The sequence below is a fragment of the Eumetopias jubatus genome, unplaced genomic scaffold (genome assembly GCF_037043125.1).
Source record: "Eumetopias jubatus isolate StellerSeaLion01/CBP00866 unplaced genomic scaffold, mEumJub1_p1.0 scaffold_4, whole genome shotgun sequence".
Taxonomy (NCBI): Eukaryota; Metazoa; Chordata; class Mammalia; order Carnivora; family Otariidae; genus Eumetopias; species Eumetopias jubatus.
The window spans coordinates 22,186,517-22,320,364 of NW_028274810.1; the positions used below are offsets into that span (position 1 = coordinate 22,186,517).

At 37.8% G+C, this 133,848-nt stretch overlaps 2 protein-coding genes and 1 pseudogene across 6 annotated transcripts; 1 reads left to right on the forward strand and 2 right to left on the reverse strand.

Annotated features, from left to right (window-relative positions):
* Positions 1-14,703: 14,703 nt before the first annotated feature.
* On the reverse strand, positions 14,704-100,119 carry SLC30A7 (solute carrier family 30 member 7). Its single transcript, XM_028101965.2, has 12 exons — positions 99,877-100,119; positions 99,557-99,658; positions 85,533-85,646; positions 81,300-81,387; positions 80,503-80,629; positions 72,715-72,858; positions 67,251-67,301; positions 62,819-62,954; positions 36,857-36,947; positions 30,707-30,856; positions 21,192-21,283; positions 14,704-17,972 (listed from the first exon to the last, which is right to left on the reverse strand). The coding sequence occupies exons 1-11, from the start codon at positions 99,954-99,956 to the stop codon at positions 21,236-21,238; spliced, it is 1,131 nt and encodes a 376-aa protein (XP_027957766.1). The 5' UTR covers positions 99,957-100,119; the 3' UTR covers positions 14,704-17,972; positions 21,192-21,235.
* Positions 52,103-57,297, reverse strand: LOC114207913 (small ribosomal subunit protein RACK1 pseudogene; annotated as a pseudogene).
* Positions 100,120-100,263: 144 nt separating the features above from the next.
* Positions 100,264-119,614, forward strand: EXTL2 (exostosin like glycosyltransferase 2). Of its 5 annotated transcripts, none has more exons than XM_028102157.2 (6): positions 100,264-100,726; positions 101,232-101,396; positions 103,539-103,616; positions 114,082-114,509; positions 115,153-115,223; positions 117,524-119,614. In XM_028102157.2, exons 3-6 carry the CDS (start codon positions 103,612-103,614, stop codon positions 118,010-118,012), a joined length of 993 nt encoding a protein of 330 aa, XP_027957958.1. In that variant the 5' UTR covers positions 100,264-100,726; positions 101,232-101,396; positions 103,539-103,611; the 3' UTR covers positions 118,013-119,614. The 5 variants fall into 5 exon arrangements, with proteins under 5 accessions (XP_027957958.1, XP_027957959.1, XP_027957962.1 ...); XM_028102158.2 differs by lacking the exon at positions 100,264-100,726 and adding an exon at positions 100,854-101,009; XM_028102161.2 differs by lacking the exon at positions 100,264-100,726 and adding an exon at positions 104,517-104,633 and having other exon boundaries at positions 101,173-101,396.
* Positions 119,615-133,848: the final 14,234 nt, after the last annotated feature.

A 133,848-nucleotide genomic window follows, 5' to 3' on the forward strand; every position in this document is an offset into this window, starting at 1 on the left:
GAAAGCAAAATAAAGCAGTCAATAAAAATAGAATTTGTCGCTAGCAGACCTATAAGGAAAGCTGAGGGAGGACTTTTAGGCTGAACGTAAAAGACATTAGATGGAAGGAAATAGTATGTGAGTATAAAAGAATTTTTTCTTAATGTTTTTAAAAGATAACTGAATTTAGCATGGTATACTGGTGTATAGTTAGATTTCAACAATACAAGTTACAGGAGTTAAAGGGTATTATACAGTGTCAGTTCTTACATTTTACTTAAACCGGTGGAATACTGGGATGCCTGGGTGGCTCAGTCGGTTACCAAGCGGCTCCCTTTGGCTCAGGGCACAATCCCAGGGTCCTGAGATGGAGTCCTGCATCAGGCTCCCTGCTCAGCGGGAAGTCTGCTGCTCCCTCTCCCTCTGCCTGCTGCTTCCCCTGCTTGTGCTCTCTCTCTGTCAAATAAAATCTTTAAAAAAAAATAATAAAGTGGTGGAATACTAACTATAGACTGAAAAGGTTATGTATGTTATGTATTAAAATCCCTTGGCAACTGCTATAAAAAAATAAGGCAGAAGTAAAAAAAAATTAGAGGAATTAAAATTGGATACTGAAGGAGATTTATTCAAAAAAGGCAGGAAAGCAGGAAATATAGGTAAAAAGTATATAGGACAGATAGCAAAATGGTAGGCCTAAATTCAACCCAACTAGTAATTAAATGTAAATCAAATACTCCAATTAAAAACTAGATTTTTTTAAAGGGCCAACTATATGTTGTCTACAAGAGTTAAAATTTAAAGACACAACATGAGGAAAAATAGAACATACAAACTGTAAGCATAAGAAAACAAGTGGCTATATTAATATAAGACAAAATAGACTTTAAAAGAAGGAGTACACTGGAGATAGACTTTCATAAAAAAGGGATAGTTCATCAAGAAGATATAATCCTAAATGTGTCTTCATCGAATACCAGCTTCAAAATACACAAGGCAAAAACTGACAAAGGAGGTACAGACAAGTCTACAATCAGTTGAGGATTTTAATGAACCTCTTAGCAACTGATAAACTAACAAAAATATTGATGATTTGAACAAAAAGCATTTGGACCAAACTGATACTGCTAGATCACTACATGCAATAGTGGTAGAATAGACATTATTTTCAAGCATGTATGAAACGTTCAGCAAAGTAGACCATATGCTTGGCTATTAACCACAATTTATCACTAACAAAAAAGTGTCTAGAAAAGTCTTAAATATTTGGGAATAAAACATTTAACTGAATAAAAAAATGTGAAAATTTGTGGAATGCAGATGAAAGTGCCTAGAAATTTATAGCTTTAGAAGCTTATATTTGAAGGAAGTTTTAAAATCAATGCTTTGGGCGCCTGGGTAGCTCAGTTGTTGAGTCTGCCTTCGGGGAGTAGTCAGACGGGGAGACGAACCATGAGAGACAATGGACTCTGAAAAACAAACTGAGGGTTCTAGAGGGGAGAAGGGTAGGGGGATGAGTTAGCCTGGTGATGGGTATTAAAGAGGGCACATTCTGCGTGGAGCACTGGGTGTTATGCACAAACAATGAATCATGGAACACTACATCAAAAACTAATGATGTAATATATGGTGATTAACATAACAATAAAAAATTAAAAAGAAGAGTCTGCCTTCGGCTCAGGTCATGATCCCAGGATCCTGGGATTGAGCCCCACATCAGGTTCCCTGCTCTGCGGGAAGCCTGCTTCTCCCTCTCCCACTCCCCCTGCTTGTGTTCCTTCTCTTGCTGTGTCTCTCTCTGTCGAATAAATGAATAAAATCTTTTTAAAAAAATAAAATCAATGATCTGTTTCCATCTTAGCTAGAAAAAAAGAAAAGTATATAAAAACTAGGAAGGAAATACTGAATATCACAGCAGAAATCAGTGAAATAGAAAATGGACAATAAAAGCCAGTGGAATGTCAATTTCTAACAATGGTAACATTTGCAAGGATATGGAGTAACTGAAGTTTGCCTGCTGTTGGTAGGAATATAAATTGGCACAACTACTTTGGAAAGTAGTTTTAGTTTACTATAAATTAAATTCTGTCAACTAGCAAGATCAGTTCTAGGTATTTACCGAAAAGAAATGAAAACATTGACAAAAGAAATTGTACAAGAATATTCATTCATTCATAGCCCCAAACTAGAACCAAGGATTGTGTCCATCAATAGAATGGATTTTAAAATTTTGCTGTATTTTACAATGGAATATTACTTAGCAATAAAACAGAACGAACCATTGACTCCTACATGAATTTAAAAAAACAAGTGAAAGAAGCCAGACACAAAAGCAGACTATACAATTCCATTTATATGAAGTTTAGCAATAGGCGGAAATGATCAAACAGGGCTTGCCTATGGAGAGAATGAAGATTGGCAAGGGACAAAAGGGACCCTGAAAGTAATGGAAATGTTCTCTGTCTTGATTGGGTATTGGTTGTATGGATATAAACATTTACCAAAATTCATTCAAATATATAGATTTAGGATCTGTGCATTTTTCTGTATAAGGATTGCCAGATAAAATAGGGTACCCAGTTAAACTGAATTACAGATAAATAATGAATATATATATTCATTATATATATGTATGTATTATATATATACATATATATCCCATTCCATATTTGGGACACATTTATACTAAAGATGGTTATTTATTTGAACTGAAATTTAACAGGGCGCCTTTATTTGCTAATTCTGGTGACACTATTCTGTGTATAATTTAACCTCAATTCAAATGAAATTGTAGGGGTGCCTGAGTGCTTCAGTAGTCCGATTCTTGATTTCAGCTCAGGTCATGGTCTCAGGTCGTGAGATCAAGCCCCACTCTGCACTGAGCATGGAGCCTGCTTAAGATTCTCTCCCCTTCTGCCCCTCCCCCAGTCCCATGCTCTGTAAATAAATAAATGAAATTGTAAAATGAAAAGTGTGCATTATTCATCAGAAAAAGGAACACTCTTATTTTTGGTCTACTATCATGAAATCCTAGTGTTTGGTAGTTAAATACTGCATTTATTTCTTTAGTAGTTTCTAGCTCTTTAATAGTAAATTCTCAATTAGTGAAACTACGCCTATGATCTAGACACAAATAGTTTCATCACCAAAAAAAACTCCCTCCCACTATCCCTTTATATTCAAGCCTCTACCCATCCACTTTTCAGCAATTATATAGAGAGTTAAAAGATTCACATTCAGGTTTTTATATGACATGAGTTTTTTTTTTTAATTTTATTCTATTCTGTTAGTCACCATACAGTACATCATTTGTTTTTTTTAATTTTTTTATTGTTATGTTAATCACCATATATTACATCATTAGTTTTTAACGTAGTGTTCCATGATTCATTGTTTGTGCATAACACCCAGTGCTCCACGCAGAATGTGCCCTCTTTAATACCCATCACCAGGCTAACCCATCCCCCTACCCTCCTCCCCTCTAGAATCCTCTGTTTTTCAGAGTCCATCATCTCTCATGGTTCGTCTCCCCCTCTGACTTACTCCCCTTCATTCTTCCCCTCCTACTATCTTCTTTTTCTTTTTTCTTAACATATGTTGCATTATTTGTTTCAGAAGTACAGATCTGTGATTCAACAGTCTTGCACAATCCACAGAGCTCACCATAGCACATACCCTCCCCAATGTCTATCACCCAGCCACCCCATCCCTCCCATCCCCCACCACTCCAGCAACCCTCAGTTTGTTTCCTGAGATTAAGAAGTCCTCATATCAGTGAGGTCATATGATACATGTCTTTCTCTGATTGACTTATTTCACTCAGCATAACACCCTCCAGTTCCATCCACGTCGTTGCAAATGGCAAGGTCTCGTTCCTTTTGATGGCTGCCTAATATTCCATTGTGTATATATACCACTTCTTCTTTATCCATTCATCTGTCGATGGACATCTTGGCTCTTTCCACAGTCTGGCTATTGTGGACATTGCTGCTATAAACATTGGGGTGCACGTACCCCTTCAGATCCCTACATTTGTATCTTTGTTGTAAATACCCAGTAGTGCAATTCCTGGATCGTATGGTAGCTCTATTTTCAACTGTTTGAGGAACCTCCATACTGTTTTCCAGAGGGGTTGCACCAGCTTGCATTGCCACCAACAGTGTAGGAGGGTTCCCCTTTCTCCACATCCCCGCCAACATCTGTCGTTTCCTGACTTGTTAATTTTAGCCATTCTGACTGGTGTGAGGTGGTATCTCATGGAGGTTTTGATTTGGATTTCCCTGATGCCGAGCGATGTTGAGCACTTTTTCATGTGTCTGTTGGCCATTTGGATGTCTTCTTTGGAAAAACATCTGTTCATGTCTGATGCCCATTTCTTGATTGGATTATTTGTTCTTTGGGTGTTGAGTTTGATAAGTTCTTTATAGATTTTGGATACTAGCCCTTTATCTGATATGTCATTTGCAAATATTTTCTCCCATTCTATTGGTTGTCTTTTGGTTTTGTGGACTGTTTCTTTTGCTGTGCAAAAGCTTTTTATCTTGATGAAATCCTAATAGTTCATTTTTGCCCTTGCTTCCCTTGCCTTTGGTGATGTTTCTAGGAAGAAGTTGCTGTGGCTGAGGTCGAAGAGGTTGCTGCCTGTGTTCTCCTTTAGGATTTTGATGGACTCCTGTCTCACGTTTAGGTCTTTCAACCATTTGGAGTCTATTTTTGTGTGTGGTGTAAGGAAATGGTCCAGTTTCATTCTTCTGCATGTGGCTGTCCAATTTTCCCAACACCATTTGTTGAAGAGACTGTCTTTTTGCCATTGGACATTCTTTCCTGCTTTGTCGAAGATAAGTTGACCATAGAGTTGAGGGTCCACTTCTGGGCTCTCGATTCTGTTCCATTGATCTATGTGTCTGTTTTTGTGCCAGTACCATACTGTCTTGATGATGACAGCTTTGTAATAGAGCTGGAAGTCCAGAATTTTGATGCCGCCAGCTTTGCTTTTCTTTTTCAATATTCCTCTGGCTATTCGGGGTCTCTTCTGGTTCCATACAAATTTTAGGATTATTTGTTCCATTTCTTTGAAAAAAGTGGATGGTATTTTGATGGGGATTGTATTGAATGTGTAGGTTGCTCTAGGTAGCATTGACATCTTCACAATGTTGGTTCTCCCAATCCATGAGCATGGAACGTTTTTCCATTTCTTTGTGTCTTCTTCAATTTCTTTCCTGAGTATTTTATAGTTTTCTGAGTACAGATCCTTTGCCTCCTTGGTTAAATTTATTCCTAGGTATCTTATGGTTTTGGATGCAATTGTAAATGGGATTGACTCCTTGATTTGTCTCTCTTCTGTCTTGTTTTTGGTGTATAGGAATGCCATTGATTTTATATCCTGCTACTTTACTGAATTCCTGTATGAGTTCTAGCAGTTTTGGGGTGGAGTCTTTTGAGTTTTCCACATACAGTATCATATCATCTGCAAAGAGTGAGAGTTTGACTTCCTCTTTGCCGATTTGGATGCCTTTGATTTCTTTTTGTTGTCTGATTGCTGTGGCTAGGACTTCTAATACTATGTTGAATAGCAGTGGTGAGAGTGGACATCCCTGCCGCGTTCCTGACCTTAGGGGAAAAGCTCTTAGCTTTTCCCCATTGAGAATGATATTCGCTGTAGGTTTTTCATAGATGGCTTTTATGATATTGAGGTATGTACCCTCTAACCCTATACTCTGAAGAGCTTTGATCAAGAAAGGATGCTGTACTTTGTCAAATGCTTTTTCTGCATCTATTGAGAGGATCATGAGATTCTTGTTCTTTCTTTTGTTAATGTATTGTATCACGTTGATTGATTTGTGGATGTTGAACCAACCTTGCAGCCCAGGGATAAATCCCACTTGGTCGTGGTGAATAATCCTTTTAATGTACTGTTGGATCCTATTGGCTAGTATTTTGGTGAGAATTTTTGCATCCATATTCATCAAGGATATTGGTCTGTAATTCTCCTCTTTGATGGGGCCTTTGTCTGGTTTTGGGATCAAGGTAATGGTGGCCTCATAAAATGAGTTTGGAAGTTTTCCTTCCATTTCTATTTTTTGGAACAGTTTCAGGAGAATAGGCATTAATTCTTCTTTAAATGTCTGATAGAATTCCCCTGGGAAGGCATCTGGCCCTGGGATTTTGTTTCTGGGGAGATTTTTGATGACTGCTTCAATTTCCTTAGTGGTTATAGGTCTGTTCAGGTTTTCTATTTCTTCCTGGTTCAATTTTGGTAGTTATACATCTCTAGGAATGCACCATTTCTTCCAGGTTATCTAATTTGCTGGCATAGAGCTGCTCATAATATGTTCTTATAATTGTTTGTATTTCTTTGGTGTTGGTTATGATCTCTCCTCTTTCATTCATGATTTTGTTGATTTGGGTCCTTTCTCTTTTCTTTTTGATAAGTCTGGCCAGGGGTTTATCAATCTTGTTAATTCTTTCAAAGAACAAGCTCCTAGTTTCATTGATCTGTTCTACTGTTCTTTTGGTTTCTAGTTCATTGATTTCTGCTCTGATGTTTATGATTTCTCTTCTCCTGCTGGGTTTAGGCTTTATTTGCTGTTCTTTCTCCAGCTCCTTTAGGTGTAGGGTTAGGTTGTGTATTTGAGACCTTTCTTGTTTCTTGAGAAAGGCTTGTATTGCTATATACTTTCCTCTCAGGACTGCCTTTGCTGTATCCCAAAGATTTTGAACAATTGTGTTTTCATTTTCATTGGTTTCCATGAATTTTTTAAATTCTTCTTTAATTTCCTGGTTGGCTCATTCATTCTTTAGTAGGATGCTCTTTAGCCTCCATGTATTTGAGTTCTTTCCGACTTTCCTCTTGTGATTGAGTTCTAGTTTCAAAGCATTGTGGTCTGAAAATATGCAGGGAATAATCCCAATCTTTTGGTACCGGTTGAGACCTGATTTGTGACCTAGGATGTGATCAATTCTGGAGAATGTTCCATGGGCACTAGAGAAGAATGTGTATTCCGTTGCTTTGGGATGGAATGTTCTGAATATGTCTGTGAAGTCCCTTTGGTCCAGTGTGTCATTTAAAGTCTTTATTTCCTTGTTGATCTTTTGCTTAGATGATCTGTCCATTTCAGTCAATGGGGTGTTAAAGTCCCCCACTATTATTGTATTGTTGTCAATGTGTTTCTTTGCTTTTGTTATTAATTGCCTTATATAATTGGCTGCTCCCATGTTGGGGGCATAGATATTTACAATTGTTAGATCTTCTTGTTGGATAGACCCTTTAAGTAGGATATAGTGTCCTTCTTCATCTCTTATTACAGTCTTTGTTTTAAAATCTAATTTGTCTGATATAAGGATTGCCACCCCAGCTTTCTTTTGGTGTCCATTAGCATGGTAAATGGTTTTCCACCCCCTCACTTTCAATCTGGGGGTGTCTTTGGGTCTAAAATGAGTCTCTTGCAGACAGCATATCGATGGGTCTTGTTTTTTAATCCAATCTGATAGCCTGTGTCTTTTGATTGGGGCATTTAGCCCATTTACATTCAGGGTAACTATTGAAAGGTATGAATTTCGTGCCATTGTATTGCCTGTAAGGTGACTGTTACTGTATATTGTCTGTGTTCCTTTCTGATCTATGCTGCTTTTAGGCTCTCTCTTTGCTTAGAGGACCCCTTTCAATATTTCTTGTAGGGCTGGTTTTGTGTTTGCAAATTCCTTTAGTTTTTGTTTGTCCTGGAAGCTTTTTATCTCTCCTTCTATTTTCAATGACAGCCTAGCTGGATATAGTATTCTTGGCTGCATATTTTTCTCGTTTAGTGCTCTGAAGATATCTTGCCAGTCCTTTCTGGCCTGCCAGGTCTCTGTGGATAGGTCTGTTGCCAATCTAATATTTCTACCATTGTAGGTTACATATCTCTTCTCCCGAGCTGCTTTCAGGATTTTCTCTTTGTCTCTGAGACTCGTAAGTTTTACTATTAGATGTCGGGGTGTTGACCTATTATTATTGATTTTGAGAAGGGTTCTCTGTGCCTCCTGGATTTTGATGCCTGTTTCCTTCCTCACATTAGGGAAGTTCTCTGCTATTATTTGCTCCAATATACCTTCTGCCCCCCTCTCTCTCTCTTCTTCTTCTGGGATCCCAATTATTCTAATGTTGTTTCGTCTTATCGTATCATTTATCTCTCGAATTCTGCCCTCGTGATCCTGTAGTTGTTTTTCCCTTTCTCTCAGCCTCTTTTTTTTTCATCATTTGATCTTCTATATCACTGATTCTCTCTTCTGCCTCATTTATCCTAGCAGTTTTTGCCCCCACTTTTTATTGCACCTCATCAATAGCCTTTTTGATTTCGACTTGGTTAGATTTTAGTTCTTTTGTTTCTCCAGTGTGTTTCTCTAATAACTTCCACGCTTTTTTCAAGCCCAGCTAGTATCTTTAAAGTCATGATTCTGAACTCTAGGTCCGACATCATACTAATGGATGTATTGAGTAGGTAGGTCCCTGGCTGACGGTACTACCTCTTGTTCTTTTTGCTGAGGTGATTTTTTTCGTCTTGTCATTTTGTCCAGAGGAGAATAGATGAATGAGAGAACAAAATGCTAACAGGGTAACAACGTCCCCAGCAAATATATTGTATACAAATCAGAAAAGACCTGAAACCAGGGGAAAAGAAAGGGAAAGAAAGAAAAAAGAAAGAGAAAAAAAAAGAAAAAAAAGATAAAAACAAAAACAGAACAATACAAAAAAAGCAGAATATGATCAAATATGATCAGGCTAGTGCATAGATCAGTGCCACACACTAGATTTTGGGCATATTTTGGTCTGTTAGAAAAAAGTGCCTCCTAAAATTTTAAAGGAAGAAAGACATATATGTACAAAATAAGGGTTGATACAATGAAGGGATGGAAGATGACTGTAAAGATGAAAATTATAAAAGATTTTATAAAAGGAATTGATGATAAGTCATTTGAAAAAAGAAAGAAGAAGATTTAAAAAAAAAAGAAAAAAGGGAGAGAATGTGATCAGACAGGAGACTAGAACAAAGCCATACACTAGTGATTTAGGGTATATTTTGATCTGTTAGAAGAAACTGTATCTCAAAATTTTAAAGAGAGAACAACTTATATATATATGCCAAAAATAAGGGTAACTACTATGAAGGGATAAAATATGACTCTAAAAATGAAAAATAAAAAATGTTTTTTAAAAAAAGGGATTGATAAGATGTTAGTTGAAAAAGGGAAAAAGAAAAATTAAAAAAAAAGTTAAAAAATTAACTTTGACGAACTAATGAATCATGGTAAAAAAAAAAGCCACGAATTCTATGTGCAGTATTCCCCTAGCGCTGGAGTTCTCCCATTCTCCTTGATCGGTAAACTTGGTCTTGGCTTGCTGGCTGTTTGTGCTGATCTTCTGGGGGTGGGGCCTGTTGCCGTGGTTTCCAAATGTCTTTGCCTGGAGGCTGAATTGCTCCGCCCTTGTCAGTCTGGGCTAAGCAAGCTGCTCGGGTTTGCTCTCAGGAGCTTTTGTTCCCTGCAAGCTCTCGGTACAGCTTTGGAGGACCAGGGCGAAAATGGTGGCCTCCCAATCTCCACCCGGAGGAGCTGAGAACTCGGGGCCCCGCTCCTCAGTGCGCCCCCAGAGAAAAGCAGTCACTCCCGTCTCCCCGGTCTCCGGCCGCACTCCGCCCTCACCCGGCCTGTGACCGAGTGTTTCTATCTCTGGCACCCGACCCCGTGTGGAGTCTCCAAACCCAGCAGATCCCTGCGGTGCGTTCCCGCGCCGCTCCTCCGGGGGAAGAAAGGGGAGTCTCCCCGGCTCTGCCACTTGTTGGGTCCCTGCTGGAGGAGCAGTGGCCCAACTGGGCCGCGGATCACAGTTTTAAGGCCACCCCGAGCTGAGAGCCCGCGCCTCGGCTCCGTCTCTGCAGCCGGCTTCCCCGCTCCGATACCTGGGAGCTCTGCCGCACTCAGGCACCCCCGGTCTTTCTGTGACCCTGAGGGTCCTGAGACCACACTGTCCTGGGAGAATTCCACCCCCCGCTTAGCCACTGGAGCGACGTCCCTCAGCGGAACCGACTTCTAAAAGCTCCGATTTTGTGCTCTGCGACTCTATCACTTGCCAGAAGCGGCCGATGGAGGCCCCCTCCCCCGCCGTCTATCCTCCCGAATATCGCCTCGGATTCACTTCTCTGCACGTCCTACCTTCCAGTAAGTGGTCGCTTTTCTGTTCAGAGAGTTGTTGCTACTGTTTTCTTCGATCTCCTGTTGAGTTCGTAGGTGTTCAGAATGGTTTGATCCCTATTCAGCTGAATTCCTGAGACCAGACGAAATCTACGTCTCCTACTCCTCCGCCATCTTGCTCCAACCACATCATTAGTTTTTGATGTAGTATTCCATGATTCATTGTTTTCATATAATACCCAGTGCTCCATGCAGTTCCTGGGTTCCTGGGTCATGTGGTAAATGCATATTTGTAAGAAACCCCTGAAATTATTTGCAGAGTAACTCTATCATTTTGCATTCCCACCAGTACTGTGAAAGAATTGCCATTGCTCTGTATCTTTGCCAGCATTTCATATTGGCAGTATTTTTTATTTTAGCTATTCTGATAAGTGTGTTGTGGTATATGTCATCATAGTTTTAATTTTCACTTTCCTAGTGCAATGATGTTAACATCTTTCACATGCTTATTTATCATTTTCAATATCCTATTTAATGAAGCATCCATTCATGTCTTTTAATTTGGATTGTTTTCTTATGCTTAAGTTTTGGGCATTCTTTGCATATTCTGCATACAAATTCTTTGTCAGATAGATATGTGATTTGCAAATATTTTCTCCCAATCCATAGCTTGTCCTTTTATTCCCTTGACCGTGTCTTTTTGGTAAAGCAAAAGTTTTTCATTTTGATGAAATACAGATTATGAGTTTTTTCTTGTGTGGATTATGTTTTTGTTACTATGTCTAAGAACCCATCATCGAAATGAAAGACATGTAGATTTTATCTTGTGTTTTCTTGTAAAATTTTTAGAGTTTTGCATTTTACATTTAGATCCAGTTTTAGAGTTTATTTTTGTATGAAATGTGAGTTTTAATATCAAGGTTCTTTTTTTGCATATAGATGTCCAATTGCTCCAACACCATTAGTTTTTATTTATTTTATTTTTTCATCATTAGTTTTTAAAAAGACTACCCTTTCTCCATTGAATTGTTTTTGCACCATTGTCAAAAATCAGTTGGCCGTATTTGTATGGATCTTTTTGCTGTTTTGTTGATTTATGTTTCCCTTCTATGATGCCACACTATCTTGATTACTGTGGGTTTATTAAAAATAGGTAGTTTGATTCCTCTAATTTTCTTTTTTCAAAATTGTTTTATCTATTCTAGTTCTTTTGCTTTTCCATATAAATATTAGAATGGACTAGTTGATATCTATAATAAAGCTTGGGAGATTTTGATTGAAATTGATTATGATGCATTTAAATGTGGATATTTGGGGTTTGTCCTTTTTGGAGTTGGCTTATAGCCTCTTGAATCTGTAGGTTTATTTGCCAGGTTGGGAAGTTTTCAGCCATTATTTCAAACGTTTTTCCAGCACTGTCCGGTTCAGCATGGTATGCAGAGTCCTTTCTTTCCAGGACTCTGATACCAAATGTTAGACATTTCTTATTATGCCACAGGTCTCTGAGATCTGTTCTTTCTTTTTTCCTCCAGTCTATTTTCTCTGCCATTCTTAGTGGATAACTTTGTTGATCTGGCTCCAAGTTCATTGACTCTTTCCCCTGCTCCATTTTCTGTTGAATCCATTCTGTATGGTTTGGGTTTATATTGTTTGTTTTTTTTTTTTTTTTAGTTGCTGATATAAAATTTCCATTTGTTCTTTTTATATCTTCTATTTTCTGTTTTAATATTTGTTGCAAGATTATTTCTGATGGCTTGTTCAAGTATTTTTATAATGGCTGCTTTAAAGTCTTTGTCAGATAATTCCAATACTGATGTCATCTCAGCCTCATCTGTTCATTGTTTTTCTTCCACAAGTTGAAATTTTTGTGGCACTTTATGGAATAATTTTTTATTGTAGTGTGGACATTGTGAGTATTATGACATTCTGGGTCGTGTTCAGATTCTATGCAGAATGGCAATCTATTTGTTCTACGAGGCAGTCAACCTGGTTATCTTCAGAATGTAATTACTAATCTACCTTCTGTGGGCCGTGTCAGTTCAGTTTTCAAGGATTGCAGTTTTCTTTGGATCTATTTCAGGTTGTGCCCTCGGTAGGGGACCTAGACAGTCTGGGACCTAATTGATTGGATAGTTTAGTTCTGAAGATGTTTTGGTATGCTGAGTAGGATCAGATCCAAACATTAGTGACTTGAGGGTTCATAAACAACTTTATGAGGTTGCTTTCCTTTGCCTCTCCCATTCCATGATCTCTCTGCTGCTTCCTGGTTCCCTAGGCTCCCCTTTTCAGTCCTCTGGCCATAAACTTGGGGTTCTTGTTACTCTACACTGTTGCTCTGTCTCATATCCTCATGATTGAGCCTACATCCCGACCCACGTGGAGGGACAGAAAGAAAAAAAGCAGAGGGGCTTGTTCTACCCTTTTGAAACCATAGCTCCACTAAACAGAGAAAAATTCGCTCCTCTTGTATGTAGCTCTTGTGGGTTTCCATAGTTTTTGGCCACTACTGCAGAATTGCTTGGGGGAAGTCTTTGCTCCAACTAATAGAACTACAAATGTAGTAACTTTGTCTTGTTTTGAAGTTCTGTAGAAATCTATGGCCTGTGTACAAATTATTGCTCAAGGGGAAGTAGTATGAGACACATACAGGACAGAGAACCCCTGTAAAGTTGAACAACAGTTTGATCTAACTTAATGCCTATTGTGGGAAAACAGCGACGGCTCATCAGACAGATATTATTTTACTTATCATTTTGGAAGTGGTATGATATTTTCAAAAGTCCAAGCCAAATGGTAGGGTTTTAATTGCTGTGAAACTGTACTATGATTAGATGTGAATCTGAATTTCATGTTTATTTATACAATGTCACCCTTTTAAAATACTATTATCTGCCTGCCTACCTTCAGGAGGTACTCTTTTGAATGCTTTTGTTTTTGTATTTTTTGTTTTAGCAGTGGCTGTCTTATAAAAAGAATGCAGTTTAAACAATGCACACAGAACCATTTTCCAAGGAGGAATTAACTTCATATTAAATTCATCCATTTTTTCCAACAAATTTTGATTGCCTAAAGTGTGCCAGACTCAAAGCATTTGAGTATTATCTTACTGTTACCTTTATTACTTCTCTTGGTTATGGGAATTTAGCAGATAAAGTTGAAATGTACATTTAAATGTTAGTAGCATGTGCTAAGCCTACCTTATGGTAGAGTTTTTTGTTTTGTTTTTTAAACCTGGACATAGGGCTGGATGAGCTAATAGATTGTTTGAATGAACTGGAATCCCACTGAAATGCTGGTTTTTTTTTTTTATTTCCTTCCTTCCTTCCTTTTTACAGAATGGAAAATACTAAATTCCTGTCATTGTATCTGCATCTATTGGACCAGTTGGTCTCTCCCTGTCTGCTCTTTCTGTGGTCTAGAGTAATGATAAGTTTATTATCATACTGTAGGTAATGAGATTGGATAAGGAGGAGAGGAAAAAGCATTACGAGTTTCTAAAGTTGTTCAGGGGAATTTGTATTTGATGAGCATTATGGAGCCGTTCCAGATTCCTGAGCTGGAGGACTGCAAGTGAAAACAGAGAAGCTTACCTAGTCTGTCAGTACAACATAGGGTGGCTTCGGTGGGGAAGGAAACAAAACTCTAGGTAAAGATTAGGTAGTGAAGTATTATAATACATCACTTGCTTAAACCAGACTGTAAACAGAAGAGGCTGCTCTGAGGGGAGTGGTGATGGGCCACTGTAGAGTTCCTTAGGCCAGAGGCTAATTCTAGAGAACACAGGAAAGGCAGGCTGTCCCTGGCAGGTGCTCTAGATCTAGCAGGTCAAAGTCCAGTGTGCAGAAGGGCCAGCAAAAGATAATCAGAAAACCAAGATAGAGGATATGTTTTCAGAGTGCCTGGGCATAAGTCTGATTCAGCAGAAATTCCTTGTACTTCCTGCCTAAGGCCAGAATTGTTTGTGCTGCTGGTTGGAGGAGGGGCTGCCATGGAGGTGGCTCAAGCCAGGGCAATGGTTAGAAAGGACACATTCAGACCACATATAAGGTATTCAACAGCAGACACACCAAATATAAAGCCCTTACTGTGTGGCAGAGATTGATAGTGAAGAGGCTGCTTTGATAGAAGAATATGTTTGAGAAGGTGGGATGGATGGGATCTGGGGTTTTTGTGGAGAAGTTATTTTTTTATTGCTTCTTATTAGAGGGGAAAAAAAAACATTTGGAAAGATAACAGATGCTCATGTTGGTTTCGGTCTTTATTTCCTGTAAGTTGAGGTAATGCATAGCGAATAATGTGAAAGAACAATTTGGGGTTAATGTAAATATCTGGAAGTAAATACTGTGAGATGTGTTTATAAGGCATAATAACGGATAAGAGCCACAAGGAGGACCTTTCCAATCTCCCAGCATCTCCTCCCTCCGGTGAGTTTTCCCGTTTTCTGGTCCTGAACACCATTCTTTCCCTTTCATTCCTTAAGTCCTCTAGCATTGATTCCAGTAATTGTTAGGTTCACAATGTTCCTTTCAGTTTATCAAACTGATAGACACAATTCAGGTGAAGATTTTGAAACAAATTTTATTGGAAGAATTTTGATACAAGGTTTATTATTTTTAAATACATCTGAAGTTAAAATATATACATGAATGTCTTCAAGTAGAAAAAAATGAAATATACATGATGGATTTGTTGTATTATATTTAGGCAAATCATAATTGCTCACTTTAGCACATTCAAATCAAATTACAACATAGTCCTTGAAATTTGACATTCCAGTCTAGACTTGTACTCAAACGTTTGTTTAGAAATGTTTTGGTGCCATAATCTTCATATAGGAATCAAACCCAAGTCCAAACTTGGCTATGCGTTTAGAAACCATTAAAGACAGGGAGGTAAAGTGTTGCAGGGGTCCTTGGAATATACTGAAAAAGGATTTGGCAATTTTTAACTCACAGTATTTCCGATATAAAAGATCCATTCTGTTTCTTGATCAAACTCACAAGTGTTGGGGCAAAGTATCACTTGGGAAGAAATATCACTGAATTTTTGCTCTTGGAGGAAGCAATGGGATTATTTGGCAAACTCTTGACAGGATACATCTAGTTCAAAACAGAATCTTCACTGAGGCTAACTGATACATGATATGTGGTACCTAAACAAAATGCAAATACTAAAATTCAAAATAAAGCTTTTTTTTTTCACTAGTAAAAATGGGAAATTTTACCGTGGCAGCAGCAATTAAAAGATGAAAAATAAGAAATATAGAGAAGCTCCATTAAAATTTGGTATTTAGAGGGGGAAAAAAAGAAAAAAAACGATTCTAGGAATATTTAAATCACTAAATGAATACATGTAGTGTTTGTTTTTATAGAAGCACCTTCAGGATATACCACTGAAAGAGTTTTGGATAATTATACATCTGGAGATAAATGAAACAAGGTATGTTATACACAGATCCTTAAAGTAATATGAATATGGCAATTTTCCACAGAAACCAAGGAGGCAATGTGGTTTCTCATTTGGTAACACATAATGTAAAAATTCAAGTGACCCAGCTTCCACAGTCTCAGTTCTGCCAAATTTCTATCCAACAACATGGATAACATCTCTTTGTCTACTGTTCCTGGATTAAAATTGAGAGGCAGCTCACAGGGCTCCTAGAAAAAAATGGCCGAAGTGGATACAAAGTCACTTATTTGTGCAAAAATGCCAAAGAAAAACTGAGGTGTCTTCTGTAATAATAAATTACTGGTTCTATCTGTCCCCCCAACTGTTACTTTTGTATCCACTACGACCTACAATATTTACTCACTAGTTAACCAAACATTTACTGAGCATGTAAGTTCATACTAAGTTTGGGGATAATGGGATAGATGATGAGACAGACATTCTTTTTTACAAACTTTCCAACATCATCAGAATTGCAAATACTAAACTTTCAAAGCCATGGGAAGAGTTCAAAGTTCAATACTTTTATGAAGCATAGATTGCTACTAATTATGAAATAGATTTCTTCTTGAAAAGGTGTCTATAAAATGTAATGTTGTACAGCCTCAGATCCCTCTCAAGCAGCACAAATTATTTGTACTTCTTGGAAGATAATTCCTTCATCAATTATGTTAACCTCTCTTAGCCAGGAGGAATTCAGTTTCTCTTTACTTACATACTGGCAAGGGCTCTCTTCTGAGTCAATCCCTTTTTTAAGCAGTTTACTCTGAGCATCAATAAAACTTTAAAAGGTTTTAAAAATTCTTAAAGGAGTTCTGATTCTTTTTAGTCTGCACAATTTAAATTCAATGGCAAAGGTAGGAACTAAGCGTGAGAGCACTGAATGAAGGAATGAGTTTAAGCAATGTATATGTAACAACTATTACCCCATAATCAATTTTGTCATAATTGTTCACTGATTTTATTGGAGAGTCTGTTCAAATCTGCTACAAATTCTTGGATCTTTAAACCACTGTAGAATGATATACATAAAACAGAGTAGTCATCAGAAAAAGCACTGGATTTAAGGTCAGTGCGTTACCACTGGCTATCCCTCAGGCAAGTCATTTAAATTCTCCCACAACAGCTTCCTCATCTGGAAAATGCGGTTATGAATTCCTTCCCCAAGGAGGGAATTTGAAAATGCTCTGTCAGTCATAAAACCATGCCAAATTTCTTTATTGAAATGTGAGGCTTTAAAAGGCTACACAAAGACACAGAAATACTTAATAAAGGTTGAATCCCACCCTTTCCGTATAATTTGTACTTGGGAAATGGTTAAACACAAACCAAAGATGCCCTCATCAAAAAGGCTCACATCCATTTGGCCTTTAAATATAACTATACTTCTCCACAGATACTTGTTTTGATAATTTTTCACTATATGTAAGTCTATCTCGATGGTAGAGATCTGGATCACTAAGGCTTCTGGTGGGTCATGTCTTGAAATAATCTTCTTCCATTAATAAAACTTTTAATGAGTGTTCTTCAAAAAATAAAACTTTTCCTTTCTTTTTTTGGCCAAAGTTCTCGTGAATTGGAAAATAATTTCTGTTTTGAAGATGGTGACAGAAAGAAAAAAGTTCAGTTTTATCAAGGTAATGCTTTTATGTTGAGAGTAAGCAATTTAACATTTGGGGTTCTGGTAAGACTTCAAAATTTCACCCTACTGAATTTAAAAGGCCTGTTTTGTTCTGTATTTAATTTAATGCCCAATTTTGTGTGGCTCTGAGAATAAATGTTAAAAATCCAAAAAGCTCCCCAGTAAGTGAAAACTAAAGTATCAGGAGTGAAATGATACGACCTGTGAGAATTAGCGTGGTTTCTAAAAAGTACCAGCTCACAGAATATAAACAAAATAAAGAAACTAAGCAATCCTTAAATTGGATTTAGCCTTGGGCAATTAACAGAAAAATTCACAAGTTAAAAGTATCCAAAGCACAGATGTCATCATATTTTAAAAATCAGGAACTGGTTTCATAAGAGTAAAAAAAGTAAAAGAGTACAAAAATTATATTTTCCATAAAGAATATTCTAAACCTCATAATGGAAGTATGGAAATAATATTCTAAACCTCATAATTACTTATGAAAAATAAGACAATAAAACTCCATTTATAAAGTGCCTTAATGTACCAAAAATGGAGGTCAGCTTTCCTTTATTTACAAATGCTTTTTCATCACATTTACAGAAAGGCAAATATTACACTGGAGAGGCAGCACAGTAGAGAAGAACGAACTTGACTTGGAGTCAGACGACCTGGACTCTAGTCTTGGCTTTGCCACTAATTATCTCTGTGACCGTGAGTAAATGACAGCATTTCTGGGCTTCAATGTTCTCATCTGTAAAATGAGAGGTAGAACGAGACTGCTTTTAAGGACAGTCCCTTAGATATAAAATTCTATGTTGAGCAATGACATATTTTTGTTCTTAAATCCCAGCATTATATGAGGATGCTACCATAATCATCTCTATAAAATTTATTCTTCCATAGCAGGTAAAAACATTAAAGAACTCTGATCAATTGCATTTGGAGTCACTGATTGGGCTGCTTTACAAAGGTGCACAAGTCACAGTATTTTGGTTACTGGGGTCTACACGGAGGCTTTGAGGAATGCTGAAGCATCCGGAGACAAGGTAGATGCCACTAACATCTGCTGCTACTTCCTTATGCCTCTGCAGAAGACCGCTTGACAAGAGGAATACAGAGCTACAGATAAACTACACACTGTCCTTCACCAAAGTGCACAGGGAGTCAGCAAAATAAAGTCACACATACGGTAAGCCCTTTGAGTAATACAATCTATATTTTAAAACATGAAACTAATATAGGTATATTTCTGTTTGGGGAAATTTACTTAGCAAGGTAAACTCTTCCAGAGAGAAACAAATTTGTTCTCCAAGGAATATTTTGATTTTTAAGATACTAGCAAAGTTATACTCAGAGACTCCCTGCCCTCCCCACCCCACCCACCCCAAGAGTTAACCATAGAGACATCTCAAATCTATTACAACAATCAGGTAGTGTTTCTCAGTGAAATTATCTACTTTAGCAAATAGGTCTGTGCCAGAAACACAGGTGAGACCGAATATTTGTTAGAATGAGAACAAAATTGCTTTTTCTCACACTGATTTGTCACTGCTGCACACACAGGTTTAAGGACATTTAATTAAAGCATAAACATTAATGTCAACCCGCCAAATGGTATGAGCTGGAAATCTCTTGTAATAGGTGCAAAATTAGAGTTCCATATCAGTCTAATAATCTGTATGCTCAATGCCTTATCAAAGAAAAAACACATACGCATGCACTTGTGTATTCAGAGTATAGTTAAAATGATACATATTTTGACAAAAACTTTACTTGGAATGGAGGGCCTGATGAAAGGCAGAACTGGACCTTCAAAATGCACTGGTCAAGTTTACAGGCCAGTGCAAATACTGTCTCCATATGTGAACAATCACTACAATTACATATAATATTAGCTTTTAAAGGCACACATCCAAAATTCCCATCTTCATCTAGATATGACATTTTCCACAATATGCCAAAACCCACAGAATATCCCAGGCTTCTGTCAGGCTCAGTAGTGGATGCAAACTTCCAAACAGTCACTTACACTTATAATGAAAAAGTAGTACGTTATCAGGACATTTCCTTTTATACTTTCCCTCCTAAAACATCTCAACAACTGTTTTAATTAAACACATTCTACTGCAGGAATTCTTAGCTTTAGAACTGCCTGGCAGTAAAGTAAAAATGTTCTGAAAATACTGCTTAATCTGCAAAAAGGAGACTGTCAACAGCTCATAGCAATCTGCAGCATTTTAGGAAAGCATTAAGAAAGCAGTCCAGTTTTCCTAACACACTTTAGTGCATAAATTGTAGATCAGAAATAGGGAGAGAGATACTCTAAAACTTAGACAAAATCAACAGCGATTTCTGCCCCATCCGTGAAAAAGTGCTTATTATTGGTCTACATTCTAAACAATCATTTCATCCTGCAGAGATTTTTCCCCCAAGAATTTTCAGTTTTTTAAAGTTAAAAGGGAACACACATTGTGATAAAACGAAGAACAATGGGTAAATGTCTATCCAGATCAATATTTCTTCAAAAACACAGAGAACATTTGAGTGTTCAAGCACTTGTCATCTCAAATCACAATTTTATTTTTCAAATACACAAAAACCTAGAAATCAACTTGTTTATTAATTTCTAAGACACCTGTTTTATCACAATTGATCTGTATCTTTAACAGTTTAAACTCAATAAAATGCTGCTTTTAGGTTTCTGAAAGCAACTGTATTTGTGCAGTGCTTGCACAGGAAAACAAATTGTATGACTTGGCATTTGAAGAATGAAAAAACAAAGTAACATTGTCACAATCATTTCTGCCTTCCCTCTACATTGCCTTTCATTAATAAAATCCATAGGGGCGCCTGGGTGGCTCAGTGGGTTAAGCATACGACTCTTGATTTCAGCTCAGGTCACGGTCACAGGGTTGTGAGATCGAGCCTGGTGTCGGGCTCCATGCTGGGCGTGGAGCCCGCGTGAGAGTCTCTCTCTCCCTCTGCCCCTTCCTCCCCACCTCTCTAAAAAAATAAAAAATAAAAATAAAACCCATAAAAAAAGCAAGGAGACACATAGGGAAGTTTTCACAGACACAGTAGCTTTCAGAGAAATTTGGGATTTAGCAGATGTTTTAAGTAAGTCGAAACAATCATCTATATAACAGATGCATTTGCAAAGTTTTGAAAACACAGTCCACAGAATAATGTGATAATTGAATTTGATTTAAAAAGCAAAATAACACCTATTTTTCAATGAGATAGAGCAATAAGAGGAAACTTCTCATATCTTTAAACCTAGGCTGGAAGTACACACAAAGACAATCTGTATACATCACTTGTAAGAGTCTTACTTCGTACAGATTATAGAATTATCCATTAAAAAAAACCATACACATGACCTTTGATGGTACATTATTATGCTGGCAAATACATTTTCTGATACAAAGGCACTTTGAAAACCCAATATGGTTTGGTTCATAAGTTTGCAAGGTACAAACAATTTTACAAACATATGATTATACTGAAGAATGTCAACCATTGTGACATTACATATAAAACGATTTCTTTTTTTTTTTTTTTTTTAATAACACTAGTTTTGTGGAAATGAAAGCAGTGGTTTCCAGCAGCTTCGGTGAAGACTGTGCAGATGAATGGAAGCCCAGCATCTGAATTTGGACTGGCTAGGGTGACCACTAGGGCTAAGGGCATTTTTGAAAATGGGGAAAAAAAAAAAAGGTACACAAACAAAAAATAAGATCCTGGGACAAAACTACAAACGTCAGAAATTACAATGGTTTGGAGGGAAGAGCACAAAAGACAAGACCAAAAGTCCAGGAGAGCTCCTCCTAGTTCTGTTCCCTTAGCTGTGAGCTCCTTCCTGGCAGACCACAAACTGCTGACGCTACCTGGTCTACTTGGCGCTGGGGAATTGTAGTGACGATTTTTCTGTTCTAAAAAGCTAGGTACAACGTTTGGGATTGTACAGTACCGGAAATATTAGGTCCCCCAAAAAGGATAATTTCTTTTCATTCGTTACATGGCTGCGAAGTCAATCTGTACATAAAGCTGTCTCACTCCAGCCTGAAAAGTTAAAAAAAAAATCAGAAAATCAAACAAACCAATAGCAGACTATACATTTCAGAAAAGTAATAGAAAACAAAAAAATCTCATTTTTTTGAAAAAGGAAAACATTGTTTTTCTTTTTTGCCTCTGGAACATAATTCTCCATTCTTCATCAGAAAGGGCCAGTAATTTTATCTTAGAAATAAGTATTTTCATAATTGCAAAAAGATCCCCCATTTACCTCTACAGAAGAAAGCCATGCTATCGATTACAAACCGTGTCCAAGTGAAATCTGGAACAATGAGGTTACCCATCTACTGTTATTCTGCTAGAGAACAGCAAAGTGCTTGCCTAACTGGCTACTAAAATCATACATCGATCCGGTCTCAATCTTCCTGTGACGGACGATGAGCAAATACTTAAGTAGGACCATCTGTTGATTATTTAATTACATTCTAAGGCCTCTCTTCAATTTTGGAGATGAACCCCCTATTCAAGGACTGCTCTCAAAATTGATAATATCTCTCCTATATTATCAATTGTTGTATATATGCTGTCTACAACTCCTTTTCTCTATTCTCTCTTGAACGCATTTCTTTTTTTTAAAGATTTTTTATTTATTTGACAGAGAGAGACACAGCAAGACAGGGAACACAAGCAGGGGGAGCGGGAGAGGGAGAAGCAGGCTTCCCGCCGAGCAGGGAGCCCGAAGCGGGGCTCGATCCTAGGACCCTGGGATCATGACCTGAGCCGAAGGCAGACGCTTAACAACTGAGCCACCCAGGCGCCCCTCTCTTGAACGCATTTCAGCTGAACTTTTGCCACCCATCACTTTGCAAAGGTGTTTGTCAGGGTCACCTCCAAGTTGCTCAGACTAGTACTCACCTGTCAGTCCTCTTAGTACTTACTCTAACAGTGAGGACAAAGGTGCGCACTCTTTCCTACTGAAACACTTTCGCTTGGCTTTCAGAGAATACTCACTGGTGACCTTTTACCTCAATTATCAGTCTTCCTCAATCTCCTTTGCTGGTTCTTCCTCCTACCTTTGAGCACTAAGCACTGAAATACCCAAAGGCTCAGTCCTCAGATTCCTTCTTTTTCTCCATTTGTCCCCAAGCTGATCTCATCTAGTATCCAGACTTTTAGTACCATCTACATGCTCACACCTCCCACACTTGTATTCCCCACTGGAACCTACCTACCATCTACTTTACAGTTCTACCTGGACGTCTGACAAGTATTAAAACACTACTTCCTCCTCGCAAGCCTGGTGATCTCGTATCTTCTACAGCTCAATGCCATCCTCGATGTTACAACTTAAAGACCCTTCTTTCTCTCACACTCAATCCATTAGGAAAACCTGTTTGCCTTACTTTCAAAGTAGCCCAATCCCAAAACCTGATCATTTTACATCACCTCCATTGCTGTGTTTGCTGACGCTCACCCGTTATAACGTTATCTCTACAAGACGGTGATTTTGTCTTTGTTTTTTCACTGCTGATTCCTAGTACCTCAAATAGTGCCTGGCATATGGTAAGTGATCAATAAATGCTTGTTGGATGAAGAGAAATTCTACTAAATTCCTTCTTTCAAGTAAAAATAACTTTTTAACATTAAAGTAGACAGTAGTTATAATAAGCATTTTCTTGTCAGTATCAAAGAATGAAAGGTAAATTAGAATATTAATGGAAAGGGAAAAAAAATCAGAGTGGGGGTAACACTACAGTAATTTCTAGCATGGCTTTTTTTCCTAGCATTCAAATAGGTGGGCTCTGTACAACACTAACGAAGGGGTGAGAGGAGCAGGGACCACTCAAATGGCATAAAAAGCTGGGTAGACCCTAGAAACTTATCAGCACAGAAAAGGTTTTAGCTTTCTTGCCTCATTAAAAATAATAATAGTAATAATAATAATAAAATAAAATCCTTGCTGTGGTCAAGTTAAAGCTCTATAATTCAAAATTGTTTATTTGTTATTCAAATTTATGGAAACTACATTTACTAGCAGCCTTTCCTTAAAGAGGCTTATGGCAGAAAAAAGAACTTAATATCTGCATGATTTTGAGCTAAGATTTAAAACCAAACCTCAGTTTTTCTCATTTTAAAAGCATTGATAAATACCAAGTCTACTTATCTCACAAAATTGTTATATGTTCACCCAATATTTGAAAGTATTTAATAAGCCCTTGTTACATCCCAGGTACCACTGTAAAGATTATATGTGAATATATGAGAAAGGCTTTCATATGCTATAAAAGGCTATTAAAATAAATTACTATGATTTGTTGTAAATATATCTGATTTACTCAACCCAGATGGTCTCTGAAATAACTAAGGAACTCTTTTGCAAAATTCCTGTATATCTAACCTTAAGAAAAAAACAACTACTGCCCAAGTAAACTGGCTTAATTCCTTTTCTCTTCTAACAAAATTGTTAATGAAAGTAAAATGGTCAAAATAAGTTGGGCTCCTATTACTACCCCTGCTACTTCCCTCAGCCCTAGCCCTAATACAGTGAAGATGGTAATAAGAAATGAGGTTAGCCCAAGGCAATAAAAAAAGAAGAAAAACAAAGAGGCTAGGTAAATGAATCTTTGCATAATCATGAGTTAATTACTCCAGCTTATATCTTTCCCCTGAGGAGCTACAGCTTTACATAAAAGCTCAGTCTAACAGAAAAAGTCACTTTGCTTCATCCAGCTGTCCTGACGGGGACGGCTTCCAAGTTTTCCAACTTCCCATGTTCCTTTCTCAATTTCCTTCAAAGCAGAGAGAAAAGAAGAATTTCCAAAGAATCCTAGTGAGTCACCTACTCCCTGAATACAAACCAGGTTTTCTATACAGTTTATCCATTTATCCACACCATAAAGACAAGACAAATACTCTAGCAGATCAAAACAGGGCTCAGTTGCATCAAACACTCTACCACTGGGATGCACTGGGAGTGAAAACCATATAATATTCATTGTGCCTTATGAGAGTCATGTAAACCATAATTCAGTCAAAACTTTTTAAATCGTTAAGACTTGTTTTTAACACATGTGCTCCTAAGAAAATAAATGTTAACCTGGTGCCATAGACTTAGAATATCCTCATTATCAATATTAATTTTGTGGAAAGGAAAACAAATCAGGAGTAAAAAAAAAAAGAGAGAAAAATACACAGGAATATGGCTATAGAAAATTATTGATTTGTTTGTGTTCTCTACCAATTCCACAGAAACTTTCTACTTTAGTTTTTGACTGAACATAGAACATTAATCTTTATCCTTTTAAAATGAAATCTTGAAAACTGCCTTAGTCTTCCATGTAAAACGTAAAGCCTCTCAGAATTAGTGAACAGTGAGTGAATATGACGACATTATAAGTCATGAGCAGTAACTTGGGCCTGGGTTCCTTTTTCCATAAATTGCGAACAGCCCTTGTTTTGAAGGAGGCTGGAGTGATGCGTTAAGCAGCTGTTACAGTGCACAGTGGGCTCTCACTGAAGGCCCAGCTGCTGTTGCCGCTGCAGTTTCTGCCCTCTACCAGCCAACCAGTGAGGGCTTAACCCTCGTGGGTTAATTACAAACAATGAATCTAGGGCCCTGTTGGCCTCCCATCCCGTGGCTGTTTACTCCAACCTCCGAGGAGGTTAGGTTCTGGTGCGCATCAAGCACATAGATGAAGAAAATGGAAAGCTGGCTAAGGAGAAGTTGCAGAGTTGGCAAGCAGAACTGACGCTTGTGACAGATGAAAACCTTCTACAGACAGGAAAGCAAACAGAGAGGGTGGAAACTAGCTAGCTCCCTGGAGAGGGGTAAGTAGCTTCTCCCACTGGCTCACCCTAGCCTTCAGCAGACAGGAGGCTGGGCGGAGTCAGCGGTCAGGCAGGAAGGGATCAGGAGCATGGAGGCTGGGGAGGTTCCTGAAACTTGGGGAACTCCCATTTGGGCATATGAGGAGGCTTTCTGGTTCCTTCCTGGGTATCAGAGTGAACTGCTATTTTGAGGCTAGAGGCTAGAGCACAAAAAGGTGAAGCAGGAAGCTGGGGGTTCAGGACTTCACATGCATAACAGAAATAGTCAGGAGAGGAGAAAAGATGAAAGAAATCAAGACAGAAGGTCTATCGGGGGGTGCCTGGGTGGCTCAGATGGTTAAGCGTCTGCCTTCAGCTCAGGTCATGATCCCAGGGTCCTGGGATCCAGCCCCACATCAGGCTCCCTGCTCCACGGGGAGCCTGTTTCTCCCTCTCCTAGGAGATTGTTTCTCCCTCTCCTTCTACTGCTCCCTCTGCTTGTGCTCTCTCACGCTGTCAAATAAATAAATAAAATCTTAAAAAAAAAAAGAAGTTCTATCAGGGAGTAGATAGCATGTTTTAGGCTTGATTGTCTTCTGTGCTTTGTGGAAGCGAAGAGCATAACGAAACAAGCATATTCTAGATTTTTCTTCAAACATTATTTCTAACAAAACAGTATATTAAAAAAATTAACAGATGATATCAGCAAGTTTAAAAGACACATAAAATGTTAATTGCCATCTTAATCTTCTTGTTCATACACTAAATATAAAAAATAAGTTTTCTATTTCATCAATTCCCAAATGATAACTCATTTTTAAAAAGGTAGTGCAGGGGAGAATTGGAAAGAGAACTTTTTCTATGCCAACAGAAAACCTTGTAGTTTAAAAACTGGATTATCCCTTACCTAATAATTCCTGAGGAATCTAAGTTCACCAATTCACTTATTTTACTCTCTATTTATGCACAGCTTTAGTTGGCTGTTAAAGACTGATAACCATGGAAAATGCAAATAAAACGGACATGCCTAATATACAGTTCTAAAATAGTCATGAAGCTTAGTTTTATCAATAGAATAGAAAGTTGTAATTCTCAAGCTGATGTTTTCAGTTTAAAGTTGTCTTCATAGATATTTTAACAAGAACTTTTTTAACCAAAACCTATCGCTTAAATTCTGATTTAAGATCAGTTATAAGGGACGCCCGGGTGGCTCAGTCAGGTAAGCGGCTGCCTTCGGCTCAGGTCATGATCCCAGGGTTCTGGGATCGAGCCCCACATCAGGCTCCCTGCTCAGCGGGGAGCCTGCCTCTCCCTCTCCCTCTACCTATTGCTCTGCCTACTTGTGCTCTCTCTGTGTCAAATAAATAAGTAAAATCTTAAAAAAAAAAAAAGATCAGCTATCAGAAAGACACCTGAAAATGTCATAAAACCAAAAAGTATAACTTATTACTGAGGAAATCCTTCTTTTAGTCTTTTGGAACTTCAATTCTGCAAACAATGATCACTAAGCAACTTTAAAATCATTAAAGGTATGGAATAGAAGTCATTAGTAGGGTGGCTCCCCGTCCCCTCTGGAAAAAAATGTGTTGAACTATCTTCACTGCAAGGTCCTGCTCTGCAAGGAATGAAATAGAGTGGGCTTGACCTTGGCTGATGAAAAGGCTGAAAATATTTTTCAGAGCTTAAAAATTTTAAAACCCAAATACAGTTTCCAAAACCAAAGAAGCAGCTGAATAAACTTTCAGCTTCAGCCATTTTAAAAGCCAAGATGTCTAAGGTTACCAGAAGAAGCCATCTCCACCTACTTCAGTTACAACTTCAGCAGTTCCTAAGCACGGACACAGCTGCTTGTGCATTTCCAAGCCTAGAAACTGCATTCCTTTTCAGAGGGAAAACCGTGACTAAGTGCCCAAGTCTTAGGAGAGTACTGCGGCATGTCCCAGAGGTCATCAGAAGCTCACATTAGGAGGGTGAAGGATGCAGTATAACTAGGAGACAGGGTAAAGGAAAGAACGATGATCTAGAAATGACAGTGAAAAAGCAAGATTACTGCAGCCACATAAGAGCCACTTTTGACTCTAAAACACCCCCTATTTAGAATGGGAGAAGATATTTTCAAATGACACTATAGATAAAGGGCTGGTATCCAAGATCTATAAAGAACTTCTCAAACTCAACACCCAAAAAAATAATCAAGTCAAAAAATGGGCAGTAGATATGAACAGACACTTCTCCAAAGGACATATAAATGGCTAACAGACACATGAAAAAATGTTCATCATCAATAGCCATCAGGGAAATTCAAATCAAAACCACACTGAGAGACCACCTTACACCAGTTAGAATGGCAAAAATTGACAGGGCAAGAAACAACAAATGCTGACGAAGTTGGAGAAAGGGGAACCCTCTTACACTGTTGGTGGGAACGCAAGTTGGTATAGCCACTTTGGAAAACAGTGTGGAGGTTCCTCAAAAAGTTAAAAATAGAACTACCCTATGACCCAGCAATTGCACTCCTGGGCATTTACCCCAAAGACACAGATGTAGTGAAAAGAAGGGCCATATACACCCCAGTGTTCATAGCAACAGTGTCCACAATAGCCAAACTGTGGAAAGAGCCAAGATGCCCTTCAACAGATGAATGGATAAAGAAGATGTGGTCCATATATACAATGGAATATTACTCAGCCATCAGAAAGGATGAATACCCAACTTTTACATCAACATGGACGGGACTGGAGGAGATTATGCTAAGTGAAATAAGCAGAGAAAGTCAATTATCACATGGTTTCACTTACTTGTGGAACATAGGAATAGCTTGGAGGACATTAGGAGAAGGAAGGGAAAAATGAAGGGGGGGATTCGGAGGGAGAGATGAACCATGAGAGACGATGGACTCTGAGAAACAAACTGAGGGTTTTAGAGGGGAGAGGGGTGGGGGATGGGTTAGGCTGGTGATGGGTATTAAGGTGGGCACATACTGCATGGAGTGCTGGGTGTTATATGAAAACAATAACTCGTGGAACACTGCATCGAAAACTAATGATGTACTGTATGGCGACTAACATAACATAAAAAAAAAATCACCAATGGGAAAAAAAAATAAAACACCCCCTGTTTAGAGATGTGAGAAGGATTCAGACATACTGTGAAGGTCTTGCATGCCTCATTACAAGAAAGTCATACAGACTTAAGAGTGTCTGTTAAAGAAGGGACCTAGTTATTAAAATTCTGGAGTAAGTGGTACCAGCACACTGCTTTGTAGTAGAGTAAGTCTTGCTGTTGACGACACATAAAATTATTTCATTACTTATTCCCAAAGGAACATAACCATACATTTCTCATTATTAGAGAAGAGAGATCATTTAATTTATGCTAAGATCCTGGATTTAAACTGCATATTATATTCTGTTGTCCATGTCTGAAGACATGATGTATCTGTTTCTCTTCCTCTTCTCCTTTTTCTCTCCTTCTTTCCCTCTGTGTGTGTGTCTCTGTCTATCTCTCTAATTCTTTATACCATTACCATCTTTTTTTTTTTTTTTAAGATTTTATTTATTTGACAGAGAGAGACACAGCAAGAGAGGGAACACAAGCAGGGGGAGTGGGAGAGGGAGAAGCAGGCTTCCTACGGAGCAGGGAACTGATGCCGGGCTCTCTCCCAGGACCTGGGATCATGACCTGAGCCGAAGGCAGACGCTTAACGACTGAGCCACCCAGGCGCCCCCCCATTACCATCTTTTTGTGCTGTGGTTAAAAAGACCAATGGGAACCCAACCATATTTTTCCATACTTAGCACATGTAAAGATGGTGTTGGTCAAATACAGTTTTAAGAATTTGTTTATTCAACAAATTAATTATACACATACATTTTTCTAAGCACTGAGAATGCAAAATCATATTTGGAAGAAACCTGCAGATAAATATGTATATCACAAGATAAAGTTATGCAGCTTAGAGGGGTCTTTATGCTTCAGAGAAAAAGTAACAACTGAATTGGACCTTGACATTAGAGTAGGATCTTTGTCCCACACAGAAAAGTAAACAGTCTAGAGGGGTATGAAGTATATGGGAATGAATAGCAGGAGGCTTGAAAAGTTAATGGGACCATGCTAGAAAGTTTGGGTTTTATCTTGGTGGCAATGAGGAGCCTCCAAAGTTTTTTTTTAGCTTTATTTTTTTTTTAAATAAAATCACTTATATTCACCAATCGCTAATATTTTGCCACATTTGCTTTATTTCTAAGTATATTTATTTATAGTCTTTTTACTTCTGTTGAAACATCTGAAAATTAGGTATCCTGATCCTTCACCACTAAAACCTTCAGCATGGATCTGCTAAGAATGGAGCATTCTTCGATAACAACAATCCATTACTGCACCCAAGAAATCTAACACCTACACAATTACTATGAACTATTATGCAGTCCATATTCAAATTTCCCAGTTACCCAATAATTTCCTCTGTGCCTGTTTTTTTTTCCCTCCAATCTAAGATTCAATCAAGGTAAGACACTGCATTTAACTGTGAAGTTAACTCCACACTGTTTTTCCCCCCTTTTCGTGACACTAACACTTGGTAAGAATCTAGGCTGTCTTTTTTTTTTTTTTTTTTTAAGATTTTATTTATCTATTTGAGAGAAAGAGACACAGAGAGGGAACACAAGCAGGGGGAGTGGGAGAGGGAGAAGCAAGCTCTCTGCTGAGCAGGGAGCCCGATGCAGGGCTCAATCCCAGGATCATGACCTGAGCCCAAGGCAGACACTTAACGGCGGAGCCACCCAGGTGCCCCCAGGCTAACAGTCTTGTACAAGCTGGGTTTGTTCTGCTAGTGACTAGATTCACATTAACCATTTCGGGCAAAAGTACCCCACGCTCTCACTGCATCACACCAGGAGGCACAGGCCAGTTTTTAAGCACACATTTTTAAGGCATGGAAACAGTTCCTCATTAGATCTATGTGTTAGGTAATTTTAGCAGCAGTGTCGACATCTAGATTTTTCGCCAAATATTTCCAGCAAACTAGAATGAAAAAAAATTTGTATTCTCTCTTTCCTTAGATGTTTTTGACATGATGTTCTTATTCTCCCAACAGATACAGAATCATATATATCACTCTTACGTTATCAGTCACATGACATGTCAACTCAAGACAGAACAAGCATCAAGTCAAATGACTTACCTGCAGGCATGCAGTGACGAATTTATGATTCCAAATACAACAGCATATTAAGCTTTAAACGACACAGAACTATGGTTTTGCTATCACACAAAAACGTTAACATAGTCTACTTTTAGCTAAAGCCACTGACAAGGCATTATTCTTATTCCAAATGCTATTTTAGTTCTTGGCTTTAAACAGCATTTAACATGTCTTATAAGGAGTATATGGTAAAGGAGAATCTACTTCTTAAGAATTCAAATCGGTATAATGAGAGAACAGGACTATCTTCCTTAAGAGTATTAACTAAAATAAGATCTCCCAATTTTGCCTGTATGGTTGAAAAAAAGTACTTTTATGCTTTCCTCATAGTATTGCGTGTGTGTGTGTATATATATATATTTATATACATACATATTTAACATGTTAAGTAGTAAGTATTTTTTAAACTAGTAGATAAGATAAATTCAAAGATCTTTAAGAAGTTAATGAAAAAGTCATACCTGAGTAAAAATATTATGTGTTTGGCTTAAAATCCACCTGGCATCAGCATCAGGGGCTACTACTAATTTCAAGGTCCCAACATAAACATCAGAACATAAGGTCCAGAAGTGCTGTTCTTGTAAACTGTAAACTCCTTGCAACTGCTGCACCTGAAACAGAAAGGGCAGATATTAACATCATAGGGCCCCCTTATTTTATTATGTATGCTGTTTTACTATTATTATTATTATGCTGCAGTTCAGTAAACTGCTATTCAGATTATTAACTGTAATACTATTATTATGCAACATATTCAGTAAACATGGATTCTATTCTCTAGTTCAAAGGAGGGGTCGGGGAGATTATTTGAATTAATTAACAAATACTTATTGAGTACTCATTATGTGCCATGGCAGGTGTTTGGGGAAATGTGAACAATCACGTGCCAAAATTTGGAGGGCACAGCTGAGAGAGCACCTAGACGGAAATTTACACTTTCAAGTACATTGATCAGAAAACGAGTATAAACTCATTTGCGTTTAGAAACTAGAAGAACAATAACAAAGTAAACTCAAAGAAATAGGAAGGAAGGAAATAAAGGACAGAAATCAATGGTCCAGAGACTTAGAAACTACTAGAATTCACAATATCAAAAAACTAGTTCTTTGAAAAATTACTGAAGTAGAGAAGTCAGTGTTTCCCAAAGCGGGCATATTTTGGACAGGACAGTTTTTTCCCTGTGTCGGAAACTACAGGACCGTTTGCATCCCCAAGCCCCCAAGAAGCTAAATGCCAACATACACTCTTCTCTGAATCATGTGACAACGAAAAAGAGAAGGACATCTCTCAGTTTTTCCAATGGCTCCTTAAGGTTTCCATAGCCTAAGGCTGACAACACTGGCAAGACAAACTCTGAAGGAGGTTTGGAAAAGAAAAAAAATAAACCCAGAATGAAAAAGAACAACTACAAATAACGGATTTTAAAAACCATAAAAAGGAATACTCTATGAATGTGTAGCTTGTGAATACACAAAGTATTACCACTGAGTGGAATCCAAACATTCTCACCATCTCTACTGCTATCAGCCTAGCTGAAGACAGCATTATCTCTAGTCTGGATTATTATAATAGTATAAGTGTAGTAATATAATATTATAATAACTGGTCCATTTCTGGCCTTGCACCTTTTCCATCTATTCTCATCATAGTATCCCAACTGCGATCCTGTTACTTTAGGTCAAATGCTGCCACTTTGCTGTTGAAAAACCTCCAATGGCTTCCCACCTTACTCTGAATAAAAATCAAAGCTTTCACAATGACTTATATGGGCCCATATCACATGGCCCCCTTGTTACCTAATCACCTCCTCTCCTACTAGGCGTCCCCTTGCTCTCTCTTCCTCAGCTAAACCAGCCTCCTCACCATTGGCTGAAAAGTCTGGCACACTCCTGCTGCAGGGTACTTGCTATTCCCTCTGTCTGAAGTGTACCTCCCTTCCAGATTTCTAGTTGGTCCACTTTGTTTGGGTTTTTACTCAGATGTCATCTTCTCAGTAAGCTACTATAACTCCTGTACTCTTGGTCTCCTGTTACTCGATGTAAAATAATAATGTTTTCACTTTTATGTTTCTCTGCTATGTTTTACTTTTTGGAGCATAATATCATACACTGCATTTTTCATTCATACTATTTATATTTTTTATTGCCTGTCTCTCCAGCAGAACTTAAGCTCAAAAGGGCAGGGAATTTTTTTCTTTTCTTTTTTTTTTAATGTTTTGTATCCTTAGCATCTAAAACAGTGCCTGGCCCAAGGAAGTGCTTAGTAAATTGTGTATGTGTGTGTATAATAAATATACATACACATACACAAAATAAAAACACAATTTTGAAACAGACAAAATGGATAAGTTTCTGGAAATATAGAAAATGCATAATTTTAAAAAATGCCATAATAAGAGAAAAAAATAGAAAACGTGAAAGGACCATTAAAAATTGAAAAGGTAAAAAAAAATTGAAAAGGTAGAGGTTAACATCCAAATATAAAAAGAACTCATATAACTCAATAGCAAAAAACCAAACTGATTAAAAAATGGACAGAGGATGGGAACAGACATTTTTCCAGAGAAGACACACAGATGGCCAACAGTGAAACATGCTCAACTCCCTAATCATCAGGGAAATGCAAATCAAAACCAAATGAAATACCACCTCACACCTGTTAGAATGCCTATTACCAAAAAGACATCCTTTTCAATTCTGAGATTCTCTGATTTTTAGGTAACTATTTGGGATGTTAATTAAGAAAAAGTTGAACTGAGAGCTATCAAAAATTTTCATTTTTTATCAGAATTTGATTATTGTAGGCATTATTTTCTATAAACTCCAAAACAGTTGGTAGGAAATTTGAGACAATACCAACTGTGGCCTTTTTTAAAAACTGCTTTTACTGGGAAAAGAGGTCAAGGTGGACTCTTCCTCTTTCAGGACTCTGATGACATAGTGGCTTGAACCTGATATCACTCTACGTGTTTCTGAATGGCATCCTCACAGGATGGTCTACTGTGAATGAAACAACCAAATGAATAGATTTCTTCTACCTCTAAGAATGCAAGTACTCTTGTAGCTAAGACTAAGGAATATTCCTATACAAATTGGCTTTAACTCTCCTCAAGTTAAACGATACGGGGAAAGCATAGTCACAGATGCTTTTCCTGCTCTAACAGTGTGGTATAATAGAAAGGGCATGAGCTTTGGAATCAGAAAGATGTGGATTAGAATTCTGGTTCAGCCACTAGCATTTGTGACCTTGGATGAGTTACTTAAATTCTCTGAGCCTCAATTTTACCTATGGAAAGGAAGATAAAACTTACCCTGTATGGATATGGTGAAGACCAGAAACTGTATATGTAAAACAATTAGTACAGGGACCAGCTTATAGTAAGCATTCAATAAATTGCCCCTTTCCCTTCACAGTTATGATGACTACCCTACCTTAAAATGATAACCACAAATGATAAATGGGCAACACTTCACTTTCCCTATCTAAAAAAACCTTTTTAGAGCTTCTCCTCCTTCCCTCCTTCCTTCCTTCCTTCCTTCCTTCCTTCCTTCCTTCCTTCCTTCCTTCCTCCCTCCCTCCCTCCCTCCCTTCCTTCAAGGTTTTATTTATTTGACAGAGCACAAGCAGGCAGAGGGAGAGGCAGAGGGATAACCAATGTGGGGCTCGATCCCAGGACCCTGGGATTATGACCTGAGCCGAAGGCAGATTAACCAACTGAGCCACCCAGGCGCCCCTCCTCCCCTTTTAAAAGACTTAATTATTTGACTGAGAGAGCACAAGTAGAGGGGGAGACAGAGTGGGAGGGAGAAGCAGGCTCCCTGCTGAACTGGGAAGACAAAAGGCTTGATCCCAGGACCTGGGGATCACGACCTGGACTGAAGGTGGACGCTTAACCAAGTGAGCCACCCAGGTGCCCCTCCTCTGGCATTCTGCGCCAGAGGAGTGTTTGATTATACTGCCTTATAAATGATAAAACAGAAGTACATAAAAATCCCTTATCCTGTACCACCAAATCCACCAGGTGACCCTCATCTATGTCAGCACTTTCTGCCTCCCCTCCAGGAATACAGTACCCCTGGCTCCCCTCTACACTGAATTCCTCCATACTGCTACTGGTTCTATCCTTTTCTTTTTTTTCTTTAGAGAGAGAGAGAGAGAGAGAGAGAGAGCACAAGCAGGGAGGGAAGGTGGGAGGGAGGGGCAGAGAGGGAATCTTAAAGGCTCTGAGCCAACACAGGGCTCGAACCCACCATCCTGAGATCATGACCTGAGCCAAAACCAAGAGTCTGACTCTTAACCAACTGAGCCACCCAAGCACCCATGGTTCAATCCTTCTTCATCTTCTCAAGAACTTCATTCTTGTAATGACCACCTTTATTACCGTATCATTGATTTCTTCCTCTAGGATGGCCCGTTCCTATCAATAACAAACATGCTCTACAACTGCACTGTGTAATACAGAAATCACCAGACACATGTGGCTATTTAAATAAGGAGAATTAAACTACACTAAAAAAAATCAATTGTTCTAGCCATACATGAGGTGCTCAGTAGCCACATTTTGCTTGTGATTTCCATACTGAGCATTGCAGATTATATAATATTTCCATTATTGGGGAAAGTTCTATGGGACAGCACTATTCCAGAATATCCTATTTTAAAAACAAACAAACAGCCCTGCCCTGATACCATATCCATACTCGGGCTGTCAACTCATTTCTTTGCTCCCTTTAACAGCCACACTTCTTAAAAGAGTTGTCTGTAGCAACTGTCTCTACTTCCATAATTCATTTTCTCCTTAATCTACTCAAATCATGCTCTCTTCTCCAAACTCCTCCAAAACTGGTCTCATCCAGGTTATTAGCGCTGTTCACAATGCCAACCAATGATCACTTCTCTGTTCCTACCTTGCTTGCCCCACAGAAAGTGGATCACTGCTTCCTTCTTCAGCTCTGAGAGACTACGCTCTTTTGGTTTTCCAGCTCCCTTCCTAACCACTCCCTTTTCTGGCTTCCCACCCCCTGTGCTGTAAACCTGGAGCTGAAAGTAAAGCTAAAAAGAAAAGAGCTTAATTCTCCCAAGGGGATCTCACATAATCCCAATGTTTTATTTTTTTTAAAGATTTTATTTATTTGAAAGAGAGATAGAGAGAGAGAGAGAAAGGGAACATGAGCAGGGGGAGTGGGAAAGGGAGAAGAAGGCTTCCCACTGAGCAGGGAGCCTGATGCGGGGTTTGATCCCAGGACCCATCTGGGATCATGACCTGAGCCGAAGGCAGACGCTTAACAACTGAGCCACCCAGGCACCCCCCCCAATATTTTAAATATTATTCATATATTGATGACTCAGAACTTTTCCTAGTCCTAATCTTTCCTTCAAACACCAGATTTGCATGTCCAACTACTTCACTGACATTTCCCCTAAGAGTACAGAAGGCATCTCAATTTTAACACACCCAGATTAGAACTCTAGATCTGGGGGGGCGGGGATGATTTTCCATCCTCAAACCTGCATCAACACAGCCTTAATCTTAACAAATGGTACCAGCATCTACCTAGTTGAGAGTCAACATTTTTTCTCCCCTCCACTAATATAATCCATCTCCAAAAATTTATCCCAAATGTGTCCTTACCTCCATCTTCACTGCTCCCTCGGTAGTCCTAACCACCATTTCTCCCCACTTAAATGACAAGAACCTCATAACTGGTTTTCTTTGCTTCCATTCTCTCTAGAATTTGTTCACCAATAGCAAGCAGAATAATCTTTTAAAAACACATGACACTCTTCCTCCCTTATGACACTCTTCCTCCCTAAAAACTTTCTAAAACTTCCCACTGGATTAAAATTAAATCTAAACCTCTTAGTAAGACCAAAAATCTCTGTATGATCTGTCCCCTACTATTCTCTCCCCTTTCCAGCCACTCCCTTTATTGATGATGCTTTAGCCACAGTGGCCTTTTCTTCTGGTCTTCACAACTCTAAATTAGTTCCAGCCATAGAATTTCTGCATTAGCATAAAGTGTTCCTTTGCCTAAAACACTCTTCTACAGGATTTTCATGAGGCTGGCTCTTTCTTGTCATCAAGGTTTCAATTTCCTTGAATATGACTTCCTTCGTGAGTCTAAGGTAATCATCCATGTCTACTACATCACTTTTTTAAATTTCTGTTATAGTAACTATCATGGATATTTTCTTATTTATCAATTTATTGTTTAGTACCTGTTTTTTCCCACTAAACCACAATCTCTTTGAGCACAGACACTGTGTCTTGCTTACCCTTATATCCTTAGTACCTTATTAGAATTTCTAGCACAAAGTAGGAGCTCAAAAAATATATTGAATAAATGTTTATATCATCTGCTATTCGTAACTATATTCTAAAAGAACTGCTCAAATTCTAAATGAGGACAATTTCTACCACATTTTCTTTAGTAAAGTTCAATATTTTCCAATGATTTTATTCTGGTTTGTATAAATGGCATTCATGGTTAGCATTCAATCTTGGAAGAAATACTAAATTACACATATGCTACCCATATTTGTAAAAGTTAAAAACCCTAACAGCTTGGAAACAACATAAAATCTAATGGTTTGGAAGCTTTGAAACTTACCCTCTGGTAGCACTGAGGCAGAGTATTTTCTAATACCGGAGGAGTTCTCTGCATTAATATTCCAACAGACTCTCTTAAAAGAGGAATAACACTAAAGAAAAGGAAGAAAAAATTTATTAAAGCCACATTCTGACAATCCCATTCTTTAAGAAAGTAATAATATAACTCTATACTAGAATGTAACAATATTTATCAGAATAATATGAGGAAAAAGAATCTAGTCATTCTAAATTTTTCATGTGATCAGTAAGTTATTATCTAAAATAAGAGAGCTAGATAAAATGTACCAATGTATGAAACACTAAACTATACTACTGAATAGTACTGGAGCATCTAAAAATCTAAACATAGCAGTCATTCAACTACTATTTAAAATATGATTTCAACTGGCCAGAATCTTCCAAAGTAATCTCTAAGGCATATCATGGTCAATTGGTCCTTAATGTTTATCAAATATTTACACGTATGTATCTGAATAGTACTGTAAAGGAATATACAAAAAAGTTAATATGGTACATTAGTCCATTCATCCAATATTTTTATAACCCAGTTATATATCGGTCTTCTTTCATTATTTAAAAAATACAGAAGCCTGGATAAAACCACAGACCTAGTGTATCAACACTGTTAGTGATAGGGCCCAAATGTCTGTGTGTGTTGATGTAGCTAGTTCTCCACCAGTATTTGGAAATTACTGCTTTAAGCTATTTGGATGATTAAATGTACAGAAACAATTAACAGTATAATGATAAGGGTGACTATAATGCAACAGTTCTCTTATACAGACATCAAATTCACCTTAGAGTCTTATTTGTTTTCATTTCTGACATATTAAATCAGAATCTTTGAGGGAAGGTCAAGGCATCTGTTTTTAAAAAGCTCCTCACACGATTCCAGTGAATCAGGGTGGCAAGGCACTGCTCTACAGGCAGACGGAGAGAGAGCTTCATTACACTTAATAATAGCTTAAGCCAGTGCGCTCTCTTTTAAACTTGGAGAATCTCAAAATTTCCAAAGTAAGACCCCTCCTAATTATAGCTGTCGGAGACAGAGATAAAAGGAACATATATACATTTCAAGAAAGGTAGAAGTTGAAATGTACCTCAAAAAGTAGTGATATTTCTAAGTTTTATTGTTACTTAAGTAATCACTACACCCAACATGGGGCTTGAACTCAGGACCCCAAGATCAAGAGTACATGCTCCTCTGAGCCAGCCAGGCACCCCCAAAATTAGTGGTATTTCTGACAGGTGGAAAGGAAGAAAAGACTTGAACCTTGGAATGACTGTAGCCCTGGCGGACACCTTGACTGGCATCTTGTGAATGAGCCTGAGCCAGAGAGCCTCACGGGCTATGATCAGGTTCCTGAACCAAAGTAAACTATAACATAATGCCTGTTATTTTAACTACTAGGTTTTTGTATAATTTATTATGCATCCTTAGATAACTAATACAACCATTCTTCATAAAACTATTAGACTAATTTATCTAAAATCAGTATCTGATCCTATCCCTTCTCCATTAAAAAAATCCCTTAAAAGCTCCCCAATATCTTGGGGATTAAATGTAAGCTCTTTAACATGGTATATTTTTAGATCTGCCCCACCTAGCTTCACCTTCTATCCTTGCTTCACATTTTCAGCCCTCTAAATAAACATACTTGCACTTTACTTTTTGTTTTTTTAAAGATATTTATTTATTCATTCATTCATTCATGAGACAGAGAGAGAGAGAGAGAGAGAGAGCGCGCATGCACAAGCAGGCAGAGTAGCAGGTAGAGGGACAGGGAGAAGCAGACTCCCTGTAAGGAGCCTGATGCGGGGCTCGATCCCAGGAGTCTAGGATCATGACCTGAGCCGAAGGCAGTTGCTTAACCGACTGAGCCACCCAGGCGCCCCTGAACTTCACTTTTGGCTGTTCCTTCTTTTCATGCTTTGCTCATGCTGTTCCCTCTGCCTAGAATGTCCCTAAACTGCCCTGTAGTCTGGCTTCTATTCCTTCTCTAAAATCTGAAGTGTCGGGGCACCTGGGTGGCTCAGTCGATTAAGCTTCTGCTTTTGGCTCAGGTTATGATCCCAGAGTCCTGGGATCGAGCCGCACATTGGGCTCCCTGCTCAGTGGGGAATCTGCTTCTCCCTCTCCCACTTCCCCTGCTTGTGTTCCCTCTCTCGCTGTGTCTCTCTCTGTCAAATAAATAAATAAAATCTTTAAAAATAAATAAATAAAAAATAAAATCTCAAGTGTCACCCCTTCTCGGATATATTTCCTGATCCCAAATTGTTTTCCAAACTGTATGAAATGTCCTCTCTGGGCTCCTATTAAAAAAAAAAAATCTGATACCTGTGGTAAGGTTAAAGGGGGAAAAAGCAACTGGAAGTGGGGTTAAGGATTCTGACAGTAAAAGAATATTGGTTATCCCTTCATCTAACCTGAAGAGCAGTGTCTGTTTCTGTCTACTGTGCTGGTATTATAAGGTGAGGATTCCCTGGGTTATAAAAAAGGCAAAGAGAAACAAGATGGTAAACTCATAAGGTACAATTCAACCATTATGACATTTTTTTTCCTCTCTCCATCATTTTTAGGGAAAAAGGAAGGATCAGGAAGGAATATTTTTATATACCTAACTTACAATTTTTAGGTTTTCCTACTTTCCTTACTACAATTCAGAAAGTGAGGCACCAAAATGGTCGTCCTACAATATGAAAAAAGTCTGAGAATAAAAAAAGAGGTTTTTTTTTTTTATGCCTCCTCTAGGAGGCACATAGAAAAATTTAGCTCCTTTGATAATTTCTTCTTCAATCTTTATCCTAAGGAATTCTAATAATGCCTAAAGATATCTGAGGTGGAAAATGCACTCAAATAGAAATCATGATACCTGGGTTCTAATTCTGCCATTAAATAACTTTGGACAAATTGTATAGCCTTCCAGAGCATCAGTTTTCTCATCTGTAAAATGAGGAAGTGGATTAAATAGGCAATTTCTTCCATCTTCATTTTTCATTCAGTAAGAAAAAAATGGTCAAACTACAAGGAATACTAGTGAAAGAATATATTTGGAAATGAAAGAAAATGTTATTTTTATATATCCAAAAAAAAAAAAAGCATCACCAAATGAGATGAGATATACTTGGCAAACTGATTTACTCCATCACTAATTAGGTAATCCCTCAAATGAATTTTATTAAGCAAATACCATGAATAAGCAATTATTAAGCACTACTGTATACTCTGCTTGGCACCAGATTTTCTAGAACCAGATGGAATCTAACTCTAGAGTTGGAAATGAAGGTCCAGAAACCAAAGTAACTTGCCTAAGGACACAGCTCGTGAGTAGGAGCGCTAGAATAATAAGACCAAGTCTCTGGACTCTAACTTCAGTTTTGGAAAGTTCAAGTCAACAAACATTTATTATATGCCTACTATTTGTCAAGCATGTACTAGGCACTGACAATAAAAAGATAAATAATATACAATAGCTACTTCAAAGGGATTCAGAACTTTTGAAAAAGCCTATAGAGAGGTGACTAGAAATCAGGCAACAAGCACTTGTTCAGGGCCTACCATTTGGAAGAAGGCACATATGGATGCAAAACGACTAGAGATGATGCCTGTACCCATTTTCATTTCCCATGAACTTCTGGTGACAGTTTCCTTTATTATTATGTTGATAACTTATTTTTAAATCTACCTTTAAAATAAAGTGGGGAAAACTGGAAAAGAACCTGACTTCTACTATAGCAGAAGGCATACAATATGAACAATGATACTATTAAGCAACGGGTGTGAAACATCTTTTTGCAAACAACTTATACTTAATGTTTTAGAATACCCTAGGCATAGTCTAATTTTTTTAATTTGTGTGTGTTAAAACACAATGAAGAGATGACTGAGTCTAAGCTATAATAATCCTTGAAGAGATCAGCCTTCAAACCTGAAGGGCATTCCCCTAATACAATCTCTTAATACGCTACCCAGAATCATCTACAAATTTATCCAAACCCTCGTTTAAATTTTTGTGTCTACAGTCCACGTATGTTGCCTCCCAAAGCCAGCCACTCCTTGCCACCACATTTGTTAAAAAAAAAAAAAAAGGAAAGAAAGAAAGAAAGAAAAAAAAGCACCCAGTATTTTCCCTTTTCCCATAAAATTTATTTTCACATGTGGCCCTTAGTTTGAAGATTGTAGAATTGGTGAAGAATTTCCATGATCACAGACAACAAACTATTAAAAGTAACGGAATTTAGAGATCACTCATTTTAACACTCAATTCAAGAACTATAATGCATAATCATGATTGGCTCAGTTGGTTAAGCCTCCGACTCTTGATTTCAGCTCAGGTCATGAGACCTAAGGGTGGTGAGATCAAGTCTAGCTGGGGCTTCGAGCTCAGCAAGTGCAGGGAGTCTGCTTAAGATTCTCTCCCTCTGCCCCTCCCCTTTGTGCAAGCGTGTGCATGTGTGCTCTCTCTCAAAAACAAAACAAAAAAGAATCATAATGCAAATAAACATTTTAATAAAATTAATTTTAAAATAACTTAAATAAAAGGTATCATAATTGATATAAGGAAATAATTAGAACAGTGTATTTTTTTGGTAAGGGTCAATGAGGTATTTCCTGATTTTGCTATATTATAAAATTCAAAATGGTTGCCTGCTTCAGTGGAATTTTAATAAAATGTTTACATTCAACAGCAGCAAGCATTTCACCAAAGCACACTGATGTGTCACACTAATTTTGTCTAACAGTAACTCTGAAATTATGTAAGGATTTCAGCTATATCTGTAAGAGAGTCATGAAACTGTGGTGAAAGGAGAAAGGTGCTTGCTAAGTCGCATGGTGATATAGCAATTTAGAACCAAGGTCAATTTCTATAACAATTTCAAAGGTCATAAAATGTAAAAGAAACCTGCAGAAACTTTATTTTTGCCTTTTAAAATTGTGTTTAGCTCAGGAGTTTGTGTCCATATTTTTCTGATTAACTATCGTAATGGGAAATCATAAAACAGATTTTAGCATGGATCTATCTACCCATAATGAAAGGATATGGGGAAAAAGACAAGCTTAGCAAATTCCTGACTGAGCTAACACTTAGAGCTGCATCCAAACCCAAAAAGTAAGCATTTGGAAACAATTAGAGGTTCCCACTTCTGGTTGACTAACTCAATTCTAACTTTAACAATGAAACACCATTTTCCTAGCATATATAAAAGGCATGAGTCATTAGGTATATGAATTTACCAGTAAAACAGGGTTATGGTTTTATTCTTCAAAAGCTGAAGGTAAATCAAATTTATAATCATACAGTCATAAACATAAACTTAATGTAGGCTTAAATGCTAACAGATTAAATAAGCAATAGTTATTACTCTTTATTGCCAGTAACTTTGCAAATGAAAATATATTCAAAATTTTACTTGAGAAGCAGCTTTTAGTGAGTCTCACCATTTCAACACTAAATTATCTAGCAGTAATTATAAACAAGCCAAACAAAAGGGTATACATTATGAAAACTTCTGAAGAACAGACTAGTGATAATCGTAATTCTTAGCAATAAAAAATTTCAGAGAGCTGAAACTATGACTTAGATCTGAGAATAAACATCTATAATAATAATTAAAACATAATTACTGATTTAACTTTTTGAATTGGCTTATGGGCTCAGTCCTTCTGCATATTATCAGGGGTTCTTACAATCTACAAACCTAGAAAAAGATAGGTATACTTTTTAAAGAACCCATAAAATTTGAAGGTCCAGTATATGTCATATACTTTAAAGTATAGTGGACAAAAACCCAAAGAAAACTGACCCAAAGTTGACATATACTCTACGTTTAGACACAGTAGTCCTAGGGCAAGCTGTAAATATGCAGTCATATTTGCATAAATATAATTATTTCATAGTGATGAACAATTACCTATTAACCCAGAATTTCAAGAATCATAATGCAGGGGCACCTGGATGGTTCAGTCGGTTAAGCCTCTGACTCTTGATCTCAGCTCAGGTCATAATCTCAGGATCGTGAGATCAAGCCCTGCGTGGGGCTAATATGGAAGAGATAACTCCAAACCACAGGGATTGTGGTTTACCTTATAATTACACTGAGTTTCAAAACCTATGGTTTAAATCAATGCACATTTACAGAGTACCTACTTTAGTCAATAATGATGATAATTACATACCCTAAAATAACCCTAGAACTCAGAGCCAAAGTCATGAAAAGGTCACCCTTTTCCTTAAACGTCTGGAACTTAGTTATAACACCTAATACATCTGGTCTTTGGACCAAAAGCATTAGTAAATAATGTCAAATTAATAAGTAATTAGTAATGTCTTTGTTTAGACAACACTTAATAGTTTTTAAAGTGCTTTCATAATTTTTTTTCTTATTTGATCCTCACACCAGCCTTAAGTAACCTTAAAACGTTCCATTCTGAAATGACAGAAAGTCAGATGTAGGCAAGATTTTAAGAGATATTTAGGCCAACTCCCTCACTTTACAGAAGAGAAAACCATCTCAGAGAGATTAAGACAACTTGCTCTTTGTTATATACTAGTAAAAGGCAGAGTTGGATGTGCTGATTCCAACACTAAGACTCTGCATCACACTACAGTGTCTCATCATGATTAAGTCCTCTAGAGTCAGAGGTCATGTCATGTTTTTTATTCCCAGTGCCTAGCACAGTACTTAGAATACAATAAGCACTTGGCACATGTCTGCTGAATGTATAATCTATTTTAAAATTTCAAACACTCTGGTGCGTTTGAAAGGGTGACTTCCAACCCTTCAAAGTAATAGCTAAATAGCAAAACAATAAAGGTCCCCTCAATTTAGTCACTCCCCAAAAGAATTTTTTTTGAAGATTTATTTATTTGACAGAGAGGGAGATAGCGAGAGCGAGAGAGAGAGAGAGAGAGAGCGTGCGCACAAGCAGGGGGAGCAGCAGGCAGAGAAGGAGAAGCAGGCTCCCCACCGAGCAAGGAGCCAGATGCGGGGCTCGATTCCAGGACCCTGGGATCATGACCTGAGCTGAAGACAGATGCTTAACCTACTGAGCCACTCAAGCGCCTCTCCCAAAAGAATTTCTAATAAATAGAACCAAAAGTATCTTATCCTCTATTCAAGTACAGGTGAGAAAGAATTAAACTCAGGCAGGAGCAAATCATCATTCCCAATTCTTGATTTGAAATTTATTATCTTAATAAAAGCTCTTTTCTTCATTCTCATGAATAAGAAACTAAAATCACACCAGCAATATAAGAAAAAATTATTAAATGATCTATTATGTAGCCATGAAGAACAAAGGTGTAGATAAAGAAGAAAAATGAATGCAAATTCACACTGATATCCTGTCAAGAGGTAGGGAATTGGGACGAGACAATGGAATCAAAGAAGGAAGAGGGCAAAAAGCTCCATAAAATATATAGTTTTGAGAAGACTGGGCAGGAATAAATTCACATTTGTATTAAATGTGGTAACATTTGTATTGAAAAGATAATGAGACCCGGAAGAACCACCCCACTAGTTCTGTAACCCATTTGAAAGCAGTAGCTAGAGTAGGATAGACAAAAGCGGGAGATAAAGTTCTTTAAGGAGATCTGCATTTTGAAAACAGTATAGAAGTGAAGACACAGGATCTTGTTTAGAAAAACCAGCTAAGATGGCAAGAAATATTTGTCATGACTATCAAAACCAAATCAATTATCATTCAGATAGCTTCAGTGATCACAGGTTTTTTTTTTTTTTAAAGATTTTATTTATTTATTTGAGAGAGAGAGAGAATGAGAGATAGAAAGCACGAAGGGAAGAGGGTCAGAGGGAGAAGCAGACTCCCTGCCGAGCAGGAAGCCCGATGTGGGACTCGATCCCGGGACTCCAGGATCATGACCTGAGCCGAAGGCAGTCGCTTAACCAACTGAGCCACCCAGGCGCCCGAGTGATCACAGGTTTTAACTCAGAACAAAAAGGCCTTGAGGTCAGCAAGAAAAATCCAAAAGGAATGGAACCAAAGTACTGATTAATCTCTAGGTTGAACACGGTTATTAGGAATCTGGGCTAAACTGTGTCTGTCTGGTGAAAGTTAAAAAATGGTATACTTGTAACTGATTCAATCTATGTGGTATTTAAACCATAACATTTCCTCACCATATAGTAACAGAGCTTTGCCTCTAGATGGCTGAGTGTGTTCCTGTGAAGAAATCCAGGATCCAGGAAGGAGAGCAGAGACAAGTAGCAAAGGGGCACTGTTAACATGCAGCAGCTCCTCTGCCCTCCGAAATGATGGAGGCAGTCACCAACGGACTGTATTTCTTTTATTCTTTCCCTCCTTTCTCTCTCTCTCTCCCTCTTTCTCCCCACCTGATAATGAATGAATGAGGGTCAGCTAATGGGGGGGGGGGGTAATGTGAGAAACCATTTAAGTGAATGGTGCCTGCTTGCCAAAAGCATTCCTTTTGGGAAGGAAGGTAGGCAAGCAATTAATGCTTACACAATGCTTCCCAATTTTTTGCCAATTTGTGCTAGACTTTATATATCTTAACCCATTTAATCCATACATAACAAATTATGAGGTAGGCATTACTGTTAGCCCCACTCTAAAGTTGAAAAATTGAGGCATAGAGAGGGTAAGTGACTTGCCCAAGGTCACACAGCTAAATGGTGAAACCGGGATTTGAACCCAGGCACTTTGGCTCCCTAGCAAATGCTCTTAACCACACTGCAATATTTCTTCCAATGAAGTCATCAACATGGCTTTGCTAGTGCTCACAAAGCACCTTTGCCTCCAGGAGAGGTCTGACTTTTAGGAAAAGCTGATCTTCAAAGTGTATAGGAAGCCTGGACCACAAAAATCAATTTCAAAGCTCAGTAACGATATAAATGTTTTCCATCATCTGAGAGCTGATTGGTATTGTCAACACTTGAATAGAAGCAAATCCCTGACACCTAGTTACCATTGTGGGCCCACCCTCAATGATAACTTCCAAAGAAAGTCACATGTTATGTGAGAAGTAAACCAAACATGGGAAATACAAAGCAAAAGTAAAAGGACCCTTATTAAATTGTTCACCCAAATCAAACTTTTAAAATACCACTGTGAGAATAGATTTCTTACTGAGTATCTGAAGGTAGGTGTCTAATTGCTATATTATATTGGATGCTGACTATATGAAAATACTTAGTTGCTGAGATATGGGTAGAAATCATGTTTTTCAAGGATTAATTAAGCAAGAGAACAGAGTAACTTAAGCAGGCTATAGCTAGTGGAAGAGTTTGAAATTAATTACACACAACAATGAATATCAAAACTGAAGAACCAAGAGGGACTAATTTTTTTTCTTGTGGCAACAAGTGAAAAAAAGTGAAAAAAAAAAGTGAGTCAAAGTTGAAAAAACTTAATATGGTTTCCACTTTTAAAAATTTACATTACTTTTTATTGTATTTTTTAAAAGATTCTTATTTATTTGTCAGAGAGAGCGAGCGTGCACACAAGTCTATTTTTAACTTTCTGAAGAACATCCATATTTTCCATAATGGCTGTTCCATGCCATGCCTACCAACACTGCACAAAAGTTCCAAATTCTCCGTATCCTCATGAACATGTATTATCTATTCTTTTGATAATGGCCATCCTGATGGAGTCATATCTCACTGTAGGAATTTCCATTTCCCTAATGATTAGTGCTGTTTGAGCATCTCTTCATATGCTTATTGGCCAGTTGTATATATTCTTTGGAGAAATGTCTATTCAAATCTTTTGCGTTTTTTAATCAGATTGTTTGTTGTTATTGTTGCTTAAGTTGTAGATTTTCCTTATATATTCTGCATATTAACCCCCTATCAGATATATAACTTACAATTATTTGCTCCCATTCCAGAGGCTGCCTTTTTACTCTGCTGATTGTTTCGTACGATGCACCAATAGCTTTTAAGTTCGGTAAAGTCCCATTTATCTATTTTTTATTTTGTTGCCTGTCCTTTGGGGTCATAGCCAAGAAATCACTGCTAAATCCAATGTCCTGAAGCTTTCCCCCTATGTTTTCATCTAGAAGTTTAAGAGTTTTAGATCGTATATTTAGGTCTTTAATCCATTATGAGTTAATTTTTGCATGCGGTTATAAGGTAAGGGTCCAACTTTATTCTTTTGCATGTGGGTACCCAGTTTTCCTAAAACCATTTGTTGAAGAGAGACTGCATTTTCCCCATTGTATATAGTCTTGGCACTCTTGTCAAAAATCATTTGGCTATATATGCAAGGGTTTATTCCTGGGCCATTTGTTCCGTTGGTCTATATGCCTCTCTTTATGCCAGGACCACACCATCTTAATTACTGTTGCTTTGGAGTATGTTTTGAAATCAGGAAGTGAGGCCTCCTTCTTTCTCAAGATTGTATTGGCTATTCATCGTCCTTTGAGATTCCATACAAATCTTAGGATATTTTTTTAACCAAAAAATGTCATTGGGATTTTGATAGAGATTGCACTGAACCTGCAGATCACTTTGGGTAGTATACACATTTAAACAATATTATGTTCTGATCCATAAACAAGAGCAGTCTTTCCCTTTATTCATATCTTCTTTGATTTCCTTTAGCAATGTTTTGTAGTTTTCAGTGTACAAGTCTTTCACTTCCTTGGTGAAGTTTATTCCTAAGTATTTTATCCTTTTTGGTGCTATGGTAAATGGGATATTTTTTAAATTTCATTTTTAGATTGGTCATCGTTAGTATATAGAAACACAACTGAGTTTTGAGTGTAGATTTTGTATTCTGCAACTTTGCTAAATTCTTTTGTTAGTTCTAATAGCTTTTTAATGGCATCTTTAGGGTTTTCTACATTTAAGAACATGTCATGTATGAACAGGAAATTTTAATTCCTCTTTGTATGCCTTTCTTTTTCTTGTCTGATTGCTCTGGCTAGAATTTTCAGTACTATGGTGAACAGTAGTGGTGGAACTGGGTATGCCTGCTTTGTTCTTGATCTTAGAGAAGTTTTGCGTCTTTCCCCACTGAGTATGATGTTAACTCCGGGTTTTTCATACATGGCTTTTATTATGTTGAGGTAGTTTCCTTCTTTTCTTAATTTGTTAAGTGTTTTACCATTTCATGGCTGTTGAATTTTGTCACATGATTTTTCTGAACTGATTGAGATGATCATGTCTTTTTTCCTTCACTTTCCATTTGGTATATAACATCAATTGATTTTCATATGTTGGACCATCCTTGCATTCTAAGTGTAAATTCCACCTAGTCATGATGCAAGATCCTTTTAATGTGCTGTTGAATTCATTTTGCCTCATATTTTGTTTAGGACTTTTATGTCAATATTCATGAGGAATATTGGTCTACAGTGTGTGTGTTTTTTTAAAGATTTTATTTATTTACTTGTCAGACAGCGAGAGAGCACAAGCAGGGGGAGCGACAGGCACACAGAGAGAAGCAGGCTCCCCAATGAACAAGGAGCCCATTGCGGGATCTGATCCCAGGACCCTGGGATCATGGCTTGAGCTGAGGGCAGCCGCTTAACCAACTGAGCCACCCAGGTGTCCCTTGGTCTATAGTTTTCTTTCCCTGTCATGTTTTTGTCTGGTTTCAGTGTACCTGGGTCATTCTTGCCTCACAGAATGACTGGAAGTCTCTTCTCCTCCTTAATTCTTTGGAAGAGTTTGAAAAAGAATTGGTGTTAATTCTTCTCTAAATGCTTGGTAGAACTCACCAGTAAATTCATCTGGTTCTGTGCTTTTTTGTTGTTGAAAAGTATTTGATTAGTGCTTCAATTCTTTAATTACTGGCTCCTCACTTGTTATAGGTTTGTTCAGATTTTTTTATTTCTTCATGATTTAGTCTTGGTAGGTTGGATGTTTCTAGAAATACATCCATCTCTTCTAAGTTTTCCAATTTGTTGGCATATAACTGTTCATTGTAGTTCCTTTTATTTCTTATTTCTGCGATATCAGTTGTAATGTCTCCTCCTTCATTGTTAACTTTAGATATTTGAATCTTCTGTTTTCTTAGAGTTTATCTAGCTAAGGGTTTGTCAGTTTTGTTGATCTTTTCAAGAAAACCAACTCTCAGTTTTGTTGTTTTCTATTGTTTTTCTATTCTCTGTGTCATTTATCTCTGCTCCAATCTTTATTATTTCCTTCTTTCTCCTTTCTAGTTTTTTAGTTTTCTTTTTCTAGTTCCTTAATGTATAAAGTTAGGTCATTGATTTGACTTTTTTTTTCTTCACAAAACTAAAATGAGATAAAGTCATCTGAATATGCTGAGATTTTTTTTAAATCTAGGTATGTGTTAGTATGAACTTCCCTTTTAGTACTGCTTTCACTGTATCCCGTAAGTTTTGGTATGTTGTGTTTTTCATTTGTCTCTAGATATTTCCTAAATTCCTTTGTAATTTCTTCTTTGACCCACTGGTTGTTAAAGAATAGGTTATTTAATTTCCACATAATTTTGGATTATCATGTTTTCCTTCTGCTAGTTATTTCCAGTTTCATTCCATTTTGATCAGAGAAGATATATTGTATAATTTAAATCTTCTAAAATTTGTTACAACTTCTGTTGTTACCTAACATGTAGTCTATCTGGGATGTTGTTCTATGTTTGCTTGAGAACAATGTGTATTCTGCTGTTATTGGGTGGAGTGGTATACGTATTTCTGTTAAGCCCGGTTGGTCTACAGTATTGTTCAAGACTACTCTTTTCTTATGGATCCTCGACTTGGTTGCTCTATCCATAAGTGAAAACAAGGTACAATGTCCTTCTTTGTCTCTTGTGGCAGTTTTTGTCTTAAAGTCTATTTTGTTTGATATAAGTATGGCCACTTTGATCTCTTTAGATTCCTGTTTGTATAGAATATCTTTTTTCACCTTTTCACTTTTATTCTGTGTATATCTGGATCTAAAGTCCATCTCTTATAGGCAGAACAGAACTGGATGTTTTCTTTGTTTGTTTTTGTTTTGTTTTTTTAGGGGCAAGGGGCAGAGGGAGAAGGAGAGAGAGAGAGAGAGAGTCTTAAGCAGGCTCCACACCCAGCACAAAGTTGGACGTGGGCCTCAATCTCACAACTCTGAGATCATGACCTGAGCCAAAATCAAGAGTCAGACATTTGACTGACTGAGTCACACAGCCACCCCATGCTTTTTTTTTTTTTTTAATCCACTCAGCCAGTCTATGTCTTTTAATAGGTATGTTTAATCTGTTTACATTTAAAGTAATTACTGGTATGAAAGGACTTACTATTCCTATTTGTGCATTGTTTTCTGTCTGATAGCTTTTTGTTCCTCTTTTCCTCTCTTGCTTTGTGTTTCATTGATTTTTCTGTAGTGACATGTTTTGATTCACTTCTCATTTCCCTTTGTGTATATTCTATAGACATTTTCTTTGTGGTCATCATAGCATGTGACAAGTTAATCGTGCTGCTTTCAAGATTCTCACTTTACATGTGACATTTTATAGTTTATGATGTGTCTCAGTGCATGCCTCTTTAGATTTATCCTACTTCTTTAAGTTTCTTGAGTTTGTATGTCCATTTCTTTTCTTAAATTTGAGAAAGTTTTGGCCATTATTTCTTCAACAGCTTCTCTGATGCTTTCTTTCTTCATTTTCTGAGACTCCCATATTTGTATGTTGTTGTTCTTGTCCATTAATAACCTTGGGCTCTCTTCATTTTTCATTTTTGGCTTCTCTGCTTCAGTAATTTTTCTAAGTCCTGTGTTCAGGTTCACTGACTCTATCTTCTATCTGGTCAAATTCACTGAGTCCTGCCAGTAAATTTTTCAATTTAGTACTGTTATTCTTCAGTTCCAGAATTTCTGTTTGGCCCTTCTTCCTAGTTTCTATCTCTTTGTTCATATTCTCATTTTGTTCATGGATCCTATTCCTAATTTTGTTTATTTGTCTATCTCTGCTTTCTTTTTAGTTAATTAAGTATCCTTATGATGGTAATTTTGAATTCTTTATCTGGCAATTCATATCTCCTTTTTTTTAGGATTTGATTTCTAGAGATCTAATTTATTACTTTAAATCTATCACAGTTGGCTGTTTCTTCGTATGTCTTATTTTTTGTTTTTGGGATTTTGGCATCTGAAGAAATCAACCAACTCTCAACTTTGTGGTCTAGTTTCATACAAGGATAACCTTCTCTACTAGGCCTGGCTAGAGATTCTGGGGACCTCAAAAGTCTTTTCTGGGTATGTGTCCTCTATGTGCTTTTTTATAAGTAATCTGCCTTGTTTGAAGAGGGTTGCTGGCTTCTACTCAGGAGCTCCTGAGCTTCTCTGTGTCTGTAATATTGTAGCCAGCTAGGCTATAGTAAATCCAGTCCTGGGGTTCCATCTAGTGTCTATTTGTGGTACTGCAGACTCTAATGCAGGCCGTTCTTCTCAGGGATGCCCAACCTGGCATCCTGTTTCTGTCAGTACTTGGATACAAGCAAAAAAGACACTATCTCTCAGGCAGCACCCCCAAAAAGTCAGTTGGAGGTATGTTCAACTCCTTTCCCTCTTTAGGGATAATGTGGGAGGTGGGGTTTTCCTCCCAAACATTCCACCCTCTGCAGGGGTGGGGGTGGGAGTGGCTCTAATGAGAGAGTAAAAAGTGTCACACATTTCCAGTCAAGCCTCCACATGGTTGGCTTCCCGCTAGCCTGGGGTACAGGAACCTCTGAACTGGTTTCAGGATTTCTACAGATCTATTTTGTAAGTTTGTTGTGTTAAATTTCTGTCCTCCATGAAGGAAGGAAATCTAGGGCTTCCTATTCTGCCATGTCACCTCTCTTCCCCCGACTTAATTCTTTTTTTTTTAGGGCTGCACAGAATTCCCTTTCTGATGGACATTTGTGTTCTTTCCAATTTTGGGCTATAGCAAATAAAGCCACAAAGAATGACCTTATAAATGTATTCTTTTATATTTTTGCCAGTTCATCTTTAGGATACAAATATTTCTAGAAGGAGGACTCCTTAATCAAAGATAAATGCACAATTAATTATGCTAGATACTGTCAACATTCTTTCTGCAGAGATAGTACCATTCTCATTTCTGTCAGCAATGTTCTGCCTATTTTACCTACAGCCTTGACAAAAAATTATGCAAACTTTTGGATATTTATCCACCTGACAGATGAGAGGCGGTATCTCAATGTAGTTTTAATTTGCATTTCTTTTTTTATGAGTGAGGCTGAACTACTTTTTTATGTTTAAATGTAACTTGTATCTCTTTTCCTGTAAACTAAATGAACTTACACTTTTGCCCATTTGTTTATCAGGCTGTTAGTCTTTTTTTCTTTTTGGGAGCTCTCTCTATGTTAGGGTGGTTAGCCTTTCATGTTCTAAGTGACAAATATTTATCACTTTATTACGTCTTTGACTTCCCTTTTAATTTTGCTTGTTTTTTAAAGTCAGAAAACCAATGTTTTATTTCTAAAACTCTGCCATATATTTCTAGGGGTTGCCCATGGTCACCTGCCACCTTCACACCAGGTTTTCTATGTAGCTGGCAAACAGAGTCTGGCCATCAGCAGACCAGGCCAGAGAGGTATACTAGCAGGGCTCTGCCTTGCCGCTGGTACCGATAACTTCCTACTTCAGTTCCTCTATAATGATCTTGCCTCCCAAGTCCCAGATCTTGATGCTGGTGCCCGTGGTAGCACAGAGACAGTATCGGTTAGGACTGAAGCGCAGGGCATTGATGATGTCCCCACCATCTAGCAGATAAAGGTGCTTGCCTTCATTGAGGTCCCACAGCATGGCTTGGCCATCCTCGTCTCCAGAAGCACAGAGGGATCCATCTGGAGAGACAGTCACAGTGTTCAGGTAGCCCGTGTGGCCGATGTGACTGGTCTTCAGCTTGCAGTTTGCCAGCTTCCATACCTTGACCAGCTTGTCCCAGCCACAGGAGACGATGATGGGATTGCTGCTACTGGGTGAAAAGCAGACACAAGACACCCACTCCGAATGGCTCTCATCCTGGACAGTATATTTGCATACATTCCAAGTATTCATAGCTTGATGGTTTTATCTCAGGAGCTACTGACAACTTGTCGGTTGTCGGAGAAGGCCATACTCAGCACATCCTTGGTATGGCCTACAAATCTGCGTGTGGTGGTACCGTGGTACCTGTTGTGAGATCCCCGAGATGAAGGGCTCCATCTCAGGAGCCTGAGAGAGTGAACTGGCCATCTGAGGAGATGATCATGTCACCAACAAAATGACCCTAAAGGGCACACTGAGAGATGCCATCATCAGTCTCATCCATGGGCAGCTTCCACATGATAATGGTCTTCTCTCAAGAGACAGACAGTATCATGTCCGGGAACTGGGGAGTGGTGGCGATCTGGGTTACCCAGCCGTTGTGGCCCTTGAGGATACGACCAAGTTATCTGCTCAGTTATGGTGGCGGCGAGTGCAGGTGTCGCTGCAGTGACAAGAATGGAGTTGGACAGCTCAGAGAGACTAGCACCACAGCTGCTCCCGCTGCGGTCCTGCTGAGGAAAAGAGCATGACTTCCCTTTTGATGTTTTCTTTTCTATGCCAAAGTTTTTTCATGTAACTTAACTCATCAATCTTTTTTCTTATTGATTCTAGGTTTTGAGCCATAGTTATTCCCCTAATAGTCTCATATTACAAAATAATTCAGACATGCTTTCTCCTAGTATTAGCATGGTTTCATGTTTTACTTTGAGAGCTCTCATCAATTTGGAATTCATCCAAGTATACATAGTATTAGCTACAGTTCCAAATTTATCTTTCTCCAAATAGCTGTCCAGTTATTAGAAAGCCCATCTTTCCCCCACTAATTTGAAATGCTACCTTTATCCTTACTAAATTTGTATTTGCACATAAATCTATTTCTGGGGGTGCCTGGGTGGCTCAGTCCGTTAAGTGTCTGCCTTCAACTCAGGTCATGATCTCAGGGTCCTGGGATCAAGCCCCGCATCAGGCTCCCTGCTCATCTTTAATTTAAAGAAAATCTTTAATCTATTTCTGGACTTTTTTTTTTTTAAGGATTTTATTTATTTATTTATTTGACAGTGAGAGACACAGCAAGAGAGGGAACACAAGCAGGGCGAGTGGGAGAGGGAGAAGCAGGCTTCCCGCTGAGGAGGGAGCCTGATGTGGGGCTCCATCCCAGGACCCTGGACCATGACCTGAGCCGAAGGTAGACGCTTAACGACTGAGCCACTCAGGCGCCCCTATTTCTGGACATTTTAATCTGCTCCATAGATTTGATTCTTCAGGCACCTTACTATTTTAATTATAAAGGCTTTCTTTACATTTTATATTTTATTTTCCAGGTTTTCTCGGGCATTCCTCCTGCTTGTTTTTCCTTATAAGCTTTAAAATCTACTTTTACTACCACCCTCCAGAAAAAAAAAATCTATTGGTATTTTTATTAGAAGAGTTTTAAGTTTATAAATAAATCTAAGAATTGACATGTTTATGATGTTGATTCTTCAAAAACAGAAGAGGCTCTGTTCAAGTCCATTTGTGTTTTTCAGAAGCATTTAAAAACTTTTCCTCACACAAGTTTTGCACATTTTATCTCTAGGCTGGATTTTGCTTATATATAAAGGGTATTAATTTTGTACATCAATTTTGTATCTATAACTGTACTAAATTATGCTTTTCAGTTTTTCCATTATTTTCATGAGTTTTACAGAAATAAATTAATAGATTTTACATAAAATAATCTCTTCTTTCAAATTTTTAAGTCTCAAACACTCTCTTGTCTAAAGTAGTCTCAAACACTCTCTTGTCCAATAAGCTAATGATCACTAATACATTACCATACTTGCTCTGCTCTTTCAATATATTTTTTTAAGATTTTATTTATTTGAGAGAGAGAGAGAGAGAGTGTGCACGAGTGGGGGTGGGGGTGAGGGAGAGGGAGAAGCAGACTCTCTGTTGAGCAGGGAGCCTGATGGCAGGATCATGACCTGAGCCAAAGGCAGATGCTTAATGTATTGAGCCACCCAGGAGCCCCCTTTCCAATATTTGTAACACTGTCCGCCACCCTTTCTTAACTAGGATTTATCCTCTGAACTACCAAACACACAAAATGCTTTGAGTGACTATTTCTGAATTTCCCCAAGGACAGTAACATAACCAGTACTTTTCTAGATGCATAGGTGAGAGGTTAATACTTAAAAAACAAATGAATGCCTTAGGGATTCTCTCCCAGAAGGCTGGTTGAGAAAGGATGTTAGACTAATCAGTATTTATAAATGCTCTCACTATGATGGTTTTATATATATTTTAAAATAGGTATTATACAATGATGTTCCCATTTATTCAGTTTTACAATAGACATATACAAACAAGGTAAAATCTTAAGAAACTGCTTGCCTTACCCCAGAAGTATAGTTCATAAATTATAACCACTTGAAAGATGAGTCACAAAGGAAATTATGAGGCAAAACCATTTTTGAAAAAAAAACTCCGTCATTTCTTATATATATGACTATTTGAAGATATGGCAGCTTCTTACATGTTTAAAAAAATGCTACTTTTTAATTAATTATTTATCTATTTAGTTAATAATTATCTATTATCACAAATAATTATCTATTTAACCAAAGAATCAACAAGGTTTATCAAAATCAGTATCTGGTTCAAATCCTGTATTCATTAACAGTGATGATCACCTATGATTTAGAATTTCAAGTATATAATTTTGTTTTCATTAGTGCATATTCTTTCCATTTCATATCTCTATTTATGACCATTACTGTCATTTCTAAAGTCTGTACTTTAGTTTGCCTCTGCAAGTTGGGCTATTTTGTTCTTCAAAATGATAATAAATATATTTCTTGAAAAACTTCTACCACTAACAAAAAGACGATTTCTTTTGTTTAAAAGTTTTTCTTTGTATTTACAAATGATTATGGTAAACGGTACAAAGCACCACAAGGTGGTAACCGGTGAGTTGTAGAAAACTGATTTTTAAAAAAAATTGCAGCACAGCTTCAAAAATACCACACCAGAAACAAAGCTTATTTCTGCATCCTGTTTATGTATTTTTTTCCATCATGCATAGGTACCTCTTATTTAAGTGAATCAAAAATCAAGCTGCAGATCCATGTAAAAGGGCGTCACTTTTAAATAAATCACAATGTGATTCAAAGCTACAACTAACTATTCAGATTTCTGTATGCTAAGTTATGAATCCACTTTCCATTCCAACTCAACTACTAAGGAAAAAAGGAGCAAAACCACTCTGAAATCTCTTAAAAGAAGTGTATTTTCAGAAGATAAAAAAATGACACTCTCACTGTTGTACTGGATCTCCTGCTTTTCATTTGGAAACAAAATTCATCACAGCACAACTCAGTTTTACTGAGCAATTTAAAGCACCCTTTTGCCTGTGTTAGAAAATGTTGAGAGAAAAACTTTTTCTAAGAAATCACTTGCACTGTGAAAGTGAAAATGGAACACTGGGCAGCCTACAAGGGAGAGACATCTATTTCCATGGCATGTTCCAAATTGTGGAACATTTAGGTCCAGAAAACATATAGAGTCCTATTATTTCTTTTGCTCTTGGTGAACTGCAAATACACATAAAAATTAAGGCTAAGGAAAATTACTTCTTTATACTCTATTTTATTGAGTTGGTAAGAGTTTCCACGTATTTCCTAAAATCAGTTTTGGCTAACCAGACAAACTCTTACACAATTTGAAAAACATCTCAAGTGATCTGCTTACAAATATTTCATTATCATATGAACATTTAAGTAAATTAAATTTGCTCTCTTAACATAAAAATAGACAACTGGAATGTCTTTATTTTTGTGCTCTGGAGCTATTACTTTTTTATTGCCCTCTATTTAAAAAAATTATGTTTATGAGGTAAAGTCAGAAATGTTGATTTGCCTTAGAGACGTTAGGAAGGAAGCACAATTTTAAAAATGCATCACCCCACCCAAAATAAATATAAAATAAAATACAATGGCACCACCCAGAGAAACCTAAATAACATATATGTATATATATGCACTGATATTTTCCCCTGATACATGTAAAGAGAAATATATATTTTAGATATAGACTCTTTATAATAATGAATCATTCTATGTGTTGCCCTGTACCTTGTTTTATTTATTATCATTGAATGAAAGACTTATCCATGCTCTACCTGAAAACTGCCTATTGCCTGAGGGCACTGTTGTCCCTACAGCACTCTTTTCTCTCCCACACTCCACGTACTACTGGAGTTTGTGGTGAGGTAAACGTCCTCACTACTATTTCCAGATCTTTGCTCTACCAACTCCCCGCCCCCCCCCCAAAAAAGTTCCTTTAAGTTCCAGGCCATCAGATTATTCCACCCTCTACCCATCTTGACTCCCAGCGCTATGACTCTGGATAGCTCCCCTCAGTCACTAAAGAGTGTAGCCATGGGCTGCTTCTCTTTCCACCTCTACCTTTTTCATGACTCTTAGTTTCAATACCCATGTGGGCAGTCCATCCAGCACACGAGCCTCTATCTCATGAGTTTATCCTGGATCCACCCCTACAGCCACACCTGAGACCTGCAGATGCCAAGTTCACATCTGCACATCTTCCTCTCACAGCCTGCGTCTCCCCTACTTGCTGCACTCACCCTCCTACCAGAGCTCTGATCTATTAACCTTCTCACTTTTCTCCTCTTTTTCAGCCTCTATTACCACCTTTAAATCTTCATTTCCCACCACGATAATCCCTGCTGTACTCCTTTCTCACTCTGTCAGTACTCCTCTGACAACAGCCCAAACGGCTCAATCTGTCTGTTCCCTACCTTTTATCAAGTAGCTGAGCAAGACTAGAGTAAAACACACAGTGGTGCCGGTGGTTTTCACTTTAAATTCATGACTGCAGACTTCAATGGGGCCCTCGGCACTGGCAGGCGATCACACTGCACCCCTTTACAGCAAAAGGCCTTCAAGAGGAGTTGACTATGGTTGCTACCCCCATTTCTTTCCTTCCCATTCTCTCCTGAAGCTCCTCCAAACAGACTTTCCTTCTCATTACCCTTCTGAGTGTCTTGGCTCAGTTACCAACTATCAGTCATAGCAGCATTTAACAGGGTGGATCACTCCTTCCTGTCTGAAACGCTTTCTTCACGCAGCTCCTAAGACAGTGTGCGTTTGCATCTTCTCCTCCCGTCCCACAGGCCACCCTCCTCAGCTGGAGCTACGCCCTGTGCCCTGCCTTTCAGGGTTCAGTCCTCAGACCTCTTCTCCTCTCCACCAGGTCTCCCTCTCCGGGAAAACTCATCCAATCTCATGGCTTTAAGTACCATACATAAGCAGATGACACCCAGAGTTTATCTTCCACCCCAAACTCCTCCCGAACTCTAGATACTCTACACTCTGCCCTGTATATTGCACTTTGGCTACATTGTCCTTCTCCCTGCTCCTTTCACATGTCAGGCAGCTTCCCATCTGATGTGTTTACCTGACGTTCCCTCTACCAGGAATCATGTTCCTTTGAACAGTCCCCTGCCCTTTCTCCTTCACTATTAAGGGCTCTGTCACCTTATAAGAGGACTTTCCAAGCCCTTCTAAAATAGCACCCCCTTACCCTGCTTCACAGCATTCACCACCCTAAGACATTACATCATCTATCTGTATGTTCATCTGCTTTATTGACTGTAACCCCTATTTGAATATAAGCTCTGCAGGGGTTGGGTATTTGCCTATGTTGTTTACTGTCTAGCACAGAGTATGCACTAAAACATTTATTGAATGATTTTTTAAAAAGATTTTATTTATTTGACTGAGAGAGAGAGAGAGGGAACACAAGCAGGCAGAGCAGCAGGCAGAGGGAGAGGGAGAAGCGGGCTCCCTGCAAGGAGCCTGATGCAGGGCTCGATCCCAGGACACTGGGATCATGAGCCGAGCAGAAGGCAGACGCTTAACCAACTGAGCCACCCAGGTGCCCCATTACTCAATGATTTTTAGATATGTTAAAGTTCCCTGGTTTATCTCCAAGAGGTGAGATTATGAGAACATTTCCAAGATAAGTTGTACATTTCAGTAATGTTTGAGTTTTTTTTTACAATCAAATGTATTACTTTTGTCATCAGAACAATGGAAAAGAACACATAAAAATGTTAAAATTTAACAATAATGAGAAAGAATCAAATTATATGAATTTGAGACTATATATTTATGTAAACTAGTGAGAAGAAGTTTTATAAATATACTGGTAAGACTTAGATAAGGATGATATATAGGTTTTATCTTGAAAGCCAACTGTAGTTGATTGGTTGTGGCTGCTTGAAACACGATACCGAAAGGAACCCTGAAGCTAAATTGGGTTCTGCAGAAAAGAAGGATGTTTTCCAGGAAAATGGAAGGGGTGGGAATTGTGATTCATGCCAAATAAATGCCACTCCATGACTTTAAATCTACATGTGTACTATTTCCAATCCTTTGTACTCAGCTGAGTTCTCCCAAGAATTCCGTATTTGTACGTCCCTGCCTATGTGAGATCTCTATACAAATGTCTAATGAGAGATCTCAAACTTAGTCATAAACAAAACAGACCTTTTGATCTGCAGTGCTCTTCAAAAAGAAACAAACCTTGTTCTTCCTCTAGTCCTTCCTCTTTCATAAGGACACCTTCATTCACTAGGTTGCTCCCGTAAAAACTCTATGAATTATCCTTGATTCCTTTCTTTTACTCAACCCTGACCTAAACATTCATATCCATAAGCAAATCTTATTAGCTCTAAGCCCAAAGCATTTTCTAACTTTTTATCTCTCCAGCTTCTAGATGAGGACCTCAGACCAAGCCACCATGGCCTCTCATTTCATCGACTCTAATAACTTTCTAGCTACTCTGCCTTTTTGTACTCTTGCCCCCTTATAATTCATTACCTACACATCAGCCAGAAGTAGTTTTTAAAAATACAAATCAAATAATGTCACTTCCCTATGGTTTCTCACTGCAGTTAAAATAAAACTCATACTCCTAATTCTGGCTCATTTTCCCAAGCCTGTCTCTCCAACTTTATCTCAAACGACTCTCCTCTTACTCCCTACACTTTAGCCATATTGGCCAACATTGTTTTCACTACAGGGTTTTGATACTAGCTGTTCCTTACAGAATGCTCTTCCTCTGACATTCAGGTCAGTTTAAATGCCCCCTCTCCAGAAAACTTCCCTTATCACTCAATCTAAAGTAGCAACCCAATCACTACATCCTATGTTAACTCTCTGCATACTACAAATAACTATTTGATATTTGTGTAGTTTATTTATTAATTAGTTTGTTGTCTCTTTCTCCTACTATAATGTAAGATTAAAACAGTATTGTATCACCACTCTGGTGAGAGGGTCTATTTAATAAATATTTGTTGAAAATGATTTGTTTTTAAATGTGTAATATTTCAGTAAAAAAGTTGTGGGTATGTATTTATTTATTCATATTTGTGGACTAACTGAATGGGAATAGAACTAAGTAAGAATTCCCTATTTGGGAACAGAGAAAGTAATTCTCCAAGGTTGAAAAACCATGAATTTATTTTGATTCAAATCCAAAATACACAAACTTTTTGCCTGGCAGAGTCCGGTGCTGACTTTACAACAATGAAAAAACAACTTGCCCTCATGCAGCTTAAGAGAGAAGAAACGGGCTATTTCAATTTGGTAAGTAAGTGCCATGAAAGGAATAGTAAAAAGTGCTATAGGTATATTTAACCCAGCCTGAGAGGTGCACGATCAAGAAATGCTTCCTGAAGAAAGGGCCGTTTAAACTGAAATCTGACTTGAAGGATAAGCAGTTATGATGGACATACTTGTGGGAGGAGGGAGACAGGCACTCAGTGTAAGAGTACTTTGGGGAAAGGAAATGTGGCCCAGAATCCAGACAGCTCGTAACATATTTTCAGGAAACTTTAAGTAATTTAATATGGCTGGAGAGAATATAAATTGAGAAGGGGTGAGAGAAAGACTGAGAAGTAAACAAGTAACATCATAACGCCCCACTGAACAGCTTATTCTTTTCCTGAGGGTAAGAAAGTGCCACTGAAGAATTTAAAGCAAGATAATCTTTCCATGTACCATAATCTTCCTTTAAGAAAGATCACTGTGGCCACAGGGTAGAGAAGAGTTTAGAGAGAGACAGAGAAGCCAAGCTCTTCCAAGCAACAATTGATAGGAGAATTAGGATAGTAATAGCGGAGCCAAAGGAAAAAAAAAAAAAGCAATTATTAAGATCCAACTCTAAGTATAAGAAGCAACTAAAACTTATAATACAAAACAAAATAAACACTGAACATGCAAATAGAGAGATACACAAGTTACCAAATCCATCAGGGGTTAAGTTTTATAGAATTCTGTGACATGTAAGCTGAACTTTCAAGGAAGTATAGTTAAGATTTCCAAAGATGCGGGGCGCCTGGGTGGCTGAGTCGTTAAGCGTCTGCCTTTGGCTCAGGTCATGATCCCAGAGTCCCTGCTCTGCGGGAAGCCTGCTTCTCCCCCTCCCACTCTCCCTGCTTGTGTTCCCTCTCTCGCTGTGTCTCTCTCTATCAAATACATAAAATCTTAAAAAAAAAAAAAAGATTTCCAAAGATGGAGATGCCTGAGTGGCTCAGGTGGTTAAGCATCCGACTCTTGACTTCAGCTCAGGTCATGTTCTCGGGGTCATGAGATCGAGCCCCATATCAGGCTTCAGGCTGAGCGTGGAGCCTGTTTAAGATTCTCTCTCTCAGCGGGCTCAGTCAGTTAAGAGTCTGCCTTTGGCTCAGGTCATGATCCCAGGGTCCTGGGACCAATGACCACAGCAGGCTCTCTGATCAGGGGGGCAGTCTGCTTCTCCCTCTTCCTTTGCCTCTCCCCCCACTCATGGGTGCCCTCCCTCTCTCAAATAAATAAATAAAATTTTAAAAAAGATTCTCTCCTTCCCTCTCTCCACCACTTACATGCTCTCTCTCAAAACAAAAACAAAAACACAGATTTTCAAAGATGAGGAAACTTCCAAACTTTATAAGACTTTTACATAGCAGAGTTGCTTCCTAATACAAATAATTTGAAGAAACTTAAAAAATAATCTGCATGTTTAAAATGTATAACCATTTTTAAAGGTAAGAACTTCAAAATCTATATTTATGACTATCTTATATAAGATTATAATTCCTCATAACTAAGTATACTCTATTCAAACATAAGCTGTAAAAATCATCATAATCTGCCCTCTAGTTATCATCATTACAAAGCAAGTTTTGCTGACAGTAAAATCATTATGGATAAATAAAAAACAGTCAAATCAAGACATATGTATATATATACTTAACATATTAAATAATTCAAGACTGTGAAAGGCAATATATTATTTCACTATTCTGATAAAAATTAAATCAATAATAAAATATATTTCAGAGTGTGGTAAATATGAGATAGTATATAATCTAATTCAGCAAATATTTTTTGAGAATTTACACACACATACTTTACATACACGTTCGCACAAGAGAGATAAACTATACTAAAAGACAGACCCTTCCTCAAGAATTTTATAAAACTAGATAGGGAGACAGACACTTATATACCTCAATAAGCATTTTTACAAGACTTTTGCAATGATAATGTAACTTTATAAATTAAATAGCTGTAAAAGAGACTTTAACATTTTTTTGCATTTGATAGTGTAAGATATAGAATAAGATTCTAACTATAGTTAATACATTTTATGTTATTAGTGTTCTACTCTACAGATAGAATGTTGGGTTAAAAAAGATCCTACTAATTTGGATTACAAGCCCAAAAGATTAATTGCTAAATATCAAAAAGAAACATCAAAACCTAGACAAGAAATAAATGGCAAACAGAAAAAAGCAGGAAGATGAAAAGAGAAATAATCTACATAGGAATTTGTTAAAGGCCAAAGGAAAGCCAACACAATCATAATTTGTATTACAGATCTGTAATTTAAGTAGCACATTTCTCACTTCTCATTTTAATACCTGAAAGTAACATATAACACTTACCTTACAACTATAAGCATGGCTATCAGGATCGAACAAATAGGATCTGCTATCATTAGACCAAAATTTTGCATCATGATGGCAGAGGCAATTACACCAATACTCCCAAGTGTATCTGCCAGAATGTGTAAAAATACACCTGGAAACAAAGCATAATCAGAATCAAAATAGTATCTTCTGATCAATGAAGATCTTTCCTTTTTCAAATCAGCAGGGTTCAAAATATCTCATTCATAAATTATACTTGTTCTTAATGAGCCTTAATATTTTGGTATAACATAAAAGATACAAATGTAGGGACCCGAAGGGGTACGTGTACCCCAATGTTTATAGCAGCAATGTCCACCATAGCCAAACTGTGGAAAGAGCCAAGATGCCCATCGACAGATGAATGGATAAAGAAGATGTGGTATATATACACAATGGAATATTATGCAGCCATCAAAAGGAATGAGATCTTGCCATTTGCAACGACGTGGATGGAACTGGAGGGTGTTATGCTGAGTGAAATAAGTCAATCAGAGAAAGACATGTATCACATGACCTCACTGATATGAGGAATTCTTAATCTTAGGAAAGAAACTGAGTGTTACTGGAGTGGTTGGGGGTGGGAGGGATGGGGTGGCTGGGTGATAGATATTGGGGAGGGTATGTGCTACGGTGAGCGCTGTGAATTGTGCAAGACTGTTGAATCACAGATCTGTACTTCTGAAACAAATAATGCAACATATTTTAAGAAAAAAGAAAAAGAAGATAACAGGAGAGGAAGAAAAGGGGAGTATGTCAGAGGGGGAGACGAACCATGAGAGATGATGGACTCTGAGAAACAAACTGAGGGTTCTAGAGGGGAGGGGGGTAGGGGGATGGGTTGGCCTGGTGATGGGTATTGAGGAGGGCACGTTCTGCATGGAGCACTGGGTGTTATGAACAAACAATGAATCATGGAACACTGCAGCAAAAACTGATGATGTAATATAGTGATTAAAATAACAATAAAAAAATTAAAAAAAAATTTTGGTATAACATAAATGAGGAAGTACAGAAATAAGACTGGTTAAAAGATTCCATAATTAATAATTTGTTGAAAGAAAATGGCATTAGGCTGAAAGAACTGTTCAAGAAATATTGTAACTACAAATATATGTACACACAGAGCCCTCTGCTGGTAATTAAAATTATTACTACTTGAGACTAAATTTCCTATGGACACTAACTCTATAAATCCTGATATACTTATTAATTATCCTGAAGGTTTTGTTACCTAAATTATATACTAAGCTCAAACCTGATAAGGAAGAAAGTAGAGATCTGAATATTTAAAAGCAAATATAAAATATTTTTAAAACTTTTAATAAATAAATATTAAATTGTTAGGAAAGTGATATTCTGTCTTGAAACCCAGATACAATATTGTGATACTGTGATTTATAATAAGAAATACATATTTGGTCTTCATCCTGGTTTCTGGAAAACCCTGGGAACTTCCTAAGTGACAGTGACAAAGGTGTCTCTGGTTAATGGTAATATACTTTTTGGACCCCACCCAAGGATGGGAGCTGGCTGCCAGGAGAACCAATCATATGATTAGAGGGTTGGAACTTTTAGTCCCAGGCCCCTCTGACCTCCAGGTATCAGAGAACTGCTTGCTTGAGAGTACATTCTTTATGCCCCCCCATTGGACTTGGGCACAGAATCTTAATTTGTGGTCAGAAGTGAGATCAGAATCAGAACCCATTAAATATTAACATTTAATACTTGACTGGAAAACTATTAAAAAAAAATCAAGAAGTTTAAAATACATTATTTCTTAAACAGACTTAAGACAACAAATTATTCAACATTTAGATCTTTAATAGGTAAAATCTACTGTATATAACCACTGTCTTTGAAACAAACTTAAACCATGTTACTAAAAATAGAATATTTTAAAATAGCATTTATTCTATCTGAAAAGAAATAATGTATAAAAAGCACATACCTACTTTAGAAATACTTATTCTACTTTATTATTCACTGGACAATTAAAGGCAAACCATTTTTTTTAGGTGTAAAACACAGATTTACTAAAACTTGAAAACACTTTCTAATAATTTAAAAACAGACTGAGTCCAATCAAATCTTAATGTGCTCTAGGAAAATATGCTTCATGTTCTACTGTGTAATTTTATATCAAGTATTATACCAAATATAATTCATCCTGCAGTACTTAATATACTTTTTCATTCGTATAGAGTATTGATGTTTGTAACTATTCTTCAAAAAGCTAATGGCTCTATTTCCTGTAACAAAAATATTATGCTGAAGCATAGAGTAAAAAACTCTCCTCTAGGGTATTTCAAATAGCAAAGAATTAGACTAGTAAGTGTCGAGGCCACATTAAGTTTAAAAAATAAAACTGAAGAAAAATACCCATCAAAATAGATTGAAGGGACCTACGCTTCAAAACTCTTAAGTGAAATGTGATTTTAAGCCCTTATATTCTTTAATCAGTGTTTTACTAGGGCCAGACATGAAAACAGCTCTAAATAACCAAAAGGAAAAAGAATCATTTGTTCTTGATTTTTCTTTGACTGAAAAGTCCCTGACTACAACTTATGTGCTGACCTGAAAAGTGACTTTATTAGCAAGTGTCATTAATTACCTAAGCCCTTCTCACTTTCTAGTAACTGTTTCAAGAAGAAAAATCACTAAAGAAAGAAGTTAAACTATTACGTTTAACTTACATAAAAGCTGAAAGCCTTAGAAGACTTGGAAGGATATGAATATTTTAACTGCCCAAGAACACTCCAGCCAGAGGCTATATATATATATATATATAAATAAAACAAATGGACTACTCTGCTAGGAGATTTTGACAATTTGGAATGCTATCCCCAGGACAGGGGTATATGGGAAATCTCTGTATCTTCTGCTCAGTTTTGCTATGAATGTAAAATTGCTCTAAAAAGTTAACTCTGTTATATTAATATTAAAAGATATATATATAATGCAAAGTGTGACCTTTGTCATATCCATAGGCATCAAATGATGATGGCTAAACAGGAGCTTACATGCCATGTAAAATGATACATTATAAAATTTTACAAAGCAGAGAAAATCAGTTTTGTCTGTGAATTATGGTCGTTTCTTTGGGGTAGGAGCCAATCTTTGGCTCTGAATTTCTATTTAGACTTCATCATCAAAGTTTCTTAATTCCCAGCTCCCCACCTTCCTGCTTTTATTAACTTTTGACTTCAATCTGACTTTCTCAATAGCTTGTGATCCAGTCTCTACTGAGCCTATTTTTCTCCACTATTTCTTGATATAGCTCTTGTTTTGTTTTTTTTCCCCCACTATGAATGTGCTCCTCCATACTGAGGAGTTTATTTCAGGAGGCTTAAATGTGTCTTCCAGTTACTAGTTTTCCATTTGCAAAATATATAGAATTGGTTTAGAACAGCATTTGCTGAAATAGCTTGTAATCATGCATATGTAATGCATCTATATCCAATGCTATAAATTAGCCTTGATAATATGAGTTTATTTTTAGTTTTAGAAATCATCACAAGTTGAGGGAAGGGAGGTTGGATTTGCCTTCCTAATTATCTTTTAGACAAGCTGTTATGAAAATTACTTTATATTTTCTGAGTATCCATCAATTTATGGTGGCTGCAGCAGCCCAGTAGTTAGCTCAAGGATAGGGAAAACTGTCTGGTATTCAAAGTTTCCATGCGGGTACTCATACATGAAAACTGAGTTAACTGAATTTTTCAGTTATTTGCAGCATCTTTAATATGATCTCTGGCTAGAGGAAAGGATCAATAACAACAAAGCAAAGATTTAGAACCCAAATGACTCACATATGAAAATTATCAGATACAAAATAAGAAAAATAAATTATATATATATATATATTCTTATTCAGTAATCCTATGGAGGCAAATATATTACTATGGTGTTCCTATAGTCATTGGCATAGGTATTATTTACAGTTAAGCAGTATAGTTTCTAACTACTGTAATCTTATTAAATCTAAGGAAATAGCCAAGTGATAGTTAAAAGAATGTATGCTAATATATCTAATAGCATATATTTAAAAAGTCACAAAGATAATATTTTAGACACAAATACTGTTACATATTTTTCTTTTTCTTTTTTTTTTTAAAGATTTATTTATTTGAGAGAGTGAGAATTAGAGAGAGAGAGAGAGAGAGAGAGAGAGTACATGAGAGGGGGAGGGTTGGGGGAGAAGCAGGCTCCCCGCTGAGCAGGGAGCCCGATGCGGGACTCGATCCCGGGACTCCAGGATCATGACCTGAGCCGAAGGCAGTCGCATAACCAACTGAGCCACCCAGGCGCCCCTGTTACATATTTTTCTTAAAGGAAAATTTCATATAGCTCAACACAATGAAACCTGTTTCGTAAAACTGAGAAATACACAAATTGCTTGTCATACCTTGTAAAATCTGTCTGCTGGGTCCTGTTGTTTCTTTTAAGGAGGGACCATCTGTAGAGAGTTAAGTTTAATTATTTTAAAATATATCTTCAATTACCGATTCAATTTTTGCAATTCAGAGAACTTTTCATTCAAATATATCATGAAGGATGCATGACTATACAGCCACATCAGATTTACAAAATTCTTTTTTAAATTTAATATAATAATTTAATGGAGACAGACACGGGCAATTTCAAAATGGTACACAGTATTTAGGAAACTATCAAGCAAGCTGGTAAAAATAGTAAATTAAAAACACTGTGAAAGTCTTCTACTATTCATAACATACCTTATTCTACAGTTTGCTACACTAATTTTACAACTGGAAAACCTCAGACAAAACAAATCTACTGCTGAAAGTTTTAAGAAGTCCAAGAAATAAAGCCAGGACAGCATCCAGGATAACCAGACTGTGGCAAACAAGAGCTTTCCAATAGCTTCTAGATGGATGTGGCAAGCTTTTCAAACAGAAGAGATAAAAATACTTCTCATTTTGCCTTTATGATGAAAAAAATTTAAAAATACTGCAATTTCTATACTGACTCTGAAGATACTATCAGCTTTAACATAAAAGCAGAAAACATAGGTAAACAAGGTAAAAGATCAGCAATACTGAGATCATCAGGAGGCCTGACAAGCTTTCTGAACATGTCTAACAGAAAGCCTTCCTGGGGTCATGGTTCTTGGCCCATAGTAGCAAAGAGCTGACATATCCTTACCACAACTTTGATAGAGACTGTAACAATGCCAGAAGAGGCATAAAAGCCTAAGGCTGCACAGTGATTTCTGTCTGGATATGCCACTGCTATGGTGGGGAGAAAGACATAGTCACCTTAAAAATCATGCTGAATGTCAAAAGTGTTAACTGTTCTAAAAATCCAGCTCCTGATCAAGGGAGGAGATTTGTCTATAGGTAGTAGGTCCAGATAAAGACGGTAATTTTTGACATAATTATTTGGAAAGGTGTATTCTGCTACACTAATATAATGGTTATGTAAAATAATATAACTCCCACCTATGTAAAATCTGAAAAGTCCTTCCGGACGTAAAATTTGTTATCTGTGGTAGACACTGGCTAGTTGTTTATCACCCATTTCTTCTTCTTTGGTAAACAAATAAACTACATTTCCCAGGCTCTCTTGAGTTATATATGTAACAGTATTAAGCAAAGAAATATGACAGGTAGGGCACCTGGGTGTCTCAGTTGGTTAAGCGTCTGCCTTTGGCTTGGGTCATAATCCCAGGGTCCTGGGATCAAACTCTGCATCAGGCTCCCTGCATCAGGCTCCCTGCTCTGCGGGGAGCCTGCTTCTCCCTCTGCCTGTCGCTCCCCCTGCTTGTGCTCTCTCTCTGTTAAATAAATAAATTAAATTAAAAAAAAAAAGAAATATGACAAGTAAACCACTTCTAGGCTCATAAAAATGTCCCATGTGATCCTCTATGTACTCTATCTCCAGGTAGATGCAGGGAATCCAGTGGAGGGTTCCAAGGGTCAAGAATCCCAGGGATGAAAAAAACCTAGATTCCTAAATTGAATGAAAAACAGCACCCACCCCCTCCTTTACCCATCAACCCAAGAGCAATATATAAACTTTTACTGCTTGAGTCACTGAGATATGAGCAGTTAAACCAAGCAAACAAAAACCAGCTAGCTTTACTGACAGTGTAGCATTTCAATAAATATAAAACTCACAGCATTTCCCAGGGAGACTATGATGTCTCTTAAGGGCAAAATGGAATGATGGCCCTATTACTTTTGTATCCTCAGATTGGCTAATATATACTGAAGGCAGAAATAATAGTAAAGAAAAGATTTTGGAGTCGGATTTCCTTTTTTTTTTAAGATTTATTTATTTTCGAGACAGTGCAGGGGGGAGGGGCAGAGAGTGGAGGAAGAATCTCCAGCAGATTCCCCGCTGAGCGAGGAACCCTATGCAGGGCTCAATCCCATGACCCAGAGATCATGACCGGAGCCAAAATCAAGAGTGGGACACTCAACCAACATAAAAAAACAAGAGGCAGATGCTTAACTGACTAAACCACCCAGGCACCCCTGGAGTCAGATTTCCCTGTGTTTGAAGCCTAGCATTTCCTTTTACTAGTTACTATGATCTCCACGTGCCCTGATGTCATATAAATTCTTCCTTGCCACTTATCCTTCTCCCCCTTGGCCAAAAAAAAAGCTACCTTTCGCCTATTTAGAATCTTACTACAGTGCATTGCTCAAGGTATAAAAAAAAAATTCTAGGGCAACAAACAAGGGGCCAGTTACAAATATTGGTGGTAATGCTACAAAAATAATGACTCTACTGACTACCTAGCAAATCCTTTTGCAAACAACACAGTTTCCAGTTGTTTTTAATAGAATGCAAGCATTAATGGTGAGCGCTGTGAATTGTGCAAGACTGTTGAATCACATATCTGTACCTCTGAAACAAATAATGCAATATATGTTAAGAAAAAAAAAAAGAAGAAGATAGCAGGAGGGGAAGAATGAAGGGGGGTAAATCAGATGGGGAGACAAACCATGAGAGAGATGGACTCTGAAAAACAAACTGAGGGTTCTAGAGGGGAGGGGGGTGGAGGGATGGGTTAGCCTGGTGATGGGTATTAAAGAGGGCACGTTCTGCGTGGAGCACTGGGTGTTATGCACAAACAATGAATCATGGAACATTACATCACAAACTAATGATGTAATGTATGGTGATTAACATAACAATAAAAATTTAAGGAAAAAAAAGGATAGCAGGAGGGGAAGAATGAAGGGGGGGAAATCGGAGGGGGAGACGAACCATGAGAGATTATGGACTCTGAGAAACAAACTGAAGGTTCTAGAGGGGAGAGGGGTGAGGGGATGGGTTGGCCTGGTGGTGGGTATTAAGGAGGGCACGTTCTGCATGGAGCACTGGGTGTTATGCACAAACAATGAATCATGGAGCACTACATCAAAAACTAATGATGTAATGTATGGTGATTAACATAACATAATAATAATAAAAAAAGAATATTAAAAAAAGAATGCAAGCATTAGCTAATGAAGCTGCCAATTTATAGATTATCAAAAATAATTTTTGTTAACAGATCACTCAGTAATTTTTGGAATGTAATTCTTAAGGTGTTCAAAGAATTCACCAAAACTGCTATAAACAGAGTTTCTTCTATTTAAGGTTTCTTAGTACTTGCATTATAAAGCTAGAAAATAGGAACAGAATTATTGCCAAAACCTTTTTTATGCTGATAAGTGTCAGTGCCATTTTTCCATACAGTATCAGTGTCATTTTTCCACACACTAAATGAGGAAAAAAAGAGCTCAAATTATCACATTAAGATATGTATCTTAAGTAAAATGTTGCCTTTTATGATTATACATGCATCAAGATTTTAAAAATAGAATTACTTTGACTTTTAGTAATAACTATAATAACTCCATCCAAAAGAAATGTTTAAACACTAAGTCTTATGTTTCTAGTAAATAAAAAATTTATATTTATATACCTATTTTATTGCCAAGAAGTAGAACACGATCAATTAATAACTTAACCCAAATATAATCCCTTATTATAAAATTTTGGAATGAAAATAAAAATTCAAGGAGAAACAGGAAGTTGTTAAATTTATAACTATTTAAACGTTTCAAATGGGTGAGAGTGGGTCTCAAACCACTAAGTTATTTGGAGTCCACTGAATATATTTCAGAGTAATACAGAATTTTCACTCTAGGGGTACCTGGGTGGTTCAGTTGGTTAAGGATTTAACTCTTGGTTTTTTACAGTATGTTTTTTACAGTTCCTCTAAAGTTTAAAATAGAACTACCATATAATCCAGTAATCACACTACTGGGTATTTACCCAAAAAATATAAAACACTAATTTGAAAGGATATATGCACCACTCTTTATTGCAGCATTATTTACAACAGCCCAATTATGGAAGCAGCCCAAGTGTCCATCAACAGATGGATAAAGATGTGGTGTGTGTAAACACACACATACACACACGTTGGAATATTAGTCAGCCATCAAAAAGACTGAAATCTTGCCATTTGCAATGACGTGGATGGAGCTAGAGTGTATTGTGCTAAGCGAAATCAGTCAGAGAAAGACAAATACCACATGATTTCACTCATTCATAGAATTTAAGAAACAAAACAAATGGGAGCACACCTGGGTGGCTCAGTTGGTTAAGCATCCGACTCTTGATTTCAGCTCAGGTCATGATTTCAGGGTCATGAGGCCAAGCCCCACATCAGGCTCCATGAGCTAGGCATGGAGCCTGCTTATGATTCTCTCTCTCTCTCATTCTCTCTGCCCCTCCCCACCCCACTCGCCCATGCTCTCTCAAAAAAACAAAACAAAACAAACGAACAAAGGGAAAAAAAAGGAGACAAACCAAAAAACAGACTCTTAACTAGAGAACAAACTGATAGTTACCAGAGGGGAGGTAGGTGGGAGGATGAGTGAAACAGGTGAAGAGGATTAAGAGTCCACTTATCTTAATGAACAGAGTAATGTATGTAATTGTTGAATCGCTATATTATACACCTGAAACTAATGTAATATGGTATGTGAAGTATACTGGAATTAAAATAAAAGTAAATAAGAAGTAATAAATAAATAAAACATACCAGTATAATAGTTACAAAAATACAGCAAATTTTAGAGACTGATAAATTAGGGACTAAATATTCAATTTCCAAGACCCTTTTCAATTTTCAAATCAAAAGTCTGAGGATTCTATTTGGCAGGTACAGACAATACTTGAGAATATAATCTATTTAAAGATAATCTGACTGTGGTATCTAAGCAACTTCTATTAATCTATACTCTGAGCAACGGGGAGGGGCAGAGAAAGAGGGAGAAGTAGACTCCCTGCTGAGGAGGGCCTCAATCCCAGACCTTGAGATCATGACCTGAGACAACAGCAGACGCTTAACCAACTGAGCCACCCAGGTACTCCAGCATACAAAGATTTCTAAGGGAACAAGGAAGTATCAGGTGATATTCACCAAAAATTACAATGAAAATATGCAAAACTGAAAACCCCTATTGTATTTTTATAAGCCTATGTAGGACAAAAAGCCTTATTGTACTTAAAAAACATGCCCAATCTCGTCTGTACTTAAAAAATTGTAATTTTCATTTGCTAAAATCCAACTGTTTCTCATTCACTGAAGCTCATTTAAAATAGTGGCACATAGTATAATATACTCACTGAAAAACAGCTACAACCTTGGCATTATACTGAGTTAATTTCATTATATCCTAAAAATGAACAAGCCCTGCGAACCATTTAGTTTGATTCATTAGAAAGGAAGTTGATTACAAAACCTTTTCAAGAAATTATCTCAACTAAAAGAGTAATCTATAGAAAATTTCAGTATATTTGGAAGGCTGTCCATTTGAAAGTATTTTGGCTGTACTTACCATGAGAATGAAAGTGTCCATGTCCATGACCATGATCATGACTATGTGCAGCACCATGTTTCAATTCATGACTATGGCAATGATCTCCATGGCCATGTGTCTGATCCAGAACACCATTGAAAAGGGAATGACTGTGTCCATGGCCTAAAAAGTAGTTAGAACAAAAAGTATGCAAAACTATATTAAATAAATGGTTACAATAATACTGATATCAGTGAAAAGAATTAGCTCTAAAAAGAGATTCAATTAAGTAAGGATCTACTTGTAAAAAATGTTATAGATTCATTAAAACTGATTGAGTTCCTACCATGGAGTATGGGAAGGAAATGAAATATGGAGGGAAGTGGTAGACTTTACTGGAGATGAAAATAAGTGAGAAGTACACAGAGATATTTAGAGATTAGACAATGCCATTCATTCATTCATTCATTCAGGAAATACTTATTTGAAACACACTATGTTACAGGCACTATTCTAGGCACTGGGGATAAAGCAGTGAAGACCACAGACAAAAATCTTAGCTAAAACTTTGCAAAGTACTATTACATATATTATCAAAGTAAAACAAAATATATGCATATGGTCACTTCGAGGCAGCGGCAGGGAAGCCACTGTATTTGATAAAAGATCAGAATTACGTTACAGCAGGTAGAATCCTTAGAAAAAACAAAAACAAAATAATGCAACAAACTTTGAAGGGAGAGGTAAAGTAATGATACCAGAGTCATTATAATATAAAATGTCCAGTTTTCAACAACAAAAATTGTTAAGACATGCAAAGAAAGATGAAAGTATGCTACATACATAGAAAAAAAAAGCAACCCACAGAAAATGTTCCTGAAGGAGACCCAGATTTTGGACAAAGACTTTATTTAAATCAGCCATTAGAATATGTTCAAAGAAATAAAGAAATCCATGTCTAAAGAATTAAAGTATAACAACAATAACTCACCAAATAGAGAATATCAATAAAGAGAAATTATAAAAAAGAACCAAACAAAAAATTCTGGAGTTAAAGAAATATAGTAACTGAAATAAAATATTTACTAGAAGGCTCAACAACAGATCTGAGCTACAATTATGCAAACTTGGAAGATGGATCACTAGAGACTGTCCACTCTGAGGAGCAGAAAAGAAGAAAATTAAGAAAAATAAACATAGCCTTAGATACCTGTGGAAACATCAAATGTACCAAATTAAGCATTAAGGAGTCCCCAGAAAAGAAGAGACAGAAAAAATATCTGAAGAAATAATGGCTAGAAACCCCAACTCTGATGAAAAATATTAATCTACACATTCAAGAAACTTAGGAAAATGCAAGAAGAATTAACTCAAACAGCCATATCTAGAAACATCATACCAAACTGATGAATGTCAGAGACACTGGAAGTTGTACACCAAGATAAAAATAACTTACCATGTATAACAGAACTTGAGTAAGATTAACTGGTGACTTCTCCACAAAAACCATGGAGGTCAAAAGCCAGTGGGATGACAAAATCAAAATGTTAGAAAAAGACTCAACTAAGAATGCTAAATTCAACTCTCTCCCTTAAAAATAAAGGACAAATAAGACATTATCACGTAAACAAAAACACTACTTGCAAATGAAATGAAAGAACACCAAACAGTAACAAAAATCCACACAGAGAAATATAGAGCACTGGTAAAGGCAATTATGACAGAGGATAAATGTATTTTTAAATTTGTGACTCGTTTCTTCTCCTGTATGTTTTAAGAGACAATTGCATTAAGTAATAATTATAAAACTGTACTGATAGACCTCATAAAAACATGCAATTCGTATGACAATAATAGTACGAAGAAGGGAGGTGAACAGGGAGGTATGTTGGAGCAAAGGTTTTGTGTATTACTAAATTACTATTAATCTGAACTCAGCTGTTTTAAATTAAGATGTTACTTGTAAGAAACAAGAGAATTAAGAGTACACTAGAAAGTATTCTATTTAAAAAACAGGAATCAGGGAATAGAGTAACAAAAAGGACAGAAAACAAGTATTATAATGGCAGATGTAAATCCTACCTTAGTAGTAGTAATTACATGAGATGTAAATTGTTTAAATATCCCAATCAAAAGACAGAGATTGTCAGAATGGATAAAAAAAAATATGATCCAGTTACATTCCGTCTACAAGAGACACACTTTAGTCAAAGACACAAACAGGTTAAAAGCAAAAAGAGAAAGAAAAATACACCACGCAAGTAGTTAAAAAAAAAAAAAAGCTGGAATGGTTATCATAATGTCAAACAAAATAAACTGTAAGCCAAAAATTACTGTAAGAAAAAAAAGATCATATAATAACATATTCAATCTATCTGGAAGATATGACGATTTTAAACATATTGCACTGAACAACACACTCCAAAATACATGAAGCAAAACCTAAAATAATTGACTGAAAAAATATATAATTCAAAATAATAGTTGGAGACTTCAATACCTACTTTCAATAATAAATAGATAACTAGGCAGAAGATCGACAAAAAACTAGAAGATTGAACAACTATGAACAAATTAGACCTAACAGACATCTATAGAACAAAGCAGAGTACATATTTTTCTCAAGTGTACATTTGTCCATACAGACCAAATGCTAGGTCATAAAATAAGACTCAATAAATTGAAAAGAACCTGAAATCCTAAAAAGTGTCATCTGATCACAATGGAATTAAATTAGATTATCGACGACAGAAGAAAAATGAAAGACACACTCTTAAATAACTAATGATTCAAAGAAGAAATCACAAGGGAAACTGAAAAATACTTTGATATGAACAAAAATGAAATGAAAAAACATGACATACAAAGCTTACAGGTTATATTTCAGCAGTGCTTAGAAATATATTTCCCTATGGTAAAAAAAAACAAAAACAAAATCCAAATCAATAATCTAATTTTCCACCTTAAGAAACTAAAAAGAGAAGAACAAACTAAAGGCAAAGCAAGGAGAGGAAAGGACATAAAAAATATTAAAGCAGAAATAAAATTAAATAGAGAAGATAAAAACAATGGGGGAAAAATCGATAAAACCGAAAGGGCATTCTTTAAAAAAAAAAAAAATTGATAAACCTTTAACAAAATTAACCAAGAAAAAAATGACAGAAGGCACAAATTATTAAAACTGGGAAAAGAGAGGTCTTCACTACTGACCTTATGGAAATAAAATAAATTTTTAAAAAGACATACCATAAACAACAAGTAAACAAGGTAATTCAGATGGGATGGACAAAAGGACAAACAAACATTCCTAGAAATACACAAACTACTGAAACTGACTCAAGCGGAAACAGGAATCTGAACAGATCTATAATACGAAAAAAAAAGAATAATTTAAAAACTTCCAAAAAAGAAAAGCCCAGGCCCAGATGACTTCATACTAAACTCTGCCAAACATTTAAAAAATACCAATACTTCACACTCTTCCCCACCAACCCCCTTAAAAAAAATAAATAGAAGAAAGGAGAACACTTCCCAACTCATTACATAAGGCCAATATTATCTTGATACCAATATCAACCAAAGACATCAAAAGAAAAGTACAGGCCAAAATTCCTTAAGAATATAGACACAAAAGTTTTCAACAAAATACTAGCAAGCCAAATGAAACAATATATAAAAAAGATAAACCATGGCCAAATGAGATTTATCCTAAGAATGAAAAGGTGGTTTAATATCCAAAAATCAAGCAATGTAATACATCATATTAATAGAATAAAGGATAAAAACCAACTGATCATCTCAAAAAAAACCCAATACCCTTTCATGATAAAAACACCTAGTAAACTAGGAACAGAAATGAACTCTCTCAATCCGATAAAGGGCATTTCTGAAAAACACATGGCTAACACAGCTAACATCATATTTAATGAAGAAAGACTGAATGCTTTCATCATAAAATCAGGAAAAAAAAAGTAAGGATGTCCTCTCTCACCACTTCTATTTAATACTGTACTGAAGCAGGGCACCTGGGTGGCTTAGTTGGTTAAGTGTAGGACTCTTGGTTTCAGCTCAGGTCATGATCTCAGGGTCGTGGGACGGAGTTCTACCTTGGGCTTCACGCTCAGCGGGGAAGTCTGCTGGAGATTCTCTTTCTCCCTCTTCCTCTGCCCTTCCCCCCAGTCACGTGTGTGCGCTCTCTCTCTCTCTCTCTCTCACAGATAAATAAATAAATCTTTAATATTGTGCTGAAGCATATGATCAGGGCAATTAAGCAAGGGAAAAAAAGGGCATTCAGATGGGAAAGGAAGAAGTAAAATCATCTCTATTTGCAGATGACATGATACTAAAAAATTCTACAGAATACACTGAAGATATATTAGAATATTGAACAACTTCAGCAATGTGGCAAAACACAAGATCAGTATCCAAAATGAACTGTATCCCTAGACATTAGTAAAGAACAATCAAAAAATGAAATTAAGAAAACAATCACATTTACAATAGCAACAAAAAAAAAGAAAGCCTAATTGTAAAGTTAAGAAGTGTACAACTAACAACTTATAGAACATGTTGAAAGGAATTAAAGAAGCTATAAATAAATGGGAAGGCATCCCATGTTCATGGGTCAGAAGACCCTACATTGTTAACATGACAATACCTCCCAAATTGATCTACAGATTCAACACAATTTCTATCAAAATCCCAGCTGCCTTTTTTTTTTTTGCAGAAATTGACAAGCTGATCTTAAAAAAATTTTTTAAAGATTTATTTTAGAGAGAGAGAGAGCATGCACACATGGGAGTGAGCAGAGGGAGAGGGAGAGAGAAACTAATGCAGACGGCACTGAGCAAAGCGCGGGGCTTGATCTCATGACACCGAGATCATGACCTGAGCCTAAACCAAGAGTCAGATGCTTAGCTAGATGCACCACCCAGGAGCCCGTATATGGAAATATAAATAAGTAAAATAATCTTAAATTAGTCAGTAATAGGTAAAATAATCTTGAAAAAGAAGAAGAAAGTTGGATAACTCACATGTTCCAATTTGAAACCTACCTCAAAGGTACATTATTTTTTTAAAGATTTTATTTATTTGACAGAGAGAGACACAGCAAGAGAGGGAATACAAGCAGAGGGAGTGGGAGAGGGAGAAGCAGGCTTCCCACGGAGCAGGGAGCCCAATGTGGGGCTCGATCCCAGGACCCTGGGATCATGACCGGAGCCGAAGGCAGACGCTTAATAACCGAGCCACTCAGGCGCCCCTCAAAGGTACATTAAACAAGACAGTAGGGTACTGGCATAAGGATAAACACAGCAATGAATGAAATAGAGGTGAGAGTCCAGAATAAACTCTCACATTTTTTAAAAAAGATTTTATTTATTTATTTGAGAGAGAGAGAGCATGAGAGTGGGGAGGGTCAGAGGAAGAAGCAGACTCCCTGCTGAGCAGGGCGCCCAATGTGGGACTCGATCCCGGGACTCCAGGATCATGACCTGAGCCAAAGGCAATCGCTTAACCAACTGAGCCACCCAGCCACCCCTAAACTCTCACATTTATGGTCAACTGATTGTTGACAAGAGTGCCAAGACAATTCAGTGGGGGGAAAATAATCTTTTTAACAAATGGTGCTGAGACAACTGAAATCTATATACAATAAAATGATACTGGGCCCATACCTCACACCATATACAAAAATTGACTGAAAATGGATCACACACCTAAATGTAGACCTAAATGGATACATTTTAATCATAAAATTTAAGGATGGTCCCTTATAAGAAATCTATCAATGTAAATACAAATTCTAAATTAACTAAGGAGGAAAAAAAGGATTACTTCAATAGATTCAGGAAGAAAAAGTAGTATCCTTAACTTGATAAAATAGTTTCAACAGAAACAGACCCTAAACATCAGACCAAATGGTAAAACTTTAGTAGCATTCTTCATTAAGTGTCACCTGGAGAGTTTTAGAACATGCTGATGTTTGGGGCTTCCTCCAGAGATTCTGATAAAATGTTAAGTTACTCAGGTGATCATCCAGGTTGACACAAGGAAACAAACTAAGTATTTCTAATCAACACTGTGCTAGAGATCCTCGTTATGCAATAAGACAAGCAAGAATAATAGTTTTTATTCTTAACAGTAATAAAAACATCCAACTACCTAAAAATGAACTGACCGAAAAATACAAAGATCTCTCTTGAAACAGCAAAGACAATTTAGTAAAAGACATAAAAATTCTTTTATGCATTCCCAGTCAAAATCTCCAAGAGATTTTTCATACAACTTGACAAGCTGATGAAAAAACCAACTGAACAAGACAGGCCCAAACAACTTTGAAAGGCAATTTAATACAGGCTAAAAATGTTCTTTTACCTCAATGGGGTAAAAGGCAGGTTAATAATTGGTGCTTGGAAAACTGCTTATTCACACTGGAAAAAAAAAAAAGTTAAGTCGTAACTCACACCATTATGAAAACAAATTACATACAGATGAAGGAACAAACGGATGAAGAAAAAAACCCTGACATTTTAACAGTATTAAAATATAGGAGTATATGTTTATGACTCAGGAATAGGAAACATCTCAAACAGTAGAAAACACGCCAGAAAAAATCTAAGAAACAGTAAGACTATGTCCAAATTAGAACCCCTATATAAAAGTTTAAAGATAAGCCATATATTAGGAAAAGGTGTTTGCAACACATAAAACAAACAATTAGTATACAAACTATATAAAAATTATTATCAATGAATTAACAGGAAGACCATAGAAAAACAAGCAAAAATAAATAAGACAATTCTAGGAGAGGAAAACTTGAGTGGCCTAAAAACATACAGAAAGATTTTCAACCTCACTACTAATCAGAGAAATAATAAATAAAATGAGATAACATATTTATCAAAGTATTAGCAAAACAGTTTTAAACCCATAATAATAAGTTTTGATGTAAGTGGGACAAAATTAGTACTGGCATTCATTGCTGGGATAAATGTGGATGAGTCATTTTGGAGGGCAATTTGCCATTGTCTATTGAAACTAAAAACTGTACTTCCTGTGCTCCAGCAACTCTACTTATATTCCAGCAGAGTGCAATTCAAAGAACTTTCTGTGATGATGGACATGTTCTCTATCTGCTGTCCAATATGATAGCCCTATGTGGCTACAGAGCACTTGAAACATTGCTAATATAACTGAAGAAGTGAATTTTTAATTTTATTAAATTTAATTAACCATAATTTAAACTTAAATAGCCACATGTGACTAATGGCTACCAAATGGGATGGCACAGCTTCAGAAAAACACTTGCATATGTTCACAAGGATATGCTTCATGTGGAAAGGACTTAAAGTCTATATACAGAAGACCAGTTTATATAAGCATAGTATCCCACACCATGGAGTTTTATGTTAACAAGAGAAGGCAGACTGATGTATACCAAACAGAAGGATCTCAAAAACAGATGCTATAATAAATTTCATACCCACATACACTATAATTTTTAGTAACTAGATTTGTTTTGTGGTTTTTAATGTTTATTTGTTGGTTTTATATAAATGGTGTCATACTAAACAGATAAGCTACAGAGGTCTGGAAGGATCCACACCAAACTGAGAACATGTATAATCTTGAGATGGCACTTGGATGGAGGAACATGGAGAAGTGGGAGTGATAGCTCAGAAAGACATTAATAAGAGCCTATTAACACATTATTTCTGTTATTAAAAATCAACACAGGCTTTAATTTTAAAATTTATTAGTTGTCAGAAGTGATAATTATGATGGAAAAGAGAAAAATGAAGAAACAAAGGGTTCTAACCATCATACCAGAGCCATGAGAATGTCCATGACCTCCATGCTTGAAAACAAATATTCCTACTAGGTTTACCACAAACCCAAGAATTGAAACAAGAAGCAGTCTCTCATGGTGTACATCGGGAGGGGCTAATGCTCTCTAGAAAACACATAATACAAACAAAGAGCATTGATATAGTTTCTGATTGATCAACTGGTAAAAACAAAAAGCAATCTTTAAAAATTTTTGATTATTTTCAAAATTAAAAGCATTCTAAAAATCTACGCCAAAACAGTTTATAGGAAAAAATTAAAAAACAGTAGTGCTCCCTTACTGCAGACAAGATAATAATTACTATTTTTAAAGAAACACAAATATTTAATAGCATGACTGTTTGGTCTAAAACCTATCCCTCTTTGGTATCTTAAATAACATTGCCATTCATTTTAAGTTCACTGATCTTTCAGTCTTAAATTTTTTTTATTATACCAAATATTAAAAGTTCAATGGCAAAACTCTCAGATTCTATTTTAAGAACGCTTCCTGACAGACCTCACTACCCAGATCGTGCTTTTACTATTCAGAGTCAACACTTCATTCATAACCTATAAAGCACTATCATTTAGTTGTTTTCAATTTCAAGTAGTTTCACATATATTTAATTTTTTTCAACTATTTTGTAAGGTCCTCTTACATGAGATTTTATCTGACCCAAGACTGCCCTCAATACTTAATAGTGTGAAAGCAGCTCTGTACTTGTATCTTTAGTTCACAAACATTTTCATTACAGAAATGTAATTTACTGAGTCTAATCATTATTTTACAATACCTCAACTCCTTCTGAGAAAATAAAAAAAGCAGTGAAGATCAAAAATAGGCCATTGACAAAGCCAGCCAGAACTTCCGCTCTAACATACCTAAAGAAGAGCAAAGTAAACAACTGAATTATTATTTCTTAAAAATCAAATCATTAATTTATACATATTCAGAGATTCTAAACCATATTATATGGTTATAAGCAGGCAGCAAAGTCCTAATATTTATAGTATAATTAATGTGTTTTATTCTACATATACTGTAGAAACGAGGAAATGAATTTAATTATAATGAATTATATTTAATAGCACAATACTGCAAAATACATCCATTTCTACAAGCCAATAAAGACCTTCTTAGAGTAAGTAGATTTAGAAAGACCTTTCAAAGAAATGTAAATCTCAAGTTGCCCCTGGAGAAGGAATAACTGGACTAAACAAGTAGGCAAAGAAGGAAGGATCTAAAGATAAAAAGTAGAAGAAAAGGACTTGAAAGAGGGGTTTTTCTAACTTATCAATTGCTTCTTTTCTAAGAATTCCTTACATTTTTTTGTTTTGTATCTTTCTGCTTTCAAATATTTGGAAAATGGAGCTTTGATCTGAAGGAAAATAAAATTATTTCTGAAGTACCCCAGAGACAACTTGAAATTTATATTTCTCTCACTCTTTTCTGAGATTAAGAAATTTAACAAAAACTTTTCACTTACCTATTTTTAGAATCAATTCTAGCTTCACATAATACTAATTAAACTATTTTTAAAATACCTGTCTTTTTCTCCATGGACTTCTGAAGCTTTCTGCTTCCTACCTGCGTGAAGCATCGGGAAAGATTTTATTTTTTCCATAAGGTACTATTTGGCTTAGTTAAAGTCATTAGAAACAACTTTAACTTGGCAGTTTTACATGTCCTAACATTATTCAAAGGGCGCTGACAGCAGGTAATCACTCTGGTCCTTAAACAACACAACAGGAGTATCAAAAACACTGCTTTTTCTAGCTTTCTATGTCAACCTCTGGATAATACAATTTTTACTATAAGAACTATGTTTAAAGAGAACAAACTCTTCAAAATGCACTCGATTCTGTCATGTTGGAGTTTGCTCTGTCAGTACATTCCAACATAGTACATATTTCTGCACTCAGAAATAATGCATACTTCTACCTTCTAACACATACAAATGAATGAAATTTACATAACATTTGTCAAAGCATATGCCTTTTTATCTTTCACGAGAGAACGTTCATTAAATTCAGCTGGCTTTCCACAGTAAACACTCAGGAATTTATCTAATATATCAGCAGGGTTACTAATCTCAAAACGAAAAGCACTTTCTTTTAACCCGCTCTTCTACTCCCATGGCTGATGCTTGACTGAAAGCCTTTTGTCCTTGAATTCCATTAGATTTCAAGATCAAAGGCAGGAATGTTTTTCAGGCGTCTTTTTGTCTCTAATGCCTGGCTTAGAAGGTGCTCCATAAATTCTGATAAACTACTGGACTACGGTGACTTAATTAGGCGTAATATATTTGCTAAACTTGGTTGCAGGATTCAAGCGAAAAACCTGTGAAAACTAGATATACTTGCCTTTACACATGACTACGTTTACTTGAACACAGTGAGTCTTGGGAGTAAAATACAGCACATTCATGAATGTGCTATTGCCTAATTAAGTATGATGGTATCTGAATTCTTTAGCCAAGGCAAAAAAAAAAAAAAAAGACACAAGGATATGTACATACACACAAAGGCATGTACATATGCATGTATCTACCTATCAGACATATATTACTTTTATGCTGGCATTGCTATTTCAAAAAGAGGAGTGTGACCAGACACAAAGACGACTTTTCTATAAAGAAATACTGAAAAGTCTTCTGCTTCTCAGATTCCCCCTATTATTTTTCTATTGCAGTCAGTCTGCTGTTGTGATCATACTGAACTGAGGGGTTAGGGATTCATCCCCAGGCTGAGCCTATTCGGTGTCACTTTGATGTACTGGTACCTACATTTTACTCCTGCTGCTACTTATTACTGTAGCAACTATTAATAGCTTCAAATGCTGCATCAGATTTTACTCCCTAATTTTTCCCTTCTCAAAAGAAAAAAGCAAACAAGGAGAAGACAAAACAGGAAACAAAAAGGTGGCAAGAATTATCACTCCCTTATAAAAACTAGTTAAAGTTGAATAGTTAAAACCTAATACGGTACTGAGGTATTCAAAGCTGTTCCTAAAAACCATATAGTGGGAGACTGGGCATTCTAAATAGAAAACAACAGATCCCCTAAGATTTAATGAACTGAGAATTTTTATAGTCACCTACTGTTTATCCTGAAAAATTGGCTTTTTTAAAATTTTTTTCTGAAAAATTGTAGAGTAAAATATCCTGATTTTAATCAGATTTCTGATACACAGTATATATGAATTACTAATTTTCCAACACAAGATTAGAACTTTACATGAAATCTTTCTTTAATGATTCCAAATACACTTAAGAATCTTTTGTCTACATAATGCCATGGAAAATGTTCTCTTCTGAGCTGTTTGGGTATATAGATAAAGAGATCCCTCACTGTAGTCAATAAAAACAGTATAATTACTGTTTTTTTGTCTCACTTTCTTTCATCTCACAAATTACCACATCACTTCGGTTATACCCCAAATCAGCGAGTTCTGTCACAGAATTTCATCTATCTTTCTTTTGGCACTTGTCACAATGTATAGATTTTATGGTATTTTTACAGCAGTGTCTCCTCATCAGAGCCCACAAGTTCCTCCAACGCAGAAGCCGTATCTTATTCATCTTTGTAAGTAGCAAAGAATTAGACTCAGAGTGGGCCCTCGATAAATATCTGAAGAGAACAAGAGCACGTACAAGAGAAAGTGCATGCTTGTTGGCTTGAGAACAAAAGCGAAGCTGGAGAGAGAGAAGAAGCAGTGAGGGAACGAGAGTAAAAGAGAGAACAGGAGGCAGTGTGCATAAGACAGCGGATGTGAGCAGGCAGGACAGAAGGAGAGATACTATAAAGGAAAGGAACCTTCCAGGAGGAGGATCAGTGAGAGAAGGAAAGATGTGGGGAAAGGGAGAGAAGAAAGAACTAGGACTCAGAGGTCCAGAGAGAAGGAGGGGGAATAAGAAAGAGCCTGAGAGATGCAGCGGTGGAGGGGAGAGAGAGAGAGAGCAGGAGAAAACAAAGATAAAAGATGTGTGGGAGAGAGAAAGAGAGGAAGGGGGAAGTGGAAGGCTGAGGACTAGGGAGAGACCATGAGCACAGGCACAAGGAGCTGAAAAGAAAGAACGGGGGGCGGGGGGAAGGGAGCTGCGGAGAGATGGCAGAGAGGACAGGGACGGGGATGAGCGTGAGAGAGACGACAGGTAGGAGTGAAGCAAGGAGGGAATAGGAGGCAGCACTCACAAGGGGGGGACAGACGGGAAAGAGTCAACAAGTAAGAGGTGAGAGGGGAAAGAGAAAGAAGGTGGAGAGACAGAGAGGGAGGCTATTACCCGAGCGCTGCTTATACATAAATATAATTACACTGCAAAATACTCTATGACCTCAAAAAGGAAAACACTCAGGCAGAGTCAGTCGAACACTGGACACTCCACTGCTTCTCCCAATCAGAGACAGCAAAAGGCAAACTCTGCCTCTAAATAGTACTAGGCTCAGAAGTGAGACCAGATGGGCCAATATAGTCCCTCCAGCAAAAAAACACTCTCCAATTATGAGCAAGAGTATGAAAAGAAGTATTTTTCATAAAAGCAGAGCTTGAAGAGGGTAATATAAAATCGTATTAGGACATAATGATTTTAAATAAGTTAATAGCAAAATATCCCTCTAAAAAAGAAACACGACCATTTTTGTATACTGAAACTTTCTTCTTCTTCCAAAAAAAAAAAAAAAGGTTTAAAAGTTAAGAAAGTCCCCTATCTAGCAAAAAATTTCACTTAAATTTTTTGGTAAAACCAAGATGTCCTACCTCTAAGCAAAAGAACTTAGATACAAAAAAAAAAAGTACATGTTGTAGATTCCAATTAAATACTGTTCAAAAACAGGTAAAACAAATCCGAGTTAGGGAGGTGGTTATTACCCTTGGAAGCACAGGAAGGAACCAGAAGGAGGCATGGTGGGGTGGGGTTAAGGGTTCAAGTTACACAAATGTGTTCAATTTGTGAAAATTCATGTGCTTAAGATTTGTATATTTTCTGTATTTCTTATACTTTAATAAAAAGGTTTTTAAAAAGTCTTACCCATAAGAGAAAGCATCATTATCTCTCCATTTTGAAATAACAGATGCTGCCAATCCAGCCAAAATGGCAGTGCTATCGAAAAACATGTGAAAAGAGTCGGAAATCAAGCCTAAGCTGTAAAAGAACAGACATATTGGCATATTATAATAGTAACCAAATAGTAAACATCCTTCTCTAAATTCTCTCAATGTCCTTTGGTTTATCAGGAATTAATCTTCTAAAAAGACAACCTTGAATATGATATATAGAAAAATATTAAAGATAAGTTTTAAACACCTGAGAAGGAAATCCTAACACCCCTTGCCCAAGAAAAAAACCCAGCTTCTACTGAAAGAGGGGTAGAAACAAAGCTAGCTGCTACTGGATAAGGGGCAGGAATCTGGTCACTGGCAAAGGTCAGCTGCCACTGAAAGAGGAAAAAACCAGCCATCTACTGCTGGGGGCAAGTCTGAAGCCAGGTTGGGCCCAAGATCTTACATTGATACAAAGCAAAGGTCTGCTGCTGTTGGAAGAGGAATAAGACAACTGTTCCTTCTCTTGATAAAAGGCTGTGGGGAGAGGTGGAAGAAGGGGCAGGAACATTAACAATACCCACCCTGGCTCTCAGGTGTGAAGGGACTGCCTAAAAATAAGGCTCCAGCAGGAGAACCAAATTCTCTCTCCCCCACAACCAAAGCCTTGACTAGAGTACAAAACAATATTAATCTATCTCTGAGAGCTGAGCAAGAGCACAGAGACTCCCCTGTGACGAGGTGTGCAGGGCTTGCTGAAAGCTGAGAGTAGAGCAAGAACACTGAAAAAAAAACCTCCAGGGCCCCAAACCCTACACTAAACAGAAGGTGGTAAAAGCCACTAAAAAAATTTGAAGTCAGTGCCTTGTTGAAATTAACTAGCAACAACAAAACACAAAACCCAGCTAGTCAACTACTGATCAGAGACTCAAAATTCCCACACTAATGGCCTGACAAAATAACAGGTGTGCACATTTCTGGGCATCAGTACTATTAACCTTGGTACCTATTATTTTTTTAAACATAAATTCTACCAAACATTTAAAGAACAATAAATATCAATCCCTTACAAACTCTTCCAAAGAACAGATGATAAAGAAATGCTTCCCAATTCACTGTATAAGAGCAGTTATTACTCTCATACCAAAACGAGACAAAAGACACCACAAGAAATGAAAAAGACAATCTTTCACAAATATACATATAAAAATCATCAACAAATACTAGCAAATGGAATCTAAGGATATATATTAAAAAAAGTACACACCATGACCAAGTGGGATTAATCCCAACAATGCAAGGTTGGTTCCATATATGAAAATCAACCAATCTAACACATCATATCAATAGGATAAAAGACAAAAACCACATGATCATCTCAACAGAGTTTGACAAAATTTAACACTCCCCTTTATAACAAAAACACTCAACATACTTGGAATAGAAGGAACTTCCTCAATTCTTAACCATCTGAGCCACCCAGGCGCCCTAGAACTTCCTCAATTTTTAAATGGCATCTACAAAAAACCCACAGCGCCATTAATGGCCAATGACTGAATGTCTTCCCTGAAGATCAGGTGTAAGGTAAGGATGTCCCCTCTCGCTACTTCTATTTAACATTATACTCGAGGATCTAACAAGGGAAGTTAGGCAGGACATAAAATAAAAGACACCCAGACTGGAAGTGAAGGAGTAAAACTATCACTATTTGCAGATGACAGGATCTTTTTTTTTTTTGTAAAGATTTTGTTTATTTATTTATTTGACAGAGAGAGAGACACAGCAAGAGAGGGAACACAGGCAGGGGGAATGGGAGATGGAGAAGCAGGCTTCTTGCGGAGCAGGGAGTCCAATGCAGGGCTCAATCCCAGGACCCCGGGATCATGACCTGAGCTGAAGGCAGAAGCTTAACAACTGAGCCACCCAGGCGCCCTGACAGGATCTTATATATATAAAATCTTAAGGACCTATTAGAATAAATGAATTTGCCAAGGTTGCAGGATATAATATCAACATACAAAAATGAACTGTATTCCCATATAGTAGTGATATAAAAAAATAAAATAAAAAACATTTCCATTTGCAATAGCACCAAAAAAAAAAACACATTTAACAAAAAAATGTAAAATTTATACTCTAAAACTATAAAATATTATTGAAAAAAATTAAAAAGACCTAAATAAATGGAAAGACATCCATGTTTATGGATCAGAAGACAATACTGTTAAGATGCCAGTACTCCCCCAATTGATCTACAGATTCAACTCACTCCTATCAAAATCCCAGCTGACTTTTTTGAAGAAACTGACAAGCTGATCTTAAAATTCATATGGAAAAGCAAAGTTGGAGGACTCACACTTCCCAATTTCAAAGTTTACTATAGAGTTAGAGTAATCAAAACAGTATGGTGCTAGAACAAAAGTGAACCTATAGAGCAATGGAACAGAATTTAGAAGCTAGAAATAAATCCTCACATTTATGGTCAACTGACTTCTGACAAGGATGCCATGATGGAAAGAATACTGTTTTCAACAAATGTATTGATACAACTGGATACCCACATGCAAAAAATGATTTTTGCCCTTATTTCACACCATACACAAAAATTAACCCAAAATGGATCAAAGACCTAAACATAAAAGCTAAAATGTTCACTACCTTGGAGAGGCAATAGTTTCTTTTATAAATAAGACATCAAAAGCACAAGTAACAAAAGCAAAAACAGAAAACACAGACTGGACATCACTGGAATTTTAAAACCTATGTTCTTCAAAGGACACTATTAAGGAAGTTAAAAGCCAATGCACACATGGGAGAAAATATTTTGTCAATCATATATTTGAAAAGGGGCTTGTATCCAGAATATATGAAGAACTCTTGTTTTTTAAAGACTTTATTTTTAAGTAATCTCTACACACAACATGGACCTCAAACACAACCCCGAGATCAAGAGTCGCACGCTCCACCATCTGAGCCAGCCAGGCGCCCCTATACGAAAAACTCTTAAAACACTTCAAAAAGATAAATAATCCTTTTTTTTTTTTTAAAGATTCATTTATTCAGGGGCGCCTGGGTGGCTCAGTCGTTAAGCGTCTGCCTTCGGCTCAGGTCATGATCCTAGGGTCCTGGGATCAAGCCCCATGTCAGGCTCCCTGCTCCGCGGTAAGCCTGCTTCTCCCTCTCCTGCTCCCCCTGCTTGTGTTCCCTCTCTCGCTGTGTCTCTCTCTGTCAAATAAATAAATAAAATCTTTAAAAAAGATTCATTTATTCATTTGAAAGAGAGAGCGAGCGAGCACTGGAGGGAGGGGCAGAGGGAGAGAGAATCTTAAGCAGACTCCACACTGAGCATGGAGCCCAAAGCAATGCTGGATCTCATTACCCTGAGATCATGACCTGAGCTGAAACCAAGTCATTGCTTAACCAACTACGCCATCCAGACGCCCCAAGATAAATAATCCAATTTTTTATTTTTTTTTTAAAAGATTTTATTTATTTATTTGAGAGAGACTGAGAGATAGAGAGCACGAGAGGGAAGAGGGTCAGAGGGAGAAGCAGACTCCCTGCTGAGCAGGGAGCCCGATGTGGGACTCGATCCCGGGACTCCAGGATCATGACCTGAGCCGAAGGCAGTCGCTTAACCAACTGAGCCACCCAGGCGCCCGGTAATCCAATTTTTTAAATGAACAAAGAACCCGAATAAACATTTCTCCAGAAAAGACATACAAATAGCCAATAAGCACATAAGAGATACTCAACATCATTAACTACCTTTCAGGGAAATGCAAATCAAAACAATGAGACACAACTTCATACCCACACTATGACAGCTAAATCAAAAAAATCAATAACAAGTGTTGGTGAGGATGTAAACAAAGCAGAATTCTCACACACTGCTGGAATATTATTTGGCAATACAAATAAATGAATGCTAACACATGCAGAATATGGATGACCCTTGAAAACATTATGCTAAGTGTAACAAACCAGTCACAAAGGATCATACACTGTATGATTCCATTTAGATGAAAAGCCCAGAGTAGGCAAATACATAAACAGAAAGTAGATTAGTGGTTGCCTAGAATTAGGGAAAGTCAGGGGATAAGGGAATTAGAGGGCGATGGCTACAAGTACAAGGCTTCTTTCAGGGTAATAAAACTGTCCTAAAATTGATTATTGTGATGGTTTTACAACTCTGTGAATATACTAAAAGTCATTCAATTATATACCTTAAATGGGTGAATTGTATGGTATATGAATTATCTCAATAAGGCTGTTTTTTTTTTTTTTTTTTAATGATAACTATCTAAAGCAGGGATCAGCAAGCTATGGCCCAGATCACCATCGATTTTTGTAAATAAAGTTTTCCTGGAACACAGTTACACTCATCTGTTTATATACTGTCTATGGTTGCTTCTGTGCTAGAACAGTAAACTAGAGAAGTTGTGACAGAGACCTTATGGCCCTCTAAGCTTAAAATATTCAACATCTGCTGTTTAGAGAAAGTTTGCTAATCTCTGGTATAAAGCAAACACAGGTGCACTGTATTGTGGAGTTTAAAACATGTAAAAGTGAAATGTATGACAATAAAAGCGCACAGGACAGAAGAAAATAGAAGTATATTATTTTAAGATAAACATATTTGTGGTAAGTTAAAAATTCATCCTATGCATGCTAAAGCAACCACTAAAAAAAGTCACTAAAGGAGGGACATAGAATTCTGCACCAACACAAAGCAGATGTTCTGCTACCACTGGAAAAAGAGCAGGAAACTCACCCTCACCCAAGACTATCCACATGTACACAGAGTTTTGCTTTAACAGAAGGGGTAAAAATGTTGAAAACAACACAAACATACTCCCAAGGCCCAGGCTCACAGGGCCTGCCTAAGACTGAGGCTGGGTTAAGTTACTGAATGCCCCTCTGCCTTCACCACAAACCTAGCACTGAGTAACAAGAAACAGCAGTCTACAGCTTAGGGAGGAGTAGTGGGTGGGGGAATGCCATGAATATGAAGAGAGAGCTTCTGTGACACAGGCAAAAACCTAACCCAATAATGGCCTGACCGAAGAGACAGGCCTATTTCTAGTTACAAATACTATTACCTTAATAACCACAGCTCTTTATTCACAATGTCCAGCCTTTGATCAAAAATTTCAAGATACACAAAAAAGAGCAAGAGAAAGAACTCATTGTGAAGAGATAAAGCAGTCAACAGAACCAGACTGAGATACTGGCTCAGATACTGGAACTATCATAAGTATAATTATTATGTTAAAGGATCTATGGAAAAAGGTGAACAAAATGTATGAATTACTGGGAATTTCAGCAGAAAAATATGAAAATTTTAAAAAAGATTTATTTATTTGAGAGAGAGAGAGAGAAAGCATGAGTGGGATGGGCAGAGGGAGAGGGAGAGAGAATTCTAAGCAGATGCTGGGCTGAGCACAGAGCCTGACATGAGGCTCCATCCCACGACCCTAAGATCACGACCTGAGCTGAAATCAAGAGTCTCACGCTCAACGAATGTGCCATCCGGGAGCCCCTGAAATATTTTTTAAAAAATTAAATGGAAGGGCACCGGTTGTTTGAGCATCCAACTCTTGGTTTCAGCTCAAATCATGATCTCATGGTCATGGAACCAGCACCCATGAGGGACTCTGTCCTCAGTGAGGAGTCTGCTGGGAATTCTCTCTCTCCCTCTCTCCCCCTCTGCCCCTTCCCCTGCTCTCACATGCACGCATGCGCACACTCTCTCTCAAATAAATAAAATCCTTATAAGAAAAAATTTTATAAAAATAAGAATTAAATGGAAATGGGAGAAACAAAAAACAAGGTATCAGTGCTGAAGAATTCTTCCCATTGGTTTGAGAAGACCAGACCAGCTAAGGAAAGAATTCAGTGAATTTGAAGACAGCTCAGTAGAAATGTTCTGAAAGCAAGCATATCAACAGCTCAATATTTAAAACCAAGGAGTATCACAGTGGTTAAGAGCACTACATCTGAAGTCAGAGTACCTGGGTTCAAATCTCAGCTCCATGATTTACTAGTTCTGTCAATCTTAAATTGCTTAACTACTTTGTACCTCAATTTAGCCATCACTTAAACAGGGTAATAATAAAAAGTGTCATAAATATTATAATGATTGGACTTAATATATGTGAAACACTTATCACAGTGCTTGCCACATTAAAGCTACATCAATATTCCTATCACCATTATTATTAATAAATCACTATATTAATTAATAATACCTCATAATATCTAGTGTTCCCAGCATGACCTATAGCTCTTGACAATTTGGCTAGATGCCAGAGCCTTCATCAATTGTAAGTGCTACAAACTAAAGTGAAAAACATTCCTCACCTAAGTAGAAAATGCAGTTTTAAAATCTTCTCATAATTTGGAATAATTATAAAATTAGAAACTGAAATAAAACAATACATTTTTTTAAAAAGATTTTATTTATTTATTCTAGAGAGACAGAGAGAGAGAGCGAGCGAGCGCACGCAGGGGGAGAAGCAGAGGGGCAGAGATAAGTAGACTCCATGCTGAACATGGAGCCCCACCTCAGGGCTTGATCTTAGGTCCTGAGATCGTGACCTCAGCCAAAACCGAGAGTCAGGCGCTTAACTGACTGAGACACCCAGGCGCCCCCCCCAAAATACAATAATTTATAAATCTCTTTCAAGTCATCACAAAGTATTTTGGAAAATGTCTTAAATTTTATTATGAACTTTGTATACCTTATTCAAATATAGATACATAATACAGTTTAAGCAGTCTGTACTCCTCTAATACCCAACTCTAAGCGGAATGAGAATAAAGGAATAAATAAAAAGACTACATGAGAAAACTGATGCCTGAGGAGGACACAGTAAAGGTCCTATTATTCATGCAATTCTCTCAGATCTGTTATTTTAAAAATTTTTCCTTTCCTAACTGGATCTCTACAACACTACACACTTGAACCTTAATAGTCACATAACACTGAAAATAAACTTTATTATATTTTCAAGTATGAAAGACCCATTTGAAGAATATCTCTGCACTGTGTTATAAAACCACCAATAAAGACATTGTTTATGATTTTGTTTTCTATGCTGTGACAAAGGACTAATATGGTAAGTTACTTTTAAAATTTCGTTGCAGAAAATGCTCTATTCTGATAAGACAATGCAGTTGTGTTGTAGTAAAACCTGACAGTGAGAATTTTTACCCATCCCACCTTAACTTTATGTAACTTTACAACTAAATTTAAAAGTCAATTTCAGTAACTACATTAATTTACATATTTAGTAGGCTTATTTTTTCCACTCTATACATGGTTCTTAACATTTTATTTCTTAATTTAAGGATTTTATTATATATGTGACTTCTATTTTAAATGGCCATAAATTAGTTGTGGAAGAAGGCAGGGTATTCATTCTAAATAAATACAAATAAAAAAATATTTACTGATATATTATGTACACATATATTTAGTAAAACTTGCTAGGGGTTGAACTGTGTCCTCTTCCAAATTCTTAATTTGAAGTCTTACATCTCCAGTACCTCAGAATGTGAGGTAATTTGAAAACAGGGTCACTGCAGACATGCTTCATTAAGATTAGGTCAGTAAGGTGGGCCCCAATCCAATATGACTGTTGTCCTTATAACAAGGGGAAACCTGGAGACAAACATGCACCACAGAGACCACTGAGTAAAGATAAGGTATCAGATGAGACTTCTATAAGCCAAAGAATGTGAAAGATTGCCAGCAAAGCAACTGAAGCTAAGGGAAAGCATGAACAGATTCTTCCTGGCAGACCTCAGAAAGAACTGACACGGCCAATACCCTGAGCTTAGAATTTCAGTCTTCAGAACCACAAGACAGTAACTTTCTACTGTGATACTTTGTGACAGCAACCCTAGCAAATTAATACACACTATTTTTTTATGACAAATTTATTTTAAATATACTTAGTGGGCATCAAACATTGCCCTAATGGGAGAGAGATGGTAAACTTCTTCTGTATGTTACAGCAATTAAGTTCCCTTTTCAAGAGGTTTAAATATAGCTTGGGAATTTTAATACTCATCAAAATGAGATTTTAATTTTATTTAAATTTTAAGTAACTTTAATTTTCATTAAAATGCTATTTCATTTTCAGTATATTATAAAATATGATTCCACCTGAAAAACGACTCCTTCTTCTAAAGTGGAAGAACATCATATTCTTTTTTTTTTTTTAAGATTTATTTATTTATTTATTTGACAGAGAGGGACACAGCGAGAGAGGGAACACAAGCAGGGGGAGTGGGAGAGGGAGAAGCAGGCCCCCCGCTGAGCAGGGAGCCCGATGCGGGGCTCGATCCCAGAAGCTGGGATCATGACCTGAGCTGAAGGCAGATGCTTAACGACTGAGCCACCCAGGCGCCCCAGAACATCATTTTCTCTTAAAGCACTGCAATATGGTCTTTTTATTTAAACCTGGTATCATGATTTGAAAATTACTCAGCTGCAACTACGTAGGCAAACTCATAGGAAAAAGAGTCTACTTCTAATTCTCTGTTCACCTATGTATCAAAATACTCTCATGAGGAATGCCTATTTTACTGTTCATCTTCAATATTAGCAAATGTTTCTTATTTTGAATTATCATTTAAACCACATGGCATAAATTTCCTTAGAAATAAAGACAGCATGAAAATATTTCAGGTTATCTGATTTATATACCAAATGTAACCTGATGAAGAAAAATTAGTTGCTAAAAGCAGCATTCTTTTTTTAGGCTCCCATCTTTAAACACTGTCAGTTTCTCTATGATTAATTTTTAAACTTTTTTTAAGTGACTACTTTCTAAAGATATTATAATAATGAAAACTCCTTAGGATACAAAAGAGAAACCTATCTTGAAGCAAAACATAATAAACACGAATAGAACATTTAGCAAAAGAAACTTCTGGAAAAGATTTTAAGGTCTAGTGGAGGCAAAAACAAAGAAAGGGAGAAAAGAGCCCATAAATTGAGATTTAAGAGACATATCCACCAAATACTATAGATCTTGTTGGGATTAGATCTTGTTTGGATTCTGATTTATTAAAACAACTGTAAAAAGAAATTATGAGATAATAAGAGTCATCTGAACACTCACTAACTAGACACTTGATATTAATAAATTGCTAATTTTTTAAATAAATTGCTAATTTTTAAAGATGAGAATGGCATTGGGTAATGTTTAAAAAACGGGGGTGGGCTCTTATTTTTTAGAGACTCATACTGAAGTATGAGCATTTCTTTTAAAAGAAATTATAGTTGGTATCTGTGTTAAAATAATCCAGTGGTGGGACAGGTAAAAGCATAAGAAAGGTCAAAGCAAGAGGAAATGGAATAGGCTACCTGTTGATAAATGTTAAATCTGGGTGATGGGAAGGGACCTGAGGTTCATTAAACTCTCTACTTTTACTTACGTTTAAAATTTTCCATAATAAAATTTTTTAAAAAGTCTATTGATAACTAAGATAACAGTATATTTATAGTGGTTGTTAAAGATTAACTCAAAACTGAAGCTAGGGAATAATCAAGATAGGTTTTCATGAGATGGAAAGGAGAAAAGAAACAATTAACTGTCAATTTATTACCAAGAAATTAGAATCCTGACATTTGTATAAATTGTTAAGCTAACGAGAGTTACAATGAAAAACCCTCAACTCCACTACATTCCACTATATAATCCCTTACTTAAAAAAATTCTCAGCAAAATGGAATATTTACCTGCATTTTTAAGGTGAAAAGTAAAGCTGTAGGAAAGCAAAAGTCATCACCATGGACTGGTAAGTAATGTTGTCTTTTGAGAGGGGAAAAGCTGATAAAAGACTAAGATATACATGTTTTAATTCTATAGAAAAATGTGATTAATGGAAGCACATTCTTTACCAAGGAGTTACTTTACAAACATATGCTATGACATATTATACGAAGTAGGAACAAATCAATGCCCCGTATGGCCTAAAACATTTCCTGAACAAGTATTTACTTTGGTAATACAAAGACATTTACTTTAGAGTTATATGACTTCCCTTTATGTCTAAAGGGAAAATGATTGTAATAGCCTTGGTAAAAAATATTACTGAAATTAAATTTTCTAATAGACAGTGAAGTACAAAAGAGCATAAGAACAAAGGACACTACACTGAGATACTAGAAAAAAAATCATGGTGTAGTGGAAAAAAACAAAAACAAAAAAACAAAAAACCTTGGATGACAGGTGCTTCTAGGCTCTGCTGTTACCCTGGGAAAAAAAACCCTGGGTCTTGGTTTTCTATCTATAGAAGAAGTCAAACTAGCTTATCTCTTTCTAGTCCCACTTCCTGAGCCTACAGTATCTTTCTTAGAAAGAATCTCTGACTTTCAGCAGAATACCTGTTTGACTGGAACAAAGACCACATTTGCAACTAGGTATGACCAAAATGATAAAGGTTTAGCCACTGAAACTTAAGTCAAAGTGCTCTATGTCTGTCCAGATAAATCTCCTTAAAAGAGACTATATATACTTTTTATCTTTTTTCCTCCACTCTAGACAATCTACTGCTAGGGATGGCTGGAACTCTAACAACCATTCTGGAAATAAAGTTTTGTCTTATTTAAGAAATAATTGTTTGGAATTTTTCTGTAATTTCAAAAAGAACTTAATCCTAGATGGTACAAAACAACATACTTATACTATATTAACTTGAGATTAAGTAGTTATTCAACAATAAATACTAATGAAAATAAAATGCTAGAAGGAAAAAGAATCCTAGAAGGAAAGATCACATATGGTATTCTTACCATTTTCCTACTAACTTCAAGGAATAAGAGAAAAGAGGGGGTTAATGATTTTCCTCCCCTCTAACAGGGGTAGTTAGTACGTTTAGCGTTGGTAGATTAATTCCATACATTCATTATTCCCTCATTCTTCATTCAGCAAATATGTATTAAGCACTATGTGCCATGTACTAAGGTGCCTGAATAAGACAGAAGAGATCCCTATTTTAATAAAGTTTACATTCTAGTGGAAAAGTAAAAAGCAGTGGATATTTAATGGTGGAAAAATACACAAAGAGCTTAGCTATTCTTCCACTGATGACACATTCTCACCATCAAAAATATAAACTAATTTTAACTAAGTTCTTCCTTTATTTTTTTAAAGATTTTATTTATTTATTTTAGAGAGAAAGAGAGAGCGCGCAAACACACGGAGAGAAAAAAAGCAGACTCCCCACTGAGCAGGGAGCCTGACTCGGGGCTTGATCCCAGGACCCTGAGATCAGGGCCTGAGCCGAAGGCAGACACCTAACCGAATGAGCTGCCTAACCAAATGAGCCTAATTTCTTCCTTTAGCTAATGAAGGCTCTAAACAAGAAGCAGAACTATTTAATATTCTTTGCAACTAGATCAACTGTTCCTATAAACCTTTATTTGTGAAGAGAGAGCATGTTTTATCCATCTTTTAATTCCAGAATGGAAAAAAATTCTTGACATTTCATAGTCATAACATCTTGAAACATAATTTTTATAGAATGAAAATGAACACAGAAATGACTATGATAAACAAAATAAATTCTAGAAAGGCATTTTTTCAAGGAACTTAAAATCTAACTGAAACTTTAGGAACAGAGATAATCCAGTCATATAAAGAAATTGTTGATCAGTCAACAAAAGGGACTAAAAACTGTAATATCTAAATAAGACATAAAAACCCAGATTATGAAAAGGCCCAAGCGATTTTTAAATATGCCAAGGCTTCAAAAGCAATGTATTTGTACTCCCAATCCTCTGATAAAAATTAATATTAGGGAATAAGTGATTGTGGATGTGGAGGTTAACCTACTGATGAATACCTACCTACTAAATGATTTAGGTATGACAGACATTAGTTCAGAGCTGGATTTCAAATGTGGAAGATATAATAAGACAATCAAAGAGAGTAAACTGAAGGAAAAGAGATCCTAAAGTCAGGAGAACAAGCCACCAAAGGGCAGAAGAAAAAGTCATATACCACTGATGTTTTCCTTATGTACTGTGCATACTGATAAATGGCTTGGAAAACAGTGGTTTTAGTACAGTTGACCCTTGCACAACACAGCCTTGAACTGCACGAGTTCACTTATATGCAGATATTTTTCAATACACTAAGGTATCATAAATGTATTTTCTTCCTTATGATTTTCTTAATAACATTTCCTTTTCTTTAGCTTACTTTATTGTAAGAATACAGCATATAATACATATGACATACAAAATACGTGTTCATCAACTGTTCATGTTATCGCTTAGGCTTATGGCCCATAGTAGGCTATCCGAAGTTAAGTTTTTTGGGGAGTCAAAAGTAATACACAGATTTTTGACTGCACAGGGTTCATGCTCCTAATCCCCACATTGTTCAAAGGTCAACTGTAATTTCCTCAATAGATCTCTACAGGTCAAAAAATTTACTTTATACCTAACTTTCCATGAAAGAAGTGGTCTAGGCACTTCAAATATAATTCCCTTGAACGAGACATTTCACATAGTAATTTATGCAATGGAAGGCCATATCGAAAGATAGTGTATTGTAATATAAAGTAACTGTAGCTAAAGTGTACATATGCAAACCAAGTTATAGTCTTGATACAGTCAAGTACATATGCCACAATATGGCATAATTTAAGAAGAGCAAAATATATTATAAATACTGTATATTTATAATAAAGCATGATTATTACAATACAACATAATGCTTTTAATATACAAAATGCATTGAAGGATAGTCCTATTATGGGATGCGTATATCTACTTCTCAGAGGATTCAAAATGGTTATTATATATACTAAAATTTTATTATGTTTCAATATGCCCTTTAAAGGGGTGACTAAATCAATAACCTGAGTATTTTTTATAAAATTGAGTTGACATCTGAACTGAAAAGAAGTCCACTTTTTCACATAAAAATGTAAATGCCACAAAAATGGTGATCTTATTTAATGTCACTGTTCAATCTCAATAGAGATAAAGATCAAGGACAGCAATTCTCTCTGAAAATGTACTATAAAGGAAAGGACTAACTCTAATTAATAGAAAATAAAGTATAAATGGCATTGGTTCTTAAGCTGGGGTTCAAGATGTATTTCAAAGAACACAGTATCACCCTGAATGAAGTTTTATATAAAATTCTGAGTGTTGGTTTTTATCAGATTCTCAAATGAGTGTGAGATTTAAAGAGCATTCAGCACACTTAGAAGTGTAATGATCTTACTGTTAGCTGAAGAATTTTACAAGCCCCTAAGTTATTCAACAGCAAATACCCAGATAATAGTACTTCATTTCCAGAGTCCCTGAATTTACCTCTTCGCAAAGCAGTTTCAAAACCAACCAAACAAACCCAAAGATGGCACAGAAACCCATCAACTCAAGAGGTGTAAGTTTGTAGAAAACTATATGGGATTTTCGACTGCAGTCAAGATCAGAGGAAAATCATCTGACAGTCGCAACATAAAATTAAAGAGAAGAGAATGACACATATTTCTCCGGATATCCCCTTTATAAAGCTCTTTCCCATTCCAAGACCTAATAAATTAAGTTGAACATCTCAGACACTCCCTCTCGGAATCTTAAGGGTGAAATCCAAATGCCACTCCCCCATAAGAGAAGCAAGGAACACTCCCACCCCAAAGAGGCAGGAAACAGGTTTCTCCCAATTTCAAGAAAGTGAGCAAAGCGAAGTTTGTAGTCAAGGATGACTATCAGCCAAAATGAAGGAGACTTGTCACTCTTGTTTGACGGGAGGGGTGGGAAGGCGGGACCCAAACCTTAATGCTGCCGCACACGACGGGGCCCGAATCTTCAATGTAGCCTTGCCAGATTGGTGTGGAATTGAGAAAGCAACTCAGCAGCAGAGCTGAATGGCAAAGGCAAGACCTGAACCTCCTGGTGAGGAATTACGTGGCACTAAGCAAACAGTGCTTCGTCTCCCCCACCCCCTGCTTCCGCCCTGCTTTTCCCCCTTCGGTTACCAGTTGCTCCAGATGCCGTAGAGTAGTTCAACAAAAGCGAAAGAGAGGTTCAGGCACAGGAAGAAAAACAGGTTCCGGGACGTCTTGTCCGACAGGATAGACCTGGGGGAGTGATAAAAGTGGAGAAGAGGCGGGAATCAAAGGGGTGCCAGGACCCGGAGGTTGGGTCTCCTTTCAAGACCCTCCCAGTCCAAACCTCCTTTCCTCACAGGGAACGAAGGTGTCCCTGACGCTCCCTCCCTGGACCTCGGGTTATCCTTAGGTCTGGGCCTTCTCCCCTTCGGCCGGATACCCCCTTCCCGCAAAAACAGCACCCGCACCTAAACCAGCCCGAAATCTTGCCGAACAGATTGAACTTGGGTGGTTTGTATTCATCGTCCTTGATGGACAGGGGCAACATCTTCTCTGCCCGGCGAAGCGCCGGGTCTACTCCCCTCTAGAAGTGGCTCCGTGGGTGATGGTAGTGACAGTGGTGACGCCTCAGATGGGATTCCCCAGCGTTTGTCCCGGGCCGCGCGCCGCTTCGAGACACAGACACAGACACACACCCGAGAACTCGCCGACTTCCGGCCCGGGCCGCGCAACGCGTCCTGGGACGCGAAAGGGGGAGGCGGGGCCGGGGGGCGGGGGCTTGTCCGGCGGTGGGCGGGGCTTACGGTGGGAGCGAGGTGGGAGCTGCGGGGAGGCGATAGGGGGCCGAAAAAAGTGGCAACTGCTGGGTAGTTAATGCGCCGGCCTGGGATGTAGGCACGAAGAAAATCCTGAAGTGTCGGCCCACAGACTGTGATGGCTGGGAGGTTGAGGGCCCGCTCTTGCCCACCCATACCGCCTACCACTGATGTTCCCGGATGCACTGGCGTCCAGCGCCTGCCCTTTCGCCATTTCCCCCTATTAGCATTAAATCCCGGTGTTGAGATGGCAATGCTTTAGAACCCAGGCGTCAACGTGTTCTGTAGCCGCCAGTCCGCAGGAAGCGCAAGTGATGGTTTTGCTGGGTGAACTCGGTGGTCACCCAAATCCTAGTAATCCAGTCCCGGAGAACAGCTCCTGGCCTTCCGTACTGCCAAGTGTGAGGCAATCAACACATGCCTTTCGAAAGAACGTTAAATGAATCCAGAAGAAGCCCTTTAAAGGAACCCCCTACGAGACCATGTTGGAATTGAGGTTTGGGTAAGGCACTGCTTCCCGGACAATCTCAACCCGCGAACCCCCCAAAACTCTCGAGTTCGTGCAGGTCCCTTTCACTTCCAGGTCATCCCGGGGGCCGCAGCCGCGGCTGTAATTCTTGTCAGAACCTCCCTGCGCATTTGAGGGAGGTGCTGGAGGAGCTGACCCGTTGGTTGGGCTCGAGGACGCGCGGGGCGCAGAGTGGCGAGCTCTCGGGCTTGTCCTGGGCACCCACAGTCGTTGGAACGTTCCTGCGGGCGCCTTTCCGGAAAATTGTTTGGATAAGGTCAGGTGGTCCATCACGTGAATGATTAAAAGTTGTTACTTTGGGGAAGAAATGGGGGGAAAGGAAGATTGGCTTTTGGAAGTGGGCTGGAAACTACAAAATCGAGCTTCTTGGGAGCTTTTAGTCTAACAGGAAGTGGAGCGTCACCGGGGAAGGAGGGGCGGCCACCCAGGGACTGTCCCCTGCTTCTGGCGCTCACTTTGCGGGCGGTGTTTTTTCCAGGTTATCCTTCAGCGAATGAGGCAGGGTAGATGCACGCTGCTGGGTTTAGAAACAAACAAACAACAACAACAACAAATGAGCAAGCGAGACGCCCCTTCTGTTTTATGAGAACCAGGCTGCAAGCAAATAAATCGGCTGGCCCCACTGCAATCTTCTGCGCTCGAGGTAAGGAAATAGCAAATGCTCTCGTGTTAAAAAATTTTTGCAGTGAGGATATATGCATGTTTTGTTCTCGTTCTTGGAACTTTGTGCGTGAGTGGGGTAGTGATTTGTTGTCTTTATTTTTGAAAATGTATTTTTTTCATTGTTCATGTTAATTAAAACTGCTGTGTAAAACAGCTAGATTCCAGAAATTAAGTTCTGTAAAGAGCATTTTCTCTTTGCTTTTCTTGGCCAATGTTTCATTATTTTAACTTAAACATAGAAATATTTTCAATTAGTAGAATTTACTTATATTTTTTAGGAAGCTTTTATATGAGCCATAGACTTTAAATTTTACTCTACTGCACTGCTGGGGAAATATTAAGTGGTTGCAAACTAGGTTAAAGATAAATATTTCCATGGTAATGGGGTTTTTCTCCAAAACGGCTTTATTTCAATATGATGTAACTGGGGAGTGGGGGGGGGGGAGAGATATATAGAAATAACCAAATTTCAGTAACTGATTTCCAGTATTCTCTTAATTCATCAAGGTCAGCTGCAATTTGAGCCTGTATTTTTGCATTCCACTTTTGAAAATGAATTCTGCATTTTATCCTATATTGGTGTGAACGAGAAATTGCTCAGCATGTTTATGGAGAAATCTGCATTACCCCATTACTCCTTTCAAATACTTTTGAAATAAGTTGGAGAAATTGAAGTTTGATTTCAGTTATATTGGTTTCCTGGGACTCCCAAATTGCAGCCTAACTTCAATACTAAAGGCATTTTATTGGAAATAGAAATTGGACACTAGTTAAATGAAGAAAAGTTCTATGAGTGGAAAATGTTTGCATCTCACTTCTCTTGTCATTCTGAAATAATGTTTCTTCCATATATGTTGACCAATATATATTGTCATATCAAAGTTAAAGTTAGTTTTTTTCATTCAGTGGTCATTTAATGAGTGTCTACTATCTGCTAGGCTCTGTGCTGGGCACAGGGTGGGAGGAAGAAAATAATTATAAAGCCAGTTAAGTCCAGATTCTTTCCCTGGAAGAATTTTATGGGATGAAGAAGTTGATGTGAGGAGAGAGGGTGACAGGATTTTAGAATTGTGTGATGTTTAAGATGTGCACAAGGTATGCCCTTGGTGTATCAAAGGGAGACAACTGTCACTCAGTGAGTCTTGTGATATATACCAAGGCTTTTGTCTCAGCCATCCTGTTGCCCCTTCAATAACTTGTTTCATGAAAGAACATTATTTTGGAAAATCAAAAATGATTCTTCTGCTCAATTCAGGTGGTCATTACAGATGCAGGATTTTGAAAGATTCCAATCATAACTCTTAATTCCTTCATGTCTTAAAAGATTAAATGGGGTTTCTAAGATTATAAAATAGATATAGTAATGAACATTTTAAAATTAATACATGGATTTCTACCCTGAACTTTGAAATATTTGTTTAGATCATCTTCTACTAAGTAATTGCATTAGATTAACTAGGCAGACTATACGACGGAAAAAAACCAGCTTTTCAGACATGTGCTTGAGGACTGTGAGAAATGAAGGCAGAGAGAATGAAGGGGCAGATGCTTATCTCCAGTCAGGGTTCCAGCTCCTTTCAGGCAGTAGTCAGTAAGGAAAAGGAAGGATGCCATCTGTCATTCCTCAGTAATCAACCCTGGCATTTAGCTGCAGCCCTATTTTAGACCCCATGCTTTTTTAGATGCTTCAAATTGAATGCCCTGTGAACCTCGACTGGATAAAGAAGCTGTGACGGTGGATAAAACTACAGATTCTTAAAAATCTAGAAATCGAATATAAGTGTAAATTGCTAATGCATTCCAAGGTTTTGCTCCATGGCACATATCTATAGCATATAGCTTTCAAATGTATAAACACATTAGATGGGGGGATGATATGAGTTTATTCTGCTTCTGCATACTTCCCAAACGTGAAAACACAAATATAGCTGGGTTAGCTCCAACCTCACGGGAAGACGTTATCTATCTCTCTGCCTAAATGCAATCTTTAGAACACAGAATAGCTCATTTTAATTTCTAAAAATAATCTGAAGCCTATAGGCAATGGCATTAAAAGCATTTTTAAAAATTTTCTGATGATTGATAAAAACATCACAGAAAAATCTTTGATTTCCCCTAATAGCACCAAGAGGTCCTGTTCCTATCAATTACAGAAGCCATAAAGAAAAGTTTTAAGAAGTTAAATCTTTACCATAATGAGGTAAGTACCAATATGGGCTTTTTTGTTTGTTTTTTAAAAAATTGTGGTAAAATACACATAACATAATATTTGCTATCTTAGCCATTTTTAAGTGTATAGTTTAGTAGTATTAAGAATATTTACATTGTTGAGCAACCATTCCCCAGAACTTTTTCATTTTGCAGGACTGAAACGCTATACTCATTAACCAACTCCCCATTTCCCCCTTCCCCCAGCCCCTGGTAACCACCATTCTACTTTTTGTCTCTATGAATTTGATTCCTCTAGATAACCTCCTATAAGGTCTTTTTGTGACTGGTTTATTTCACTTAGCATAATATCCTCAAAGTTCATCCATGGTATAGCATGTGATAGAATCTCCTTCCTTTTAAAGGCTAAATAATATTTCATGTATATATCACATTTTGTTTCGCCATTCTTCTGTTAATGGATATTGGATTGCTTCTACCTTTTGACTTGTGAACAATGCTGCTGTGCACATGAGTGTTGTACTAATATTTTTATCTGAGAAGAATTATTTCCTCTAGAGGTACTCTTATTTCGTTGGAAATAAAAGTTCCTACTTGAGCCAGGGTCTGTTCGAAAATACTGTAAGGCCTCCCTTAGTCTAACCCATCGAAATAGTTCAGCTTACGGAATAAAGCCAATACCCATAAAGTTGAAATATTCTTGTAGACTAGAACAAAGCTGAAGATAAGAGACTACACAAGACACTGAAAATACGAAGTGGCGCAAGTGTGGAGTTTGGTGTGACCTACCACTCTTTATGTGGCTCAGGGAAAATCATTTCGTATTCTCAGTCTCCGCTATCCCATCTCTAAAACGGGGTGGATATATTTTAATTTCCTTGTCTCTAAAGATTTGAAACCTTACTGATTTGAGGTATTATATAACACACAGGTGGCAGAGGTCTGACAGTTTTCATTACTATTGCTGAGCTCTGTGAGGGCAAGAACTGGGTGCTCTTTGCATTACCATCCCTAGTGCCTGACAGTGCTGGGCACGGGGTAAGTACCTGTAAGTGTTTGTTGACTGATGGATATTTACCATGGGGATTTGGACCTTCCTCTAAAAAAGTTAGAAAGTTTGTATGAGCCAGGATTGCTTTGATGTTAGGTTTGATATCTAAAACTATTTATAAATTATAATTCATATGTATGAAATCTGTTTCTCTTAGCGATTTTGGAATGTGAGTTTATTGCTGAACACCACTGTTTTCTAAAAGAGAGAAGTTTCCATAGAATATTCCAGAGATCCATTGCCTAACAATCTTGCCTTCTCTCCGTTTTCCTGTGACTTAAACAGAAGTTCAAATGAAAAGCTCTATTATGCTAGAATGGTAAAAGCAATATATTTGCAGATGTACTTGGTTTCTTTTTGACCCATTTCTGGAACTAATTTTGCATGGCACTGTACTGAGCTAAAAATGCTTTTCTATTTCTAGGCTTTCTTCTTAGGATGCATTGACTCCTTGGATCCTTACAAGTCGTGGATGTTCCTCTTAGAAATAAGGCCATTCCTACTCCTGTCCTAATACATGTCCATGGAATTAGTCATCTCCAAACATCATCATCATTATCTTCATCATAGCTACAATGAATTGGCAATTCCAGGAGAAAGATGCAAGGCTAAAGCGAACTTTTATCTAGCATAGTTTTATGTAGCATAACCTGGGCGCTTCGAGGGTAGAGAGGAGCTCGCTGTCTGCCTCAGTAACAAATGGCTGAATTAAAGGAGGAGGTACTTTAAAAACATGTCCCACATGATACTTATACATTATTTCCTCTTAAATCAGCGATAATGAAGCAAATCCAGTTAATTGATAGTAGCTGTCTGAGGAAGTATAGAAAAGGAATCTGATGCTTTGTTCAGGCTTAGGAGGAAAAAAAAAAAATGCCAGGACTGTTGGGCAGCTTCTGCTATGAATAAAGGGGTGGGAGTGGACAGGCAAGTGGAAACACAGGTACTTACTGACTGTTATCCCTGCTTTAAATGCTGCTCTTGGTGTTTCCTCTAACTGGATTTACCTATAAAGGAATGGCTCACTCTGCCTGGCTGCCAACAGAAAGACTTGATCTTGAATGTGCCCAGTACAGAAATTCTTTCCTTACAGCCTGCAGTGAGAAATGACCTGTCACAGCATCTATCTATTCAAATGCGATATTGCAGTAACTGTAGCTGTTTATCAACCTGCTTTAGCAATACTGTTTCAGAACTACAGTTTCAAAATGCAGTGAGGGCCAGAACGAAGCCTTCTAAAGGACAAGCTTTAAATTGGCTATCAGTGATCTTATATATGTAGCCAGTTATACTGTGACTAGAAAAGACTGATTGCATTCATCCTAATGGCCAATCCACGACCCAGTTGATCCAGATTGTGGTCATCTAAATGATCCATTCTGAACACTGTACAGTTGATCCTAAGCACAAGCTGAATCCCACGCTATGGACACTTTCATTATTTATTATTGCTCTAAGTGTATTCCTACTCCTCTTTTTCCTGTTCCTAAATAATGTCCTGTTCCTGAATACAAATAATAAAGAATATTTATTGGTAACACAAAATCAGTTAACTTATTTTGATGTGTTTAGACCCGTGAAGAAAGTAATGGGAGTTAGGAAGAGCCTTGTAAGAACAGATGGATTCCTCAGGAGGAAGAGTGAGGGAAAATCATTTAGGAAGCAGAGGATAGCAGTTGGTAAAGGATGAGAAAAGTGGTATGGCACTTCTAAAATAACAGTGAAAGGAATGAATTTCTTGAATATGTGGAAAATAACGAAAGGCAAAACTCTTCCCAGAATACTGGATAGCACCTGAAAAAGACTTGTAAAGAAAAGTGACCTTTCATGTGCTATTTCTGGCATTTTGTGTTTAGTCGTGAAGTAAATTCTAGCGTATGTGGCTTGAAATTTTAATGGAAGAGGCTTACTATGGGCAATAGTGAATGACACTTGGCAGCAGTGTTTTCTCACTTAGTCTTCTTTTTCTGCCAATTGTCCTGAAGTCCAACGGGTTTTTTGGGTCAGTTCCTGGACCCAAACTAAAATTTCATTTCTCAACTAGGTAAGATTTTATTTTCTGTTGGTTTAAATCCTGTATGCTGCCTGCTGGATTAAGTCATCTAGCTTCTAGTTTTTGTTAGCTCCTAAAAGTTTGGGGAAATTCACAAGGACGATATTATCTAAGAAGGGATGCTTTCCCCCCAAGGCAAATCAGCTCATTCTCCAAGAGCTTCCATAGAAATAAGGATGTTCAAAGGTATTTTAATGCAGAATATCTTTGAAAAGATGCAAAAAAAAAAAAAAAATAAGAGTTCTGGGATGTCTTTTATTTATCAAGTAGCTTGACCACAGAACTGAAAGTAGAAAAGTGGCTTGTGCTTAAGACCACATTTCTGACTGGCTGTGCTGGTCACCAAATGGGGGATAACTCAGGTCTTTCACATAGGGATTGGTTTCTTGGGTACTGTCTAGTCTTAATTGGGCCTTCGTTCGCATTTAAGTTTGTTCTGTTAGTTTCAAACATTTCTTATCCTTTGTGGAGTTGAAGACCATTTAAACAGAGATTCCCTCACCCCATTTAACCACAAAGAGTTGGGAGCGCTTCCTCAAAAAATGGGCCTGGCACTGTTTTGGATGACAAAGACTAATGGAAACTGCCTTCCAGATACAGTTAGACTCAAAAAGGAGCATAGTCAATGGTTGTAATACCTAGAAACAAAGGCTAGTGACACCATGTTCTGAGTTCCCAAGAGCACTGAGGATGGAGAGTGTGAGGAATGTTCACAGGGGAGGGGCCCGGGAGTAAGAGTTTGTCAGGTGGGGACAGGAAAGTGCTTTGTCGGTGGAGAAAATAGCATGTACCAACACATGGAGTCCTAAGCCAGCACACTGGCTGTCGGTACCATAAAAGTCCTTCTGGAATTTGGCACCACGTGTCTCTTTGCCGTGGATTGAGCAGTGTGTGTCATCTGCATGCTAGAAACCTGGTCAGAAGCTCCTCATCGGTGGCATAGCTGTCTCTTCCAACTCTTGCATGTTCACGGAAGGAAAGCCCAGGTTCTGAATTGGCCTCTGCATTGCCCCTCTGGACGTGATTTTACGTCTTGGCAGCTGAGGGCCCTTTTCTGAGCATCTATATTCTATAATCATCAGTTTTTAGGCAAGTACATGTTTTGCAGGATAAACCAGAGGAGAAAACAATCTGTACAACATGAGACAAATCTAGTAGTGAAATGGCAGAATAGTTATCGTTCCTCCGCCATCTGTGGCATCAAAATGAAAATGACAGCTTCTCGGTGTACGACGTCAGGCTGCTCCCTGCTTTTCTACTTTATGAGTCAGACGACATAACTAATCTTTGTTCATACTATGCTCTGGCATATTTGTTTTCAGCTTCAGTCTGGATAATTGCTGCTTTTTCAGTCTGAAGGAACTAGCCCTGAGAAAAGAATTATTCATTCAGCAGCATTCCTTCTAGGGAATTTGGAGAGACGATATAAGTAAATAACTGACTAGTGGGTCTCTGAAAATTCGAATTGCCTGGTCCATTTAGAGACACCCATTAGAGAATTTGCAACTGTTGCTTTATAGACTACGCATTATTTACTTTCTTATACCCACATTTAAGAAAATTTTTTTAACATTTCAAGTAATGCTCTTCCAAAAGCTATTCAGTTATCAGATATTAAAAAATTTCTGACATAGTGACCCCCCCAGTTCCACTCCTAATTATATACCTAAGAGAAATGAAAACATGGTCACATAAAAACTTGTCCATGAATGTTCATAGTAGCATTACTCATGATAGCAAAATCCGGAAACAACCCAAATGTCCAGCAACTGACAGATATACAAAATGTGTTATATCTATGTAGGAATGGAATGCTATGTGGCAATTAAAAAAAATGAGAGCGCTACTGATATATATATATAATGACATGGATGAACCTTGAAGACATTCTGTTAAGGGAAAAAAAGCCAGACACAACGACCACATGTTGTATGATTCCATTTATATGCAATATCCAGAATAGGCAAATCTGTGGAGACAGAAAGTAGATTAGAGATTGCCTCGTTGTTGGGGGGGGAGATGAGAAAAGGGGGGAGTGACTGCTAATGAATGGGTCTGGGGTTTCTTTTTGGGATGTTGAAAATGTTTTAAAATTAGACTGTGGTGATGGTTGCACAATTCTGTGAATGTACTGAAAGCCACTGAAGGGTTTAGTTGACCCTCAAACAACATGGGTTTAAACTGCGTGGGTCCACTTACGTGCAGATATTTTTCAATAAATATGGTACAGTGCTATAAATGGATTTTCTTTTCCTTACGATTTTCTTAATAACATTTCCTTTTCTCTCGCTTACTTTATTGTAAGTATGCAGTATATAATACGTATAACATACAAAATGTGTTAATCTGTTCATGTTACACTAAGGCTTCTGGTCAACAGTAGGCTACTAGTAGTTAAGTCTTGGGGGAGTTAAAAGTGATACAAGGGGTTTTGACTGTGCAGAGTGGAGTGGTTGGTGCCCCTAATACCTGTGTCATTCAAGAGTCAATTGTACTTTAAGTGGGTGAAATTTAGGGTATATGAAATAAGTCTTAATAAAGTTGTAAAATATACCCCAGCATACCAAGTATAAATATTCATATTATTGGACAGATAGTGACAGTTTTGTGTACTGATACTTTGATACATCCCTGCAGAATTTAGCACAACACAGTGGAAACAGTCCTGGACTATGCCATCAGGAGACCTAGATTCTTGCGCTGGTTCTACTGGTAGTGTGCTGCATGCGTGAGCCTAGGCAAGTTCCTAATGCCTGGACCTTGAGTTCTTTATGAAGTAAGGAAGTGACTTAGAGCTCTGAGCTGTCCTTCAGTTTATGTGTTTGTACAGTAAAGCATATAAATACTGGGGCAGTTTTGGAGCCCTGGCTTTATCCCTGACTGTTTGAGTATAACCAAAGTAGTGGGGTTTTCAGAAGCCACCTGGCTAACAGTCCTTCTCCCGATCATGTTCAGGTACGTCATGTCAGGTAAAGTATATGTAGAGCAGGGTTTTCAACCTCAGCATCTTTGGCATGTTAAGCTGGATAATTCTTCCCTTTGGAGGGATGTCTTGTCCATTGCAGGATTTTAGCAGCAACTCTGACATCTGCCCACTCGATAGCATCTCTTCCTCAGTCCTGACAATCAAAAATGTCTCCAGTCTTTGCAGCGTATCACCTGGAGAACAGAGTCGTCCCCCGTTGAAAACCCCTGGTATAGAAGATGCTAGAATAACAATATGAAAATAACTAAAAGGATATGCTGTCTACCTATGAAGAACTAATAAGTTAACGTAATAAGGCAAAAAAATATCATTTGGGGGTCTTTGATTTTTCAGATGATCAGGAGACAAATTCTTGCTCTTCTTGCTTTTCTATACAGACTAAAAATTTTACATAATTGTATTGGGTTGCATTATTTAATAAGTACCACATGAAATATTTACACTGTGTTTCTAAAGATAAATTATTCAAATCTCCCAACACATTTTGGAACAGGTACAATAGGAGATTAGAAGTTATCTGAAAGAGGAAATTTCTATGATGGGGATAGGGCTAAATCCTACTTAAAAGTATAGGTAAAAGTGAAATACTCATGCGTGTCTTTGACAAAGTGTATTTATAGTAGGGTATATAATTATCATATAATTATATGTAAATATAATTACATAATTATATTTATAGTAGGCTATAGTAATTAATTTCATTACTTTTTCTACACTAAAATTGCCAGATAGTTACCTGTGTCTGCTTTAGAAACTAGAAACACCTCTGTGTGAGTTTTGCAATATGCTGTTCCTACTCAGCTGTGGAAAATGAAAACAAAGATTTTAATCAGGGTGTATTTTAATGCAATTGTTGGATGATTCTTTGCTCTGAGTGCTTATAGCTAGCCATTTCTATGCAGAACTGAAAATATGTTTTATGAGACCTGCTTTTGATTCAATATATTAGAAGGATTTTCAAGGCCTTTGAACCAAAATTATTAATTCATAATGGTTTTTCCTTGGTTGGCTACATTAACAGTATGTGTTGTTTTAGTAAGAGGTACATGCAATGAAAACATTGTATTCTAATGCCTTAAATTACTGTCCTTGAAGAATAATCATAGTAAGTTGGGGTTACTTCAAAAATAATTCATTTTATTCATATCTTGAGTGAGGCCAGGATAAAAGGAGAGACACAAAATTGCCTTTCTTAACAGAACACCCACAGAGAAAGTCCAGGAGAGAATATTCTTTGCAAATTCTCTGAAAAGGTTACTACAAGGTAACATTGCTTTCCAAATCTGGACTATTGAAAAGTGAGAGTTGCTGAATGACAACAACCATCTTCTTGATCTTATGAATAAGCTCTTCTTTGCTTGCACAGGCCTCAGTGCACTCTCCAACCACGGAGTGGATGCCCCTAGCCCCATTAGAATTCTCCATTCCCCATTCCCGTACACTTCAAAGGGAGATGTTAAAGGCATGGTCTATATAGTCTCTCTATGTCCTTGCTGAACTATATATGGAGAAACTGTTTCTACAATTGTAAAGCATGCCTCCCCACATGAAACAAGATCATAGGAGTGGGATTGTCACTTGAATTCCACCCCTGCTAAATCTCCCCCATGAAAAACAAGAGGTTGACTGAACATCATCATTTGGACATTAAAGTGAAATTTCACTGGGAATCTAACCTGTGAGATGGGAAAAGTTAGACTACAGTCTTAGGATTGCCTGTGGAACGGTGGCCTGGCTGCACGTGCTCAGTTAAACCACAGGCTGTGGAGTCAAGAGTCTAGGCACCCATACACAGTGCTTTTCTAAGGAGATGGCAACAACCAAAACTAAACTGTACAGAGGCAATGGTACTACACAGGACAGCGATGGTGGCTTAGCGTGGTTGGCCTACCACGGCTGGGAGGGAGCAGTAAGAAGTCTCCTCCAGTTTTATCACATTTGTCGATATCGTGGAATAGATGAGAGTTTTTTTATTGTATCACCTAAGAAGAGAAATTGTTTTTTTTTAAGATTTTTAAAATTTATTTATTTGAGAGAGGAGAGAGAGAGCGCTTAAGCTGGGGAAGAGGCAGAGGGAGAGGGAGGAGCAGGCTCCCCACTGAGCAGGGAGCCTGATGCGGAACTTGATCCCAGGACCCTGGGATCGTGACCTGAGCCGAAGGCAGATGCTTAACGACTGAGCCACCCAGGCGTCCCTAAGAAGAGAAACTGTATGAAAAATAATAAGAGAGGGTAGATGATGGATCCATTAAAGTCCTCAAGAATAATGTCCTTTCCAGTTCGAAGATCTATTTTTTTTCTTAAAGGTATTTTCTAAATGGTTAGAAACTTCTGGTTGATTTTTGTTTTCAGTCTTTTTATAAGTAAGTATATCTTTGAATATTCTTTTTCCTCACTTCTGGCTTTGGTACTTGAACAGAGCAGTTGAATAAATCTAGGATATATATGCTAAGATGTGTATGAAGGCTCAGCTGCCAAAATACAGAATAAGGACTTACCTAGAAAGTTTATGGAGGCTTGTGGAGGAGTAAGTAAAGTCTGGAATCAGAAAAAGAACTAGCAGAATAAAAAAAAAAAAAAAAAAAACAGCAACAACTGAAAGTCAACAGTGCTCCAGAAGGAGGTAGCAGGGGTGATAATGAACTCTATCAGAGGCTAGGAAATCAGAGCTCTGGGTCTCTGTAAAACTGCCTGTGTGATTCAGTCTTTTCTTACATATGTGACTGAGAGGTCTGATCTGCCAGGAATGTTTGACCCATGAATGTCCAGACCACATTCATCGGGTGTTTGTTCACCTAGTATTCTCTAGCCATATTGCAGGTGGAGCCTTTAGGTATAGTGAGGAATAGGAGAGTACATAGCTGGTTACAGTACCTTCTGATCCTCCTGTCCTATCAGAGATGGTGATTTGGAAGCTCCAGAGCCCTACCTCAGTTCAACCTGAATTAAATCCGGCAGTACATCCCTTAGCCCATAATGAGGGACAGCCTGGCTCTGGCAGCAGATTTTCTTGGGTATAGATTCCAGATACATTACTTAGTTGCCTCCTAATCCTGAGAAAGATATTTAACCTCTGTAAGTATCCAAGCTCTAGTAAAAGATCCTGTCCCTGCCCTGATCAAAACCCTCTAAGAGCTTCCCATCTCAAGTAGAATAAAATCTATCCTCCTTTTTTGGCTGACAAGATCCCTGGTGATCTGGCCCTTGCTTATGTCACTCTGATGTATTTTCTTCGTTACTGCAATGCTAACTTGTCTTTGAGTTTACTTTTCGTCTGTCTCTCTCTACTCTTTCCTCTGCCTCAAACAGCAGAGACTGAGTCTATCTTATTCATTGCTGTAGCCACAGATCCTAGAACAGTGCCTGGTACAAGTAAGCACTCATAACTACTTGTTTATTCTATTGAGTGAATAAGTACATACCATGACGTGCGAAGCACGTAGTACAGGGCCTGATAAGTGGTAAACCCACTGTAATTGTTTGTTGCTGCTGCCGCCATTATAATCTGTTTCTTATATTAGGCTTCCACCTATGATTTCAATTAGCAATAATCGCGCCTTGGATAAAGCTCATTGGCTACCACTATGATCTCATTTGGAAAAAAGGTTGCTACCAAAAAGTACTTTTAAATTTCGTATACTGCGGTATAATTGACCTTTGAACAACGTGAGGCCAACGCCCTGCACAATCGAAAATCCACATTTTGACTTTTGACTCTGCCAGAATTTAACAACTAATAGCCTACTGTTGATCCAGAAGCCTTACCTATAACATAGCCAATTAACACGTGTTTGGTGTCTGTATTATATACTGCATTCTTACAATAAAGTAAGAAAAGTGGAAATATTGTTAAGAAAATCATAAGGAAAAGAAAATCCACTGATAGTCCTGGACTGTATTTACTGAAAAAAAATCCACATATTAAGTGGGCCCATGCAGTTCAAACCTGTGCCGTTCAAGGTCCTGCTGTATACATGCAAAAGAACATCATGTTGTGCACTTTAAATATATACAATTTTTATGTCAACGATCTCTCAGTAAAGCTGTTTAAAGAATTAGTACACTACTGAGAGAAATGTAATCCCATTTGAAAAAATAGTGTCGGTTCCAAATTCTTCATAGTAAAATGAGGGCAGATTTTAAAATACACTGCTTAATTCTTCCGGCTTGTGTGTAGATGAGCTTTTGTCCACAACTGCAAAAGCAAGCAGGCCCAGAAGGGGAGGTCCATTCCCTGCACTTTTCAGTTAGGCCTTAGGCCAAGTCGCCCTATCAAAGAGGCAGGGAGAACTGAATTTAATCAACTCAAATAAGATTTACCTCCGTCCTCCTTAAAAAGGCAAAGCCAAAAACATGGTAACTAGTGAGAATGCTAACACTGTATTTTATTGCCGTTTCTATTCCAGGTGTTGCCACATCTGCAAACTTCCCGGACGAGTGATGGGCATTCGAGTGCTTCGTTTCTCTTTGGTGGTCATCCTTGTGCTGCTCCTCGTAGCCGGGGCTTTGACCACTTTACTTCCAAATATCAAGGAAGACAAGATGCTCACTTTGCGTAGGGAAATAAAATCTCAGGGCAAGTCCGCCCTGGATTCCTTTACTCTAATAATGCAGACATACAACAGAACAGATCTCTTACTGAGACTCTTAAATCATTATCAGGCTGTGCCGTATCTACATAAAGTGATTGTGGTGTGGAACAACGTTGGGGAGAAGGGGCCAGACGAGTTATGGAACTCTCTAGGGCCTCACCCTGTCCCTGTGATCTTCAAACTCCAGACAACAAACAGGATGAGAAATCGACTGCAGGTCTTTCCCGAACTGGAAACCAATGGTGAGTTGCTGCCGGGGTCCCAGCTGGCATGGGCTGCCGCTCCCCAGAGCTTGGGGGGTGGGTGTGTGGCTTTCCGGCCTTCTGCTTGTCTTACTGATGTGGAGAAAGCAGGGAGAGGGAATCAAAAAGAAACATAGGGGCAATTTTCAAGATGTCAAGAAGCAGTTTTGTGGGGAAGAAATCACATACATCTTGCAACTGTGACAAAGAGGTTAATGTGAACGAAGATCCACTATAATTACACAGTATGGTATCACAGAAAGTAGTAAAATGGCATTCGGCTTACGCTTAATGTATTTTTTTTTTTTTTTTTGCCACCTTCCTTTTCCTCCCGTTCAGAGCAGTTTCATGAGCATTGTAATTTGCTTAGAAGGCCATCAATTTTATTTATTTATAGGTTCATTCGTTTCTAGGATAATGGATGAGAGCTGCATGACAATTTTCCCCTCAGGCAATTATAAGTATCAGTTACAATTCAAATAAACACTTTTTCTACCAGACAAATCTCTCCGAGAGTACATTTCTTGTTTACTAATTTTGTTCAGGAAATTATTCATTTGAATGATCTGGGCACCATTGTTTATTACTAGTTTTGTTTCCATTTCCAGACTGTTGGATATAATTCTTTTTCCTTTCGTTTCAGCGGTGTTAATGGTAGATGATGATACGCTAATTAGCGCCCAAGACCTTGTCTTTGCTTTCTCAGTTTGGCAGGTAATGTTGCTCTGTCCTTTATGAATTCATCAGTATAAAGTTTTATCTCTGATTTAGTTGGGCAGCGTCGTGGTTTAATGTGGGAGTCATCTCAAACACTGTAGACAGTATTTATCTAAGAGACATAGATACTTGTTGCATGGTAATCAACATGTCTCATGTTCATTTAAGCCAGCCTGCAAGTTATGGTATCTTTTATCTATATTTGATTTCTATTTGATATGCTGGGGAGAAGAGCTAGAACTACCTTCCAGAGAAGAATGAGGAGATGATTTGGTATGGCAAAGACTAGAATCGAGAGATATTTTTCTACAAGGCCACAGATACATGTCTCAAATGAAAAGTGTATTTCTGTATATAACTTTCTTTAAAAGAAAGCATTTATTACACCCACAAAATTTAATCCTAATGCTGGGACAACTTTTTAGGAATTAGGAATAGTAATATTTATAGTTTTATTTATTTATTTATTTATTTATTTATTTATTTATTTATTTATTTATTTATTCTCCCTTAAATCCTAGCTGGAATAAACAGGCATAAATTGTTCACTATTCTATAAACACAATTCTTTGCTATTGAATATGTGTTAATTAATAGTAGCTGGCTTTTACAAGTTGCAGAAATCGGGACTGTACACCAGTATTCTGAAGCTGTGTCAAATAATGAAACACTGTGCTACCCAATAAATGGTCTAATTTGCCCTATAGTAACCCTCCTTAATTAGCTACATGGGATATAAGAACATTAGATATTAATGGTAAGTGGTCACAGTACTCTGCAGATATCAGCCTCTCAAAACTTCAATTTCTAACTTTATACCAAGATCAACAAGTTTTTTCCCCTACAGCAGTTTTTTCAGCCCTGTAAATAAAGCTTCTTAGGCAAAAAATTCTAATGTAATATTCCAGCTGTGAAATTTCTATTTCAGGTAAAAAAATCAATTTACCTAAAATGTCAGGGGTTGGGGGGGGATAGGAGAACTGTGCTTATTTAGAACAATCCAAGTAAGCCATAATTAAAAATGGATAAATATGATTTTTAGGTTTTATTCATAGAAGAGTAACCAAGAACAGTTTCAATCCATTGCCCAAGGTAACTTGACTCCTACAGTTCAGTCCCATCAATGCCTGGCATAGTGTAATGATTTGGGGTATACAGGCGGACAAGGCTGGAGTGGACATCTAGCGTGCTTTTGTGCTCACCCGTTACCGCTAATTAGTGCTATGACTTTTCCTCCTCTAGCGGTCTGTGGAACTTCATTCATCCTCCTAAATGATGTCGATGGCACTTGCTCTCTGAAGCCCCCCAGGGTTTATCCTCGACTCCCTGCCCTTTCCCTTTGTCTCCCAGCACAAATCTGTCACCCTGTCCTCAGTGCTTCCAAGAGGCTTACCCAACTGCACGTACAACCGTCTCACAGTATGGGAATTCCTTGTTCACATAGCTGAATCATACCCTTCCCAGATGATGACTTTTTTGAAATGGGATTTAACCCAGCCTGATTTGGATGTGTGTGTGTATGTGTGTGTATGTGTCCCTAGTTTAATGTCTGTTCAGTAAATGAATGAAACGCAAATTACTTACGAGATTGAACTAAACCTTTTAACTCTATAAATTCTTACTTCTTTTCTGTGCTTCACTGGTTTTCTCTTGTTTGCTGGTTTTTGTGTCATTTATAGTTGCTCTCATCTTACTTCTATGGTTTTACTACTATCCTTTCTTCAAAGATTCTGACAACATCTCATTATATATTTTTTACTCATGTTTTTAAAAAGGAAACACCCAAGCTGAGAAGGGAGAAAAATATAACATTGTTTAAAATCAACAGTGACTTTCAAGAACATTGAAATCAACATGAAAAAACAGAGTCATACATGTAGATCCACAATTTTATGTGCTCCTAAGAGATTGAAACAGATTTTCAAAATTATGCTGTATCTTCTTATCTCCCGTAATAAATAGCATTCATACAGTCAGCTTCATTTGAAGCAAACTTTGAAGAACCAGACTCTTTGGTGACTAGACTTTATTAATATCAGAGAACATTTGAATTAGAACATTTGTAAGGTTAGAAATTTTGTTAGCAGTTTGGGTTGCGATAGAATTTTGACCTGCAAACGTATCAGGATGTAGATTTATGAAGTTGCCTGGAGTTAGATGAAATTGAGATGTGGGAGCCAAGAATAAAATAAAGTTGATAAATCAGTTTAATTCTCTCTGTAATAAATCATTGCCTTTCTCACCATGTCTGCTCTCAAGAAATGCCACCCTTAATTGTTCCTTTTCCATCTTTTCAGCAATTTCCTGATCAAATTGTAGGATTTGTTCCTAGAAAGCATGTCTCTACTTCATCAGGGGTCTACAGTTATGGAGGTTTTGAACTGCAAACACCGGGGTTTGGAAATGGCGACCAGTACTCTATGGTGCTGATTGGAGCCTCATTCTTCAATAGCAAATACCTTGACCTGTTTCAGAGGCAACCTGCAGCTGTCCATGCTTTGATAGATGAAATCCAGAACTGTGATGATATTGCCATGAATTTTATCATTGCCAAGAACACCGGGAAGACTTCAGGGGTATTTGTGAAACCTGTAAACATGGGCAATTTAGAAAAAGAGTCCAACGGTGGCTATCCTGGAATGTGGCACCGAGCTGAGCACTTTCTGCAGAGGTCTTACTGTATAAATAAGCTTGTTAGTATCTACGATAGCATGCCCTTAAAATACTCCAACATCATGATTTCTCAGTTTGGTTTTCCCTATGCCAACCACAAAAGTAAAATATGAAACTAAAACAAAAACAAACCTCAAAACTGCTTAGTGTCTGAGTAGCTTCTCTTTGCTAGGGTTGGTGTTTTGTTTTTTTGTTTGTTTTGTTTTTTGTTTTTTTTTTAAGCAACATCATGAACTTTTATCCACTACAGAAGTCTCTACAAAGGAAAAAATGTACCATGCTTCTAGGACATAAAATTTACAGGAACTTCAAAAACCAAGAAGCTGGTACTCTCTAGATAGGTTTTTTTTTGCGAGGAATTTTCATACACGGATAGAACTCCTTGGTCAGTGATTTTATTGTTTACATTCTGAGACAGTTCTACAATTTCTTGGACTCCTGGCATTTGCCTTAAGGACCTATAGTAAGTTGTCTCCAGGATCAGAAACTCCAGAAAAGCATTTCTCAGCTTTTTCCCTAAAGGATGATTGTTTTCATTTGAAGCCTGAAATGCCTCATTAGCAAAAGCCTACGGCATAGAGAAAAGCCATGTGAGGGGAGAATAGTCTCAATCCCTTATAAAAACAAGTGGAAAACTCATGACTCTCAGTGCTTTCATTGTGGTCTTTCCAACCAGCCCTTTCCAGCACTAACTCGGCCCGGCATGGTTTTGATGCAACCATCAGTGCTTTGATTTTCGTTGATAAGTCTGCTGTGACTGGGAGAGTTCATTTTAGTAGCTGAAGGATGTCTAGTTGTTTGCTTGATTTTTGTGAATATTTACTGCATGGATCACAAAAAAGTGCAACCTGTGTTTCTTATGTGCAACTTCTATGCAGCAGGGAGCAAATGTGTTACTGGATTCAGGTAGTGCATTTTGTCCCTGAATCTGACCTTGAGAAGTGTATGTTAATTCTTATATTTTACATAAACTGTGTGTTGTTTAAGAAACATAAAATAATCTTCTGAAAGAATGATTAATTAGGAACTGGCGAAAGTTACAGCCTTTGGTATGGAAAGACCTTTATTGTTAGGGCATAGGATTATCTCATGGATACTAAAGAGTTATGTGTATTATACACAAAGTTAATCTCTCGTATTCAGAGCTGCTGCTGCTTTTTTTTTTTTTTTTCAAAAAAGACCCAAGGCATTCATCATGATGATATTTTGATTACATACAGGAAAAAAATAACTGAATCATAGCAGAGGAATTTTATAGGGAGTCTGCATCGGTAAATTGTTAACCTGCTCACTCTGTTACGTGAATTAGTATCTGTGTTCCACATAGTGTCTGTGTTTGGTCCTTGTTTACAACAGTAGCAAGGAATACCTAATTAAGCTCCTGTCTACCACCTTCTCCTCTTCCCCTTCCCCCTCCTCCTCCCATAATGTCATTGTATTCTCACATTTGCAAAGCTGTGAAAATATTATAATAATCATGGTTAATGTTCCAATAATGAGGTCTATGTGCAGTTAGTTCAGTATATGTTGTTTCTTTACATTGGCATGTGTAGGTGTCTTAATGCAGTCAGATAAAACCAGTAGAACCCAGAACCTCACTAAAAACCTATATGTTCATTATGTGCTTTGGCCAAACTTGGTAGTGATTTTTTGCCTCTTGGAATTCACCTGGCAGATAAATAAAATAAACTTCTACCATGCAGATGTTCTCTTAATTAAGCAGACTCACGTTTTTGTGGTCCGTGTTTTTACAAATTTCTAAATATTCTAATATATTGCTCAGGGTAAAGCGGAGGCATTAGCTACATTCCCGGGGGTGGGGGGAGTTCTCCGTGGGCAAATATTCCCAGATTTTATTTCCCATTTTGTGTTCTCAAACTTGTCTTAAGCATCACATAAGTTAATCGTATCATGTTTTACAGACATTATAGAGCAAATATGATCACAAAGTGAAGTTCAGTCTGTGATACAGAGACCTTTGCATTGTGGCTGTGATTCTACTAAAACTGTTTTCCTCTGTACACCTCTTATTCTTGCTCCAAATGACTGGGAGAAGAGATGCTGCTCAGGTTTGAAACTGCATGAGGAAAGCAATGAACTTAGAGGCTAGGTGTGCCAGGAGAGTATTTGGACTCAAATCCTTCCTAGATCTCATGTTTACTTAACTTCTTGGAGCATTGCTTTCCTCATCTGCAAAAATGGGAGTCCTATCTACCTAGTGGTTTGCATTAAGAAATAGAAGAGCTGTTGGGGTGTGTTATTGCTAATAAGTGCAGTTAATTCTACAACTCAATACCTAGGTATTAGAAAGCCTCTGGGCCCACCAGGTGAGATATTCAAGAAATTATTCCTATGTAACAATGGGCAGAGAACCATGGCAATTTTCAGGTCTTTATTTCAAATGCCCCTTTTCTTATTCTTAAAACCCTACATATTCATTCTAGCAATTTTGGCTTATTCAGAACAGCGTAAAGGAGAAATGAAAAGCACACCACCACATTAACAATGGCTAAGCATATTTGTGTCTATTCCTCCTGACTTTCCGAAGCATATATTTTAATAGCATGATTTATTTGGTATTTCATTGGATAAACTATAATTTATATAATCAATCCTACTACCATTTTGTTTGATTTCTTACTATTAGGACATTTGGGTAAATGCCCTTGCCTTTGAGCACATCTATAATAATTCCTTTAAAATAAGGCCAAGAACTTCAATACTTGGACCTATCCAGTAGTATGCATGTTTTTAGAGTTTTTGATACATATTGCTAGGTGTCTCCAGAAGCACTGCCAACGCTGCACTATTGGTATCACATCTGAGGGCACCTGCTTCCCATCAGACGTCCCAACACTGCATATTTAACGTTTTCTTTCCTTTTTCCATGTACAAAATTCGCAAAGGATTTGGAAGGACTTGGCCATGTTAAGAACTCTGTTAAGAAGGCTGAAAAACGGGAAGTCCAACTGTCAAATAAAAGATTCAAAGGCAGTATAAGCTTTAGGAAGCTTTTGAATTACTTCTAGAAACTCTTTGTTCCCAGGCTTGAAGTATAGGCAATGAATTGCTGACCCTTTGCTTGTCCCAGCAATTAAAAAAAATTTCGGGGCGGGGGGGTGGTGGCTCAGGTGGTTAAGCATCCAACTCTTGGTTTCTGCTCAGGTCATGATCTCACGGGTGGTGGGATTGAGCCCTGTGTGGGGCTTCATGCTCAGCTCAGAGTCCACTTGGGATTCTTTCTTCTCTCCCTCTGCCCCGTCCCCCCCACCAAATAAATAAATAAATCTTTTTTTTAAGATTTATTTTTTAATTTATTTGACAGAGACAGCGAGAGGGAACAGAAGCAGGGGGAGTAGGAGAGGGAGAAGCAGGCTTCCCGCTGAGCAGGGAACCCGATGTGGGGCTCGATCCCAAAAGACCCTGGGATCATGACCTGAGCCAAAGGCAGACGCTTAACGACTGAGCCACCCAGGTGCCCCAAATAAATAAATCTTTAAAAAAAATGCTCACATTCGTTCCTCTTGGAAAGAACCAAGGCTTTGACCCAAAGGTGTGTGTGCCTGCTTCTATGTGTGCACTTACATGCTCAATGGATGCAGGGGAGGGCAGGAGGTAGAGGGACTCGGGAGGAGATGGAGTGGAGGATCAAGCTTTGATGGAGGAGGTTGGGGAGGTGCCAAATCTCACTGGCTGCTAGGGCTTCAGTGGTGAGATGTGATCACCTTTTACCCCATGCTATGTCATAAAGCAGTGTCTATTGTCCTGTTAGGGATCTCCCAACTTTGCCCTCTCTCTTTCTACTCCCTTCCTCCTCACTTCCATGCCTCCTTTTCTTCTTTCATGGAGGTTCTCTCACTATAAAATATACTTTCCGTAGATGAAATAAAAAGAATATTTGGTACATTGGAAACATGCACTGAGTCCTGGCTCCACTTAATTTCCTTCTCTGGAGAATGGGGATGAAAATGCCTGCCCGAAAATTTCCCTGGTTGCTTTTGGTTTCAAAGGGCATAATGCGTAGAGAGAACTTTGTAGCATCAGGAAAGCACACAATTTTTTTCAAAGCTATTACAGATAAAGAAAGAGCAGCTTGCCCAAGAATTAAAGAAACTTGGTCGTGAGTTAGTAGCTGTGTCAAAATTATACCTTGGAGCATAAAAAGAAGCAAGAATGAATATGCAAGTACTGAAAACAATTTAAGGAACCCACTTTATTAACTCTGGCTCAGAATGGAATATTCAGATGAAGTGTTTATCTAAACTAGAGATGACTCAAGGCTTCTTCTCTTTTTATATGTCAATATTTTATTTAAAAAGAAAATCAAATTCTTGATCAGAATATTTTAAGTAGTTTACAAAAATAAACCTGAAGGAAACAGCTTTAATTTACAGCAGTGGTTCTTAACTTGGGCTGACTTTACCCCCAGGGTTCACACAACAAGGTCTGGACACATTTTGGTTATTACAATTGGGGACATGCTACTGGCTTGAGGATGCAGCAGCCCCCCAACACAAAGAATTAAGCACCCCAAAATGTCAGTAGTGCAAGTTGAGGAAAAATGTGCTTGACATTGTATTATAGAATATTTGGTTGGTAATTTATCTGTATAGCACATATTTTATCACAATGCAAGTTGCAATGTTAAAGTTTTATCCCATATAACGGTGCCTATTGGGACAGAAAACTAAAGGGGCAGGGAATGTACATATATTACTGATAAGACATCTGGTGCATAATTCTGTTACCCCAAATCTGATCAAAGAGCCAGAAATTTTTCTGGTTAAGGTTTATTCCTGCCTCTTTTTTTTTTCTTTTTCTTTTTTTTCCCCAATCTGCATGTCTTTATTTTCACATCTGAAGAAACAGAGCTTTAGTTTCTGGGAAGGACCTATGGATAGATACCTATTTCTGAATCACTACTGAGCGATATTACATAATACAGTGTATATTTTAGTAACACATCTCTAGTTAAAGTCAGGATGATTGACTTAATGTAAGCTAAATATAAATTCTCAAATAATCATATTTGAGTGTTCAAGTATTTTTGGTTTAAGCAATAAACTTAATAGCTAGTGAAGACAATTTACATAGGAAAGAATGCTGCAATGGGAGAATTAGGAAATTATCTTTCTTGTTATCAGCTAGGTAATGATTTAGGTTATGTAAATTTATCTGGGTCTCAGTTTTCACATCTACAAAAGGAGAAATGAACTAAATGATTGGCAAATTTCTCTCCAGCTGCAAAATTTGGTGACCCTAATAAATCAGTGTTGAATTGGTTGGTTTTAAAGGAACCAGGTTAGGGGCACCTGGGTGTCTCAGTCAGTTGAGCATCCAACTCTTGGTTTCCACTCAGGTCACGGTCTCAGGGTCATGGTCTCAGGGTGGTGGGTTCAATCCTGGAGTTGGGCTCCATGCTAAGTGCAGAGTCTGCTCTCTCCCTCTGCCCCTGCCCTCACAGGCTCATGCACTCTCTCAAATAAATAAATCAATCTTAAAAAATAAATAAATAAAGGAACCCGGTTATACTTCCTGACAAGAAAAAATAATCCCTTAGAGTTTAGCTCTGTTGGAGCTTACTATCTTCCCCACACCCTCAGCCTATCTCCCCAGGAGTCCTTTCTCAAAGTGAATACTAATACAATTAATATGAATTCAATTAATACACATCACTAATGTTGTACTGTTCTTGAACCAAAAGACATAATGATTATGACGTGACAATGATAAGGAAGAAGACAATGCCATCGGTCAGTGACAAACACTGCTGGAAGAGATTATGATTTCTTTAAAAGGTGTGTTACTTCTCAACCAAGCTTCTGTTGCTGCTGGGCCTTTATGAATTTCCCAAAGAGACACACAACAGGGTAACAAGCCACTTGAATCAAATTGAACTCTGAATCAGAAATGATCGTGTACAGCCCCTAATCTGATAAACCCAGAATGCAAATACAAGTTTTGAAGACTCAAACTTAAAAAAATTAAAAAAAACTAAATTAAACTACGTGACTCCATTGAAATTTATAAAACACTATTTTTATGGAATTTACTGTGTTACCAGCAGATGTCAGTGCAACCTAATTAACATTTTTAGCAGCTCAAATACCTGCCAGTAAACTGAGTGAAAAGAGTCTTAAAATAGCAAAGTTAAAAACCGACTGTCAATGTTTTTGATTAAGAATACCTTCTTCAGTGGAGCTACAGGATGATATCAGTCCTTCAGAAGTTACTTAGCTAAGTGGGCCCTGGCCTAGGTAAATCATATTACACAAGTTGTAACACATTGGTATTGTCATCATAATTTACGTGACAATAGCATTTCTCAGTGACCTACAAAAAACATGATCTTAATTAAGTACAAAATGCTAATCTGTGTTTAAGCATAAGAATAACAGTATTTTAAAAACCCACACATCATAGACACTAGCGCCAAGCAAAACCCATTTGTCTCTGCGTGGCATATTTACAACCCCTGAAGAAACACATTAATTCCTAATCCTAAAATATCTATAGTGTGATACCCTTTGTTTTGTAGAATGTAGACTTGAGCCTTTAGCAAAAGTTGTTAATCTAATGGCCGTAACAGCAGCGCCTATGATGTGAGGAACACTCACATTATCCCATGTACTTTTTGTAATTTTGATACCTGTATCTCCCACATTCAAGGGTTCAGTAACTGACATTCAGGGAGTTTAAGTAATTTGCCTAATAAATAAAGGCTGCACAGCAAGTCAAAATGACAGACTGCAGCTGGTCCCAAGGCTATACTCTTCTCTTAATGCGATATTCTTACCTCTAGAAATACTATTTCATGAGCCTGTATTAAAGAGGCTCATGAAATAGCCTTTTGTTGTTGCTTTCTCATCACGTTTAGAGTAGAAGCTATATTTTGCACAAGAGTTCTACAACAATATGGGACACAATTAGAATTAGTCTAAAATAAGGATAGAATAAATAAATATTTATAAAATTACTTTTAAAAAGCAAAAGCCAGTTTCTTATAAAGTTAAATATGCACTTTCCTTATAACCTAACAATCCCATGCCTGGATATTTACCGAAGAGATATGAAGATTTATATCCACACAAAGGCCTATAGACAAATGTTTACTGCAACTTTATTCATAACCATTAAAAGCAGAAAACAACTCAAACTTCCAACAACCAGTTAAAGGATAAACATAATTTGGTTTATCCACACATTAGAATGCTTTTCAGCAATAAAAAGGAACAAACTACTACTGATATATGCAGCAACATGGCTGAATCTCAAATCAGGTAAGCCAAGTAAAAGAAGACAGACACAAAAGATTCCATGTATATGGCATTCTGGAAAAGGCAAAACTACAGAAAGAGGAAACAGATTGGTGGTTGTCATGGCCTGGGGGTTGGAGGGGGGAATTGACTATACAAAGGGCATGAAGAAAATGTGGGCACTGATAGGAACATTCTAGATCTTGTTTGTGGTGGTGGTGGTGGTGTGACTAAATATATTTATCAAAACTCATACAACCATACCCTTAAAATTGGTGAATTTAATTTCATGTAAATTTTGCCTCAATAAACCAGGCTTTTTTTTTTTTTTAAAGTAAACAACATTTGACAAAATTCAACATCCATTTATGATAAAAACTCTCAACAAAGTACGTATAGAGGGAATGTATAATAAAGCATAATAAAAGCCATAGATGACAACATCATACGCAGTGGTGAAAGGTTTAAAGCTTTTCCTCTAAGATCAGAAATAAGAAAAGGATGCCCACTCTCCCTACTTTTATTCAATGTACTACTGGAAGTCCTAACCACAACAATTAGTCAAGGAGAAGAAATAAAAGACTCATACAAAATATCAGTAATGTCATTAGCAGTAAAATTTATGAAAAGTTGAGTCCAATAACAAAAGATAGAAGAGAAGTTAACAACCTAAAATCTTGCCCTGGAATATCTTGCCTAGTCTGGGAACGCAGGAGAACAGAAACCAGGGCACTAGTAGCAAATGGCCAACCCACCTGCATGTGACCTTGAGTGAGGCATGACTTCTCTCCAAATCTTAGTTAACTCACTGGTAAAGAAATTGCAATAAATATTTAAATTCTTTGAACTTTTTGAACTTTTCAAGCTAGAAAAACAAAACAAGGACCACATTTGCCATTCGGAAAAAATCTCCCCCTTGCAGGTCTAATATGTAATTCCTTTGGTAGAGAAACGGAGTTAATAAAATTAGCTTTATTACTCACCATTCCTTTGGAGAGAGAAATGTTATAATTTGGCCAGCAGGTGTCATGCGCTCATCTAGGAAAAACTGACAATTCTTCATATCAAAATGCTTTTCAAATTAATGTTTCCCTAATATTTTCATCTGTGTTGATTGTGAATATTGTTTGTACAAATGCGTAGAGGAAGGAAAAGGTCCTAAATATTCAATCATGTTCTCGGTTCTAATAAAATATGGGAATTAAATCTATATACCAAGATGGAAATCTCTTTTATTTCATTATGTTTAATATTCCAAGATTTTTAGAAAACAGAGTAACGGCTCATGAACATTACTTACCCATTCTTGGCAAACTCAGCCCTTTAATGGCATTTTCTTTACTTTCAATGTTATCTCCTGCATGAAGCCTTCCCCTGGCAACTCATATACCATAAACGTCTATATATCCTAATAAAGCAACTACCACATTGTGTAGTAACTCTTTATGCATAGGTCTGTCTCTCTGCTTTTTTTGACCACTCCCCAAACTATAAATTCCTAGGAGGTACCTGTGCTGCATCCCTAAGTACCTTGTGCTCAATAATGCTTGTTGGTGATAAGTGAACAAGTGAACAAATAACTTGAAACCAATTTTACCTTCTCCAAAAAAAGTGGTTTTTTGATGACCAGGTGAAAAGGGAAAGGACCAATAGGTGGTCAGATCAACAGAAAAGCACAGAGAGACACATGGCTACTTTCCCTGGAGGAACATTTGGGACAATTACAGCTTATCAAACAGAATAAGAGCAGCACCATATAGAAACCACAAATTTGGGATAATGAAGTCGGTACATGGCTATGTAATGGATTAGCTATCTTTTTGTGCTGAAGACATCTGGGGAAGCCTAAGGATACCTTCTCAGAATCATGTTTTTAAAAGACAAAGTAAAATACCTAAGATTACAAAGAAAACTAATTACATTTAAATACAATTTTCAAAATATGTTTAAACGATTTGTTAATGAGATCTAGCAGTAGGTTTGATAACTACCATAATTTCATAAAAGTGATGAGTGTAAATGATATTTTGAGAAATCTGTGACAACTGTAATATGATATGAAAATATGTTTTTGACAGTCACAGGTACTGCTAATCTTTTGTAGTTTTGCCTATATTCATAATTGATAAAAATGCTAAATTTCAGACTAGCGAGATTAAAGTTGTACCTTTTCCTCCTTTCTAAATACAGAGACCCCTTGAATTCTATTCGTGGACCACTTGAGGGGGGTCTATGGACCCAAGGTTAGGAACCCTGGCATCAAAGGAAGTTAAAATGGCAGAGATTTCAGAGTTATGAAATCTGCAGGAGCAAAAGGATTTTCCTTCTACCGGTAGTCTTCTCTCTCTTTTCCTTCATGAAGTTCACAGTATTCACTTCCTCACTTCTCATTTACTCTTTGCCCCATCACGGGAGGGTTGTATCCCTGTTGCTCCATGAAACCATCCCTTTCCAAGTCTTGCCTGACGTCTAGACATAACAGTCCTACAGGTATGTCTAGATCCTTAACTTGTTTGATTTCTCTTTGGCTTTTATACTGTTGACTAATGTCTTATAAAACTTCTTTCCTCTTTTGTCTTAACTGTTTTTCTCATACCTCTTTGGCTTTTTTTTTCAGCCTCCTGTCCCATCTCCTCTCCTGCCTGTGGCCGTGTCCTGGGAGATCTATCTACCTTCTGCTCTTCTTCTCACTCTGCATACTTACTCTGGATAGTCTCATCCATCTAGTCTACATCTTTAGGCCAAGCCTCTTTCTTGAACCTAAGGCCCTATATCCAACTATCTATGACACAACTCTTCTTAAATGTACCAGGGATCCCTTAAACACCACACATCCAAAATTAAACTCAACCTCATCTCCTCCCTGCTTCTTCCCTGCGTTCTCTATTTGGGTGAATTGACACTGTAATGCAAAGCTTCCCCAGTCAAAAGTCTGGAAACGCTTTGATTTCATCTTTTCCCTTACTCCCAGACATAAAATTAATTGCCATATTTTCCAGATTATTTACCTTAAGATCTCTTAAGTTTGTCCATTTTTTTTCAGGTCTACTATAACTGCATTAGACATTTTAATAGCTACAAATCATTGCTTATGATGTGTCAAGTACTATGCTAAGTGTTTTAAATGCACCGTTTTATTTAATCCTCATAAATGGGGTAAAATTACTATGGGGTAAAAATTACTACATCTAAAATAACAAGTGGGGAGATAGAAGCAAAGGGAGGGGAAGAACTAGCCCAAGGTTATAGGGCTTTTAAATAGCAGATTCAGGATCAGAGTGTTGGTTTGTTGGACTCCAAAGCTGTAGGCCTCCTTGTTGCCCTCAGGGTCTCTGGGATTGCCTCCCTGAAATCTATTTGTTATGGTACTGCTAAAGTTCTTTTTCTCACAGGCAAATCTGACCGCCTTACTCTCCTGCCTGTAGTTTTGCAGTGTTCTGGAGACCCCTCACCACAGCGCTGAAATTCCTCCTCTGGGCTTCATGAATTCACGCTTTCTTACCTCTCCAGCTTCCTCTCTTGCTACCACCCAGCTTGCACTCCACACTCAGCTGCTTTTCATTCCTTCAGCACACTTCCTTCTCCTACCCCACTGTACTGGTCTGGTCGGGCTGCCTTAACAAAGTACCACACACAACAGAAACTGATTTTCTCACAGATCCAGAGTCTAGAAGTGTGAGATTCAAGGTATCAGCAGGGTTGCTTCTTCTGAGGCTTCTCTCCTTGGCTTGCAGATGGCCACCTCCTCTGTGAGTCCTCACACAGTCTCTCTGTGCGCAAGCATCCCAGCTGCTGCTCTGTGTGTCCAAACTTCTTTCTTTTAACACCAGTCAGATTGGATTAGGGCCACCCTCATTTTAACTTAATCACCTCTTGAAAGGCCCTATCTCCAAATAGTCATATTCTGAGGTACTGGAGGTTCGGGCTTCACCACATAAACTGAGGAGAGGACACAATTCAGCCCCTAACACCCACTCACCCAGCTAACTCCAACTTACCCCTCTTGACTCACTCGTTCATGCCACCCTCTCTGGGAAGTCTTCTCTGGCTGCCCCAGGTCTGAGTTAAGGGCTTCTGCCGTGAATTAAGTTACCGCCCCTAGGCTTCTCCATTACAGCACTTACCATTCTGTATTGTGATTACTTTTTCACTTCTCTGAAGCCTCCACTGGACCAAGCTCCTTGAGGGCAGAAACCACGTCTCAGTATTCATTTTTCTAGCTGTGGCCCCAAACCCAGTAGGAGGATCACATAAGTGTTTAATCAACCAATTAGTTAACAATTTGTCAGTTAATCATTTCCAAACGCTTATTCTGGTCAGGGACTTTTCAACAAATTAAAGATACAGTGGGGAACAAGACCAGATAAAGCCTCTCCTCTCATGGAGTTGACATTTTAGCAGGCAGACAGTAAGTAGGTAAAAACAAACAAACAAAATAAAAACAATTTTAGTACTGATGAAGAAAATAAAATAGAGTAATTGATGGAGAGCAGCTTTAGATTTCTTTGGCTGGGGGTCCAGGAAAAGTTGGAGGAGACATTTGAGATGTTACTTGAATGATGAAATGTAACTCTGTGTGATCTGTGGGAAGAGAAGAATTTCAAGCACAGGGAAACATCAGAGGCACAGGCCCTGAAATGGGAACGAGCCTGGCAAGTCTGGCAGACAACAAGAATGCCAGAGTGAGTAAAGGGCAGGGACAGATGGTGAGTGTAGAAGGAAAGAAGGTCAGAAGCTTGAACTGTGTTCAAAGGAAGCCACTGAAATGTTTAAGCTGGGGCTGGAGATGTTATGATTTATGTCCTTAATAAGATCACTCTGGGGTGCAGATTTTAGAAAGACAATGGTGGAGCTGGGAGAGAAGCGAAGGGATTGCTGGGAGAGAAGCGAAGGGATTGCTGGCAATGACCTAGACCAGTGGTTCTCAGTCAGGAGTGTTTTTGCACCCCTAGCCCCCCAGAGGACATTTGGCACAGTTGGGAGAGATTTTTGGTTGTCACAACTGTGGAGTGGGCACGTAGTGGCTAGAGGTCAGGGATGCTATTAAACAGCCTACCACGCACAGGACAGCCCCTCATGACAAAGAATTATCTGGTCAATGTGCTGATAGTGCCAAGGTTGAGAAACCCTGATCAAGAGAGAAATGGTGGGTTTGATCGGGTGGTAGTAATGGAGGTTGTGAGAAGGTAGTTAGCCTTGAGATGCATCTGGAGATTGCTGTAAGCTATACAGGACTTGTGGACTCCTAGGTTTGGGGCCTGAGCAATAAGGGGGATATTGGTAATATGTACTGTGATGAGGAACACTGGGGATGAGTCATTAAAGCATAGGGGATATTTAAAGCTATGAGGCTGGGTGAAATCATCCAGGGGGATAATGTAAACAGAGAAGGGAGGAGGGCCTGACAGAACCATGGGTCACAGTGAGATTGGGATCAGGTGAGAGGAGACATAACCAACACACAAGGCAAGAATGAGGTCCTTAGGAAGGCCCGAGAGGATGTGTGCTAAGCTCAGGGGAGGGGGGCCTGTGGAGCAGGGACATTTCTTCTACTGAAAAAGGAGGGAAGGCAAAGTCCATGAACAGAGATGTAGGCAAGTTAGTGGATTTCATAGTGGAAAGGAGAGCAGTTCCCATCTGATCGCTCTGTTGTCTCTATGAACTAAGGTCTGAGTATGAGTACCAGTTGGGTGTGAGTGTGTGAGTGTGTGTGTGTGTGAGAGAGAGAGAGAGAGAGAGAGATACTAGAGATGTGAGAAGAGAGGATGTTATGAAATAGCTAACTTGGAGGAGGGTAATGAAGTCAGCATGGAAATGAGTTAGAATAGTCTAACAGTGTTTTGAACCATTTGAGATATGCAGTCACAGATTTTTTTTTAAAGATTTTATTTATTTATTTGACAGAGAGACAGAGAGAGAGCACAAGCAGGCAGAGTGGCAGGCAGAGGGAGAGGGAGAAGCAGGCTCTCACTGAGCAGAGAGCCCGATGCGGGGCTCGATCCCAGGACCCCAGGATCATGACCTGAACCGGAGGCAGCTGCTTAACCAACTGAGCCACCCAGGTGCCCCGTGCAGTCACAAATTTAAAGTGAGTACAGTCAGTACAACTTCTGGTTTAAAAATTAATAACCTCTATTGAATGAATAAAATGTCACAGTAACAATAATATTAACATCTACCATTTCTTGACCATTTACAATAGAGCATGCATCATCTTTCACAGAACACTCTTTATATATATTTTAATACTCTCAAACAACCCTACGCGATAGGTATTATTATCCTCAATTAACTGATAAAGAAGCTAGAACTCAAAGAGATTAAGTAATTCCTTCAAAGCCACACAGTAAAAGGACAATATTCAAAGCTGGGTCAGTGGACTCCAAAGCTCATATTCTTAACTAGTGTTTTCTATCCTACTCAGAAAAACACTGCCCTGTGCAGCGCTTTGTAATTTCCCTATTCTTTTTTTTTAAAAGATTTTATTTATTTATTTGAGAGAGAGAGAATGAGAGATAGAAAGCACGAGAGGGAAGAGGGTCAGAGGGAGAAGCAGACACCCCGCTGAGCAGGGAGCCCGATGCGGGACTCGATCCTGGGACTCCAGGATCATGACCCGAGCCGAAGGAAGTCGCCCAACCAACTGAGCCACCCAGGTGCCCCTGTAATTTCCCTACTCTTTTCAGAAGGCCAAAGATGCCAGTATTTCCAAGAGGAGATGTGGGAGTAAATGGAAGTAATGCTGGAAAAAAATAATCACCTGAGGTTCATTAAAAATGCATATAATTGATTGGTATAATTTGCTCCTTTGTGATTTTTCTCTTTCAATATTCTCCTTAAGGCTTACTTAAACCCAATTTTACTTGTTTATCCAAATGGGTGACAGAGGGCATGTGGAGAGGGACTAAGATACTGGAAAGGGAACAGGGTACAGCATGTGATTTGCCCTCAGCCTCTAACCCCCAGTGGGACAGTCTGGAGTTCTGAAAAGGGATGAAAACTACTTCTAACAAGGAAACATTCTACTTCTCCCCCCACCCCCACTCTGGTCACAATGGAGATGTGAGGGTTGAGAAAGAGGTTATGGAAGACCTCAGGAGATTATCTGAAGAGAATGCAGATTTTCCTTTGTGATTTGACTCTGACCATACATTCAACTCACTACCATTCTTGGCAGCAGTGCGATTCACAACAGGACTGCAGTTACAGATTACATGCAAATATGATGGGTCCTTCTAGTCAGACCCACTGCAGCAAAGTGCTCCATTGAGGGTCCCTCGTTTAAAATAGCTGTCAGCCATATTCTTGACTCTCCTCCCCCAACAAAAGAAAATTAGGGCCTGTTGATTTTCTTCTTCTCCTTCTTCTTCCTCTTCTTCTTCTTCCTCTTCTTCTTCTTCCTCTTCCTCTTCTTCTTCTCCTTTCTCCTTCTTCTTCCTTCTCCTCCTTCTCCTCCTTCTCCTCCTTCTCCTCCTTTTCCTTCTCCTCCTCCTCCTCCTCCTCCTTCTTCTTCTCCTTCTTCTTCCTCTTCTTCTTCTTCCTCTTCTTCTTCTTCCTCTTCCTCTTCTTCTTCTTCCTCTTCCTCTTCTTCTTCTCCTTCTTCTTCTTCTTCTTCTCCTTCTCCTTCTTCTCCTTCTTCTCCTTCTTCTCTTCTCCTTCTTCCTCCTTCTCCTCCTCTCCTCCTTCTCCTCCTTTCCTTCTCCTCCTTCCTCCTCCTTCTTCTTCTCCTTCTTCTTCCTCTTCTTCTTCTTCCTTCTTCTTCTTCCTCTTCCTCCTTCTTCTTCTCCTTCTTCTTCTTCTTCTTCTCCTTCTCCTTCTTCTCCTTCTTCTCCTTCTTCTCCTTCTCCTCCTTCTCCTCCTTCTCCTCCTTCTCCTCCTTCTCCTCCTTTTCCTTCTCCTCCTCCTCCTCCTCCTTCTTCTTCTCCTTCTTCTTCCTCTTCTTCTTCTTCCTCTTCTTCTTCTTTCTCTTCCTCTTCTTCTTCTCCTTCTTCTTCTTCTTCTTCTCCTTCTTCCTCCTTCTCCTTCTTCTCCTTCTTCTCCTTCTTCCCCTTCTCCTCCTTTCCTTCTCTTTTCCTTCTCCCTCCTCCTCCTCCTCCTCCTTCTTCTTCTTCTTCTTCCTTCTTTCTCCTTCTTCTCCTTCTTCTTCTCCTCCTTCTTCTCCTCCTTCTTCTTCTCCTTCTTCTTCTCTCCTCCTCCTCCTTCTCCTCCTTCTCCTCCTTCCTCCTCCCTCCTTCCTCCACCTCCTCCTCCTCCTCCTCCTCCTCCTCCCTCCTCCTCCCCCTCCTCCTCCCTCCTCCTCCTCCTCCTCCTCCTCCTCCTCTCCTCCTCCTCCTCCTTCTTCTCCTTCTCCTTCTCCTTCTCCTTCTCCTCTCCTTCTTCTTCTTTCTTCTTCTTCTTCTTCTTCTCTTCTCTTCTTCTCTCCTCCTTCTTCTCCTCCTTCTTCTTCCTCCTTCCTCCTCCTTCCTCCTCCTTCTCCTCCTCCTTCCTCCTCTCCTCCTTCTCCTCCTCCTCCTCCTCCTTCTCCTCCTCCTTTCTCCTCTTTCCTTCCTCCTTCTTCTTCCTCCTCCTTCTTCTCTTCTTCTTCTTCCTTCTACCTTCTTCTTCTTCTTCTCTCTTCTCCCTTCTTCTTCTTCTCCTTCTCTCTTCTCTATTCTTCTCCTCCTTCTCCTTCTCTTCTTCTCTTCTTCTTCTCT

Bases quoted from the DNA above. Each gene is read 5' to 3' on its own strand.
- EXTL2 (XM_028102157.2), top strand. The intron at 114,510-115,152 runs GTGAGTTGCTGC...CTTTCGTTTCAG, and splicing joins TCCCGAACTGGAAACCAATG to CGGTGTTAATGGTAGATGAT. The intron at 115,224-117,523 runs GTAATGTTGCTC...CCATCTTTTCAG, and splicing joins TTGCTTTCTCAGTTTGGCAG to CAATTTCCTGATCAAATTGT.
- SLC30A7 (XM_028101965.2), bottom strand. From the start codon at position 99,956: ATGTTGCCCCTGTCCATCAAGGACGATGAATACAAACCACCCAAGTTC. The intron at 85,647-99,556 runs GTAACCGAAGGG...GTTCTTTTACAG, and splicing joins TACGGCATCTGGAGCAACTG to CTTAGGCTTGATTTCCGACT. The intron at 81,388-85,532 runs GTAAGACTTTTT...GCTCTTCTTTAG, and splicing joins AATGATGCTTTCTCTTATGG to GTATGTTAGAGCGGAAGTTC.